The following is a 144,179-nucleotide window of genomic DNA, read 5'->3' as shown; positions in this document are numbered from 1 at the left end:
CACACTAGCTTCCTAAGGAGTCCACATTCTATGATATTTCCTTGGGGACTCAGCCCATGAGGAAATTTATGCTCATTTACTGCAGTTTTGACCAGATATCCAAGACTCTCCTCTCTGTAGAGCTGTTATGTATCTTAGTTTGACCCAATCTAACACCATCCTCCCTGCTACCCCCCACCCCCCATATTTTAAAAAAAATGCCCCTCTAGTTTCTTGGACTTAAGTTCTGTCATAATTAAAATTCTTACAATGCTCTCCATCTTTTTTTTTTTTTATTAATCTCCCTTTAACTTTTGTGTTAGTTGAAACCTAGTTTTTCCCCCTAAGAACAATGGTCCCCTTCTTTGAAGTCTTAGTGTCTGAGTGTATGTGTTTATTCTCCGTGTGCCTGACAATGGTACAAATTCCTAACAATGGATCGCTTCATCTCAAGCATTATTTCTCTTCAGTAATTCCACCCTCTTTAAGACTACTCATGAGCCTATATACGTGCTGTCTCTCATTGCTGCACTGGAATTCTTCTGTTTCATAAAATATTTGCTCTCCTGATTTCTTGTCTTTTCATCATGACTTCAGCACACCTGGAATACAATTGTGCATTTCTACAAAGTAAGTCCAGCTCTCCTGAACCTGATTCTCTCTTCTACATTGTTTCTCTTGATCTTCTCCATCTCAGTTAATGGCCCCATCATTTACTGAGCGAGGTCAAAATCTGGAAGCCTTTTCTGACTCATCTTTTACTGACACTTCAGTACTTACTCACCAGCAAGTCCTACAGCAAGTAGACATGAAGAGGCTTTTAGACTATTTTAAGCAGTCTGCATTTTACTCTGAATATGATTATAATCCACTGGAAGTTTTTAACAAGTGAAAAGGATTTGACTGTACAATACACCTCTGTTGCTAATCCATAGAAAATTGGCTGAAGGGGAACACTAGTGGAAGCTGGAAGTCCTGGGGGAAGCTCTCAGAATCAAAGGGAAATAAAATATCAGTACAGACTTGGTTGATTGCAGTAGAGTGGATGTGGAGTGAATACCCTTCGAGATGTTCATTCCAATCTGGCCACACTGATTTTCTTGCAAATTCTGAAATACAAGGAACTCGCTCTGGCCTTAGGGCTTTCCCCTTTGTTGTTCCTTTGACTCTGACAACATTCCCTAGTTCTTCTGCACAATATCACCTCGTTTCTTAACAGTCTGTTCAAATATCACCTTAGCAAAGCCATCTTCGTACACCTTTAAAAACTCCTCCTCAATCGTAATCTGTTTCCCAACTTGATTTTATTTATCTCACATATATAGGTATATTGTTATAAACAATATCAAACAAATATGCCTGTGTATACACACAAATGTTATAAATATATTATGTAATATATTTATTTTTTCATACCATTTATAATTAAATGACTTATAAATTCTGGGCTTTTGATTATCTTTTCAACCATAAATTTGTAGCACCTATAATGAAAAAGCACGTGATCTTTCAAACAATGATTGACTGAAAGAATGGAAAGTTTATTAAATTTAGAGCTTAGAGAAAAGGGTAGAATATAGTCAAATGAAGGCAATTTATACCAACATCTTTATTTTATAGGTGAGAAATCTTAAGCCTGGAGAAAATACACAAACTATTTAATGTTATAACCAAATTATCTCATAACTAGGCCTAAAAATTTTTTTCAGTTCCAAGTCTATAGTATTTTGCATAATGCTTTAAACAGAAAGGAAAATATATATTTTATATGGAAAGATAATAGGCTATGGAATGAGATATATCTGGCTCCAAACTCCATAACATCCCATTTTTAAACAATGTGATCTAGGGAAGATTATTTGAGCATTTTGAGTCTCAGTTCTTCAATCTGTTAAGTGACAATAACTGCATTTCCCTTGCAAATTTGTGGTGGGATTTATCAACTCTGTGGGAAGTGGATAATAGTGGACACATGTCCTTACAATCTTAAATAAGTGATAGCTTTGTGGTGTTACTTTTGGTTACCATGACTACTTTGGGCCCAAGATTCTATCATTGGAAAAGGTCAAGTTTGTCTTTATATATAATTAGCTCTCTAATAGTGGACCATATCTCTCAACATGACTATCTTGTAAAATTGTGCCAGGAATGAATTACATGTGATTTATAGGAAAAGCCATTTGTGTTTTATTATCAACGAATTGTATGTTACTGTACATCAAAATAAATTATATGGTTGCTTCTAAATCAAATAATCCTTCTGTCAGGAAATTAATGAGATCATATTATTCTCTTTTCATTTCAATTGTATGCTATGGATTTATTCAATTGCATTCATTTCTACTCTGTTGCTGTTATTTAATCCTGACTTGTATTTTTTTTTTCTTTCGCTAACAAATACATCGCTGAAGCCTAGACTATTACTCTTTTTTTTTTCCAAAACAATTTCAGATGTGGAATTTATTTACATTAATCCCATATGATTTGTCCTAACTGAAAATTGTCTCTGTACAGTATATTTAGGGCACTTATTTTAGCCTGTGCAGTGCAGAGATCTTCCCACACGACTCCAAACGTCAAAAAGCAAGCATTTCATTGTGTGTGGGAGTGTTGTCTGACAGCCTAATGGATAAATGACATATTTAAACAATTTTACTATATTAAAGATTTTTGTCTAAAGCGTTTTGGGGTTACACTATTCCCTATAGTAAATGACATATTTTAGAAACATGACTCTGAGGTTCCTTGTTTAACGTGTCAGTTTTAGTTTCAGAAGCTACGGTGTTCAGAAATCAGTGCTGTAAGCATAGCTTTTAACATATTTTGTGAGTTGGTTCTGTTCTCTTGCATTAATAATTTCTTGGATTCTATCACATCCTTGTGTCTAACTTAAAAAAATGGATTATTGATATTGGATTTATCATTAAAGAGATTATTAAGAATAAGTCAAGTTAAATATAGCCTACGACTGACATTCTCCATTAGAAGCTCCTGCTTCTGTTGGTTTCTCTGATGTTACACAGCTTTCTTCTCCTTTAAATACTATAACTAGTTATTCTCCTGATTGACTTTCTCTTCCTTCTCTTTAAAAATTTAATTCTTTGTTATGTTTTTTATTATCTGCCTCCCCCCTCCACCACCACATCTAGAATTTATGTTTGGGCTCAAATGTTTAGCCATCATCTCTCTGTGGATGAAATATTTTATAGTAATAGGAAGAAAGCTAGGTTTTCCTTCCATCTCAGAATATTGTCCAGTGCTCCATGTATGAGCAACCCTTGTTCAGAAAGGAAGATGTGCAATGGTAGCTAGAGAGAATGTTTCTTGGAGCAAAACAAAAACTATGACCGCAACACCAAAACCCTGGCCCTGATCATTCTAGTCCATTTGTAACGTAGTACTGGCGGTAAAGTCAAAAGCGTGTGCTTCTGTTATGTATCGATGTGTGTAAATCTCCTCAGTAAAAGTTCTCTCACAAGGACACACATGTTTGTACCTGTTTATGCATACATATTTTCATGCATGGATTCACCATCTATTAAAAGATACGTTCATGCATAGACTGCATGGCATCAAATCTAGGATGACATTGATGTTCAGCTGTGCCATTGTTTTATTTATTATTAAGAAAGAAGCTATAGTAAGTCTATGAATTAAACCATGGCAAATAATCAATTCTAAGACAGATTTCAATTTTAAAGATATAAAATATGAAAAATCATGACATGGGGTCAGTTCATTCTATATATTCTATTTCCACAGACAGCTGGGGATTCTATAATGATTGACCAATTTTCTGTGTGATTTTTTTCAACAGAAGCATGGGAAGATGGGAAGGTGGAGTTAAATGATAAATCAGAGCTATGTCTCAAGTCAAACCAAACTATGTACTACGTTGCAGAAAGATGAGTTTCTATGCAGTGCATAGGGGGAGATGGAAAGAGAAGATGATGTCTTTCCACAAGATACTGGAAAAACTCAGAGGGTCATATAAAGTGTCCTGTTGGGTCCCCAAAGGCTATCGAATGTGCTTCACAATAAGGACAGTAGCTGGGTATCGCCATCACTAGAGCCTGACCTTGGTGATATAGTTTAAGACGGCAGAGAAATAAGCCAAAAAACCACCCAGTATAACTTTCCATTTCTACTCATATGCTTTGCCTGGTAAATAGATCCCTTTCTCCACAGGATGCCTTGAAACTGTAGAAATTAGAGAGCACAATACATTCGTGGATTTCATGACCAGAGGAACTACAGAGGAGTGAAATATTAAAGTCAGAGAGAGAGAGAAATATGTAGAAACAGAGACATCCTGGACCTTAAAACAATTACTTGCTTGACTTTGGATGGATATTGTATTCATTTTCTATTGCTGACATAATCAATTTTCACCAATTATGTGGCTTAAAACCACACAAATGAATTACTTCACAGTTTTGAAATTGGGCTCAACTGGTTTCTCTGCTCAGGGTCTCTTAAGATTGAAATCCAGAATTTCTGGCTTAACTTTTATCCAGTAGCTCTAAAGAGAAAGCTGCTTCCACAAAAATTCAGGGAGTTGGCTGAATTCAGTTCCAAGTGGTTGTAGGACTGAGGTCCCAGTTTCTTGGCTGGCCATCCCCTGGGAGTCATTTTCTGCTTTTAGAGGCGATCTCTATTTCCTGGCTCATGGTCTCCTTTATCTTCTAAGTCAGCAACAGCAAGCCACACCCTTGCTGCCTCATCACTCTTGCCTCCAGTGGGAGAAAGTTCTCTGCTTTAAAGGAATCATGTAATTAGACGGGGTCCAACTGGATAATGCAGAGAAAGGTCACTATCTTTTAAGGTCCATTCAAAGTAACTTTTGCCACATGAGGTCATCTATTCACAGGTTCCAGAGATTAAGCTGTGGATATATTGGGGAGGACTGTTCTATCTGCCATGTATTCCATGTCTGTATACATTATGTAAAACTTTCAGAGCCAGAATGTACTGCGAAATACTGGCCTAGTCTAAGGTTAGCACAATGAATTGAATACTTCATTTCTTCTCCATAACTCTGTAATTCTGGTTCCCTCCTTGTTTCCTAACTGCTGATATAATTAAAATTATAATTTTATATCTTCTACATTTCATTATGCACTCTAGGAAGACTGGAGTTAACATCCTGAAGAGTATGAATCATGTTTGCATATGCCTCAAGGGAAATCACTCACTCAGTCTACACTCTACATTACATAACTATAAGAGTTATGTGCTTTGGGAATGCTTGTCATTAAATAGCAGTAGTGCATACATAAAATAAATCAGCATCTTTGCATTTTCATTTGGTAAGTTCTTATATGCTTAAAAAAGTTAAGTAAAAATATATTTTTAAAAATTTGGTATATGTGTATTCATTTTTGGAACAAATATTTCTAGCACCTGCTATGTTTTTACTTGAACAGTAGGAGATACAGCAGTGGAACAGACAATGTATCTACTCTTATATAATTTACATTTTGAATATCCAATTCTGGTAGGTTAAAGTGGTGGGGAAGAACAAAATTAAAATTTTCTGTTCACTTTTCAGAAATTAAGTTTCTGATGTATCAGATGATAAAAATCAACTTTAGTAACACGGCTTTTTAAAAGTACAATTAAAGAGAAAAAAGTGCCTGTTTTCTCCCTCAGCTCATGCATCAGAGGTTATAAACTTACTGCTGGAGACTGCAGGTAGGAATTTAATGATGCTAAATGTCTTTGGTTCTGGTAATTAAATTACCTCAGTATAATCAGTATCTATTTAATATTTTCACCCAGGGTTTCATATGCCAGTAGAAGAGGCTTGGTCATGAACCATAGGATAATCATATAGGTAAGTCTTTATAGAAGAGCAATGATGGATAATATACACTACCATATATCAAGACATATAAATCAGCAGTAATTAAGAGTATACATTTGCACCAGGATAGCTAAAAAGATTTTAAAAAATCAAAATAACTAGTCCATAAATAGAGCCATACTTATGTAAGTCCTTTATAAAGAAGGCACGGGACAATACTGGGAATGAATTATCTCATCAGTAAGTGTATCTAGATTAATGATAAATCCATATGAAGGGAAAACTGCTTGACCCCACAGCATACCTATAAACAACAAAAAATTAAACCCAGGACACTGTGAGACAAAATATGAAATGTAAAATAATAAATTATAGACATTTCAAGAATATATTTCCTGATGATAGAACTGACAAAAGATTTCTTAAACAGAGCACAAAAAAGAAAAGATTGAAAACAACTGAATATTAAATTTAAGGACTTCTGCTCATGAAATTACACTTGTTAAGGGAATAAAAAAGCAATCCACACAGATTGAAAGAAAATATTTGGAATATATACTGCTGATAAAATACTAATATCCAGATCATATCGAGAACTATGCAGAATGCCTTCAAATAAGTTAGGAAAAAAATGAAAATAGAAAAGTAAATAAACAAGAGTCTGGAAACGGCAGTTCACAAAACAAGGAGAGCTATAATGTCAATGAACTTAAGAGAAGAAAAATAAAACTTAACATAAGGTGTCACTGCACAATCACTGGAACATGAACTTGTGGCGTGTGTGGTGGGGTGGCACTGGGAATGAAAATACCAAATGTTGGTGAGGACATGGAGAAACTGGAACTTAGACTCGTTCTTCATGGAGAAAGTCAAGTCAGACCGCTCCACCATACTAAACACGTGCACATTCTACGACTCAGAATTCCATTCCAGATGTAACAGCCATGCATATAAACTCAGACCAAAAGATGTGGTCAGGGCTACTCATAAAAGCACTATTTGTAGGATCCCCAAGATGGAGACATACTTACCACAAATAGAATGAAAAATGCATTTTGGAATATTCACACAACACAATACCGAATAACACTTTAAATGAGCAAAACTAATCCTACTTACAACTTGGACAAATGTAAAGTCAAAATTTTGAGCAAAATTCAGCCATGGTGGTTACACCCCCAAGAGCGGATTTATGCCAGGGTACATGGCTACGTTTGGAGATCTACTTCTTTGTGTAAACAACTGCACAGATGGTTTGTTACTTTATATACATTTACATTTGTGTGTCTACATTCACACTTCAGTTCAAATTATAAAAAAAAAAATACAGACTTTGGACTTGTACTAGCTAAGTAAATTTTTTAATTCCTAACCACTTATACATTATTATAACATTGGACAAGTTACTTTAACCTCTCTGAACTTGTCTTCTCATGTGTGAAATCAGGACTATATTACTGAACTAAAAGATCTGTGAATAATAACATTATTAACCTTTTTACATCTTTTAACATGCCAGTCCTTGTGCATTACGTGCAGAATTCGATCTAACTCTCACAATAATACCATGGGAAAAGTGCTGATATAGCCCCTTTTTCAGACACGAAGTCATACAGGCTTAGAAGTAATTAAATCTTGCTTGTCATACAGGCTTAGAAGTAATCAAATCTTGCTTAAAAGGCTTACAGCTGGTACATGATAAAGCCACGATCCTTTTCGTTATACCCTCTAGTATTAAATGGTGCCACACGTTTTTTAGTACAACAATGATCAGGAATCTTTGGGTTGCATGTAATAGAATCATAGCTCAGATTGGTATAGGTAAATGGTGGCAATAGATAATTGGCATTGGTCAATCGGTAAATTTGATTTTATATCTAATAAAGAAACTTGCAAAATAGGCAAGCGTGTACCTTTGGGATTAGCAATGCCTGGAATAAAGTAGTAGGCTGCCTACCTGTGCCTGTTTGCTGTTAATCCACAGAGACTTCTAAGCACATCGGTTTGGGTCCCAGACCCTCCCCTGTGGCTAGAGTACCTTAGTGGTATGACTGACAGTCCCTGATGAAACAACGTGGCTGGAGAGACAGGAGAAACAGCTCCTTAAATGTATATTTGTGTGTTCTCTACACTGTATTTGTATATTCAAGATGGGTTCCCAGGAAAAAAAACTGTACGTGTCTGCTGTGACATGAGAATGGAAATAGTCAAGGAATGCCCTCCTTTATCATCATTTGCATCATGTTTAGAGGAAGATAATCTCATCTTTGTTCTCTAAGCCTTTCTTGTATTTTAAAAGTGAAAGATATGTCTTCTTTTTCGTAGTATTCTTTTGGTCATTTCTCAGCAAATGCTGGAGATACTACTTCCTCTTCTAGGATTCCCAGAATTTGAGGTTCTTTTAAACACTTTCTTTGTAGCCAGAGGACTTTGACTGAAGAATACAGAGAAGACAGGGGGGAAGTTGCACTTCTGCACAGGGAATAAACAGAATGGTGATTCTCCTCCCACAGGCTCCATTTTTCCCAGAATGAGAAGGAAAGTGGGACTCGTCAGGTAGTAAGTACGCTCTATGGGGCTCGTCCCTGATAACATTAATATCGGATGATCTATGGCTTTCTCTCTCTCTCCTCATCAAAATGTGTTTCAGACTGCTGACAGTAAGGCTAAATCAGGACTGGAAGTTAGATCGATCATATAATTGCTTTTATACAAAGGCTCCTTAGCATGTCTCTGTTTGAATATGAATCTCAACTTTTAAATCCAATGACAAATAATCTTTTACTTATTCATTATCAGAGATTAGGCATGTGGGTTTAGATAATCTACAGCTGAGTCTAATGCCCTAGTGGCCTATGGAAATTAATGACTTCCAAAATTAAGTCAGAGCAGTGAGGGAATATGTTAAAATAGTGGTTCTCATCATTGGCAGCTCTTAGAAGTACAGCCCCAGTCTCCATAACAGACCAATTAAAACATAATCTCTGAGGGCATGTTTTAGGAATAGTATTTCCTAAAAGGCTCTCTAGGTGAATCAAAATGTCCCAAAATGTTACTAGATCTTAAGAGAAATAGAATACCATGTTCTAAACCACTGCATTAATTTCAGAAAGAATTTGGCCTAATAAAAACAATTTTTTTTCTGATGTACTTTAACATACTTTCGAAATATTTCTATTTTCTGTCACTTGAATTTTTAAGCAGAGAGTAGAGTAAAAAAGGTTTGGTTCTTCCCCCTTGCCAGTTCATAACACTAATGAATCTGAGCACAAATGCTGAGTCAAATCTCTGCCTTTTTTCCATTTGTCTCAGCTGAATGGAGATAAAATGTGTATCAGTTAGGGAAAGGAAAAAAAACAAACCCTCAAAATGCTGACTTGCTTTTGCTATAAGTAGAATCAATTACTTCCCTGGCTGTTGTACACACATAAAAGGTATCTGATGCTCAAGCAGGTTTCAAATTATAGGCACGAGCTGGTCTTACTTGCACATCTTAATTACCTGTGGCAATGTCATTTCTGGGTCATAAACATGCTTTATCAGCTCTTACTTACTTTTCCAAAGAACTTTGAGATTATCATTCACAATACACCTATATATTTGTTCATCAAACTCATGGCTATTTTAATAATGCAAAAATAACTAATTACAGGCCTATGCATTACCAGATGCATTTCACTTTTTTTTTCCTTTAAGTAATGTTCTCCCAAATAGCTACCGCCTCACTTTCCCACCCTTAGCTGGCAATGGGCTTTCATTTTCTTAATACATTTTCCTTAAGAACTTTGCTCCTCATTATTTTCATATATATATATATATATATATATATACACATATATATATATTCGTATCTCTAAATGTATACACACATACATAATGTTCTTCATGAAATAGAGATGACAAATATTTTACCAGTAAACTTTACTTTTACACATTTAAATGGGCTTACACCCAGTTACTTCTTTTTGAATTAAAAGATGGTTATAATAAGATATACTTTAAGAGCAAGAAATTTAAAATCCAGATTATAGTATGTAGGTTTTATTGTTCTTATTTATTACACCTATATTTATGATGATGTTAAATATATAGGACTTATTCAGTAAGTTAATATTTAATAAGTGAATGATAAAATAAATGTAAAGACAATTCAATAAGTTAATAAATCAATATATTTGGATTTTCTGTACATAAAACTAGGTGGAAGAGAAAATTGATAATTCTCTTTATGCCAATACTTTTTAAAAATTTACTGGTGAAAGTAAAATATGAATTTAAGTTGCCTAATTATGACTACCCATCTGCCACATAAACATTAAAAGATTTCTACACATTCAGTATAACAAATATGTAAATAAAATATAATAAAATCACTGCTTCAGAGCTATATGTTTCTTGTTATTTCATTTTACTTGTTAAACTGTAAGGCAGATTGTAAGAATTCTATCAGATAATGATAAAACTTTATTAAAAGAATTATAATAGACATAACTTAAGGGAGACATACACCATGTTATATGTGAAAAGAATAAATAATTTGAAGCTGAGGATTTTCTCCCAATATAAATATAGTCAATACCGTGTGTAGGTTCCACAACAGAATAATTCACGGAGCTTAATAAGCCAATTCTCAAATATGTAAAATATTGATATAGTAAGACCATTTCTGAAAAAGGACCAAGGAGGACAACTGGTCATTCATGATACCGGGACGTATGAAACAATGTTAATGTTGATATTGTGGCATGAACTCAGGATTAATCAACGGAGTAGGATAGAGATCCCAGAAACCGGCAACTCTAATAGATGACAGAGGTTGCTTGCTAGGTCACTGAGGAAAGAAGGGGCAGTTGGGAAAAATGAAGCAGAAAACTAATGACATTAAAAAGATGGACTTAATTAAACTATGTACTGTATATTCAACGACTGACTTCAGATGGGGCAAATTCTTAAAGGCAAAAATTATAATCAATAACAAAAGAAGAAACAAACACCAAAACCTTGGGGACACTGATTGGTAAATATAACTGAATTGTTTGTACTTTGACATCCTGAAAGATTTCTTTAACAAGACATAAAATCAGTCATAAGGAAACAATAGATACACATGCCTATACTTAACTGAAAAACCAACAGAGGAAACCAGAAAAGGGACATTTATGGTTTATTCTTGTATTATAAATTTTCATATTTTAAAAATGTTGATTTTCTGTACTTAACCTTAAAAGCATCTATTGGTTTCTTGAATTTCCCCTTTAGAATGTAGGCAGCTCCCCGAGAACACGAACCTCATCGCTAGTTCACTCCTGCATCCCTGATGTCCAGGGCTGCGTCCAGTGTGGACGTGGTGATGAATACCTGCTGAAGTTGAATGATGCCTTCAGAGGGAGTGATTTGTTGTCAGAAAATCTAAGATTCACCTAGGAACAAGCAACAACTGTGAAATAATTCATGAAGCTTATTTGTTAGACTAATTTACCCTCAAATGAACATTAAATATTCTTATTAAACATCCATAAATAATTGGGCTAAATAATGGAAGAAAAGTGATTTTTGCAGGAGATAAAGTTATAAATGCTGGGAATCAATTTAGGAAATGTGCATAAATGTATTTTTTTAATTAAACAATTAAAGGATATAATAATAGAGATGTACAAATAGAAAAATGGACTTTATTTTTGACTAAAAAACTCAAAAGTTTTCAAAATGTCTCAGAATCATGTATTATTTTAAATCCAGTCATTCACAATACCAGCCACACACACACACACACACACACACACACACACACACACACATGCACATTTATAAATTTTCTTTGGAGTTTTAACAGTTACTTTGTCTGGAAGATTGTACTGGGAGAGATTGAATACGAGGATTCTTTATTTTTTTTAGGGTTTTTTTTTAAATTTCACTAGCAGACTAACTCAATTTTCCCTTTAAATGCTTTTTGAAATATCTTAATATATTTTAATAATGAAATTAAAATATGGTACTACATATAAGTAAAATACATACTTTTGAACACATCCAATTTAATCAAAGATATCAGACAGTGTAGCACTGTTTTCAGTCATAATGAATGTGCAGATTAATATGACTTTTTCACCTAACTTTAATGCCTCTTCATAAGAATTTAATTAAAAGAAACTAGGTACTCTTTCTAATTAACAAGGCAAATTTAAATTGATTTAAAAAAATGAATGATCATAGTGCTCACACTGTCTATGTCTTATACCTTGAGTTCAGGTGTAGACTAACTTATTAGGCATCTTTCTGGGTAGAATTTAGGGCCTTCAGAGCTTTTAACTGGCCTTGAAATATTTTTCACAGATGGTCAGATTGTTAAGCAGATGGCTGTTTCCTTGACCTTTCAAATTTTTGCTTTTCTTTTCATAATTACCTGTGCCTCATAATGGGTCAAATTCTTTATTTTATATAATTAGCTTTTATATTTCTATTATGTGTCTGCTCTAAAGTATTACTTAAAGTAGAAAGAGTGCATATATTCATAAGTAGAAGATTTTTAATAAAATAACATTTTCTACTGGGTGAGAAATTTTGGAGTGGAATCATTTCCTGAATTCAAAGCCATATGCACCCATTAGCATGATGTGTGGATGGAATGGACATCTCTCCTTTCACCATTTCCTTAAACTAAAAGCTTTATCTCACATGAGTGTGGTATGGAAGGGAGAACGAGAGAGGCTACAGTGGGAGTAAATATCCCGTTCCCCATAATGAAGACAGAGAGGTCATTTTAGAGAGGATCTATTATGCTTTGATCTGGTCATAAAGGATGGTTCTGAACATTTATGCAGTGATGGCATTGGCTGACGAAAGATTTGAATTATTGTTAATTTTCTGTTTTACCTCCTTTTTTAAATCTCATGTATTTTTCGTGTTTAACAGGTTCATTGGATATTTTTCCTGCTTTGGCTGCCCTTTTGAATTGGGGGAAATCTCAAGTTAGAAGGAAGCCAACCAAGCCATCTGCCATGGAAGCTGAAGACGGGTAGATAATAGATAATCCCTTCCTTTCACTTCGGCAGCGTAGCATCTAAGCTCCCTGGTCACATCTCTCCTCCCTCCCACCATGGAAGGCTTTGAGTCTTGAGTAAATGAATCGAAAACATGATGACATTTATACAGTTTTGATAGCAGAATCAACAGAGTGCAGAGTCTAATCGCTTAGGACAAACTGTCCAAGGGAAGTGGAACCCAGCAGGAGAGTGGCTCCTGTCCAGACACGGTTGTCCCCGTGGAAGAGGTCGTGAGGAACAACAGCAGTTTTCTGAGATGGCTAATCTTAGCAGTTTTTGTCTTTTTATTTAATGTTTATTGAGCATGATTATCAGCAACCTTTTCCATATTAGGGGCAATCAAATCCTCTGCCATTAAATTTCATTTATGATTAACTAAGTGAAGTTATAGTCACATGGAAGCAAGAATTGCAACCAGTTTAGAATTTATTCTGAAAGAACTGGGATTAGTGCCAAGGGGAGACTACTGAAAATCTAGCTGATTTGGAATGGTAAAAAATCTGGCAGCCAGTTTTCAAGCATTTAATCAATGTCACCTGAAATAAATTTCCATTAAAGACAAATCTTATGGAACCAATGGATCTTATCACTACACAAAACATATGGCACATGGATGTGAAGAAGCTAAGGAAGTGTGATAGCAGTCAATGAACAGCTAAAGAAACAAGATGACAGTCTAAAGTCCTTCAATTCTCAACAGAAGTCAGGATCAGAAACCTTCCAATAAGCTTGCTTTAGAGAATTTCTGGATGTTATCTCTTAACTGAAGCAAATCAATCCAGTTTCTGGCCCTGGGTGTGCAACTTGATTTGGCAAATGTGTTTTCTGTATACCAGTAAGCAGAGAACACTGGAAACAATTAAACACAAGTCACAGTACGCCTTTGCTCTGTGACTTAATTTTATATCACTCTCCATGTCTTAGTAAAGGAGAACTATTCATTGACCTACCAGGACATCACAGGATCCACTTAATCAATAACATCTCGCTTATGGGACCTGAGAGACAAAATATATGAGGTTCTCCAGCTGCTTTGGTTGGAAAAATGCATGACAGATAGTGGAGAAACACCCCATCAGAATGAATGGGCCCACTACCAAGTCGGAGACTGCATTGTCAAGTTGAAGTTAAAAGCACGGTGCTACGCTTCGCACTCTGACTCTCCTACTGCTAAGAGGGAGGAGTAATTCTTTGAGGATCTCACTGATTTTAAAGGGAATGTTTGTGATGTTTGTTCGTGCAACTCTAACCAATTTAAGGGTTTGAATGGTTCCCAGAGTATGAAGAATGTATTTAAATGGCCCAGGGTTTGATTAAAAAAACTTTGTCACCAAGTGGCCTTTATGACCGATGGGATCCCATTCTACTCAAATCATAGGTGGCAAAATGCTATGTCATCTGAAGTGCGGAGTCTGGGAAAACCTGCATGGAGTTGTCACAGCTCACAGGCCTGCGTATTTGGAGAAAAGCTATACATACCCTCTCTGGTATGAAAACAACAACATTCTGTTCTTCTGACAAACTGCTTTTGGCTAGCTCTTGGGCTCAAAGGGAAATGGAACTGACCATCAGAAAACAAAAATTCATGCAAACTTAGCTTCCCATCTAGAACGGGGTTTTAGCTAATAGACCAAACTGTGTATTAAAGTTTTTCTCACACAACCCCATTACTTTTTTGTTATCAGTCATCCAATGTCTCCAACCATCTCAGTGCTTGCTCAGGGGACTGCAGACAAAGGGGCCATGGTGTCAGGGATAGAGGCATCAGAGATGCCCCTTGTCTAATCTAGGCTTCTCTGGACACTTTCTGAGGTACTGATCTGTCTACAGTATACCAGGCAGGGTCCAGTAAGGAAAAACAAACTACTCCAGGTGTTGTAAGCAGACATGGATCAAATGCAGGTGTCGTGAGCCAAAATACATAGTTGACATCTATAGTTTGCAAACAAGACTTGAGTGGTAAAAATATATATTAGGTATATTAAATGCATATTAGGGACCAATATTATTGGCATATATTCTGTTTCTTTCATCTTTTAGACATTCTTTTATTTTTAATTCAGTATTCTTTTAATATATATAGAATATATTTCAAGATCTATGTTGAATTGTATAAATCCATAGATGGGCATGATAGACACAGATCCTGATCAGTTGTTTGTGGTGCTGTTGTGAATTAGGAGGAGGCTGGAAGAAGTAGCTGGCATTTCAGTCCCAGACAGGTTGAAAGTGTAGAACTCTTGAGATATCAAAATGTGGAGTCCTGAGCCTTTTAACATGGAGCTTAGGAGTTAAGTCTGGGCTGAAAACCCAGATTTGAGGATATTGATTTCTGCTTCATTGTCGATGACCTAATTTGGGATCATAGCAACCAGGGAAAGTATGGAATGAACTCCTCTCACCAAATAAAAGCAGTGGGAGAACTGAGTCTTACAGAATACTGCCATAATAAGGGAAGGAATTATAGAAGAATCAAGATGAAACCAAGCAGTGTCTAACTCATATTTCAAAAAATCATACTCGAATCCTAATCTCATGGACAGCATTTTTTTTTACCAAAAATCTGATTCAACTGAATCCGTTTTAGCATATAAATAGCTCTGATGGGGAGACAGTATTACATAATGGTTAGAACATGGGTTCTGGAACTAGAGCATGGGTTCTGGTTTTACCGTAAGGTACCATCTATGATCTTGAGCAAGGTGCTTTAACTCTGGGCCCGACTCCTTTTCTGTGACATGGGGATGTTAGAATAGCTACTTACTAGGTTAATTATAACAGTTATGTAACATGAACAATGTGCTAAAGAGAGTTCTGATTCACAGTAGATTCTCAGCATACGTTAGTCATTAATTTTGCACATTTACCTGCAGATATTGGTTATAAATATCTACCATTACATTCATTTTCTCTAGTACAGTGACTTACTTATGGCACTTGTTCAATAAATCTTTGTGGAATCAGGTGATTTACAATTTTAAAGTTTATTTCACATGTCTTTTCAGACTCACAGAATTAACATTTGGAAGTAGTCATCCTGTACAGCTGCTAATAACTAAATTACTTGGACAGGGGATGTGCTGTATATTACTGTGAATCCGAAATAAAGAGGAGCATTATGTCCCGAGGCACTGCCTCTAACTCTGGATGTGATTTCCATATCAAACAGCCACAGACTTCTGTTGATTCCCCAGGTGCTCACTGACCACAGGCAAAACCCCCTGAGGATGTCTTACCTTTATTTCTGTTAAGTGCCATACTGTGCTTTGAACTTGTTGATTTTTCAACGTAGCCAACGGAATTTACATTTGTAACATTTCACCCTGTCAAATTCAGCCTGTTCATTAAGGCTGTGGAGATCGTGGGGTATCTTGATTTTGTCAAAATATCACTGATATAAAATGATCTTATAAGAATTAACTCTACTTTTTTGATTGACTTGTTAAGAGGCATTTATGAAATTGTTCATTTTCAGTCTCCCATTTACAGTAATACGACTGCTATTGATAGGATTTCTGACGTCATTTAAAAGAGAAGCCAGTCTTCTCCATGCCAGTTTTTAAATCAGTACTGTGTTAAATAATCTCTATTTACTCTTCCAGATCCTCTCTCTACCCTTCATTCTGATCAATGCCCAGTAACCTGTAGACTGACTTCTATAGAATGTCTCACCTGTCTGTAGCTTTCAGTTGGATTGGACCAATGGAAGGCACTAGCAGTAGACTGGAAGATGAGAGAGAGAGAGAGAGAACAGGGTATCTGTTTTCCATGCGTCCTCCTATCAGGCCATTAGTATCAAAGTGACTGTGTTTCTTCATCTGTGGCTAGAGGTTTCAGAGCTGCAGTTCCTTCCAGATTTTGGTAACCTCTTGAAGCCCTTGCTCCTTCAGACCTGGTTGTACTAATGATTTCACAGGATGTAACACCTTTGTTACCCTTGTTGGTCCATAATTCTATAAACAGTCCTTTTAAAAACTGTCTTAAATCAGGTGTCCTGTCTTTTTTTCTGCCAGGAATCAGACTGCTATGTACTATGTATGTATGCATGTATATATTAAGATTTTTACTGAAATTTTTTTCCTTTGGTGTCTTGAATTTAAGCAATGTTATCCCATGAAACATGGATTTTAGCAATTTATTCCATGGAAATGTTTTTATACAGCATTATGTTGGTGGTAAGAAGAAAGACCTATTACTATCAAGTAAATTATATTTTACATAATATCACATTTTTGACAGTTTAATAGAAACAAGTTTGTTATTTGCATTATACATATGGTCTCATATGGTATTATTACATATTTTGATTATCAGGTTATTTTTTAGAATCTCTAATCTGTAGATGTTGGGCTCTATGCTAGAGAAATTTTCTACAAAAAAGATAGCCTACATAGATGCAGCAAGTTAGGAAAAGAGAATTATTTTTCACAAGCTTCAAAGGAAGATGGAAAAAAATGGAAATGGATAAAGGTAATAAAAGAAAAAAAATTAACATACACCAAAAAAAAAATAAATAAAAGTCAGTTGAATTGATTTAGAATCACACACATTTCACAGCTGCAACGCTAACAAGGGAACATGTATCAGTCAGTAACTACCCCTCGTTACTCACTCAAATTCATGTGACTTAAAACTAGACTCATGCTCCTAATTGGTGTGGGATCAACTTCTCTGCAACAATTGCTGATTTATTTCTATTCTGCAATTCACTCTTGGGTTTTTAAATTTGCAAATTTAATAGAAATAGAGAAAATGAAATTCATAGAACTTGTTTTATTAACCAAAGCTGGCATATTCCATTTGTTGGGAACTGGACTAATTTTCTTTAAATTTCCATACAAATTTTTTTTCTTATCAATTCTATCATTGATTAATTGTATACTTTTCAAGAATATTAGGTAATGGTTAGACATAACAGATTGTAAAAATATACATTTATTAATATAAACCTATTAATCTTTCTTTCAAACTTTCTTTTTTTTAAATATGAGAGATTTGGGAAGGGAAGTGGGAAAGGAGAGAGAAAGAAGAGAGAGAGAGGAAGAATGAACTAGAGGAATATCTTACCTTTAGTCTCTAAAAGGGACTTCAGCTGATTAAATCTTTATTAAAATCAGTAACATGACGTTGTATTACATGTGAACTGTGAGTCCATTCAAGCATCCCTGTGACTACCTTTCAAATGGGATTTTCTCAAAAATTTGAAAAATTAGATGATTTCCAATTAATCTTCCATTCATTTTCTTGAAATTATAGGCATAGACACATCATTTTCTAGTCGATATCTTTGAAATAGATGGTAGTAACCATATTAGCACAACATGGAGTGAGGGAGCTCATTGGAAAAACAGCACAACATATCTGAAAACATTTACCTTGTGATTAGAATTTGAGACAACTCCACAGGAAACAAAAATGCTTAATTTTCCTTTGTCTAGTATATACTGGTGACTCTCCAGCAAAAGTATGCAAAACTTTAAATTAAGTTTAAATACACATAGAATGGTTGTGGAAGAGCATATTTTACTTTGTAATATTTGAGTTTAAAAAAAATTGAAGGAACTCATATACATATATATACGAGTTATGTATGTGATACACATATATCATGTAAAGATTGAGTGTTTTTGACAATTATTATCAAAATCATTCTTATATTACAATTTTTTATTATAAGGGTAAAATTAATCTAAATCTTACAGGATGACTAATATAATGCAAGAAAATTATTATTTTCTACTGGATGTGCCTAATGAAATATTTATTACAATTATTTAATTTTAGATGATATAACAAAACAAAAAGTCCTGCAAAAAAAAATAGACCAAGAAAAGTTCCTACAATAACAACAACAAAATTGATACATTTATTTATATCAGAATTGATTTCGCTTATTATGGAAATCAGATTATTACATTAAAAATAGATTAAGAAAGGATATGTTTCAATGTTTCTAAGCCTCATGACATGTAATTATATTTATTGAAGTTGCTATATATTCTACATTTTTATAAGTATGCAAGATTTTGGCACAAGAAAGCTTAATTCCTGGAAAATTACCTTGGTGTTTAAAAGAACCATCAATTGTATTCTTTTTGAGTTTTTCAAAGTTTGCAAAATGGGTTTAAAATAGAAAGATTCCTAGCAATTAACTTTCTTGCAATCCAGAAACAAGTAATCCAGGAGTTAATTTACTTAAAAGGCATGCTGAGCTTGTTCAGTGGAAACTACCACTGCTACAATTTGCCATGAGTGATTATATCATTAACATGGAATAGTGGGGAAAGGCAGTGGTAAGAATTTAAAAAAAAAAAAAAAACCCGACAAGTAAACAATACAGACTTCTGCATTTCTTCTTGGTTTTGAAAGAGCAAACCTTTTTAAACAGTCCACCAGTTGAGAGAGAAGAGAGAGAGAGAGAATGAGAGAGAGAGATTACCACAAAGAGGATTTCCAATTCTGACCGATGGCAGACAGGCTCAGAACAAGCCTCCAGGCCAAGAAGAACATGCTATCAGCAAAAGTATTGTGAAAATATATGTTGGTTCTTTTAAATATTTAGTGATCATAGCAGATCTTCAACTTCAACATCCCTTTTACCTGTTGAATTTCAAGCCTTTCCAGAGTTCTGGCGAATTGTGCTTTCTTCCAGTACAATTGTTCTCTATACATATTTTATGCTGTGACTTCCTTTTTCTTGTTAATTAATTCTTCCATCACCCTTCATTCTGATAAATATTTGTATTAATATTTAAATCTCATCTACTGCATCATCTCATTCCATTTGTTTTTTTTTTTTTTTTTGTCCTTCTAAGTACATAATTCTCTTCATTTACTATTATTTCAGTTGGTTATCAGGGACTTGGAATGAATAAGCATTTGTATTCAGTTTTCCTATTTTAACTCAAAGGCAGATAGATAAAGAAAATTTGTAAATTAGAGTTCATGTTTTTTGAGCATGAGTCACCCATTCTCCTTGCTTGGCCCTGCAATAAACCTTTCTCTGCACCAAACAAAAAGCTATAAATTAAATTCTAGCTAAATAAAACAATTAATTCAAATAATTGAAAGATATTTTAATGATAATTTATTATTTGTTATTTGCTACTCAAAACATTGTTTCTTCAATTTTCCCCAAGATTTCAACCTGAGTACAAATGTGTTTTGTGAACTAGAAATAACATAATCATAAAATTTTTCTTCTTTACACTCCCTCCCAATTGCTACACCTAACTTAATCACACAGTTTAGATACTGGTCAATAAGCAGAACTTAAACAAACATTTTTATTATTTTTAAATGTCAGTTCATATTTTACTTTACCAAAGGAGCCCAACAAAAAACAGGAATCCCGATGTTCAGCATTTGCCACCTGAATAGCACTAAAGTTAAACATTTCAGAAGTCTTTCACTTCAGACTTAAATCTAATAAAAGAAAGTGACCCCTTAAAAAAGATTATGATCTGCATATTTTTCAAAAGACTTAATACAAAACCCTGAAATATCTCATATGATTTCAAACAGAATGAATACAAGAAAAAACTTAATATTTTTCCAACACTTCTTTTCTATAAGTTGATTTATACTCCTATGACATGAAAAAAATAGTTCAAAGTGAATATTTCTTATGTTTTAGATATTGCTTTTAAGCTACAATAAGAATAATGAATAAGCCATGTATTTGCTACAATTTTTATATCTGTTAGGCAAGGGTAACTATATGAATAATAGTTATTACTGTTTGTTATTATTGTTTTAAAAAAAATATTTTTTAGATTCCACATATCAGTGAAATTCTACAGTATTGCATCTTTCATCATCTGACATATCACTTAGCAAGGTTCATTCATGTTGTCTTAAATATAGGATTTCATTATTTTTATGAATGAGTAATATTTATAGATAGCAGATAGACAGAGAGACAGATAGATAGACATCATTATCTTCTTTATCTATTCATTCATTAATGGACACTTAGGTAGTTTCCATATCTTGACTATTATAGATAATACTGCATATATCTTTTTGAATTAGTTTTTTTTTTGTTTTCTTCAGATAATTAGCCAGAAGTGGAATTGCTGGATCATACAGTAGTTATATTTTTAATTTTTAAGGAATTTTCATACTGTTTTCCATAGTGTATGCACCAATTTACATTCCCACAGACAGTGCATAATGGTTTATTTCTCTCCACATCCTCAGCAACACTTACTGTTATTCAACACAATATTGGAAGTCCTTGCCACAGAAATCATGCAAGAAAAAGAAAGAAAAGTAGTCTAAGTTGGAAAGGAAAAATTAAAACTGTCACCGTTTTTAGATGACATAATAATATATGTAGAAAACCCTGTAGACTCCACAAGAAAAGTATTAGAACTGATAAATAAATTCAAGAAGGATGCAGACTACAAAATTAATATGCAGAGATCTGTAGCATTTCTATATACTAACAAAGAACTAGGAGAAAGAGAAATTATGAAAACACCATTTACTATTGCATAAAAAATACCTAGGATTAAATTTAACCAAAGGGCTGAAAGACCTGTTAGTCTGCAAACTAGAAGACATTGATGAAAGAAACTGAAGATGACACAAATAAATGGAAAGAAAAACCATGCTCATGGATTGGAAGAAGAATATTGTTAAAATGTCCATACTACTCAAAGCAATCTACAGATTCAATGCAATCCCTACCAAAATACTCACAGCATTTTTCACAGAACTAAAACAAATAATCATAAAATTTGTATGGAACTACAAAAAACACTGAATAGCCAAAACAATGCTGAGAAATAAAGACAAAGCTAGAAGTATCACACTTTCTGGTTTCAAACTATACTACAAAGCTAGAGTAATCAAAGCATGTTACTGTCACAAAAATAGATACATAGACCAATAGAACAGAATAGAAAGCCCAGAAATAAATCCACAATTATATGATCAACTAATCTTTGACAAAGCAGGCAAGAACGTAAAATGGAGAAAAGACAGTCTCTTTAATATATGGTGTTGAGAAAACTGGACAGCTACATGTATAAGAATGAAATGGATCACCTTTTTAATACCACACACAAAAGTAAACTCAAAATAAGTCAAAGACTTAAATGTAGAACCTGAAGCCAAAAAACTCCTAGGAGGTGGGGGGAACATAGGAAATGTGTTCTTTCTTTGACATAAATCTTAGCAATTTTTTTTTTGGATCTCTCAACCCAGACAAGGACAATAAAAGCAAAAATAAACAAACAGTATTACATAAAACTAAAATAGCTTTTGCACAGTGAAGGAAATTATTACCAAAATGAAAAGGCAACCTACTAAATGGGAGAAATATTTGCAAATGATATTTCCAATAAGGGTTACTATCCAAATTATACAAAGAAATCACACAACTCAGTATCAAAATAAACACAAAGAATTTGATTTAAAAAATGACCAGATGGCCAACAGATGCATAAAGAGGTGCTCAGTATCACTAATTATCGGGGAAATGAAATGAAAATCAAAACCACAATGAGGTATCACCTCACACCTGTTAGAATGGCTCTTATCAATAAACGTTTACTATAAGCATGAGGGAGATGTTTAAATTGAGAGTTCTAGCACCTTTCTCTACTGTGGATAGAAATACTAGGTTTCTGCCTCTCACCCATATTTAGTAAAGGGCCATCTCATTTTAGACTGAGTTGGGAAATGGTAGCCTCTCGAAGAATAGTTAGTGGCATGGATTCTCTTTTCAAAGGCTAGCCTTCTTATTACTCTACATGACCACATGGATTAGAGAGAAAATGGAAAAGAACAAAAAACTGTTTGGGTTAGCAGTATTCAAGTGAAAGTAGGAAAATCCTTCAAAGTAAATCTAAGTATAAATGTTCTGTCTATGATCACTTATTTGCAAGAAGTAATATATCTCTGTTCAAATTATGCTAAATGTTGGAAAGAGTAGAAGTGTACAGCAGAGAGGTAGTAATGATAGCTTCCATTTTGAACTTCTTTATATTCCATTTAATAAATATTGATTGAGTTATACATGAATACACATATACAAATGAGCTTTATATAGGTCAAAAGATAAGATATTTAAGTGTTCTAAATTAATTAAGGTGTGCAAGAGGTGTGCAAGATGTGCAAGATAAAAACTAAATTATCTGTAACAAAGTAATCACTGATGTCAGTATATTTTATGCCTTAAAAGAGTTTGTGTATATAATGAAAGTGGCCTGAAACACAATTTTTCCCTTTCTCCCCTAAGACATTACACAAATACAACAAAGAAAATAAAAAGGAAAGAAGAAAGAAGAAAGGAGGAGAAGGAGAAGGAGAAAAGAAGAAGAAGAAGAAGAAGAAGAAGAAGAAGAAGAAGAAGAAGAAGAAGAAGAAGAAGAAGAAGAAGAAGAAGAAGAAGAAGAAGAAGAAGAAGAAGAGGAAGAAGAAGAGGAAGAAGAAGAGGAAGAAGAAGAGGAAGAAGAAGAGGAAGAAGAAGGAGGAGGAGAAGAAGAAGAAGAAGAAGAAGAAGAAGAAGAAGAAGAAGAAAGAAGAGGAAGGAGGAGGAGAAGGAGGAGAAGGAGGAGAAGGAGGAGAAGAAGGAGAAGAAGGAGAAGAAGGAGAAGAAGAAGAAGAATATACAGATCTATATAGATGGCTGACACTGGTCTCTAAGCTTTTCATATACTAGGGTATTTAATCACTATATCCTGCCTGTGAGATAGGTGGTATCTTGCAGGTGAGGAAATTAAGGGGTGGAGACATTAAGGAACTGGATAAAAACCCATAGTTCAAGGTAAATGGGAAAAAGCAGGATTCAAAGCCAAGCAGCTTCAGCTCTGGAGGCTATATTTGTAACCACTGAACAGGTGTCTTTTCTAAGGCTAATGCTGAAAATAACCCAAACACTAAAGCTTACAATTTTAGTAGCAAAAGTGGAACTAGCATATATATTGTTCCTAGGTAAATGGCTCGCTAAATCGTGCCACCCCTCTTTAACCAAAAGCTATTACAGCTGTTGAATAGAATGAGTTAGCACTACATATATGGATGAGAACTATCTTCCAAGTTGAAAAGCAAGGCTCACAAGGTGGACAGCATTTTGTGGGAAAAATATGCATCTTTTTTACATGCAGAGATCTCCAAAATTGTTTAAAAGGGACTCATATATTCATGATTGCCTCTAAAGAGGGGAGCTAAGTGTCCAGTTGTAGGAGATCAAGAATATAATTTTCATTGTAAACTTTTTTTTTTAATTTTTGAGGTTTGTACATGTTCAAGTATTATATTTTAAAAATTAAAGACTTTATTTCTAGAACAGGTTTAGATACTGGTAAATGAGGTTTCACACTAGAGCAAACAGGCTTCATTCTCACACACACAAAAAAAAGCCCAAGTGTGATACATTCTACCAAACATTTTAATAAAAATTAATACCAACTCTACATAAAAGCTTTAAAAAATGAGGAGGGAACACTCTCCAAGTCATTCTGTGAGGCCAGTACTACCAAGATATCAAAAAAAATGCACAACCTTATAAATATACTAAAATAGCTGAATTTTACACTTTAAAAGAGTGAACTTTATGGTATGAAAATTATATATCCATTAAAATAAGGTTTATTAAAGGCAGTCATAATATGGAAGTGAAGAACAAAAAATCTTCGTGCTTAAATACAATTTTTAAATGACATTTACATTTAACAAATACATAAAAAAGAAGAAATTAAAGTAATTGGTAAATAGTCCAAATAGTGAAAAGTATTTTAGATAAGAAGAGAAGTATTAAGATATGTTGATAAGGATTTTAATATTTATAGAGAGATTCATAAAGAAATCATCAAAAAATATATTCATAAAATTTAATGGTTGTTGAAGTAATAACATTAGATGATTAAGAACCAATAATTACTAGAGATGGAAACAAACAATCTAAAAACTTCCCATAGAGGAAAATTCAGCCGCAGATGGCTTTACTGATGAAATCTGCATATATTTAAAGAAGACTTAATATAAATTCTTTACAAACCCTTCCAAAATAAAAAAGGAAGGAACATTTCCCAATTATTTCCATGTGGCCAGGTTTACCCAGATACCAAAACCAGACAAAGGCATTTTAAGAAAAGAAAACTAGAGCTTAAGATCCTTGTAAATACAGATGTAAAATCCTCAACAAACTAGGTATCTAAATTCAGCCATATGTAAAAAGTTTGGTAGACCATTACAGGAAAGGATTTATCCCTTGGATGCAATGCTGGCTCAACATTTGAAAAAAATCAATGGAAACCACCATTTCAATAAGCTAAAGGGAAAAAAAAATCATATAATTGTATCAACTGTCTCAAAAAAATCATATGGCAAAATGCAATACCTATTGATCATAAAAAATTTTGGCAAGTTAAGAACAGAGGGGAATTAGATCAGATTAATCAAAAGCATCTATTTAAAAAATGGTACTAACATCACACTTAATATTGACAGACTGAATACTTTCCTCCCTAAGACTGGGAGCAGGTCAAGTACATCCACTCTCACCATTCTTATTCAACATAGTACTAGAAGTTTCTAGCTGCAGCAATAAGGCCAAAAAATGAAATGAAGACATCTGTTTTGGAAAGGAATTAAACTGCTCTCATTTGCAGATGACATGATTGTCTATGCCTAAAAATGAGGTCTTCAAACGATAAGTGAGTTCAGAAAGAGAATTTTTTCAAGCTGCCACCATAAGTCGACCAAACTATAAGCATCTATATCCAAATATTTGCTTTATCTTCTGTTAGGATGATAAAGGTGTGTCCCCCTATCCAAGGCCACTCTATTCCCTGTACGCTAGGTCGTACGCCTTCCAGACTGATGAAGAGTATTACCTAGGAATTCAGTGTTTACAGATATTTTCCTTTCTTCTGATTCCAACTATTCAAATTATTGCCTTAATTCCAATGCTATTTTTCTCTATATACAATCAAGTAAAGCCATATCATAATGATGTCATAATAATACAATGTTTATAAAGCATAATTCTCTCTGCTCTTATTCTAAATAGGGTACCAAATTGAATAAAAGTCACAATAGTCTCTAATTTTGTATAATAATATTGAATAAAAACATTCAACAATGAATACATTTTAATAACTAATATTGAATTTATTTTTTAAAAAACTTGCTACCTTTAACATTGACTCCTCAAAAAATTATGTATATTTACTGTCTCCAACTCCTCTCCTATTTTCTCCAGAATTCTCCCAATTACTCTATTTTGCCTCTAACATGCTACTAAATTGAATGGTCACCAACACCTATGACTATAAAATAACTAACAGGCCTCAGCTTATTCAACAAGCCAGAAGCATTTCTCAACATTGATTGTTCCATTTATCTTGAAGAATTTTCTTTATTTGCCTTCCTGGATGTTACAGTTCCCTGGTGTTATTTATCACCAGCTACTGTTGTTCTCTCTCCTTTCCTGGTTCTTCCTCACTCTTCCAGTCATTTAAGTCTAGAGTCCTTAATTTTCAGACATCATTTGTTTTCTTTTTCTGTCTACATTTATTGCTAGTGATTGTGTTTAATCTCTTAGCATTAAAATGCCATCTGTACAGTGGACACTCTTTCTTAGTACATATTGGTTCCCCCTGAAAGAGACCCTGATACTAGGAGTCAAGTAGGTTATTTCAGAAAAGATCCTAGGAAGTACAATTAGACAAATAAGGTGGTTGGTCTGGAAACTAATGGAAGCAAATAAATATATTATTAAACAAGTCATCAGTAGAAAGCAGAGCATAAAATCTCACTGGAGAATCATAAGAATCAGGGAAGAACATATGCCTTGGTTGTCCTACCAGTGGGTGAGAAACAGGAAGATTTGCCCATTCTTTTCTGTCGGTCATTGATGGAAGGTGCCTCCAAGAGGATGTTAATTTCCCAGTGATACTGACCAGCCGGGTCTTCTCACTCCAGCCACTAGACAAAGATCCTAGGGCAGAAAATCATAACTGCCTGCATCTGAAATTGGGTGAGTTGCAGGCATACGGTAAATGTAAGGCCATATGGCTGGGTCATTGATAGCATTTGCTGACCTCTCAATATTTTCACCCATCTAATCACTTCCTTTAACACTTGGTCTATATATGGTTATTTCAAACTTGCAATTGCTCCCGACAAAAAGATTGGAGTCACTCCTGAGTCTTTTCATTCTCTCAAAATTACTCCCTCCCATGCCATCCAATCTGTCACCACATCCTGGGGGCTTTTCTATATACTCGTCACTACTCAGTGCTTACTGTTCCCTTTGCTACCACTCTCTTTGAACTAGACAACAACCTTCTGACTTGGTTGTCTCATTCTGCTTTGGCTCCTTTTATAGCATCCAGAATAACACAGATTAAAAACTAAAACCCATGTCATTTTTCTGTTCAAACCTTCTACTAGCAGTCTCTATCACTCAGAATAAAAACCAATGTCTTCAAAAAGCCTACAAGAACCTTAAATGGAGCGACCACAGGATTACCTCTCTAAATTCATCTATTACTTTCCTACTGGCTTGCTCCCATCCAGCCGGCCTGATCTCTGTGCTGCTGTGCCTTGGGCATGAAAGCACGATCTCTTTTTGGTGCCTTTGTTCTTGTTGATCTCTGGCCTCTCTTCATAGAATATTCTCACCCCCAAGCCACTGGGTGGCTCCCTCACCTCCTACTTTACTTATAATACTTTCCCTGAATATTCTTTTGAAAAATTGCATCCCATCTCCTTTTCTTGTATTTTGTTCCCATAGCAACTGCCACTCAATGGAATAATATATAATATTTAAATTAAATATTTTATATCCTCCTTCCATCCTAAAAATAAATGTTGCAGGTAAGCAGGGTTTTCTTTCCTGTTTTTTTTTTTTTCATATATTTATTACCCCAAACTTAGAACAGTTTTTAGTGCTGCTGGGTGTGGAAATAAATATTAATTGTAGAAATGAATTTATTGAATTGTGTTTACTTAAGGATTAACTGGAAGACTCCTGAAAAACAAATAGTTTCATTTCACCCACTGAAAGAAAATGCTTTATATTAAAAGGTGTTTGTAGAACACACAATAATCAGAAAAACAAAAAAGCCCAAGAAAGCAAAAACACCCCTGCAACTTCATATTTCAAATTCACGGTATTTTTTGCACCTTATTAAAACTTTTTTATATTAGTGTGTCTGATTTCATTACACTTTCAATTACTATCATTTTTATGGTCTTATAAGACAAGAGTATACCTAGAGCACATCCAAAAGCAAATAAAATATACTATGTGATAAAGGAAACCAATTGAGGGAAATTTCATTGAATGTCATCATTGTCTGATCTTAACTAGAAAACAATTGTAAGTTATACTTAAGTTATAGTGGACAAGATATTTAACATATTTACTTAATAGAAATATGAATCATTAATATTAGCATTTAAAAATTCTCTCAAAAGTGAATGTGCTTTTTTTTTTGTCCAAATTGTTTTGGAAAGGTGTAGTGGAAGAAAAAAAAAGATTTCGGGAATTCTAATAACCAAACTGCATATATAAAGAGATCATCTCTTAGTATGAAAACATTTTTAAAGTAATATGAACATAGAAGAAGAGCACCATTAACATTTTTATTCTACGACAAAAATCAGTTTATTTCCTAGGAAGTGTTGGTAACCAAGGACTATGGAGCCTGACCCATGGTAAACTTGATAAATATATAAATGGATAACTGAACAAAAATTGTTAGATGTTAAAGATGCTGGCTAGGAGGGGAAACAGTGACACTACCTATTCCATTAGACAATAACCTAATTCTTTTATTCTTGTTTCTGGAACTCTAATTTCCCTATTATAAACTTCTCCAAATATCAAATAAACAAGAACATTTGTTCAGTGATTTGGTAAAGAAAATTTCTTAGCCCCTAGACTATGTGGTTTGTTTGTTTGTTTTTAGCTTGGCACCAAGCAGAATATTTCACACATGGTTGTAGATACCCAATACAGCTTTGTACAATTACAATATTAACAGGACATGCAAATTTGTAGAAGTGTGTTTTGATAGAAGGAGGGATGGTATGAAAAGAAAGAAATTCAATATGATACTAGCTTGAAATTTTTAGTTCACGCAGAGTAAGCTGCAGGAAAAAAACACTGGGAATGAGGAAAGGAGAAATTGGGGGCAAAAAAAGGAATCTCAAGTCAGGAGTAAAGGACAAAAAAGTAGAAGAAAAAAGTAACTAGCAAGAACTTTGCCAGTTTGCCCATGACTCTGTGGTCACCAGTCATTAGGAACATCCCTGACAGCTGTTGACAATGCTGCTCAGAGAATCTTTGAGTGTGGTCCTGTGTCTACTTCATCTTTCACAGGGCGGTCTGGAAGCTCCATGTGATGATGGTTGCTGTAGGTCCTCAGAAATTATAAGGGGGAAGGGTATAGCTCAGGGGTAGTGTTTGTGCTTAGCATGCATGAGGTCCTGGGTTCAATTCCCAGCACCTCCATTAAAAATGAATAAATAAGCCTCATTACTCCCCCCACAATAATGATGACACTCTTGTGTTACTATGTTTTTAATTATTTCTAGAAGTACATAAAGCCATTGAATTATTGGTGGGAATGACTACTTATCCCCAAATCAATTATATCACAGTTATTGAACTAACTGGAGACATTAATATAAACAAAATGCATTGTGTATTTACTAGCCTCAGTAATAAGAAGTTAAAAAAATTTTACTTCCAGTTAACTCCATAAAACTGAAAATTCCTTGAAACAAAAAGCTTTTCATTAACTATTCTCTGGATTAATGCTAGAAGCAGTTCATGAAATCAATCACTAGGCTCTTGAAAAAACAATGAATTCCCTCCCAGAACATATTTGCTTTTTCTTTCATACGGTCTCATTATCTTAAAAAAAAGTGTCAGGGGAGGTGTGATGGTGTTGAGTTTGTACACAAAATCATCCCACAGAGCACCTAGCTGGTTAATGGAAACATTGCTAAAAGTTACAGCAGTGCAGGATTTTCCCTTAGGCTATAAATAATACATTTCTTTGGTGTTTAATTCAACGCTGACAAGAAGAGAAATGAGTTGGCATCCATATTGCGAATATTAACTACATTTCTAGCTACTGTTGCACTTAAATATTTAAGGCTTTATTTATAGATTGCAATAAAAGGAAATAAGGAATTAATATATTGGATATGAAATTGTAAACAAGAGTGTGTGCAGTGAAGGCATTATAAAATATTTCTTCTCTATAAATTCTGCCTTGTCTGATTAATAGAGAACCTCAAAAGCATAGCTTAATTATCAAGAATCTGAATTTATTTCTTCGCGAATAATTGGGGTCCTGATGTAAGCATTGTTGAGACAAGACTGCACGGTATGGTGTCATGACATTAAAACATTGTTTTAGTATTCTCGGCGCTGCCAGTCTCTGTGTAATTGTACGTGGGGCCCATTTTACCAGTCTTAGCTTCGTTGTATGTACACTAGGGAGAATGATAAGTACCTGACATCCACAGGACCCTTATAACAATTAAATGAGACATTGTTTTAAAAGAATGTGTAGCCTGTAAAACATTTCAATGTAAATAATTATTTTTGCTTCCTTTTTTAATACATTGTAGTTCCTTAGAGAGAAAGAGCCCTATTCTCTCCATCTTTATATACCTTCCTAGTGTCTTATATATAAGAAATATTTCAATATTTATTAGATGAATAAAAGCAACACTGAATAAATAAATGCATAATCTTGATCACTGTGTTGTTTTCTAACTTTTGCAGTGGAAAACTTCACGATGCTAGCAAAGCCCATGAAAAAATTTATTCTCCATCGTCTAAATCATAGAATTAATTCTGATCATCAAGAGAAATATAGTTAGTCATTTGAGAGTTTGAGATTTGCAGATGTTAACCACTATATAAAAAAATACACAAAAAACAAATTTCTTCTGTATAGCACAGGGAACTATATTCAATATCTTGTAATAACCTTTAATGAAAAAGAATATGAAGATGAATATATGTATATATGTATGCATGACTGAGACATTATGCTGTACACCAGAAATACTGACACATAATAACTGACTGTACTCAAATTAAAAAAAAAAAAAGAAAGTAAGTTATTCCTGGGCAATTCTAAAGTGCTTTTGAAATGGTTTAATTTCACCCTTCTGTTGTATTTGTACTTCATGCTTTTCGGGGCTTTGTGCTGTTGTAGGGGAGACTGAGAGATTGCTATAGCTTTATACAGATTCTCATAGAGAGAATTTCATCTTAATTCTCTGGAGAAGTAAGTCTATACAGTGTAATCCACAAGAAAGTGGACTTCACTTGGATTCATATGCACTTGTTATTACAGCTGGACTTGCCATATATTAGCTGTGAGGTCCAGGCATTCATTCATTATGTTAGAAAACTAACACCCTCCAACCTTACTTACCTAGAGCATTTTAAGTATCAACTAGGCCAATGTGCAGAATAGGACATGGCAAAATACAAACCCATATAAACGTAAAAGCACTTACTAACATCAGACATCACAGGATCTCTGGTTTTAAATTCTATTTTTTTTAATCACTCTGAATAATTTTTGTTTTTTTTTCTTTTTAAATGGAGGTACTGGGGATTGAACCCAGGACCTATTGAATGCTAAGCATGCACTCTGCTACTGAGCTATTTCCCACCCCCACCTTGAATTCTATTTTTAGCATCATTTTTGTTTTTAGTTTATTTCAAATATTGAATTTTTATCTAATGCCCACTTTGAACCTATTCATGAGGCTGTGGTCAATATTAATTATTAGTTTAATATACCTATAAGTAATGAATGATTCAAAACACATTCCAGACTTTAACAAGGATTAAATGAAAAACTTGTTATGGGAAAAGCAAACCATTTTAAATATGATTTTTCATTGAGGATAAAAATGTCACAAATATGAATTAAACACTAATATAATGTCATGCCACTTAATATTGTCAGAACAGTCACTGCCTTGTTTGTGACCTACAATAAAACTTGTGATAGGTACCTTGAATTTTTTTCATTGAATATGTTCAGACGATGTCCCCAAAAGTCATTTGGGTATTTTCTCAATTAATGTTCTGTTAAAACTGAGCTAATTTTTCATTAAAACCAACAAGTTCAAAGTGACTCTATCATCTTCCAAATAAAAGAGTATCTTGGAAATGTTACAGATTTACATATAATCATCACTATAAACCATGAGATATAAAAATGTCATGGCTACTTAAAATTCTGCTTTTAATTTCTACTACAAATAAAAGTTTTCATTAGTTCCTATCATTTTTGATTTTACTTAGAGTAGGTAATTTCAGATATTAAAAAAACACAATCCAAAATTGTTCCCCATTTTTGATTGTCACTGTAGCACCATATTTGTGAGGGAAGCTGGTTCACTGCTGAACTGGTAACATAAGAAGGGTAGTTCAAAATGAACAGTGTTCAGGCTGCAAGAACCGTCATCATTAAGAAGTACTTCATTCATGATGATACAGACAGCAATGAACATGAGGAATAAGCCATGCGATTACATTGCAATGATTTTAGACATTGTTTCTACTCGAGAAATGATGCTATAGGAACAGATTTCTTTATTATCAATGATATCCTAGGGGAAAAAAAAATTGGGCTTCTATTCCAAATGGGTCAGTTTCTGTGGCCGGCCAATATTTTGTGAGCACACTCCCATGAGATTAGATCCTGCAGCTTTCCTCTTCCTCTGCCAAGCGGTGTAAACGATGTCTCTGCTCACTAAGAAGATTTGTCAGAGCATGATGTCATACAAATGCTCTCATCCTCACATGGTCTGTTTATGGTTAAACGTGGAAACAGAAAGTAGACCGTAATCTTGACGCTTTCCTCCATCTAAGACATTAGCAGACTGCGCTGGTCACCCTGCCTAAGTGGGGAACCCCTCACCACAAAATCTGGTTTAGGTACTGAGACCAGTGATGCCACACATGAATTAAGAGATTATGAAAAGACCCATTACTCACATAATGAGGCTTTCTGGGAAGAGCGGTCTAGGTCCCCAAGCAGTCTAACACAGCTTGAGAGAACGAGCAAGGGTGATAGCTTAGGGTTATATGGTTTGTGGAGGGATGGGGCTAGAGTAAGGCTTTTCTTACACGGATCATGGCTTCTGTGATGTGAGCTTCCCACCAGCACCGAAGAAAGCACCCAGGCCTTCCTATCAACTTGTCCAGATGTGAGGCAGAAGGGGAAGAAGAGTCATGGGACTTGGAAACCTGTAAACACTCAAACATTAATAATGCAATCAGACAACTTATTAAAGTTAACACATGACGTTTGCAAAGACTGAAATGTGCCATGTTTTCATTTAATTGAATTTGAACTTGTCTAATTAAGCCAATATGGTGCTCTATGTAGCCTGTAGCCTGAGGCTGGCATGGGAAGGGAATGTTCCATCAAATGCCTTATTTAAGAGCACAGCATGGTATATTTTGCAAAGTTAAATGAGTGATTCGGTAGCTATCAATAATGCCTAGAACGCCAAAGGAGGTAAGTCACGCCTCAATAAGGACTTGGATAGTTGTGTTGGAACGTATAGGGACTTGTGTGGGCTGGATTTTTATTTTGAGTATTTGTAAGGCAAGAGTTTCCAGAGTTCTCTACCCCAAGGGTAGCAAACTTGGATAAGGAATTAATGTAGACTGACCGCATAGTCAGACCACTGGCAATGGTTTAAGAGTCCATAAAAGTCATCCAGTGCTAAGATGACTGCTACTTGGGGAACTGTGTTGACCACTGGTTCCTATCATTTATCAGGGACACCTCATCTAGGTAAGAGACAAGCTCCATCACATGTGATTATGGCATCGCTGTCCATTCTGTGTACATGTTCCTGTTGCTGATCACTTAGTTGATCTCAAAGGACTCCAGAAGGTCTGGGGGAAGGCTTACCTCCACCTGCACCATGGCAGCCAATGAAGAACCAAGGGTCGGAGAGATCATGCCCTCCTGGAGGTGGGATATGCAGAGGAGCCAGGTTTGACTCTACTTTGTGGTACAATTTACATTTTAGCAAGGAGGACTTGATGGTTGTGTCAGCTTGAAGGGTACCGATTCCACATCCCAAATGAGTTGAATATGGAGGTTCAGAGCCTCAAGGCTTGGAAAATCTCTGTTCCAGCAGAATAGAATGTGGGTCACTCTCACAGCATATGACATAGTGCCCAGGAGGGCACTGCTTTGGGCTAAAAGTTCTAGGGCAACTTAAAGCCGTCATGAATGGTCAAGAAACACCTGAATACATGGGAGGAGACTGCTAATCCTTGTACAATGAAGACGTCTCTGGAAAGACTAGTGGGAATAAATGTATTATGGCAATTTTGGCAGAATTAAGAGCCTTTCACAGTGGGGTGGTTTGCCAGTGAAAGCATACGTGAGCTTAAACAAAATTTGTAAAGAGTGATATGTTACCTCTAAGACTGAAAGGACTAAAAGATGTTGGATTGGTTTTAATGTCATAAATGCTGAATGAGTCAATAGTTGTTTCTTGACCATGTCAGGGATGAGCTACCTAAGGGCTGTCAAAGAGATATATCTTGGATAACAGCTATGTAGTACATAATACTATGCCCTTTCTCCAGTTACAAACTCTGAACGCTTGCATTCCTTTGGTTTTTCAGCTCCAACACTTAATCACTCTGTTGTAGCCGTCTTTGTGAGCCTATGGTTTCAGTCTCTGAATTATGTACCACGTGGAAGATCTTTTGATCGATAGGTAGGATGTGATGAGTTCATAAATAAGAGGAGTACGATGCTGTTTTCATTAACATTAGTGGTCTTGATTAATAAAGACTTGTATTCATTTGTCTGAACTCTACTTGCTTTGATAGAGTTATATCTGATTCTGATTAATATATATTCCCAAACTCTTATGGGTTAGCTGCCCTCTTGAAATAGAAATATTTTAAACAATTGTTACAATATGCTTCTGTTTCAAGCATCTTAGGCTAATCTATCTTATCTCCCTCTGTTCCCCTCACTTCACGTCCAAGTTCATCAGGAAATTCTATTAGCATTACCTTTAAAATGCGTTCACATGGCTATAAATAAATAACCATAAAAGCTAACCATGAATAAATTACTATATAAATTTATGGAAAAATTAAAAGTTAAAACTGACTTTGCTTAATTGCCATGCAAGGAAACACACAAGAATAAAGAGATTCACCGAGTGTATCACTAAGGGAGAAAAGCCAAGGATTTTATGAACAGGAAGATGAAGGTTCATGATCTGTTAATTAGATTAAATTTTGCAGTTTGGATAGAGTGGAAAATGCATCAGAATCTCTATATGCTTAGTTCAAATAAGTCCCATCGTGCTTTGGTCAGGGAAGACTGTTTCTAGGGTCCATTGAGGATTTGTTCAAAGTGCCTGGTCACTGCTCAGGCTCATCTGGAAGGTTTGTCAAAGTTCATCCCTATTGAACAGCCTGAGCAAATTAGAACAATATTCAGTTTTGATCTCCTAGAAATGTGCCTCTGTCCATGGACATTATTCTTATTATGAAATCTGACTTTTTCTCGTTAACCACAGCACTATGAGATCACCTTAATGTAAGACATCTTCAATTCTCACCTAGATAATTACAATAGATTCCTAACTGGTCTCCTATCTTTCCTCCTTGTCCCCTTATAAAGTGGTCATTTGGAAATCTAAGTCATATCATGTCACTTATCTATTCAAAAATCCAGCTCTGACTACTCATTTTAATCAGAGTAAAAACTAAATTTCTTACAATGGCTTTTAATGCTCCAAATTTTCTATACTACCAACTGCCTTAAATCTGAATTCCACCCTGATGCCCCTGGTCACTCACTTGTTCCCTGTTACCACGGGCATCTAGTTTTTCCCCGTAACGCTGCTCTCTAAGGCCTTCCAACTAGCTGTTCCCACTGCCTCAACTTATCCTCTGACATCTACCTGGCTTTCTTCTTCACCTTGTCCAAGTCCTCTCTCAGGTATCAGCTTCTCTAAGGAGGCTAACTTGACCATCTGACATAAATTTGCAAATAACCCATTGTGTACCCAATTTCCTTCTTAAAAATTTCATAATAGTAATCATCTTCTAGCATACTACATAATTTACATATTCATACATCTACTTATTATGTGTTATACATTTATTATCTCTCCACAAAGGGATTTAAACTAAGCAAAAATTATAGACACATGCTTTCTGTTATGTTCACAAATAAATCTCAAGCATACAATGAGTGGTCAACAGAGGTTTAAACACACACTGATAATTTAACAAAATAACATATATTAAGTCATAACACAAATCATGAACTTTAAATAATTTAAATTTTATTCTTCAACAATAAAGCAATGAAACTGAAAATTAGTAACAAAAAATCAAGAAAAACTTCCCCAGTTGCAAATTTATTAAATAAAACAAATCTTACTTAAAAATTTTTTAAAAATTAACTTAGAATATAAACCTAATATTTATATCAATTTATTTTTCCCTTGGAGATACTTTTGTTTTGTTTTTATATTTAAAATTTGTAATTGAAATTTAAAATATGTGGTTACACTTTTGTGAGTAATTTTAGTTTTATCCAATTTCAGTATTGATATTTTCCAGATCTTCTGCTGTTTTTTATATCCTTTTAACTTAACCCAAGTGATGTTGAACAAAATTTTAAACTGTTTTTTGTCCTAATAAGTATTTTTTAATATTTTGGCTATTAATTTATAGAAGTAGTGCACTATGGTTAAATAATATAATGTTTGCTCTTTCTGCTTTATATGAACACTAAATTTTAGTTGCTTATTAACTATTTTTGAAATAAATAATATTATAATGGCACCTTGACAAGAAATAGTGACTTTTGCATAGTGAATTGGCCAGTAGGTTTGAAAGGGTTATAACTTATGCTTAATTTTATTTAGTAAATTTTATTTTATTTTTTTTTAAGAAAAACATGCTATTTAGGTAATCCAAATGACTAATTTTTATTAATGTTAAATTAAAACCCAAATTAGAGTTTCAAAATTGTCAATATTAATTATAAAAACTGAGTTGTTAATAAGAACAAAAGATCATTTGTTAAGCGCTTTTAAAACCAGTGTCTCTGAATTACAGAAATATGAATAAAATACATTAAGTTTAGCCTTTGAAACCTTGTACTTTTGTGCACCCCAAAGAACAGATATAATAACATCTTCACACTTCATTTTTATTTGTACAAATATATTTAATAAGCTGAAGTTAGGATTTTCATGTTTTAGAGTAATATGAGAACATATTTTCTCTAATTAATTCACATCTCTGCTTTCTTCCCAAGTTATAATAAATTTTAAAAAAGAATAACAGCTTGCAAATAACATATATAGTTCATAAGGGAGACTATGAGTAAGAGTCTCTAGAAATAAAATTCAAAGAATAATTCTTCAGTTCTAATTGATGCTACAAATATGAAATCATGCTTTAAATGGTGTGTACGCCCACGTGGTCTTGTGGTACATTGTATATATTAGCGTAACATGAACAATTAATAAGTTATTTGTTCCATATCTTCTTAAAATTAAATCATCACTATATATTACATAAAGATTTGCAATGGCACCATTAAAAAATGTTGAATTTTCCTCCAAATTGTCCCACGGCTTGAGGAGGTCCACATCACTTGCAACTTACTAGGGCTAGTAATTACTCTCTCTTCTCCTGGAAGGACAATGGAATGAGTTTCTGCTTTGTTACTTCTATTTTCTTGATAGAATAGTCATAGGAAATAATTATCACCCACCCAATAGAGAAACAAAAATTTTGCTTGAAAAACATTATTTTACTTCATTGAGTGAGATATATTACATAAAATCTAGAACTAAGCACTGAAAGGTTGGCATTGGAAAGACGGCTTAAATGATTACATACAAATTAAAAGAGAAAGTACATAATTATTATTTTCGTTGTTTCAAAAGAATTAGCACTTACTGAGCACATACCAAGCATTTGGATAAAGAACGTATCTGCAGTATTTCATAATTGGGGGCTGGATTGGAAATATATTCTGTCTGAAACTTAACCTATGTGATGCTAAACTAAAATATTACCTTCCATTTCTATGGGAGACCAGTCGCTAAGGCATTCACTTTTCAAGAAAAGACTGCCCTGCATTTCAGTTCTCATTTATAATTTGAATGAGCATTAAATGTAACCAGATTAAGTGAATGAGAGAATCAATAAAAAGGGGATTATGTTTACCTGAGCTTTTATTTCAGGATTCAATTCATGAAGCAAAAAATCACCTGTAATAGAAATTGTCACTGAATATGAACATGTTAGATTAAAATAATTTGAAAAGCACAATCCATTCAGCTTTTCTGTAGTGTTCAAATAGCGTGCTATTTGAGTGTGTGTGTGTGTGTGTGTGTGTGTCTGTGTGTGTGTATGCTTGAGAAATAGATAAAAGTTATTGTTTTGTGTTAGGTAACCATACTGAATGAGAGAAAAACTAACTAAAAGCAATAGAATTAACTATCAAATTCAGAATGTATTTTCCAGCTATGAAATATCTCCAGGGCTAAGATCAGCTGAGGAAACTATTGACTCATGAGTCTGATTCCATTTATTCTCATACAACTCATTACAATCTCATATAAACCCTCATTAAAATGTATAGTAAGTGGAATTATTTGCATATCCTTTTATTTCATTGTAGGTCTGGCCACTTTCTCCTCCAGCTTCCTCCATGGTTTCAGGATGGCGTCTTCATCAACTAAACATATGTTGGGAAATACCATCAGGGTTTCCAAAACAATGTAATCTGTTAACTCTTGGCCTTTAAGCATATGTGATACCAATATAACTGTAATACTCAAACTCCTAAGTGTATAGAGGCTTAATTTATTTAGTAGAAATCAATCTGTGATTTGGGAAATCGGGAAAATAAAGGAGAGGATTAGTTCATCACTGGCAGAGTCCGAAGGGAAATCACACCAAGGGACAAGGGAATTAGTGCGATTACTGTGTTAGCGCATCCTCGAACTAGAACTCCACAGATGGGAAAGAATTCTGAATTTAGTGCGTTCTCATGGGAGAACATTTGAAGAGACAGATAGATTAGAATATTTAGTCATTAACAATATTATTAGAAAAGATGGCAAGTGGTGAAAATTAGAATAAAATCCTTGTTTCAAAATTTCTAAAAACTTTCCAGATAATGATCACCTAATTAGTTACAGAAAAATATGCAAACAAATATTCCTTGAGACTCTACACAGGGGTCATGCCATACTCACTCAGGTTACAAGTTCAGCCGAGAGTCAAAAGGATGCAAATTAGTCTCCATCTGTCATTAAGGGTGATTAGTAAAGAGGCCGTGGAGAAGGTCATGCTGCAGAAGTGACCTTAGGTGCTTTAGTGCATGGAGCCAGATGAACTCTGCATTCTACACATTCTAACCAATGGGCCAGACACTGGGGTAAGACCATCTTGGGCTCTAATGAGAGTGGAGACAATGATTAAAATGACATTCTCTTCTTTTTTTCTAGCTGTCTCTGGAAATGTGCTGCATGAATGAGTACTTTGTTCTGGACAGGGTCTACACTCATCTCTCTTCCATAAGAATCAAATGCTTAAAAGAGATACTGTCATCTGATAGGTCATCTTTCCAATATCCCTTTTTTATGTATATCTCTCTATATAATTTTTTAATTGAAGTATAGTCAGTTTACAATGTTATGTCAATTTCTGTTGTACAGCACAATGCTTCAGTCATACAGGAACATATATTTATATTAGTTTTCATATTCTTTTTCACCATAAATTACTACAAGATATTGAATATATTTCCTTGAGCTATACAGTATGAACTTGTTTATTTATTTTATATATATTAGTTAGTATCTGAAAATCTCAAACTCCCAACTTATCCCTTCCCATCCCCTTTCCCCCCTGGTAACCATAAGTTTGTTTTCTGTCTGTGAGTCTGTTTCTGTTTTGTAAATAAGTTCATTTGTCTTTTTTTTTTTTTTTTTTTTTTTAGATTCCACATATAAGTGATATGTGGTATTTCTCTTTCAGGCTTACTTCACTTAGAATGACAATCTCTAGTTCTGACATCCTTTTTTTTAAATGAAAATATGGATCAAAAATGCTAAAAGAAAAGACAGCTACCTTTCCAATGTACTCAGTAAACTGTCACATACTGTTAATAACCACTCTCCCTGACTCATCTCTATGTTTATTAATCTGTCAGGTTACATGTTCATTTGCAGAGAAATAGCTTCCATGCAAAATGTGAATCATATTTCACAAGAAGTTTTATGCATTTTCATACCAAAATGTGATCTCATTATTGATACTGGTTGGCACTTTGCTTTAATTCCCTCCAGATTTATCATAGAACTTTTTTAGGTTAATACATAGGTTAATAGATTAATAGATATAAGCTCTAATTCAAAGAGATATATGCACCTCAATGTTCACAGTGGTACTATTTACAATAGCCAAAACATAAGCTTTTTGCACAGATTGGCTATTGTAGCTGCATTGACTGTATTTATACGTATATTCCATGCTCTATTTTCTATCAAATCAACATTTCTAAAGGAAATTGCTGGTATTAAACATATGCAATTAATATTTATGGGATACAAGTCAACTAGTTTTAAAAATTGGTATTAATTCATATTCTTCTCCACAATGAGGAGTACTTCTGATCCTGCTGCTAATGTCTTCCCAACAGTGCACTCCAGCTGCTTTTTAAAATTTCACTAGTATCTTCACTTTAAATGCTTTCTCTATGTATTAATCTACATTTTTAATGTTAAAGGTGGTTGAGAATAATTTCAAATATTTATTGAGCATAAGTATATCATCTTTGACAAATTATCTCCTCTCTTATTTTCAGGCATTTAATGCAAAGAATTTTCATTAGACATTAGTTTGCTTATGAGTAAATGGCAAGAATTTTAAAAATACATATATTGATTTGGACATTCACTGGAGATAGTGTATGTAACTTCAAGTCAACAATGTACATAATACTTTGGTCTCTCATACTCTTGTGGAACACTCAACCTTCAATCAAATGTTGGGAATTTTTCAAGAGAAACAAAAGTCAGCCTGGAGAATTAAGCAAGGGTCAGTCCAAGTAGTACCTTGTAAGAAACCTTAAGTAATATGAAGGGCTTTGGCTATGTTATGTGGACAATCAAAATATATCTAGAAGAGATGTATCATGAGTAGATGATTAATTTTAAAAGTTCATACATGCCAAACATAGAGAATGGATTGTATATGACTAAGATGGGAAATGCACTGGCCAATGAGAAAGTTTTACCTGAGCAGATAGATTAGGTCAGTGGCTTGGAGTATGCTAGAGATAATGGAGACTGAGAGAACTGGGTGGGGACTGGATACACTTTGATAAAACTTGATCTGCATATTTTGATAGGATGTGAGTTGGGAAGGAGAGAGAGAATAAAAATGGTATCTTGTGAAGTATCATCTGACACCTGTCAGAATGGCCATTATCAAAAAGTCTGTAAATAATAAGTTCTGGAAAGGGTGTGAAGAAAAATGAACCTTACTACACTGTTGGTGGGAATGTAAATTGGTGCAGCCACTATGAAGGACAGTATAACAGTTCCTTAAAAAACTGAAGCTAGAGTTACCATATGATCCAGTAATCCCACTCCTGGGCATATATCCAGAAAAGATAAAAGCTCTAATTTGAAAAGATGCATGCACCCCAATGTTCATAGTGGTAATATTTACAATAGCCAAAACATAGAATCAACCTAAGTGTCCATCAATAGATCAATGGATAAAGAAAATATATTTATATATACACATGCACAGTGGAATATTACTTAGCCATAAAAAAACAATAAAATAATGCCATTTACAGCAACATGAATGGACCTAAAGATTATTATACTAAGTGAAGTAAATCAGAGAAAGACAAATGTTAGGTGAGTCAGTTATATGTGGAATCTAAAAAATAGTACAAATGGACTAATAAAATAGAAACAGACTCACAGACATAAAAAAATAAACTTATGGCTACCAAAGAGGAAAGCAGGGAGGGATAAATTGGAAGTAAGGGATTAACAGATAAACACTACCATATGTAAAATAGGTAAACAACAAGGATTTACTGTATAGTGCAGGGAACTATATTCAATATCCTGTACTAAACCTTAAAGGAAAAATTGAGAAAAAAAATACATGTATATGTATAACTGAATCATTCTGCTGTGTTTACATCTGAAACTAATACAAAATTGTAAATCAACTAAACTTTAGTTAAAAAATGATACCTTACTTTATGGTTAATTAGGGGTATTATTTATTAAACATAGAAAAATTCAGGAGTATGCGGAACAAGTTAAATGGATAGATATTTGGGTATATTGTATGAGATATTTCTGAATCCTGCTTTATTAGCCTGTAGGAAAAAAAATGTTTAAATACATCAATATGGGTTATTTCTTACCTTTACAGAATTATTCATGAGTTCATTTTTAATCATAAGACCTAAGACAATCTCATTCAATGAATTAGGTATATGTATAGAATAAATTATATGGCTGGAACTGAGTTTTAAACTAAGTATGTCCCATGAAACAAACAATTTTATTACCTACATAACAAAGCCACTGTTCAATTTACTTTCTTAGATGTCTGAATATGGAGGACATGAAAATAAAAGCCTACAGAATTCATAGTAAATTATCTTTACAGAGTCAAAATTTTATATGTTTTTTCTTGTCTTTTTTTGCAATTCAAATGACTATACTTACTTGTTAAATCAATTATCTTTCAATTCAACGTTGTTTGAGTATAATCAAAGTGATTGTCTTCTGTAATTTGATTGAATATAAAAAGCTTACATTATCATTTAATCACCAATTAAATGCTGTAATAGAAAAGGGAACACATAACCCACATCTTAATAGCTGGAAAAATAATGGCATGTCTTACTGAAGAATTTCAAAGGTAAAGAAGCAATCATGAGAAGAAAAGAAAGGAAAGGAGGCGGGGAAGGAGAAAAGGAATAGACAGAGAGAGCAAACACCACTGCTCTCTGATACTTCTCTAGCAGAACTGTGCTTCATTCTGACTCCTCTGGAACGGCAGCTTTATATCTCAGGGTGCAGTTAAATATTTCACAAAGAAGAATATAAAAAAGATCAAAAAGGTTCTTTCTGGAATTAAAATGAAAGAGATCAATGAAAAGGATTCCTTCTTGTAAATCCCTTGCTTTATAGTTCATTATTTCCTTTTGCTGTAAAATTACAGTAGCCTTTGAGAATTTGATGCCATTTATGCCCCTTCTCTCGTTTACCCTTGATTTTTAAATACCATTAATCCTGTTTTCCACTGCATTTCCACCCTGCACATTTTAATATTTTTCTTTCCCAGTAAATTTTCTCTGGGTAAAATAATGTATGTATAAACATATTTTTCTTTCCCAATATCATTCAGTTTCCTTTCATGTGTGCTAATAAGCTTTGGTTCATATTTATTTAAATAATGACTACCATTAGTGCTTAAATCACTTGTTGAGGCATTAAAGGATCTGTTTAGTTATAATGATTTATTTGTTGATTTATTTTTGTACAGAATCACCTTTGGAATAATTCTGGGTTGAAGTGATTAAATGAGTTCACAGTATTTTATTCTTAGTGTACCCTACTGACCTTTTAGTTTATGTCGTTTTAATATGTCATGGTCTCACTTCACCCTTTAGTGTGCTGTGACAAGCAGGGCTGCCCAAATATGACCATGGAAATTTATCTGGGTTGCCTGGACAATGAGCTAGTTGGGAGCACTTCAGTTCTCCTTGAAAAGGGGGCTACCGCAAGCTAGTTTCCCACATGACTAGAGACTTCTTCCTCCAACTCTATGCACCTAAATCCAACTCCAGACAGGTGTGTTAAGTCCACAGAAACAGGGCAGCCATCACCTAAGTCAAGATTTATGTTCCCTCATTAGTATATTTGTCCACACTGACAAAGTCACTATTTTTTTGAGCTAAGAGAAGGGAAAGGAAGCAGAGACTGGGTTCCTTTTTCTGGAATGCAAACCCATGCTATTGGTTCGTCAGCACACGCTGGCCCTTGCTTGTGTCTTTCTGATGATAATAAGAGCCTAAGACCTAAGTCTCGCCTTTGTAGTTGACCCTGACTTGTAAATTCCTTCAATAAAAGGCTTTTTTCTTAATGCCTACTATGTAAAATTGTGGAATTAGCCAAGAACTCTCATTGCTTATCAAGTGGCAATTGCTAAGAGATTGGGTCTGGCAGGATTCTCACCTAGCTCACTTTCAGTGTCACTTTTATATTTTAAAAAGGCACAAGGTTCCAACTTATTTGTATCTTGTTCGTTTCATTGTAATCCTATGGCAAAAAAAAAATCAATCCTAGCTAAATCCCTCTCTCAGAATTTTCCTTCAGTACAGTGGGATCTGACTGGTGAAAAGCATGTAACCATATTAGCTGGTGTCATTCAATGATAATTTATCTCAAGTGAGTTGTTAAAACATACTGTTAGTCTATTACCTTCCCTCCAACCCTCCAAACTCCATACTGAGGCCCAGATACTCCCCTTTCTTTTTATTTTATTGAGTAAACTGAAGCATCCGAAAAGAACTTCCATAAGCTCCCATTGTCCCAAATATTCAATGAACTACACCTGTGCCCATAAACTTTGCCATCCTTCCTGTTACCATGGGCACACAGTGTGTGCATCTGTCTAGGGTCAACTTTTCCACATATACTGTACCTACTCTATAGCTGGTTTCATCCATTTTGAGTTTAAATGCCTCCTCTAGGTTGACCACTCTTTTATGTATATTTCCATCTGAGAACTTTCTACTGAATTCCTTCTTAGAGTTCTCATGAGGATATATAGCCATTATTCCAAACATAATGTCCCAAACTAAATTCTTTATCTTTTCAGCCCCAAAACTCTGGTTCTCCCACACTGTTAGAAAAACAGCACACTGATCCTTTCAGTAGTTTAAATCAAATATAGTCAGTTCTAATCTGTTCTTTTTCTTTCATCCTGTATTCAATGTATCAGCAAATGTGTTGATTCTGCATTAAAATAATCAGAATTCAACAGCTTGTAGTACAAATGTCCTGGGTCAAATGCAATCATCTCTTTCTTTCCTGGGTAGTTGCGGTGGCTTTCTAATTGCTCCCTAACTCTTTAGAGTGTATTCCCCACACAGTGGCCACAGTGTTTATTTAAAAAGTTGGTCGTATCAATTCATTTGTGTCCTGAAAACCATTTGATGGCCCCCACTTCTGCAAAGTAAAATACAAAATCCTATGATGTCTGGTTCCTGTTACTTTTGAGATCTCATTCCCCGCAGTCCCCACCTGGCTCTTCAGTCACAGTATGTATACCTACTGTTTTTAATGCCCTTTTCTGTGAAGGATCTTCATCAGATATCCACTTGGTGCAACACCCCCACCTCCCCATCTCTTTGAAGCCTTACTCAGATGTCATCTTAATGAGGTGCCTGGTCGTTCTATCAAAAATTACACCCTCCAGACTTTCGCTCTCTACTTTTCCAAATTTCTTTTTTTCAGTTTCATCATAGAACCTACCACCATTCACATGACCTGCAATTCCTCTTACGTGCTTTCTGTAGTTTTGAAAGGGAACTGTAATTATCTATTTATCCCTGGTCCTTTACATAGAACTCTACCTGGTTAGTTAAATAAAGAAGGTTTCTCCATGAATATTTTTGATTTTAATGTCACTGTTGTTTCAACAGGATAATTCAACATTATGTTTAGTAGATAATACAAAATAACAGCAAGTAATGAGGCTCTAAATTTTATAGTTGATATCATATAAGGTGATAATTTCACATTTTTTTCAAGTTTTTTGAATTAGGGTTAGAACACATGAAAATATATTATTGGAGAATATGTTCTATAAATAAATACAAAGCAAATGTATTTAACACTAATAATTTAATATCTAAACAAAATAAAATGGTCAGACACATATAGAACTTTATGTTTCTTCAGATGCTTAACCTAAAAGGAACCAAGATTCTATCAAAATGTTGTGAAGATATGGCTACTGAGTAAATACATACATACATATATATATATATATATATAAGACATTTTTGGTTAGTGTAAAGTTAAAATCTAATTCTTAAAAAATCGAGTTTTAAACTAATTTATAAGCTCATTCATTAATTCAAAAAGATTTTGTTGACTGAATGAGATATAGATACTTCCTTTGGAAATCTTAGAGTCATCAACTCCTTAAAAGACACATTTTTCAGGAAGGAAGTATTACCTGATATAAGTGGCCAGGAAGAAGCCTTGCAAGAAAGCATTAAATTTGGTCAATTTGACACAGTATGGGATTAAACCTTTTGCCTTGAAAATTGAGTAAATGTTTTGACAGTGCCCCGGATTTGATTAAATATGAGAATCCGAGTCACACTAAACATCTACAGGAGACGGCATGTGTAGTTCAGACCTCACACTTATTACCTGAAGTATGTCAGTCTGAGAGCTGGAAATTCGCGCAGCGTGAACAACATAATGTCTTCCTAAAAGCAAGTTATCCGGTAGAGCAAAAAGTCTTTAACTTGCTGTCTGGATAATCCTGTTAACCAAAAAGAGATGATTGTCCATCTTTCAAATTCACTCTATATTGCAAGGAAATAGGATGGACATGAAAATAAATAATTTTTTACAATTCTCTTCAATGCAAGGAAATGTTTCAAAAAAAACAATGTAAATGTAAAAAAAAAAACAAAGGTTTAACTTTGCCATGAATTCTATAATAATTAGTTAAATTATTTCACTTAAAGTGGTGGAAGAAAATAAATGTGAAAATTTTATGTGTAATGGTTTCTTACTGCTGGACAGCACATTTTCAACAATTTAATGGTTTCAAAAAACACCCGTTTATTATCTCATTTTCTGTAGGTCGGAAGTGTGGACACAGCTGCAGTGGGTTCTCTGCTTAAATCTTATGAAATTGCAATCAAAATAGTGTGGTTGTTCATTCTAATCTGAGGTCTGAGGCTTTCTTCCAAGGTCATTCAGGTCATTGACAGAAGTCACTTTTTGCTTTTGTAGGACTGCAGTCCTTGATTTCTTACCATCTGTAAGGGAGCCAGGGATGCTATCAGCAGCTTTAGGTTCCTCGGAGATTTTTTGTCTTCCATAGATTATAATGTGGAAGTTAGTTACCTTCTTCAGGGCCAGCCAGAGAGAATCTATTTGATTTCTTCTTGCCATAGTCTTATTTAACGGCCTTGAATAAAGTCTTCCTTACCATTTTAACAAATGCAAATAATGATTTCTTTGCAAGTTGAAGTGTCTCTTAACCAAATAAAATGGCCATTCATTGCAATGTTTGTAAAAGGAAACAAACATTAAATGCAACATGGAGGAACAGGGCGGGGGCAACGTTTGGATACAGGAGTGAAGGAGGGACTCTCTGTATAGGTCTGCATCTCCAGGGAGACCTGACAGATGAAAAGGGTTCATATATTTGAAGACCCTCAGAGAAAATATTCTAGGGAGGAGAAGAGTAAATTCAAAATACCAGGTACAGAGACACGTTTGAGGTCTTAGAAAGAGAAAGAGAGTGGGAGAGAGAGAAAAGAGGAAGAGAGAGAGACTTATGGAGAGAGAGACTCGTGTAGCTGGAGTCAAATTAGTGAGAAGTATGGCAGACAAAAGAAGAAATGAGACTGACATGAGAAAACTAAGACAAACCCAGATTGAAGGCTGTTCTCAAAGTAACTCATCAGTACTCTTCAAAGTGTCAATGCCACAAAAGTCAAGGGGAGAGTAAGGAGACTAAAGTCATAGGATATCGAAATGCAGTGTGGGATCCCAGATTAGATCTTTGGACAGAAAAAAAAATGACATTGGGGGAAAAGTAGTGACATTTGAATAATTTCTGTGGTCCAGTTACCAGAATTGCACCAATTTTAATTTCCTGATTTTCGACACTTTAACATGGCTATGTAAGATGTTACCACCAGGGGAAGTTGGGTAAAGGATAGAGCCGCTTTTCATACTATTTTTGCAACTGTTTTGTATGTCTACAATTATCTGTAAATGAAAAGTAAAACACACACACACAAAGAGAAATAAAATTGATGCTGTCATTTCAATGAGAGAAGTAGGTTTTTCCCTTTGATGTTAGGAAGCAACTTGCTGGGAGGAGGGTATAGCTCCAGTGGTAGAGCGTGTACTTAGCCTGGCTCACTCCCCAGTACCTCCACTAAAAAAATAATAATAATAATTAAAGTAAATAAACCTAATTACCTCTCCCCAAGGTGGGGAAAAGTAGTTGAAAATAAACAAACAAACAAACAAACAAATAAATAAGTAAGTAAGTAAATAAATAAATAAATAAATAAATAAATAAATAAATAAATAAATAAATAAATAAAATTTTTATAAAAGTAACTTGCAGGGATATTTGGGCATCATGTATGTATCAGGATCCAATCAGGGAAACAGATTTAAGGAATAAGCAATTTATTGTAGGAATCATACACTGCATATTTTGAGAAGGAACCAGAGAAATAAGAGTCCAGAAAAGGAAGTTGGAGGTTCAGAATAAAATCTCGTGCCAGCTCACCAGAACTCCTAGCATATGTAGGGTGTATCTAAGTTAGGTTAGATCTTCCATTACCAATGTTTAAAAAAGCACAATTGGCATTTGCTTCAAAGGACTATGAGTCACTTTAAATTTATTCATATGATTTTAAAAACAGTGCCTTCTTCTTTATTTGACTGTGGGATTCATGTGCAGAGAACATCATTTTCCCAAATACCTCCCTTGGTCTTAGCACAATATCTAGAACTTAAATTGTTTATTAAGTAAATTAAAACATTTGAAATTCCCAGACTTCCTTTCATGTAAATGTAAAATGAGAAATAAAGCCTAACCTTCAAGTATTGATGAAAGAATTAAATATAATAAGGATTAAACAGCAACAATATTTGACTCATGAATTCTGAATATCATTACATCACTTAAGAACTCCTAATGATGGTTTTTTAAGACAGACATTCAGTCAGTGTGCATTTAATGAAACTGTGTCAGAGCATTGTACTAAGCATTGAAAAATGAAATCTTTTGAGACATTCAAAGCACATATTGTTATTATCACGTAAAGCTGAGAAAGCAGTATGGGGTTGGATTTAGAGAGATGGTGTTTTAAATTTTCCCTCCCTGGCTTACCTGGTATTTGAATTTGATAAATTACTTTTGTCTGAATGTCAGTGTTCTTATTTTTTTTAATGCTGGCAATAAAATGTATTGACAAGGGTAGTAGTGTGGATTAAATGACAGTATTTATAAAGCCTTTGTTTAAGGAAGACACTCAGAAGTATTATTTTGTATCCTATTGAGAGAAAGATGAATCTTTAATGAAAACAGACTTAATGGGATCCAATACATTTCTTTTCATAATTTCTAAGAAATAAATCGGTTACCAGAGAATTCAAAATTAATGTCTGTTCTACCAATGCATTATTTTCTAATCTGTCAAGAAAAAGCCCACTTCTCAAATGCTATTCCTGTAGACTGAAACTGACTTCATAGTTTGAAACTGAAATAAAAATCAAAGAACTGTTTTTATCTGGAAAAATTGAGTGAAAAAAGTACAACACATCAAATATTGCCACACCAGGAAGTGGAGTCTGGATATTCCAATTAACTTTAATGGAAAAGTTGAATATTTGAAAGATTGCACCGAACTTTGTGTGCAAGTGATGACATTTCACAACTCATTCATAAATATCTCTTGAAGAAGAGTCTATGTATCATGTGAAAGTATATGTCAGTGCAATTTCATCTAAATCAAATGGCATTTTCAAAAACTTTTATATCTTTATTTAATGGTTTCTTCCAGCACTGTAAGTATGAATAGATTATCAAATTGAAAGATGTTTGTTCTGACCTTCACATAGCTCCATTTCTCTGGTGGCTTAATGTCTCTTATAAAGTACCAGCAGTGCATCAAGTAATTTCTCATTTCTCTATGATTCCATGATGCCCTTGTCACAAGACAAATGATGAAACAATCAATGGGTAAAAATCCAAATAAAAACACACAATAAAATATTCTCTATTTTCTTCTGACACCGTAATTCATAATCCCTCAACAGAAAAACATCTAGATGTTTCAAATCTAAATGCTGTTTTCCTGGGCAATTTAGTTGCATTAATTATTAGTTATTTGGTGGAGCATGATAAGCTATATATATATATATGCTTCATGTTTATTTTTTAGAAACTAAAATGATATTTACAAGTGATCAGGGAGCAGAAGTTTGGCCCAGAGAAAAGTTACATAAGGGATCTTTGAAATATATTCTACAAAGTCATATTTATTAAGCTAAAGTCTCACAATCTTGAATATCATTTTTAATGAAGGAGAGCACAGAGGATGTGCTCCCACTAAATGATGAAACTGCAAAAGAAGAGGTGGACATATGAAGATGATAAAGAAGTTTAGCCCAGCAGAGTAGTCATGGAAAGTACTACGAGGTTAAATCTCCACCCAACCAAGGAGTCAGGAGTTCAGATAAAATCAGAAAGTGGTAGGGCTGTGAAAAGGACGTCTACAAGAAAAATAATATTACATTAAGTAGATATTGCGTCAAGAATCTATTAAGAGCGTAATATGAAATTAACACAGGAATAAGTATACAGAAATCTAACAAAATGGAAAATACAAGGGAAGTATTAGCTCCAGCAAAATAAAGTCTAAGAGGAAGAAAGATCAGGAACAGAGTAATGACTGGCTTAGCTGTGAACAATGGTTTGGAGGCAGCATATCACAGCATACTTGCACAGGTAATGGTACTAGAGGATGTGGATGGCGTCTACTCTGCAATTTATAAACTGGGCCTTGGTTTCCTTATATGTATATTAATAGTACCTTTATCATGAAGTGCATTCATAGAAATAGCACAGTGCTCTGCATTGTTGTTTTCTGTTTTTTGGTAATGATACCTATCGTATTAACTAAATTTATGAAAATAACTCACACGGAGAAGATGAGATCAAAAGCATATACTTACTGGAGAAGCTTAAGAGCTAAATATTTAATCATACAACTAGTCAATAGATTATTCTTTTCAATCTTGAAGTATTAATTAAAATAAGTTATGAATATTAAAGAAATTTTGAAAATTAAGGAATATATTGATAGAGAAGTCTTGGCAAGAGGAATTTTTTTTTCTAATTGATGTTTTTATAAATAGCAGGCCTAGAAGATTTAGAAGATTGCTTTTTTTCTGAAACACATAATTTATTGATTTTTCACCTGTATTCATGAGTTATAAACAACTAAGATAGACTTTTGCAAATGTATTTTCAAATTATTATTTGTAAATAATTTTTATGTCAGATTAATTCCTAAAGGCACAATGAGACTAAAGAGAAAAAAAAACAGATGAGGAAGAATACCGTGTATTTATTATTGGAGCATAATTCTCCATGGGATTTCTACACCTCTTGTAAGAGCTTTTGTTCCAGACTACCTTCCAAGGATATTTGGATGGCAAACTAGAGGTAAGTTCTCATTCCAGGGCAGAAGGCAACAGATTCATTTTCTGGCTATAATAACAAAGATAACATTTTCTTGCATTTGTATCTTATTTATTATCATTTTTTTTAGGTTCCACCTGTGAGTGATATCATACAGTATTTTTCTTTTTCTTTCTGGCTTACTTCACTTAGAATGATGATCTCCAGGTCCATCCACGTTGCTGCAAATGGCATTATTTTATTCTTTTTTATGGCTGAGTAGCATTCCATTGTGTATATACATATATGCCACAACTTCTTTATCCAGTCATCTGTTGATGGACATTTAGTGCTGCTGTGAACATTGGGGTGCATGTCATCTTTCTGAATTAGAGTTCCCTCCAGACACATCCCTTCAAAGACTGTTTTTCCTGAACTTGCAATTCCTCAGATGTGATTCAAACCCATTGTTTGTGCAAAGTCAACCTTGGAAGCTCTGTGGGAAACATTCCTATGGGAACTGGGAATAAGGCAAAGGGATGCAAACATGATGGCATGCTGCTAGCTGCACTGTGAATGAAAAATCTATTGTTTCTGAACCAGATGTCTTATGTCTTCTGCCAGTATCTGTGAAAGTGTGACAAGCTAGCCTGTTAGCTCATTAGCAGGGTAAAATCACATTCTCTTCAAAGTGCTTGACTTCTTTTTTTTTGTATTTGTAGAAGGGGAAAGGCTGATGGAGGATTATTGATATAGAGCTCAAGCAATGAGTCCAGTGACTTTGCTTAAGTGACAACATATTTATATCATTGAACTTAATTGTTTAAATGATTCAAAGCCTCCTGAGTTAAACAGAAACTCATATTTTAATTTGTATATAGTCCATCCTGTTTGCGGTAGGGTTTATGAGATTTAGAGGAGTTTCCAGAGAGCACAGGGAAATGAGGATGGTGCTATTAAAAGAAAGAGGGAAATAGAATTTATAAAGACCAGTTTTCTTAAATTTTGCAACTGAATCATCACGTATATGGGAATAGCATGCTAAATAAAGACATATAGAAAGAATTAACAAAAAATTACACAATGACCACACAGACCATTTCTAACATTCCAGAAGCCCTTCATGTCTCTGCTATTTTCTCCCTCCATTGTCTACGTGAACAATGGACCCTATCATGACTTCACACAGCAGAAAAGTTTAAATACACAAAAAGACTTTTGATCATTCTGGATATTTTCATCTGAACTAAATTCCAGTTCATGAAATCACTTTTCAATAAAACTTGGTCAATCATTAAATCTATCTATTAAGTTTTTAATTAGATCATTGGGTTTTTAAATTCTAGACTATTATTTTGGCTATTTTATCTGTAGATATTTTTAATCATTTTTTTTTTCAGATTGCATAAGATAATTTTTAAAAAGTAAGATAACTTCACTATCAGAATTCATTTTAAGATCAACTTTGGTCTTTATTCTTTTTTGTTTATTTGTTTTCCTCTTCTATTCTCGTATATTTTCATAATCCTGATATTTTGACTAATCACTGATTTTATATATATAAAAAGGAAGAAACACTTAGCTCAGGATTATGCTATTTTTCTCTAGATAGCATTTATGACTGTTTCTGGCAGGAAATAAAAGATTTTAGCAATCCCTGATCACTTCAATCTAATTGTAGCAATTGAGATATTTTGAGTCTTGGCTTTTGTTTCTATGAAGGCTTTATTATTTCAAATTATCTTTAGCTTAGAAGGTATCATTTGGGGGTCCCAATTTAAAAATATGTGTTTACTAAAAATTCACTTATTTGGCAATATCTGAACTCCAGTTTTTGTGTCCCTACGTGGCACACATTCAACAGCTCTACCCACTGATGTAGTCTGTCAGGTACTTCTTTCTCCAATCCACCCACGTTCCCTGGGATAAACACGCCAAAATGTTAGGCTAACTTCTTTGTAATTCCATCTCTTAAGAGACCTTGGTCCCATAATTTATCCTCACTTTTCAAATTGACCTCAGGAGTTTTGTACTTCTGAATTCCCTAATCCAACACTACTAGAAGTAAAAATTTGAGGTAATTTTCATTCAAGGAGAAGGTATGAAAGACAAACAGAATGAAAACTTTCATTTTTTCAATATTGGGTTGGTTTCCTAGGGTGGTTGTTAACAATTTGCAATGAACTGTGACTTAAAATCATATAAATGCTGCCTTCATAGCTCCAGAGGTCTATAGTTTGAAGTCAGGACCATGTCAGCAGGACCAGGTCTCTTCTGAAAGCTCAAAGGGAGGATACTTTTTCACCTTTCCCAGCCTCCAATGGTTCCAAATGTCCTTAGCTTATGGCTAAGAATTCTAATTTCTATCTCTGTCTTCACATGGCCTCCTCCTTTGTGGTCTGTGTTTTTTCCTCTTCTGTCTGTTTTGAGGACAGTTGTCATTGGATGTAGAACCCACTCAGATAATGTGGGGTGAACTCATCTCAAGGTCCTGAATTTAATTATATCTCCAAAAGGTCTTTATCCAAACAAGGTCACATTCACAGCTCCCAGGGACTAGGATGCAGATATGTCTTCTGGGGAGCCATCATTCAGCCCCACCACAAATATGTGAAAACTTATTCTGAAACCTTCTCAGGGCACAAAGATGTTTTAAGGAATCTGGAGTTTTAGGATTTAGTCAAAACATGAGACTTAACCATTGTGTTAAACAGAAGATTTTCATTACGTTAAATATAAAGAGGGTTTTTTTTTTTTAAATACATATATGGAAATGCACAAAGAATAAATGTAGTTAGTTTTCTTCCCTCACTTGGATATCAATCAATATTTAGATTTTTTCATACATAAAAATTGTTATAATCATAGCATATAGTAAATCATATGTGTGGCAAGAAGTTATAAAATGCATGACCCGGTACCTGGGTCTGTGGGAGCTGATCTGGTACTGAGGCAGTCTGGGACCTGGCTTCCCTGAGTTGGCCTTGAGGCTGGGGCCATGTGGGTGGCCTGGCACTGGGGCTATAGGAGTCATCCTGCAAATGAGGACCTCAGAGGCCACCTGAAGGCTGGATCTGGCAGTGGGGTGGACCAAGAGCCATGGGATCCAGGCACGATGTTGGGGCTGCAGGGGCTGCCCTGGTGTTGGAATGTGCCAAGGTCCTGGTTCCAGAGTAATTAACCTTGTGCTGAGACTGATAGGACCCTGGGGCCACAAGAGTCACCTGGAGCGGTGAGAGCTGGTCAGCACTGGGGTGACCCAAGAGTCTGGTGCCACTGGAGCTGGGTTTGGTAGAGGCACAACGTAGCTGCCTGGGGTTACAGAAGCTAGCAGGCACCTGAGTGTGCTGGGAGCCAGGATTCACGGGAGCCCTCCAGGAAGCACCTAGGGCTGAGGAGTAAGCCTAGTGTTGGGGGCTTTGGTGAAATCAGGTGCTCAGTTCACTCTCCTTCTCCCACCGAACAGGTGTCAGCGGGGTGGGCTGCTTGGGCTTGGGCAAGAGATGACGGGGTGATGTGAATCTGCCTTTCCTATCCTCCTCAGTGCATCCCTTCTTATCTCTTTGTTTCACTTAGGTACTACAATTCTTCACCTGGAACTTTGAACCTTTAGATCTTGTGGGGATACCTACATGAGCAGATAATTATTCAAGTTGATGTTTCTGGGAGGGGATGTGTGCTAGAAATTCATCTACCACCATTTTGCTCTATTCGTTTATCTTAAAATTAAAAAGTAAATTAGCATTGCCTCAAAATGGGCAGACATTGTCCTAAAAAAAAAAATCTCATATATTTAGCTTCTGAAGGTGAGTCTCTTGTGAGAAGTCAGCATCCCCCTGGTTCACTTCAGGCTCGCTGTTTACCAGTGTTGGACACATGTTAAAAATGAGAACTTAATCGGTTGTGATGATGTGCTGGCTGTGTCTATGAGTAGGAGAGTGGCTTAGACAAAGTCATACAACTGGCACCTCTCATGTACATGCAAAAATAATTTTGTAAAGTGAAATTTAACGCAAGACCTAGTAAGGGAAATGCACTATAAAGTACATCAAAGAGAAATACTGAATGGCCTGTTTAATACAGGGAAATTTATCATGAGTTTACATTACTCAGTTTATAGATTTATTTAAGATGAATATATATATATATTGCTTTGAAGAAAAACTTCGTTTAAGAAAACTGTGTCTTTTTTTCCCTCTTCTTAAGAAAGTGGTATTCTACAAATCAAGAAGAAATGTTTAAAACATTTCAAAGCTGGTGTTTGCTTTATAGATGTAATCAGAGTGTCCTATTCATGGCCATGTTTGTTGCCTTGTTTCTTTCTTCTCACTCTAATTTGATGCCCCTTGAAGTCCTTATCCACTTCCGAAGAGTCATGATCATGTTTTCTAAGTCAGATCTCTTTCCTGGTTTCTATACTCTCTTTAACCTACATGTTCTATACAATTTTCAGATACTTTGGTGGTGTAGCCATGGCTTAACTCATCCTCCTCTCTTGGAATCCCTCTCCTTCCATTATTGATTTATTATTCTGATTAATGGTATCCTCTTGCACTGTGTAACTAGGAAGAAAGTATTATCTAACTTAGGCTCCTTCCTTTCTTCTGCCACTGACCTTGAGTCCATTGCTAAAGACACAAGGGACTCTCTCTGCAGATTTCTTGCTCTCTTGTTTCTCAGTCTCTCTGTCTCTCTGTTTCTCTCTCTCTCTCTCTGATTTCCACTTCTTCAGTAATCTGTCCCACATATTCTAATTGCTTTGACCTCTCTGATCTCCAAACTCTATCTCCTGAACTCATCAATAGTGTCTGGTCTTACTGAGAATATTTCTCTGCATCTGCTGCATCCTGGAAAGTTTTCAGGCAGTGAACTAGGCACAGCTAGAGTCCATCCCATGTTTTTTTCTCCCCCGAGGAATTGTTATCTTTGCTACTTGTTATTTCAAGTCTGAAAGCACCTGATGTGTGTGTGTGTGCGCGTGCGTGTGGTTTTTCTAGGTGTTTAATGTCGGTTGGCAAATCTAGTCCTTGTTATTCCTTTACAGCAAGAAATGTTTGCTAGTGAGAATTTCTACTTAGATTTGGACATATATAGACTTCATTTCCTTTTAGAAAAGTGATGAACGTTTTAAAACAAAAGCTTTGTTCCATATGACAACAGCTTTCAGGTTAAGTGGCAACTGTGAGGAAATGGGGGGAAAACTGTCAAATGTACATGGTATATGTTGAGGGATCCTCACAAGGAATTTGAGTCTTACTCCCACCAGCACACGTAACGATCTCTGCTTTCAGATGTCTTTGCTCTGATCTTCAGCAAGGTTGGAATCATCCTCTGGTCGGTATGCTGTGTTTTTCAACAAGCTTGGTGTGCTTTGGAGAGATGGTGGGAGTCAGTACTCATTGTGATCTGGTTAGCCAGATCCGTGTACTGACTGATGGGCCTGGGTGCTCCTGGCACGCCTGGCTCTCCATTGGCTTGTAGACCTTTCAGATTTATTTTGAGTGTTTAGACCCAACTTTACATACATCATTATATCATTGGTTATATAAATTATGCAACATTCTATCAATATATTCTAGAACTTATTAAAACTTTCCAAAATTTGATAACAAAGTTGGGGTATTTTAATAGTTTATTTCCTTTAAGGGGGTAGCCATATGCTTAACTGTAGTAGAGTAAATATAATTACAATATTAACCAATATTAATATATTTACCTAACAGTAATTGTATTTTGGGGAAAAGTGTTTATAAGAAAAGAAAGTGGGAAAGCATGTTGAATGTCCCTTTATCACAAGACAGCTGTACAGTCACTTAGAGGCAAATGTGAGTCAGGCATCCTTAACAAAATCGCATTTCACACATCACAGTATGAAGCAAAGTGCTAAAACTTAAAAAGGAAAGAGATGCATAATTATAGTTGGAAATTTCAATATCTCATTCTGAGTAGCTGATATTACGAAGTGACAGATAAGGAGCAAGAGTATAGAGAACTTGAACCCTATCAGCTTGGATACCACAATGGACTTCCTCTTAACATTTTGCCTGAGAAGAGCAGAATACAAATTTTGCTATAAATATTCACAAAACATTTAACAGGGTGCACCATATTATGGGCCATAAAACAATTCTCAGTAATTTTTTTTAAAACTGAAATTATTAAAAGGTATATTCTTAGAAGATGGATTATAAATTAGAGATTATTAACAGAAAAGTATCTGGGGAATCAACAAATATGCATTTAAACAAAGCACTTCTAAATACACAGATTTCAAAGAGTGAATTACAAGGGAAATTAAATATGTTTTGAACTAATATAAAAATAAAAAATAAAATGTCTACAATTTTCTGAAACACAGCTAAAACAGTGCTTGGGGGAAATTATAGCTTAAATGCTTGATTAGAAAAGAAGACATGTATCAAAGTTTCTACCTTAAGAAACTGGAAAAAGGAAGAATATTTTAAAACAACGCAGATGGAAAGAAATAGTAGCAGACATCAATAACTTTTAAACAAAAAACAAAATAGAGAAAAATCAAAGAAACCAACAGCTGTTCTTTGTAAAGAACAATAAAAATTAATAGATCACTAGCCATACTGCTGAGTATAAAAATAAAGAAGAGAAAAAAGTTATCAATATCTAGAATGAGATAACAATATAACTTCATGTCCTACATACTGTAAAAAGACAATACATATATTATGAACAATCTTAGGCCAATATTTTTTTTAAACAGATACAATGAAAAAAAGTCTTGAAAGACACAAACTACCACATTTCATTTGAGAATAAATAGATAATACGAGTTACCCTATAGCAATGCATTGAACTCATAATTTAAAATTTTGAGTAACAACAACTATAACAATAAAAACTTCAGTTGCAGATGGATTCACGGGTGAATTCTACAAAATCCTTAAGGAAGAAAAAGAACAGCTTTATACAAATTGGTCAGAAAATGAAGAAAAGCTTTACAAGTCATTCTGATATCAAGTTTGCACCGACCCTAAAACCAGACTTCATGAAGAAAAGAAACTGACCAATATTCCTAATCGATATAGACATAAAATTCCTTAAGAAAATTTTAGGAACTAAAATGCAGCACTACACAAAAAGGATGATGCTTTGTGACCATATGAAGTTTCAAATAGTGAATGCAAAGCTGATTTGTCAATTGAAAATCAAGCACTGTAGTTAATCATTTTAGCATAATCTATATAACATTATCCATATTATAAAAAAGCAGATGGTCATCTTAGCACATGAAGAACGGTAACTCTTAGGGAAAACATTTTGCCCAATAAATGGAATCAACAAAATGCAGCACCTAAGACCCTACTCAACAGTAATTCTTGAATGCTGGCAGAAAAACTAAGGTCATCAATCCTTCCACTTCAGCCTTGGACAGAAATCCCATCCTGTGAAATAAGGCAATCAATAGAAAGAAAACCCACCCAGATTGCAGGGGCGAAGTAAAACTCTCATTTTTTCACAGAGGACATGATATGAGCTGGACATCTATGAGCAACTATATCAAAAATTCTAAGGAAAATACAAAACTTATAAATTTTACATGATCAAGAGATAAAAGCTTAATACACACACAAAAAAATCCCCCAGTTTAATGTCTACATACTAGCTTTAAACAATCTAAAAATGTAATTAAGAAAAATTACATTCACAATGGCATCAAAAAGAATAAAATATGAATAAATTTACCAAAGCACAAGCATTGTACAATGAAAACTATAAAAACTGGTGAGTCATTAAAAGCTTAAATAAATGGAGAGACCCATGTGAATGACTTAGAAGAGAATATTAATTCTCCCTAGATTAATCTATAGAATCAATATAATCCTGTTAAAAATCCCAACACCCTGTGTGTATATATAGAAATTGAAAGAGGATTATAAAATTCATGCATAATTCAAAAGCCTAGAGTAGTCAGAACAGTTTTTAAAAAGAACAAATTTGTTCTTCTACCTAGGGCTCAGAATTTCTTCCCAAGGTTTAACCCATTCTTGATGGATTTGTGACCTTCTCCACTTGTAAGGGTTTTACACTTCAAACTCTTTTTAATCCTGATCCTTAGTTAATTGAAATAACAGGAGAAATTAGAAGAAAATGGTAGCACTCCAACCGTTGAGGCCGCTAGCCCACTTGTGTCTTGACCTTCGTGCTGTCTTTTCTCCCGTCACTGCGCGTGGACTATCCATACCCTACGTAAAGACACCCCCACTTGTCCACTGGGTTGGATCCTATCTCCTCTTCTATCTTTCTGAGGACCTTAAATAAGTTAGGAACCTTATATCATTTTAAAGTACTTCCTCTGCATTTTATAGCACTTTAAACCAATATAATATAATTTATATTTATAAAGTTGAGTAGTTTATTTTTATTGAACTTTATCTCCACCTTATCATCCCATGAAAATGTGAGCTATAGGGAACTGGGGATGTTGTCTTTTCACTGCTATGGTTTCCCTACCCAGAATGGTTCCCAGCATCTGGTAGGCTCTTCATTTTCTTCCCGTGGTCATCACTCCAGAAATTGCTCTGCTTCTTTTTTACAGCATTACTAGCCTTCTCTACTGATCATCATCATCTATGTACATCCACGTTACACAAATAACTCATTTTAACCAAAAAGTCCCGAACGAACACCATATTAATTCTGTATTATATTTACTACCCCATTTCTCAGATTCTTTTTTTTAAACTCCTTTAAAAAGTTTTTTATGCTTTATGAATTTTGTCATCTCAAACGTTAAAAGCTATCAAGTGTTTATTTTCTCCACTGCTTTCACCCTCGTTCAAGAGACAGAATTCTGTCATCTGGATCATTGTAATCATGTTTAATTGGTCTCTGGCTTCCACTCTGGACATGCTTAATTGCCAAATTGAGTTTTTAAAATCATGTGTCATTCATTTGCTTGAAATTCTTTGATGACTTCCCATTTTACTCTAGTAGAGGCCAAAATATTTTTTGTTTCCAACACCACAAATTTATTGATTTATAAATCAGTTGCTCTATGCATACTTTCTATAATCTCTCTTTTTTTTATTGGAGTATAGTCAGTTACAATACATCAATTTCTGGGGCACAGCACAATGTCCTAGTCATGCATGTACATATGCATATTTGTATTCATATTCTTTCTCTATAAATGTTACTACAAGATATTGAATATAGTTGAGACCAAAATCTTAATCAAGGCATCATAGGTCATACACAGTACAGCTCCCTGCTAGGTTTCTCACCTCTTCTCCAGTCTTACCTTTTCATGACACATAAAACACAAACATCAATGTCGTTCCTCAAGCATTAGTAGCTGGAGGTTCAGTGCCATTTACCAGGACTTTAACCAGTCAAATCAGTGATTAGCAACACTGTTTTCACGAGATCTTATATTGAAGCAGGTACCAGAAATTATTTTTTTTTAATTAACAAAAATGGGGGCTGCTGTTGAAATTTTTAAACATTTTTTAAATTCCCCATGCCCATTAATGCCAATATTTATTTTAAAAGTCAGGGAAGAAAAGCTTAAAAAATTCGAAAGGTAATTAGTTTCTGCAAGCTTTTGAGGGAGATGAGAAATAATATGTGTTCCTTTGGCTCTATTGAAAATATTGTGCTCAATTGGCCAGAGGTCACTTATTTTGAAAGGTTAATTAAAAACAAACTGTAGTGTTTCTAAGGGAAATATACTTGGCATGTCAGGGACAGCTAAAGAGCCCCCAAATTAATGACAAGAAACCACAATTTAGGGGCTCATTAAAGTAATATCTGAAAATATAAAGAGTAAATATTTCATGTGAGCCAATCCAATAGACATGGCAACAAGTTAAAAACATTTTAGAAGACAAATACAGCTCAAAATAAGGACCGTTACCTAATGATGAGAGTTTTCTGAAGGTGACATGACATCGTAAGGAAATGGTTTTATTGTACTAGTTGTATGCTAGGGTAGCCTGAATGTTCGTTAGGCAAACTATTTTGAAAGTACCCAATCATCAGTGGAGTCATTAGAATAGAAAATCTTTAAGAACTACTTCAAACATGAAGTTATTTTATTTTCAGCATCACAAGTATTTTCTGGCCTAAATCAGAGATTTGCCCTCATCCTTTTACTCCTTGCAAATCATATTATGCTGATTTCCCTTTGAGATAATAAAACTACTGACTTCTTGAACTCCTACTTAATTAAGTTATATATAGCACAATTTTAAAACACAAACGCTAATTGAGCATCATCAAACGGTATTTAATACATAAATTGTAAGTGAAAATAGAATGTAGGCATTAATTATGCCAGCCTAAAGAAAGGTGAGCAATAATAGTTAATATTGTTAAAGTTTATAAATATTTAATAACATATTAGAGCTGTAAGGGAAGTTGTACTCAGGAACAATCAACCTTGTTCCATGTGCAGAGACTAAAATTGCATTATGGGGCAAATAAAGAGAATATTTATCTTTTTTTTCATTGAAAATTGCTTCTTCCTTTTTCAATAATCATTAGTAAATTCAATTATTTCATACACATTCATGAATATATTTCTTGAGAGAGAAAAGCTGTGCAAACTCCAAATTATGTCAATGGCAGGCTCCTAATATTTGATCTTTCCTAAGTCCTAAAATCCTAAAGGAGTTTATCAAACATGAAAAGATCATCTTTTTTTTTTTTCTAACATCTAACTATTCATTGGGAAAATGAACTTCCTCTTAAATATTTTTATCAAGTCACTATTTTAGCATGAATAATTTTGTTTTAATAAAAATTTGCACTTAAATGATGATATATATTTTGAAGTGAAATTCAGTGTCACCTTTTCACTTCTGAAACTGTCCTGCATAGATTAATTAGGATTGTACCCAATGGTTTTAATTATTTAACACTGTTTACCTGCTAAGTGGTGTCAAATCATCTGATTTCAAATATAAATCAATCATTTACAGCCCTGTGACCTTGAGAAAATTGCTATATCCCGTAAGAATCTTTATTTGTAAAATGAAAATAAAAATAGAATGGCATGTTCTCCATCTTGTAATATACATTTTGAAATGTTATTGAGAATTAAAGTACAGGTAAAGAAACCAACAATGTCATTGAAAAAATTTTAGCCAATTTTATAAGTTTTATGAATTCTCGTTCTTTTTTTTTTTAATCAAACTTTTTTCTTCCTACAAGCTTGTATAGATGATTTAGACTGGAGTTCAGGAACCTGTAGATAGGAGCCTTATCCAACTCACTGCTTCTGTAAATAAAGTTTATGGAAACACAGCCATGCTCGCTTGTTTGTTTGTTGTTAATTTTATATGGCTGCTCTCATGCAAAATCAAGTAGCTGCAACAGACCATATGGCACACAAAATGGAAACTATTTACTGTTTTGTTCCTTAAAGCAAACAGTTTCTGATCTCTGATCTGGAGAACTAGAGAAATCTATGAATATACATTAATTTACCCAAATTTCTGACAAATTTATACACAGCTACTTTTATAACTTTATTTATTTGCTTAGTAATGATTCTGAACGTTATTGTGTTTACAATTTTCGATTGATATTATCATTTCTATTATTAAAGCTAAGACGTCAAAAAGACAGCAATCCAAAATGGATTATGAACGTATAGTACAGATTACTTTCTACAGTTTAAACTGTACAGATATTGTGACATTTTTCACAGGTTTCTAAGTTTTAAAATCTCTTTGAATTTTGGCTGTTACGCAGCTGCCAGCTGTTACTCTACCCACTCTGCTTTCAATTTTCAAGTTATTTTATACTTATTCTATGGTAAGTGATTTGTTTCAACTTTAGACCTCCTCCAGAGTTAAAAACGGTGAAGCTAGATCATGCTCTACTCTTGCAAATACAGACAATACCCTTCCTTCCTGGGAGGTGTGGGAACTCTCCATCACAGACTTGAAGGGACTCAGGCTGCTGCTTTTGTGTGAGATTCAATGTGCCTGTATCCAGGCAGTATTCCTAAGTAACAGTTACTATTATGAGTTTATTATTTTCAACCTCTTTAAAAAATTTTAACCAACCTGTGCTGGTGACCAAAATTATTTGCATGTGATTGAGAAAGTTATTACCATATAATTACTTTAATTTCTTTTGGATCTATTATTGTCGTTTCATTCACATTATTATTTTGAATAATTTAAAATGCATACTATTATGCTTTTTAATTTTGCTGATTTATTTTGTGGGCTTTTTCTAAAAATCAAGAATCTGTTTTTGGTTAGTTCTATACTTTAGTGTATTTTCTAATCAACTTAGAGGTTTTATTTTTAATCCCTTTTGCATTTAGTTTTGTTTTGTGGTTCTAATATTTTATTTTAATACTTAGTTTCATTTTTTAAAGTTGTTGTTCTTTGTTTTCTTAATAATATTAGAAGTTATGCTGTAAATTTTATCCTGAGTATTGTTTAAACTAAATCCCGTTGGCTTTAATGAATAATATTCACACCTGTGTTATATTTGTAAAAGTATTTGTTTTGATTATTGATTTATTCTAGCATTAGTTATAAGAGAATTTTATTCATGTTTTATTGATTTACAAGTGAGATGATTTGTTTTTTGTTATTAATTTCAAGTTAATTTATTTGGGATCAGAGTGTAATCATATATAAACATGTACATAAATACATTTAATTTTATACATTTTTGCTGAGATTTACTTGCAGTATATTTACAGTTAAATTTTTGTCAGTATCCACAGGGACACAAAAATGAAGTATTTTGAGATTTTGAAATGTATGTGTGGATATTTATTCATCAAATTTTATGGAGATATCACATATATCTGTGGGATAAAGTTATGTAATACGACTCATCAATTAAGTTATTTAGGTCATTGATAGACTTGTCCCTTGGTCTATATGATTATCATATCGTGAGAAAAAAATGCACGAAAGTAATCTACCGTTGTTCTTTTTGAAATTCTCTTTTATGAATCCAGGGTTTGATTTATTATTTTAGAAGCTGTTTTTTTTTTTTAGTTATGTAGACTATTTAGCAATATATATGAATTATGAATTTTAATCCTTGTAATTTCTCTTCTGCAGGATTTGTCACTATTATTCTTTAATAGTCACTTAGATTTAGTTATGACTTTGCCTATTAAGTAGCAAAAGTTTCCGGGTTGTATGTTGTAATTTTGTTGATTTATGTCTTCTTGATTTTAGCAAATTCTCATCTATTTTATCTTGGGTTATGCTTTTGTTTCATTTCTTCCATTCCGTCTCTCAGAAATACAAAATATGTTTACAATTAATATGTTTTGCCTACCATTTGTATTTTTCAATTTTCTTTTTTGCTTGTAGTTCTTTGCTCCCGTTTGCATCTTGTTTTTCCTGATTTTATTTTCCTTAGATATGCCCTTAAATGTGTCTGAATGTTTTCATCTCTCCTTTTTTTTTCATTTCTTCTAACATAATAGAATTTGTTTATTTTTCTCTACTTATCATCTATTTTCTGCTTTTCTAATGTCTTATTAACTAATCTCTTACATGTTTTGTATCTGTTTTATCTCTCGCTGTAGATACTTTATATGTTGTTGATTTTATTTTGCTTCCTTCTTTTTTGTATGTCTGCACTGTTTATCTTTTATGTAGGTTTTCTTTCTTTTGTCTGTGATTTTGTTTTTCTTTCTTTTTTTCTTTTTCTTTCTTTCTTTCTTTCATCTTTCCTTCCAGTAGTTCCTAATACATAATGAACAAATTTTTTAAAATGTTAACACAAGCAACCGGTGATCATTTTTAATGAATTAACATTCTTAAAAATGTATAAAATAACAAATCTTATTTTACAACAGAACATACTTTTTGGATTGTAACAATGGATTTTAAAAACTAATCTTTCTTTTCATGTACATATTATGTATGTATGTATGTATGTATGTATGTATGTATGTATCTATCTGAGATCTACCTGTTTATTCGATTTTAACCAGCATGAGCATTTTTTGTATTGTGTTAGGTCAAATGGAAAAGTTTATTAAAAGAAAAAAAAAGATATATCTGAATTATTTAAAACTAACCCCATGAGCCAAATATTTAAATGCAAAGATTTCTCACAGAAATTCTAAAAGAGAAATAATTGAATATATTCAGAACATTGAAGAAGATGTGGAATTTCTAAGCATGAATTCTAAAGACATACCCAAAGACTAAATACATACATACATACATATACAATTCAACTAAATTATAGTATTAACAGAAGAAACTTTTGATATGGAAAGAATATATAAACAAACCCATAAAAGATAAATTATAAAATAATTAATCCAAAGATACGTGATAAGTACTTTTTTATAAATGAAGAGCTATTTAAAACCTATATGAGAAAAAGTAAACATTTGAATTAGGTGTTAAAGGTCATGCCCTATGAGTTTTAGCTCAGCACACGGACACAGCTGGAGTCTAAATTATTTGCACCCCTTACTTCTGGGTGTGACAATGGACAATTAAAAGTAAGCAAAAGTGATGTTTCTGGATCATGATTTCACAGGTTTATATTTTTCCTGCTCACTTCCTCTTTCTTTCTTCTTGATGTATGGGAAATGGGAGGAAATGAAACAGTGCCTTAAACTTCAAGGGGGGGGGGCATAATTTTGGAAAAAAAGCATCACCCATCAGTCCTGGACTGTCTGCTCACCTTTCATATGAGACAAAAATAAACTCAACCTCATTTAATCTGTGGTGGTTTGAAACCCTTTTATTATATCATCTTACACTGAATCCTAATAAATAATAATAATAAAACCTATGGGAACACACTTTCAAAATGATGAGAAAATGTTTCATCTTTTGTGAAAAGAAATTTGATAATATACATAAAAACCTTTAAAAATGTTAATTCTCATTGATGTAGCAATTTCGCTTTTGGAAATAATGCAAGAAAAACAAAACACAAACAAACAAAAACCCACAAGTACCCAAAGATGATTGTGTATAATAGAAAAAATAAGAAAATAAACATTTTAATCAGCAGAGAATTGAGTAAACATTATGAGGTATTTGCTAAGGTCTAGGTTCTGCCTTAATAGCCCCATTCCTTCTTGGGGTAGGAAATCCTCTGGGGATCCATTCTTCTCCCCTTGTGCCCTAAACCTCCTGTTTCTCGAGTATTTTGGGAAATGCAAATAGCTTACAAATTCCAAAGGAATAAAGGTTGAGAATTGCTGCTTAGTTAGATTATAGAACACGCATACTCTATTTTAAAGTTGAAAATGTACTTATTTTCTTGTTAGGCTTTTAAAAAGATAACTGTAAAAGCTAACACTTGCTGCATTTAAGAATTACTGGTTCAGACTTTCCTATTTTAAGTAATTAAATAATCAGTACAAACTATAGCAACTGAAGTTGCTTTTCACATGCAATCTTTTGAAAGTTATCGGAATGACTAGTGGGATCATTTCTGCCTTTTTTTGCAATTGTTTTTTTCCCAAGGTCCTATTTCAAAATGTGTTACTGTCAAAGGATAATAGGTATGTACTAAAAACAGATATACCATTTTCCCTTTTGGGTACTTTTGTTTCAACTTAGTATCTAACTGAGGAACCATTAAAAGTGATAATAACCCTAGATCTCAGTTTGTCACAGTCCCAGAAGGATATTTTGTTTCTCTTTTAAACATAGGCTCTCAGATTCTTTGGGAACCTTGACTTTTCAAGGAACTTGAATTCTGAATAAATATGGGTCATATAATTTATAAATAATGGAGAAAAATTAAATTATGGATCTAGACAGAATTATTTGCTAAAGTAGTTGGAACATTTTCAAGAGACATACAGGGAAAAAAATCCTTGTAATCATTCTGTTTTATCAACACACCACATTTGATCAGTGCATAAATATTTTTTCCCTTTTGAACATTTTTGAAATGGGGAAGTGTCTTAGAATCTTATTTCCTTGCAAAGTATGAATTGAGTGTTTTGTGGAACCTAAGAATGGAAAATACAAACATTTGAATGAAGCTGGGTTACAAAAGGATTGCTCGGCATATGATGTGAAATGCCACTGAGGATATAAAAGTTGCAAGATCTTTTATATCAATGTAGTTGACACTAATGATGGGCTGGGAAGATAACTGAAGGAATAACATGTCATAATTTAATTGTTAATATGTTTTCTTCATTAGAGGTATAAGAAAAATTGGCGCAAGTTATAATGATGCTTTCATATTTGGTAAAATATGACATTCAACGTATAAAACAGAAAAAATTTAGACCAGATCCAACATTCTCACTAATGATCCTCCAGCTTCAACTCTCTTTCTAAGAGCTCAGTTACCACTTAAAATTAGTTTTATTTTTGATCTAATACATAGATACACATATACACACACCATATATATTTAATATATAATATATAAATGTTACATTATGGATATATAGTCATACATAGGTACTACATATATGTGTGTATTCACACATACACATATATATACATATATGCATATATGTACATATATAGAAATATTTAGTTTGTAGAAGTAGACATATATACAACATATATTCAATTTTATTTTCCCAGATGACCATTTGCTTGGTGTACTTAAGAATAACTCTACTATCACTCTCGCTCTTTAGAGATTTTTGAAATATAAAATGAAAAAAATAATGTTTCAAGGTAGAAGACTGATAAACCATTTTAAGAAAGTTCATCAAAGAACGGTACATGTCATTGTATATTAAATCTAAGTTTTGTATTTCCAGATGTATGTGAAGAAAAAAATGAATGAGATTTTAATAGTTTGCTGAGTACATATAGTGCAAGAGACTAATTACGAATTTATTTCCTGCACAGCACATACCAGGACACGCATGTGAACCTGAATGCCCCCAATACAGACTCAGGTCAGTATTCTTAATATATCAGAAGGGATAGGTCCATGGCAGAGCCAGCGCTTTCATGAGCTCATGAATAATACGCTGCTATGAAAAAGATAAGACCTTGACACTGAATCTGGTTCAGGAACATATGCCCCCTTTATAAAATTGATGTTATGTATGTTCCTGATTTTCTTTTTGAATTTTTTTTAGATTTTAAATATTAAATCTGTTTCATCATCTTGATTCAGAGATGTTTCAGAAGTTCCAAAGAAATTATTTTAAATAATTTTTAGATAGTTTGCTTTTATGCCTTTCAACATTATTTTAAAAATGGTTTTATATGATGGAATTTTTCTATTTTATGTACAATTATAAAGAAAAATAAATCACAACCAGTCTTTTTGGATTCTTAGTCTAAGAAGAATCTCAAAGGTACAATTATAACCTCTACATTATGTTTTCCGTGATAGTGTAATTTCCATTGTTTCAGGAGTTCTTCATTTGTAAGCCACAGACCAGATTGAGTTTTACAGATAAAACTCAAAATTCCTTCAAACTTGGGTGAGAAAAGAGCTTTTAATTGGTTTTATTGACTAACTGAGAAGTAGCAGTTTCTTTTAAATAAAATACTTAGTAATATTCTGTATGGAATAATAAGATTTGATGGTCAGTCTAATAACTACTATAATTTTCATGTAATGATATCTGCAAGTGATTGGAGAGAAATATTTATTATCTTGGTTGGTGACAAAGTCACACCAAAGACCTATGCGTGTAGATAATACACACCAGATTATGTGAAGAATATTTGATCTCCTGGAGAACACACAAAATGTACAAAAAATAATTTTAGACATGAATTGCTTTTCAAATATTAACCATGTCTAGCTAACCCTTTAAAGTCTGTGTCTTCATAGGACAGAAGAGGTTGTTCAGTGTACTCTGCATTCTGAAGTTTAATTCTTCTAATCAGTTCTCCAGATTGGGAAGCCCATACAGAAACACTTGCATAGAATAATAATAATAATAATAATAATAATAATAATAATAATAATAATAATAATAATAAGGATAATAATAATAAGGATAATAATAATAAGGATAATAATAATAAAATGTGGCTTTGAGGCAGGCAGGCCTGGGTACCTGGGTACCAATTTCACTTTCACACTTTACCAGCTATGGGGTGTAAGGAGAGTTACATTTAGGTTATTCTCATATTCCGTGTAGGGCAGATATGAGAATTGACTAAGAGGCAAGGAACTTCATCCATGCTTAATAAATAATAGATTCCATGACAAAAAGTATGTTGAGCTTCTCTTTGGATGTACTCGCAAAATAATAACACAATTTCTTTTAAACATGTTTGTAAAATAGAACAATGATTGTTCTCTTTGGAATTTAAATTGTACTGTTTTTGGTCTAGTCAAAACTTTAATGCATTTACAACATTTCTGTGCAATGGTGCATACGGTGACAGTTTACAAATCATTAACATTATCATGCATATTATTATTCCATTCTACAGGATAGAGCGGCAAAAAACACTTGTGTTTTCTTGTTTGTTTGTTGCCATCTAACAGAACTACGTGCATTTTCTTAGGTAAAAAATATATAGTTCCATCATAGGCTGTGGAGAGAATCGGGAAAAAGCCTAAGGTAGCAGCATTAGGATCTGGTATAAGCATCACCATGGGTGTGTGGTCTTGAGCAAATCCATCACGTCCTCTCTCTGCATCTTGGTTTTTTCTTTTTCCTGTAAAATAGGAAGGTCTTGGAAAGCTTTCTAATTACAATATTTTGAGGAGTACTGTGTTGATTTTCACAGTTGAATAGCTCCAGGACCACCATGCGTATAGTCTGATAGAAAGGTTGGCATGAAATCCATTAGGAAATAGAATATTCATATTGTGTATAACAGGGCAAGAAAACTAAACTAAATAATGTACTCATAGATGTTTGGCTTATAAAATGTTCATGAGAATAAAGGCTATGTTTTTGTCTTTAAGAACAAATTGAGGTGTGTAAGAAACAGGCAATAGCTTCTCAAGCTCATGTAAAATACATGACTAACTTTTCATTAAGAACATGTAGCTACGTAGTCCCAAGGTGAGAGAAACAGCCTCATTTAGCTAATGATAGCTGTATCTGCATGTTTCATGTAAAATAATGTAAATGCACTTTCAAAGAGGTTATTTTAAAAGCAGATACACAAAAATGTATTATAACACAAATTATCTTAAGTGACCCAGAAATTATTTAAATATCAAGAAAATGACCCCACATCAGATACACGACTTACTTAGTTTAGGGCTTGATTGTATTTAAAAACCTAATTTATTTAACATAACTTAGTCTTACATTATAAAAATCAGCATTAGTTTGCCCTCTGAAAATAACATGATTTCACTTTTGTCAGCATTTACCTGATTGTGAGTTTGAAATAATTAGTGGGCTTTTGAGCTAAAAAAAATTAAAATAGTACATACATATAAAATCAAGATACTTCTATGTCAAATCACATCACAAAAACAATTATTATCAAATAATTTAAAAACCCTCTTTACTATCTTATAATAAGGTGGGTAAATTCAAGTAATTAATATCTATTCAAAATACCTGTTTTTTTACCTTCCCTTGGGTGAACAGGTCACCTGTCTAAGTGTTAATCTTTCAACTATTGCCCCAGCATAGAATAGGAACATAATACCAATTTTTCATTGAACTAATCTTCCTGAAAAGGAGTAAAAATGGTAAAGTTTCAATTACAGAAGAAAAGTAAGCCCTAGGAGACCTACTGTGCAGCATAGTGTCTATATTTTAAATGTTACTATATTGTATAATTAAACTTTTCCTGTGAGAGTAGATGTTATATTAAGAGTAATAATAATAAAATAATAATGGGAGGAGAAGGGAAGAGAAGAGGAAGAAAGCAGAAGAAATAACGAGAGTGAGAAGAAACTTTGGAGGTGATGGATATTTATGGTATGGATTGTGGTAATGGTTTCACAGGTGCATACGTCTCTTCACATTCATCACGATGTGTACATTAAATACGTACCGTCTTTTGTGTGTCAGCCATACCCCCAATAAAATGGTTCAGGAACATAAACGGAAAAGAGAAAATTCGAATAGTCCTATAGTTTAGTTCAACATTCCTCTGGAGCAAAATCTAAATGAGGGCAGTGGTTCTGAGTGTGTTCCCTGCAATATCAGTGTCACCATCACCTGGGAACTGACTATAGACGTCAGTTCTTAGGTTCAACCCTAGAAATACCAAACGAAAAGGTCTTGGGTACCCTCCAGCTGATTTGGATGCAGGCTAATGTCTGAGAACAACCATTGCAGAGAAGGAGAGAGAGACCAGTGTCTCTCTCTGGATGTGAAGGGTGTCTCTATCATTCAGATAATGAATGACTAAGGCGTCAAGGAATTTCAATCCATTAAAATCTAGAGTAATAGATAGATTCACTTTTCCTCACTGCATCTTTCAGAAGAAGTCCACGGTTGGCCTCCTATACATTAAGGGAGTTAGGCTCTCTCTGATATAACTTGAGTTTCTCAAATTTGTTACCCCAGAAAACTTACAGCTGGATAGTTAGAAGAATGCTGTCCTGGGAAACGTGACAAAAGAGGACTTATTAACACGTGTGGAAGTCAATCATTCAAGCGTTCATTAAAAATATTACAGCATGAGGAGAGCGCCAAATGATAGTTCAGAAAGCCCAAAGCAGTTATATGTTAGATGGGGGAAGCTCAGTTAAAGCTCAGTTTTAACTGTTCAGATTTCAAAAGGAACAGAGAACGCGGGTATTCCTTGCATGGGTTCTGATGGACCAAGGCTGTGGTTTTAGCATCAGCTAGTTGGTCAAATTGGATTTAGCAAGAGTAGTGAGGAGGAATATTTAAGGGCCAAGAATCCTGCTAAGGTCAGTGGAAACATTTTTATACTTCAGTATCTTTAGCATTTGCATAAAATCTAATGTGAAAGAGATTTAATAAAAATAGCCCAAACTTCAATCCCCTGAGTTAATATTCAGATATTTCATACAATAATTATTCATTTTTTGGAATTTAATATCAGGTGTCACCACCGTATCCTATAAGTAAGTCATCTCATTTAATCTTCAGAGTGTTTATGGTGTGATTTCTCATCTCATATTTTACAAATATGGAATAGTTTGCTAAGAGGACAATGTTTCAAACTGAAGTCTTAGGCCAAAGCATTTCCTCTTAGCTGTGCATCTAAGACAAACTGAAATAAAGCCGATTTTATGCAGGCTTAGAAATACTTTATCTCCAAAGGCAAGGCTTAAATGAAATTTTGTGAATTTAGTTACTTTATATGTTTCCACTTCTACTAATGAGTCATAATACTTTTACATAAAAATAAGTCAGATCAGGCTAATTGACTACAATCCATTAAAAATACCATAAACTATTATGTGAGGGAAAAAGATCCTTTGGTTTTCTAGAAGCAGGTTTTTGAGAAATCACCATGTGTCCAAGCCTTTTTAATCGTACAGAATATGCAATATTGATAATGAGATATTCCTTAGTTTTATCTTTACTAACACACACACGCAATCACACACACATACATACATAGGACTAGTTAAAATATGTTCTCTCAGGAGAATTCTTAAAATGTGATGTTGAAATGAACTACAGATGACTAGGAACTAGAGCACAACACTAGTTGCTTTTTTGGTTTTTTTTTTGTTTGTTTGTTTTTTGTAATTGCTGCACTTGGTCAATCTGGTAAGGACAAGTGATTTGCACACAATTAGTTAACTCAAAGAATGTGATTTAATATGTGCAATGAGCACGTTTTATAGAAATAATAATAATAATACTATTATTTGATATTATTGCTCTATTGCTTCTCTGTCGGGTCAGTATAGATTAATTAATGTAATCTATAGCCTGTTGCTAATTCAAGAAATTCTGGCGCAGTGTAGCTTGGAGTATGACTCTCTTCATCATATTTATTCTGGGCAGCAAAAAAGCAAAACTTATGAAAGGGATTTAGCAGTAAATTTCTCTCTGTTCTACCAGCCCCTCATTAGACTATATACTAAAGTAGCAAAATGCAAACCACTCTTCTTAGAGAGCTGAAGTGAAACTGTTTCTTTTCATCTCTCTTTCAAGCCCACAGGAAAGAGTATGATTCAACCTGGGGTTACATCAGAATATTACTAGATAAACATGAGCCCCCCAAATTCTGTACTTTTAAAAATGCATCACAATGTTCTCACACACATCAGTCTGTGTTAGGGAACATTCTCAGGTCTCTTGACTATTTAAAGTTCTCAGTCCTGCTTACAACCCTTCTGATAATTAATAATATGATAGAGGAAAGAATAAATCTCTTCTTTTTTTCCACTGTGCACTCCTTTATTCATTTATTCCTATATTCATGCATGTGTTAGATGGTTTGATTCTTTCTTTTCCATCCCTCTTTCCACTTTACTAGTCAAGGCACTTCCTTCGTGTCCATTACATCAAATAGTCTTCTCTAGGATGTTACCTCCCTAAATTTATTTTGGAATCATACTTACACTCTTTATTTAAAATACTCCACATTTCGGCTTTAAGAAATACCTATTCCACCAGTTTTCTTTTTACTTATTTAAATGTGTTTTGGTTTTATTAGAAATCTTCTTTCATATACATTTTTGAATCAAGATGTCAAATTTTACAAAATAAAAATGAAGTAATTTTGATTGACATTGAATTGAAACTACAGATCACTGAAGCAGAATTAATATCTTTAAAATACAGTGACTCAACCCATGCACATGGACATATCTATGTTTATTTAATTATGTGTCTTATATAGTTACTATAATTTCTTTTTTCTATTTTTCCTTTTTCAGTTTTATTACTAAAATTATTACAGTTCAACTGCACATATACATTATATTGCATGTAAATACATATATACAGTATACTGCACTTTTTTTTTTAGTTTATGTATATACACTGATTATTGTTTCTAAGGACAGATTAGAGCTTTAGCTATTTAAACTTACATAGTTATCAAAGGAATAAAGCCAACCACAAAATAAGAATTAACAGAATGCAGTTATTCCTCCATTTTTTAATTTCACTGCATGTTCTTTACTCACACATGCCTGAGAATGTCAAGTTCACAGACTAAGACTCTGTTTTCAGAGTTGAAGAGTCTGACATACTTATGCTCCATCAAACCCTTCAGCTGCTCATTCTTCTCTTCTTTCTTCTCTGATTAAGCCTGTAATGAAGAGTAGTGTCTGTTGAGTTACAGGAAATGACCTAACTAACTTATATGTACGATGCAACAAAAGGAAAGATGCATGATTAATTTTTTCTTGTGGGGCTGTAAGAGTTCTTCATCTGGTATCAACAGGAAAAGTGATCATTTCTCTCAGCATTGGAATGAGCCTTTAGTTGGTATCATCCCAACATCTAATTAGAGGAAACGAATACAAAGCCAAAAGAACTACAAAGAAAAGAAATTAAATGCAATTGACATAAAAATATAAATGAATAATTTGAACTTTTCCATAAATTTCCAAGCATATGGTTTGTTTTCATATGCGTAGCCACTTTGTGGTGTTGATAGAGCTTTATCAAATTACAAAGTTTATTTTATTAATGAAAAAGGAGTTAAGAACTGAATGGAAGTGATCTATATTCTAATTCAGGGACCATTATGCTCTGTTCAGCAGCTTCCTGGGAAATGATGTTGTAATATATGTTTTCTAAAGTTCACAGTGAATTTATTACTGAGCACAAACATGAACACACAACACTGCCTAAATAGCTTTTATTCTCAAAGGACTTTATAAAATCTTGAATCCCTTCTATTTTACTGACAACATTAGATTGATAATTAAAGGATGTACATAGTCCTGATCCTTTCTTTAATTCTGAAAATTGATATTCTTTATAACATTGAGGAGGCAACTCAGTTTTCCTAGACCTTAGTTTTCCCAGACCTTAGTTTTCCCATCTGTGTAACAGAATAATCGTTTGTGTTTCTTAAGAAAAGAAATATTTAATACTCTGTTGGGCTGGAGGGATATGGTATCATGGGTTGGCAGATGGCAAAAGAAGGCACAAATCAGAATTCCCTGGTTTACAGGATATGCTTAAGGTCAGAAAGTCACAGAAAAGCTCATGAAACTGAAGTTGCTCTTCTTATGTGTGCAGAATATTAGAGCCATCCAGAGAGAATCATAAGCTTATGTTAGTCCCTTATGAATTTGCTCTTAGTTTTTCCCTGTGGGAGTCAAAAATCACACAGCTGATAATAATACGCAAAATTAGCTTACAATCACACAGCACTTCAAAGTGATGTACAAAACTGAGAAAAAAAGAAATAATCTCAGAATTAATAAGAATCATATTTTCTAATCTTTTCTTTGATGCTTTAAGTCATGGATTTTTCTTTTTGAAAAAGGTAGCATGTTGTTTAAGAATGTAAATCCCTAAGAGACCTGTTAAAAAAAATGGAGAAAACTGCTTTTAAATAGTTTATTTAATTTCTATAATTTTTTAAAAATTTTAACATCGGATGGATGGTAAGGACTCATCCTTCTTTAACAATTTTGAATTTTGAAAGAATTCAGGTATTTTCAACAAGCATAAAAAAGTTACATTTGTTTTCTTTCACTGCTCTTGAAACATTGTAAAGTACTACCTCTGTCATATTTAAATTAATCGTAATAAAATCATAATTTATGTAATAAATTATAGTATAGAAGTATTTAAAAATCTTCCACCTGTAATCTGATTTACGTACTTCTGTAATAAGCAAGCACATTACATAGAGCTCCCTTGATAATGATAATTTCAATGATGCACATCTGGGGAAGAATTTGGCAGTAAAGATTTAATCATTTTCTAAAATAATTTTCAAGCTGAAAGAGGAGATCACATTTCCTGCAATGCCTGTTAGAATTGTTAAATGGATGAGGCATATGAAATACCTGTTTTCTCTGGTTTTAACCTTGTAAGCAAAAGCATAAGAAAAGCAGGTAAACACCAACTAAAAAAATACTGTGATATCCTGTCTGAATATAAATCAATATTAATAAGGATGAAGATGTCATAGTAAAGGATTAGCTTCAAATAGAAGTGTGAAACTACAAATAATACAAGGTGTCAGTAGGCCTTGTAATTAATGATTTTATGTGCAAAATCTTAGCCATAATTTTTGAAATTCAATAATGTAATCAACTCACACATCACACAACATATGTGTGTATATAAATATGAATATATGTAAATATATATATATAAAACCTAAAAATCTTAAGGCCAAGGTTTAGAGGAAAACAATCATGGCAGAACTGAGGAACAATTTAGAATAGAAAGTACAACCAAATAGATGGTAATTTTTTCTAAGATTTGATCTGTGATTAACATAAAATTCCTTCAGACATAAATTGTCCCTTCTGAAAGGGGGGATGGTTAATTACATTCTTACTTTTGTCTGTCACTTAAACCCACTCAGCTATGATTATAACACGAAGGAAAAATGTTGAGAATAAAAACAGTTTAACTACAATAGTAACTTAGGGATATTGCATGGTATGAGTACAGTATAAATTTTATAGATAAGGAAATGTAACCCTAAAGAGATTATACATTTACACAAGATTGCACAGCAAGTGTCAGAGCCAAAGCTATTATCCTGTTCTTGAGAACAGTGTTAGGTTACTTTCTGCATAAGCTGATCAATAGAGGTTTATAGAGATTCTCATTCTAATGAGAACAGGTCTCAGAGCTGTGGCTGTAAATCCTGATGCTGGGTTAACCACGTAAAAGTCATTTGGAGAGGGGAGTGGATCTTATGCATGAGTTTGAGTCCCTCCCATGTGGTTTTAATTCAGGAAATCTAACACAAGAACAGGAATCTTCATCTTTAACAAGTTTCCCAGGTCTTAACTCTTAGGCAAGATGGCAGCCATTATTCTGGAAGATCGCTCAGTAGAGAAATTCAAAACTAACCATATTAAGGATTTTTAAAAATTATTATATATGGTCTGGATTTTCACAGACGAATTCCTGAAATAAAGGTTTGAGAGCAAACCTTTGAATGAGGTTATTTGTTCTTGAAATTTCAGAGAGCATCACTTAAGTAGGGAGTAAGTGAGATCAGTAAAAGAAGATGAGAAAAACACAAGTAGGCACAGAGGCCACAACAGACAACTGGAGCAGGGAGGCTGAGTTATTGGTCTACCAACTCTCTGTCCATCATTGATCAAGGGCTCTCTCCAGAGCCATCACTAACATACACACACTATCACACACTCGAACGCACACATCTCTGGCTTACCCAGCACTAAGAGGGTTACTATGGTCACGTATAAAAGCCCTTTAGTGGACAGAGTTGGTATTTGGAGGCAAAAGCTTTTGTCACACAGAGGGGTATGTTGAAGGAATGTAGGCAGGGTATTGACAGGGTTTGCTACATAGACCCCACAGTGAGTAAACTGATGATTCACATAAAGAACAGTTACAATCCGCACGTGTGTTTATCTACTGAAATCCAATTATAAATAATCTATAGTATAATGAGCATGGCTCTGGTAGAGTGTTCACAAATTTACCAAAATAAAAATACAGGACAGTCAAATTGGCATTTCAGATAAACAGTGCATCATTTTTTTAGCATAAGTATGGTTCAAATACTACATAAGGCATACTTACACAATAAATTTCATTATGTATTTGAAATCCCAATTTAATTGTGGATCCTCTATTTCATCTGGCAAAACTACATTGGTAGCAGCTTTATTGGGAAGTAACTTTGCAAGGTTATTGGAGCCAAGTGTTACCCTCAAGAAAATTCTGGAGGCTATTGGACCCCAAGCCCACTGACACCAAAATAGCTTAAGTGAAGACTAGTTGAAGCTATCTGATACCTTTTAAAGATCAAAGGAAGCTTTCTTTCAGTTGACTACCTTTATAGTGGACGTGAATGATATTTGAATTATAGTCACTTCTTCAAATGCTTCCTGGTCTTGCTCAGATAGATTTTTACCAATGACTAATTTCTTTTTTACATCAAGTTTAAAGACAACTGGTCTGGGAAGTGAATTTCAAGCCTACAAACTTTTAAATTTATATCTATCCACTAAGAATACGCATGCTTATTCAAGAAATAGACATTTTCCTAATCAAGATTCAAAAGTGGGAGAATTCTATAAATAACTTACTTGACTCAATTTCTAAGTATGAAGTTATTTTCCTTCACAGAACAAATTTGATCAGCATCTTATAGGTAAATCAGAAACAGAAACCAGGAACACTAACATGGCACAAAAGAGTCCATCCTTGGAAGTGACAGAAGCATATGTTTGCACCAAAACTGCTAAGAGCAGGAGCCAAAAAATCAAGGGGATGGAATAAGATCTTTATTATTCATGGTGGAAACCTTGCTTGGGCCATCTCTGCTCTCTGGGCTCGCTCTCCTTCTCCAGACAGCTTACTTCTTCGTTATACACAGGAATATTGTAAAATCTACCAGAAGCTCCTCAGAACTCTGCCATGTTGCCGCTTCCCTGCCTCCATAATGAAGTAGATGAATTTAACTCCTTATTCACAGAGAAAAGGGAAGCTCAAATGAAAATTTCTTCAGGTCCCCATCCACCAGATGTGTAAGTCAATCTATATTCACAGTTCCCTCCCAGAACCTCCACCTGCATCCTCAACCTGATCACGCCCTTTGTTACCAAAACATTGTCCAAGAATTGTCCTTTGTTAGGTGTCTTCAACAACTCTCTCTCTGTGTACTGCATCAATTATATGCAGCTTGATAGACAAACTCAAGTTACCCTATTTTCAATATACATGTGTATTTTTACTATTGCATGTTCATCATAGAACATTGTCTTTCATGTGAAAATGAATTACATAAAAACTTTAGCTAAAATAAGGTCTCAATTTATGGATTGATCCATATTTTCAGTCTTCCTTTCTCCTCCTAAGCATACACTTCTCTTTCCTGCTGCCTTAATCCACTGTACATATGCATTAACTCATAACCTATTAATTAAAACAGTTACATTTATATATGTGTGTATGTATATATACACATACATTTGTATACATCATATATAGTAATTTAATGGTTAGTTTCTTTAATTTATACATTTTTATTAGTTACAATGTGTCAACATTTCCCAAGTTTGCTCAAAAAATTGTAGAGGACTAAGCAATCTGCATTTCATTGCAAATAAATTCAGAAAACACTGGATTAAACAAGGTTTTAATGTATATGTATATGAAAGGGCCCTTATTAAAAATGAATTATGAATCTCCAAGGTAGAAATGAAATTTTCCCAAACTTTATGACCATGAAATCTCTACTACTAAGTTCTTGCTTGTTATCAACTTACAAGGAAACAGGCTGGCAATGAACATAGACTATCAAAACAACCTGTAATTTGGTTCAACTGATAAATAAAAATACTAAGTAGATAAATTCAGATACATTATATATAAATCCATGTTGATATAGTCCAGAAGGGAAAAAAACAGAGAATTAGAATAAAGAGATACAGTTGCTAGGAGATAGTCTACAGCAACAATGAAGTCTCATTTACATTATAGTATGAATAGTTCAATATGAAACTGATTTTCAATGTTATATTCCTTTATAGCAATTTAAATAAGAGAAGACTGGAAGATTATTTCAGATCTTGTGGATGTCATTAAAGAGAAGTTTAATTCCAAGGGACATATATTCTCTGATTACAAGCTGAATTAAAAAAAATGCTCTGGGAATAAAGCTGCAGATTAATCCACTAAATTGTTTATGAGTTTATTTTCTCACAATGTGCTTTAAAAAATGTTTGCCATTCTATAGAACAGTTTATATTTGTTATACAGTGTGGGGAGAGGGGGAGGAGAGAAAAATTTAGTATACATCTGGTGCTTGAAGAAAGCATTCTCTATAAATATTTTTGTAAATCAATAGAAATAAGTACTCTGAGATGATAAAAGACAAAAGCATTGTGAATTTACTGTACCATACTCAGCAGCTTATAAGACAACTGAAAAATTTAATTTACATTTTGATAGATGTTTTAAAATACTGTGTGTGAACCATCTTTTAAATTTATTTTGAAGCAAATTGATCCTAGGGAAACGAAGGGCAGGACATTGAAGGACAGCCAACATATACTCCATCAATATCCATTGGCAAGGTTGAGTCTGAATATTATTTCTTTTTAAATCATAGAAATCTTTAGCTTTTAAAATGTGATCCTTGGTTTTTTTTTTTTTTTTTTTTTTTTGGTCATCTGTGCCCCCTTTACACTCAGGATTAATTTTATAATGAATATCTAAATGTATATAACACAAATAGTTTAAATGACATAGCCTTCTTTTATTATTCTCTTCCCTCCAGAGAAACATGCATGCATTATTTTGTGTTTCTATGCCTTTCTTAAGATTATGCTAGAAATCAGCTTTTTCTGGGCTCTGAAATGTCAATTAGGATCAGTCCTGAGTCTCCTACTGACAGTTCTTTATTTTTATCTATAGGATTTTTCCCTGGGGAACATCCATTTTCAAGGAGATCCTCAGTCTCACTGCTCCATCTGAGCCTTGCCTTGCTTATCTTAGCGAAATATATGTCACACGCTCTTTTTAATTGTATTTTTCTTAAATGGCTGTCTTTTGTAAGATCTATTTTAAAGTGCTTTTAAAATGTTTAAAACATGATTCTAGCATGCAGAGTATTGCTTTTTTTCAGTATTTTTCGAGTGAACAATTTTATGATTGTCCCTGGTCCCCAAGAAAAATTTGGTGGTAAGTTCAAAACCGTGCCTCATCATTTTTGTGATTTGTTCTCCTTTCTCTTAGGTGCTCACTATATTGGAAATGTAAGTTTATATGTTTTGCCAGAAGGATTGTGGGCATGAAAGTTGACTTCAGATTTGAAGGAACTTCATATGGACCCAAAAAGACAATAGGAGGTTTAAAGGTACAACTTGATGGGATGAAAATTAAGCCTTAATATATTGAAACATTGAAAGATTTATATCTCACCATGGAATAGGAGGTCTCTCATGGTATCTAAGTGATGACAGATAATTATCTGGCAGAGGCACTATAGGATGAACTCTGGCACTAAACAAAAATTTATTCCAATTGCTTTTGAGGACATTTTGACTCTGATATTTTATAGTTATTTCAATATTCTATGGTAGGAAATTAATAGTGAAAGTTCTGTTTCTGGAACAACAGTATCCTAAAAACCAAACCAAAACAAAATTAAACCTCTCACTACATAAGTAGAAAAGCATGTTAAATACAAAAATATTTAAATTACTTCCTGATATTAAAAATAAAAGCAACAACCAAGACTGAAAAACAAAGAGGGGGATGGAAATCAGACTTACAAGCTAAAATAAAAGTTGAAAGGCTAGAGGTATTTGCTAGTTTCAGTAGATTAAAGGACAGCGTTTTTGAAGGTTAGCCCAGGAGAATGAGGGGAGGCAAGGACTTTAACAAAGTTAGTATTTGGGGGGAAAAATCGACCAGAGGAGCGACAGAGCTAAAAGGACAATCATTAAGCATAGCGTTCAAAGGCAGAGGAAGCTTTCGCTTCCATGTGGAATCTAAAAAACAACACAAATAAACAAAACAAAGCAAAAACCCAGACTCATAGGTACAGAACAGACAGGCAGCTGCGAAGGGAGAAGGGTTGGCAAGGAACAAAATGGGTGAAACGGATTTATAGGTACAAACTTACCAGTTACAAAATATTCAGTCATGGGGATGTGATGCACAGCGTGGGGAATATCGTCAATAATATTGTGTTAACTTTGCATGGTGACAAGGTAAGTAGACTAATTGTGGTGATCACTTTGCAATGGTTACAAATGTCGAATCACTATGTTGTACACATGAAACTAAAATAATATTCTGTCAGTTATACTTTAATTTATAAAAATAGGCTGCAAAAACCAGGGTGACAATAAACAAGTCTTCAAGACCTGAGCAAAACAAAGAGGCACCCTGAGAAATTTTCATCCCAGAATTGCCTTCTAATACATCTGATTTTTGAATTTCTAACAACTGTTATCCTCACACTCAGAAAAGGATAGTTAACTGAAAGTAGTCATGAGTATGTGGCACCCCCAGTATCTGTCATAAAAAAAAAGTGATACTCTCTGAGTAGTCAACTGTCAACTTCAGTTTTACAAGTTCTGCTAAGATCAACTGATTATGAGATCACAATATAAAATTGCAAAAGAAAAAAGAGGAGTCTGCAGAAATACCACCAGTACAGATAAGTGCTAGGGTTCTAGAGAATGAAGTTATAGAAAGTAGAAGAGATAAGATGATGTATGCTTAAAAAGTAAAAGATTTTAAATAGGAATAAGAAACATGATCATCTTAATATAGACAAGAAAATTATCTTTTAAAGGGCCAAATTTTACTTCTACATATAAAAAATACTATCGCTACAAATAGACATTCAATGTATTAAAAAATAAGTTAGCAGGTAGATTAATGTGAAAAGAATGCTGACAGTATGCAATGAATATGAAAAAGATAAAGATCAATATTTAATGTATAATTTAAATCAAAATAAAGTTGAGAGATAAGAATAACCAAGAATATACGTTTTGAGGCAAATTTTATTATCTAGGATGTTAAACATAACTATAATTATAAAAACTACAATTCACCAAGTGGTTTCATTCTAATATTGCATTAAATAAATGTGATAAGAATTTAGAAAGCAAAATTAAAAATGGAGAAATTGACAAATCCATCTCATGACAAAAGAGAAACTTAAAAACCTCTCATAATGGACAGACACAAATTTTGCAATATTTGTAAGATCAGAAAATATTTGAAAAATTATCAGTAGGAAATAGAAAAGCTATGCACTCAAAACTTACAAAACATAGATTCTTCTCAAGTTTACATGAAAAAATTACAAAGATTGGCCATTTCTTAGATGATAAGATGTATTACAACAAAAACTGAATCCCTGGCGTCATACAGTTGACCTCTATTCAATAAGATTAACTTAGGTACCAGTAACACAAAGAGAACTAAAAACTTACAGCCCATGTGAATTAGAAAAAATAATTAAATTAGAAAATGATTGTTGATACTGAAGAAATTAAACAAACAAAATGTATTTTTTTCAAAAAAAGGTCATATAAAGAGCAGAAATTAGAAAAATGGAAAAGAAAAAATATTTTTAAAAATCAACAGTCAAAGCCAAGTTTTTAAAAAAGACTGTTAAACACAAATTTTGTTGTGGTAAGAAAGTGGCATTATTTTTCAAATATTTGTGTTTTTTCTTACTGAGTCCATCTGGTCCCATTAAAAGAAATACTTCTTTTAAATTATTTTAAGGTTTTTGTTATTTTAACTATAGTAAAAGAAATTGGCAATTGGATGTGCAGATTGGCTGCACCAATCCAGCAATGAGCAGTACAAGTTGAAAAGATAATCACTTGTAGAGTAGTGAAACCTTTGGCAAAATATGGCTACCGTAATGTGGAAGACATGTGATACACCACATGAATCCTCCTTTAGGCAACTCATGTAGATACCTGAATATGACTAGTGTGCATTGGTTGTTATTGATTGTCATGGCTCAAAAGATGAGCTCGCAAAAAAATTAATCAAACAAGAATGAAAGAACATCAGGAGACGCCTAAAATGTCTACAGTTATAAACATTTGTCATTTCTAACTGATGAAAGATTAAATTAGACAAGAATTTGTGTGTTTGGAAGGTACAAAAACATATAGTAAAATATTTTCTTAAATACAGAAAAATTAAAAAGCAGTATATTATGATTCTTTGCTACCTGATTGGGAATCTTATGACCTGTAAACCTAATATGGTGTAGATTGGGCTTCGATTGCAATGTAATGTTATTTCTTTAGATTTTGTAAATACTTATTTTCAAAATATTGATTTCAATATTATTATATATTTTTATATACATAAAATATTTTATAATACTTTTCTCATAAATAACAATTTAAAAATTTTTCTAGACCAGAAAATTATAAAAGTGAGTAGAATACTTTACTGTATCAAGATGATAATAAATATCTTCTGCAAGGATCCACAATGTAGTTTCTAAAAATCCCCTAAAACATTCAAGGGGATATTAAACTAACCTCTACATATTTGACTGAAGTAATTTACATGTGAGTATTGGGAAAAAAAAAAAACTAGAGAAATTATGATGAAATGGCTAAAAATATTGTTGATGAATCTTATCAGAAATATCTTTTTTTAAGCAAACCTAAGATGGAAATTGTCATACAAGTAGAATAAATTAATTGTGGTCATTTGGAAAATCAGTGATTTGAAGACAATCGATGTGTTAAAACAAAAACACTATTAGCCATGGATTTGGGAACTTAAGGTAGGATCCTAGTTACATTGTTTATTAGCTTCATAAACTGATACTATGAGTTATAATTGTACTTATAATTATTATTACTAGTATTATTATCTACACAAATAACTTTTATCAAAAAGCTACTTAGCCAGTGGTTAGAGTGAATGCTTAGCATGCAGGAGGTCCTGGGTACAATCCCCATTACTTCCATTAAAACAACTAAATAAACAAATACACTTAATCTCCACCCCCCCAAAAAAAAACAAAACAAACAAACAAAAAAAGCTACTTAGTGGCAAATACTATACCCAGTACTTTATTCACAGTACTTAGTAAAATGGCATGACCCCTGCATTTTTTATGTTATAATTTGGAGAAGACTATAACCTTCTCCTGCCACCCTGCCCCACCTCCACACACAACTACAAGTAATCATGTAAGAACTTACTATTTGAATACATATTCAAAACTTACCAGTAGAACTTGATTCATGAAAAAGTGTTCATGGAAGGTCTTTTTGAGAAAGTTACCTTTAGTTAGGAACCTGGAAAGGCAAAAAGATCAACCATTAGAAAGTTTGTGCAGGTGTCAAAAGAGGGCTCCTAGAGCAAGTCAAGCTGGGGAATGACACAGGAAAATGTAGTCACTATTTAAAAGTTTGGCATTTTCAAATAATTGACAGAAGGCTCATAGGGCAAAAACATAGACGTAAATACGGAGCGTGCCTGAGATGAGATTGCACAGGTGGATGAACTCCAGGTAATCAGAGCCTCCCAGTCTAAAGGAGTGTTGGTTTTGTTTTTAGTAAAATAAAAGCATTGAATAGATGAAGCATGGAAGTGACATGTTTGACTTTCCCTTTTATTTGCCTCTGCTGTGCATGGTGATGAAAAGAGACTAGTGGGAATAGGGCAGAAGCAGGGGCAATTTGAAAGGTGAAAAATTTGAGATAATTTTGGAGTTAGAAAAGATAGATTTGTTAATAAAATGCCCATGAGAATAAATAAGACATAAAAATGCTCGAAAATGTTTCTAATAGTTCAGTGGAGAGTCATGTCGTTTACTGAGAAGGAAAAGAGGAAATTTGTAGAGAATGATTCTATGTTTATTGTTTTAGTTTTATTTTTGAACAGTAAATCTAAATGTGAAATATCTTTGTGGCATGAAATTTAAAGTAATAAACTGAAAATTGGCCCCACTGACAAGTGGGTTATGAGGGGGGAAAACTAAAATCAAAACAGGAATCACAGCTTGAAAAAGATTCCCCAACTCAGAAGAGAGATAAGCTCTTCCAGACTGGCCATGACGCACATCATTAACTATTTAAATTCAAACATTTTAATACTATTTTTTTGTTTGTTTTTTTTACACCCATCCCTTCTAAGATAAGATCTTTGAAAAACTAATTGAAGAGTAGCACTTCATGGACACAAAAGATGAAATTGCTAAATGCAACTCCAGTTTATAGACTTAGAACACTCTCTGCTTAGATCATCCATTGACAAACTCCAGCAATCTCACTCACTCACAAGAATACTTAGTGAGTATTCTTCCCTAACTCTCCCTTTTAGAGAGACTCATGGTTTCCCATGATGTATGCTTTCCCTTGCTGCAGCAAGGTGATAAAGCTAACAGTGTCATTACAGATGTGTTTCTGTAGCTCTTTGGGCAATGGGCTTTATCAGTTATCTGTTTTTTGAATCATCAGTTTAGTTCATAAGCCTGAAGCTTAAGAGGAGGGGTTTAGCCAGGTAATGATATATATTTATACCTCCTTCATACAGACAGTAATTAAGGCCTTGAAGGAGGAAATGGCCATGAAGGGGAAAGCAAAGAGTAAAGAATGTTGAGTCATGAAGATGCAAAGAAGATTATTTCAGGAAAGAGAAAGTAATCAGCAGTGTCACGTATTAATGGAAGGATGACAAATATGAAGGAAGGGAAACACTCAAGAACAGTTTTGATTGAGTGTAAACACAGGAACCAGATTGGAGGGATAGACAGTGAATGGGACTGAGGAGATACAGACAGAATATGTAGACAATATTTCCTAAAATGTTTTGTTGAGAATGGGAGAGTAGCTTTCTAAGAATGAAGAATCAAGATTTGAGTGTATTTTTTTTCTTTTCTTAAAGTTTATTTAAAAGGTAAGAATTGGTACAATCCAGTACGCAAAGCTAGTGGTACTTCTTTGTGAGTGGAAGGACGTTGCTTTAGTTATAAGATGAGTTTAGGGAATAATACAAGTGCAATTGCAGAGGGTTTAGAGGTGGAGAGATGACACGGGTTTAATGGATTCTTACATGTTTCTTTTTTTTTTTTTCCTCCTTTTTTGACCATATTCATTGTGTGTATGAGGGGCAGATGTTAAAAGATAAAGGAAGTTTGAAAAAGAACATGGAGTTTTTGTCTAGAAGAATTTGTTGAGCTTCCTGATGAAAGTCAGTAATATTTCCAGGCAATGTAGAAAGAATATTTGAGATTTGAGATTATGAGATTAAATCAACATATTCAACCTTATTTTTTCATAGGGATCATTCAATGATTTGTATGAATTTACAGATAAAAAGATAGGACATCAATTCTGAGAATATCTCAGAGTCTATTGTAGCAGTCCAAGTGAGGGAGAGTGCACCATAGTTATTTCATTATACATGGGAGAAGTGAAAGATTTGAAAACTTGAGACAGATTTAAAAAGACTTGATTATTGATCTGATGTCTGATGGAGTAAGGCATATGTCACTAGATTTTCAACTGAAACAACTTGCTTGGATGGCTGAGCCATGCACCTTGACTATGGACTGTGAAAATGGAGAACATCATTATTTAGTGAGTTTAGTTTTAGCAATACTGACTTTGAAAGGAATGTGTTTAGTAGACACATATGTTTAACTTGAATATTTACTTATTTAACAAATACTTATTGAATGTGCACTAAGGCTAAGTTGGGTTATTTGCACTGAGGACATAATAGAGAAGAAAACAAGTGAATTCTCTTCACATTGTGTAGCATATATTCTAGTGAGTTGTATTTTAAAAGAGAAATTTGGATTACATATAAAAATGGGAGTAATATGAGAAAAAAAATCATGGAAAATTGCCCTGTGAGAGAATGGGATATCCTGGGAAGAGACTGTAGAAAGTAAAGAGAGGAGGACTTCAAATAGCATCCCAAAGGTCCCCAATACAGAAGAGCAAGGAAGATGAAGAGAAGCATCAAAATAGCTTGGAAGGGATGCCCAGAGGAAGAGAATAAAAACTGAGTGTATATAGTATTTGTAGATGCCATTACAATTAAGAAATTCTGCTTATGGGATGAAGCAATTACAAATCAAATATATGAATTACCATGGTGATTATTAATAATTTTTCTAAGAATTTAAAGTCATAGAAACAGACATTGGATTGGGATAGGTAGTGAAGTAATTTGTCAATAACTAAGGTCAAGCTAGTTGTTTTTAGGGGATAAGCCAAGTAAAAACGAACCAAAAATACACTAGCTCACAAAACGTTAATGACACGAGTGAGAAGGAGTGACATTATGGGGTGACAAGAGACAACAGCCTGTGAAGTGAACAGTCCCCAAATAAATGAAATTCAGAGCAAACAATTACCATGACTGGAAAGAAGTGGAAACGTTCCTTTCATTTTAACAGAGGTCATAAGGAAAATAAAGACTCAGAAGTAGGTAGACGTGCATATCAATTCTGGTGGAAGCAGAATAAGGGAGTTAATATCTAAGGGCTTTGGAAGTTTTAAGACATCATAGGGCAGGTTAATATTCTGAAGGCAAACAAAAAGGGTGATTTGGAAATTTGAGAAAAATGGAGATTTTAAGATTATTCGGAAAGTGACATTTGGCATAGGCTAGAGATACGTGGTAATGTAATAGTATTCAGGCAAAATTAGCCTCTGGCTTGTGGCTTTGAATATCTGGATGTGAGATTTCCTCATTCTAAGAGATCTGAAAGATAATGTTTGAAATGATTGATGAGGGGATCTATGGATATAAAAGTGAACATGTGAAGAAAGGAGAATGGGGCATATCAGGGAGTCAATTAATTCCTCTTTTAAAACCCAAAGATCCTTATTTTAAAAAAGAAGAAGTGAAAGCCCTTTATTATAGGACATATTGCATGTATCTATACTGGTCAGGATAGGATAGGTTCTGCTTCAGTAACAAAAGCAAGCAACCCAAAAAAAAAAAAAAACCAAAAACTTCTAAAAATGTAGCAGCTTAACGAATTAAGGTTGAGTTCTTGCTTTAATCATAGCCTGATGGGTGTTTCATGAGTAGCCATCCATATGGCAATTAAGAAACAGGGGCTGTTCCAACTGGTGGCTCCATCTCCCAGGGTCTACACAGTGTTGTCTAATGGATCCTGCACTCAGCTGACCATTTTAAAAATAAAGAGTGAGTCAAGGATCTTACAAGAGAATCTAACATGGAAAAATAGTGCACATCACTTAGGATCATGATCCATTGGCCAGAACAGGTCCTATAGCCCCAAACCAACCATAGTCCTCCTGGACACCCAGGAAGAGGACATGGAAGATGAGCATCTAGCCAGTCCCCACTACAGTAAATTTAAATTGTATGTGTCTATCTTTACCTTGATATTACAATTCATCAGGTTAGTAAACATATCTATTTATCTGTAAGGTAACAATGGTCACCTTATTGAAGAGAGTAGGGAGAAGTGACTTTTCCGTTATAATAAATAGTGAGGTGTTGTAACAAAGGTACAGATTGCTAAAGTAGCTAAAAGGAAAAATAAAGAAGTAAGCCAACATATCTAATTGCAATACATCTCAAATTAAAGGGGAACTTTGATGGAATTGTGGCCTCAAAGAATAGAGAATCTATTAATGAAAGACAGGTCCCTTAAAAATGAAGACCAATGATTTAAAATTGATTAACTTCAATCATAGTTTATGCATACAAATAAAAATCCCCCAGATATAATTTGACTTAGAGGATACAGGATTAGGTAAAGAAAATTTTGATTTGTGTAGCTTTTTTAAAATCATAATAACTGTCAAATTAACACATTAATTCTTTATACATTTCACACACAAAAAGACTATACATGAAAATATGATTCAATGTGGAAAAAATTATGTTGTAGAAGAAAATAAAAGCTTTCATTAGCCATGTATCCTGTACTAGATGCCTTTGGTATGAAATCTATGTTGTCCTAACTTTGAAGACTTGAACTTAACATTGATACTGAAAATTAACAGAGAATATATGTGCACTAAAGAATAATACAAATTACATATGTGTCCACAGCTCTGTGCTTCTAAAAAGGATAGTATTAATTCTGTTCATTTGCTTTAGGCATGCTGACTTTATGTGCTATGAAAAAAAATGCTAAATAATGTATGGGACAGGGTCAGCATATAGCAATTCATCCTCAGTCATTAAAGCACTGCTCGGACCTTAGCTGTTTATTAGAGTATCAAGGGAGGTCAGTTTTCAAAAGTGGCCATGTGAATGTGTACACAAATCCTAAGTTGGTGTTTGTAATGAGTCCTTAGGAGCATAAAACAGATAATGGCACCGTAGATGCCTATATACGTGTGTGGATGTTTGAGTTAAAAACCACTCTTGGCTACTTTTTCTAAAATCTAATTGTACAGTGTTTTTGGCCAATTGCCCTTAGAACTAATTCAATGTAAAAGTATTTGTACTACATGAATGCCAAAAAATATTCTTCTTTTAATTTATTATTATTATATTAAATCTTCTGTTGATATTTGGTATTAAATGATGTATTGATTATCACTGATTTTCATTTATGCTGCAAACTTGCCTATAAATTCTTTTTTCCTTCGGTTACATTGAGTCAATTTTAATTTGAGATGTTAATTTTGATTAAATAGGCTAAATTAGGTGGTCATTTTGCAGAAAAGAAGGGCAAGAATGTGACAAAATTTTTCTTTGGGAATTTTCATTTATTTTGCTTTGTTTTTAAAGACTTCTATCATAATATAATGTGTTTAAGGACATCAAACAACTTTAACACTGTTATTTCTTGTATCGTAAAATGTTATGATTTTCAGCAAATTTTAAAACATGATGTGTTTTATAATCTATGAATGGGGAAAACTACATCTAAAGTTTCTATAAAATCTATAGAAGCATAGCTACATAATAGTATTTTCAAGACATGCATTTTTTCTTGCATACTCAAAGGATTAGAATTATCTTTGATGAAAGTAAAATACATTTATTTTCATGAAACACTGACCTTACTCTTCATCTCCCATGGTGTTCTCTCGCGTGGAAAACAACAAAAAATATTTCATGAAGAGCAAGAAAAATCAGCTCTGTGATGTTGATCTATTTGTCCACAGTGGTTTTCTCAAAAGTGCAAATTTTGAGTAGAATACATGCCTATATTTCTCACAGCTACAGTTTAATCAAATTTGAAAGTTTATTAATTGACCATAGAACAATAATTTAAATATATTATTGATGTAAACAAATACATGGAGGTTCACATCATGGATCATTAGGAATTGTCTTCATTTAAAAATGGGATTAACTAAGCTCTTTGATATTTGAAAATGTATTTCTGCTCTTACATTATATTGAATTAATAGATGGAAATCATGGAGAGAACTCCAAAGGAAACAAAACCATTTTAACTATTTCAGTTCCACTAGATCTACAATGCCCGAGTCTATCAGCTTAGTAGTTGTCTACGCAGTATCTTATTTAAGTTTTTAAAACTACTGTACATTCTTATCTCAACTTTATAGGTGCAACACTGGGGCTCAAGCCTCAGAAAAGCACATAATCTATTCACCCCTAAAAAGCAAGCAGTGAGGCATGCTGAGGATGTTAGAACAGGTAGATAGCTAGATATGAGCAGAGAAAGAGGGGCACAGGACAAACGGTAGGGACATTCATCTTGCAAACAACGGGGGTCCTTGGGCAGACAGAGAAAAGCAAAAACCTCTGGATGACCGGAGACCACACATTTTGGGGTGACAAGGATCCTTGAGGCAAAGAAAGGTGGGAAAAGGCAGGAATCTCTGGCATCCAAATGTAATCTTTTGCTTATTATGCCCTCAGTACAATATAATTAGCCTTGCAGATTAGAAATATCCATCATGCTCTGATGCCATGACACTTCCCATCCAGACTAAATAAGGACCAAAATCCCTCCTCCCCTCGGAAAGGTGGAGCTGTGGTGAAAATCAAGAAATACAACCCCAAACCCTCCCTCCCCAATGAATATTCACCCATTCATTTTTACACCCCGTATAACCATCTTGCCAAGAAAGTCCGCGGTTACTCCCCTGAGTCTTCTCTCTCTCCCCTTAAGAGCATACTATCGCTTAGTAAATCCTCACTTTGCTTTCTTGACCTCTGGGTCCTGTCTCTGAACTCTTTCTGGAACAAGATGAGAACCAACTCTCTAGCAACAAGCATTTGAATCAAAGCTCAGTATTTCCAAGCCCAGCCCATCTTTCCTTCCACCATACTCCTCTTGGAGTGCTTTCACCTGTTCTGCACCCTCATACCTCAAGGTCTGGGTGCTTTACTTCCAGAAGCTTCATCCCTCGTTTAGTAGCCCCAGGCTACTGGAGCTGCCTCACCAAGAATTCCGGGAGCAGAGAGAGCCTGGGCAGAGGGGAGGGTGGCACCTTGTACGGCAGCCCAGAGGGACTAATGATAAAGTGTAATTCCTACTCGAGGTATTCCCAGGACCATGCTAAGAGACTTCACTGAGCCCGCCTGCCTCGTGTCCTCCTCTCCCCAGTTCTGTCTTCCATGCTCTCGTGTTGTTTTCTCCCGGCAGAACTTCTTTAAAAGAAAATCACTTGCACCCGGACCATTACCCCAGGGTCCACTTTTAGAGAATAATAATCACTTGGAGAGATTGCTAAATACAAGTCCCTGGGCCCTACTGCCCGAGATTCTGGTTCAACAAGTCTGGAAGGAGCCTGAGAACCTCCACTTCTAACAAGCTCTGAGTGATGTTGTTGGAAGTGGTCCATGGTTGTGGTCCATGTTAGTGGTCCACAGCCCGCATTATGATAGCTTTTTTGTAGACAGCCTAACCCAGGAAAGTGGAGAAGTGGTTTTGTTTATTTGTTTGTTTGTTTGTTTTTACCTTTATTGTGAATCATAATCCCCTGGAGGGCCTATTAAAATGTAACATCAGGTCCCTCCTTCACCGTTTATATGTGTCACTACATTGTGTTTTCCAAGAATGTCATGCTTTCAATTTTAAAGAAATTTCAATTTCAGCCTTTGAGATGAAGAGAATACCTTTTTCATCTTGATAGTAGGAAAAGAAAAGGCGGATACCTTACTTTTCATTAGAAGGATTACTCTATCACTGTATTATCATGATGTCGGGCTGACAGTGTGGATTTCATGGAAAGGAGTAGGGGGAGAAGGGAACTTCTGAACTGGAACCATTTATGGCTCAGATGAATGTCACCATTTGATAATAAATGTGCAGCCATCAACAGAAAGATATTCTTGATCACAATATCTTATCTTCATTCATATTTATTGTCAAATGCTGACTGAAAATTAATATTGCATATTTTTCTTGTGTTGCTCATTACATGATATTATTTTTCCTTAGTACTAAAATAATAGTCCTTTAAAAAGGCATAGGGAAAGACTATGCACACACACACACGCAAACACACACAAAAAATAAAAACAAAAATTGATGACTTTACTATAAGGAAACAGACTTCATTTTACACATTCATTGTTATAATGAACAATTGAATTTATTGAAATAAAAAATGTTCACTAAAATGCCTAAGAAAAATAATTATTCATCATTGTAATGGGTTAACATCCTGTAAATGTATATGCATAAAAAGCTGTCAAATTCTCATGGTTATTTCTCCTTAAAGGCATTTTAATACACAAAGGATTTCTTTGTAGTTTACTTTTGATTTCTCTTTATAGAAGCATGAGTATGAAAAAGGTTATGACAGCATAATAGATTTTTTAAAAGAAATAGTGAATATGAAACTTTCATGAAGAAACCTATTAGTTAAGATAGTCTAGTGTTGCCACTAGTGTGAATTTTATTTGAATAACTACAGACATTTATGACCTAAGAATTATAAATTTAACATCAGATATATTAATATACTTAAAACTGTCAGTGTCAAAGATCAGCCAAATGTTGTCATCAGGATAAGTAGAGTCAGTTAATTTATCAGTATTTGTTTAATCCATCTACTATATTACCTCTACTTATGACATATTGGTACAACTCATTGGAAGGTTTCTTATGTACACAAGTAACTTATAAGAAATAAAGCAGATTAAAAAAACAGTAAAAACTTTTACCCTGGAATTTTCATTTTTGTAAAAGTTGTGTCACACGACTCCTTTTCTGCTTCATTTAGACATTCAGATGTGACAGTGACATTTTATATCATATGAAGCAATATTTCATCTTTAGGACAGGTCAAAGGATAGTAATGATAGATTTATGGCTGTGCCAAGATCATTATATGGGATAAAAATACAGCAGAATTTCAAGAAGTCCTTAGTCAGCTCTTTGCATATCCAGAACCTTACATCTTTGGAGGTGACTTTGATCTTAATCCCTGTTCAGAGCATTTCACATCACAGCTACATTTGTCTTATTTCATATAGAGCATTTCAGGATCGAGAAATTTTGCAAAATCTTTTTGGAAAAAAAAAAATTGCCTTGAAGATTACACCAGGGACAGACAAATGAACCATTTGTTTCTTTGTCCCATTTAAGGGTAAAGACCATGCAATGGGCACCAAGGGAGAAATAAGCAGACAGGACAGTCCAAGCTGGGAAGCACTATGGTATGAAGCAGTGGCCGAAACCCATTTTCCCCTGAAACAATTTAGTGTTAATTGTCTTGCAATTATAAACTAGTTTCGATAAGTCTATTTTTATTTTTATGTGTAATTTCTAAATGATTCGTTAATATTATATAACATTCATATTTTCTAATGTGCATTGTATGAGTGGGCATATTTTCTGGAAAATAATACCTAAATATACTGATCTGTGAGCATTAAGTATAATGACCAGTAAATTATATTAGATATTCACACAGATTCACAGAGGAAAGCATTTCTGCTTATTTATGGGCTGCTTGTTAGTTTTCTTGCATCACTGTAAACAATCTAAATTTATGAAACGAGTATTATTTGGGAAATGTTTATTCATTTTATATACATAAATATGTATACGTTTATCCATGCAATGTGATCCTAATAGACATATATGTCACAAAAAAGCAGTGAATATGGATCTTGTACTTGGAATTTAATCAGCAAGCATGATAGGGCATGCCAATAAAAAGACACAATTAAACAGAAGAGCGATACCTGTCCTAAGATTTTCAAAAGTAAATACATGTAAATTTTATTCTGTTATCATCTCATTTTGATTGTCCTTATTTCTCCCCAATATCCTACATAAAATGGACATTTTCTACCAATTAAGTAAAAATATCTGCATAATTAATACATACTAGTTGGGATGCATTCAGTGTTTGCAAGGAATTAAAAAATATGAGGCTAATCTTTTTAAAAGGAGGGGATTATTAGTCATCAGACAAGAAAGGTTCTCAGGACCAAAGACTTAGGGAGGCTCTTGCTCTGTTAAGGAACTGGAGGCTGGGCCGAAACGCTGACAACAATGCCCTGCAGGCTCACTCACTGTTCTGCATTTGATTTTCCTCCTTGAATCTGAGTTGCATCTCTCTTTCTCTTCTCCATTTGCTCCCTCCCTTCTCTGATCATTGTAGCTTTTTTGGAAAGAATACTGGAAAAGGTGCCTATTGAAACATTGGAAGGAATATGATAAGTCTGTGTCGCATGATTTGGCTGGGACCAGGTGCTTGGATCAAGAAGGAACACTTGTACCTGGGATGGCTGGGACATTAGAATGATATTTTATAAAATTACCCTATTTAGGAACTTTTAGAAGCTTGTCTTCTTTTGCTACTGCTTTTAATCAAGGTCATTTTAAAAATCATTTTTTATTATTGCTGTTATTATTTAAGCAGTAATAATAATATTTCATGTAGTAATGGTGTACGCATTATACACAATTCCAATTCTATGGAAGGATATATAATGAGTTACAGTCCTGACGTGGCCACTACCAACCACTAAGTTTCCTTGGCTGGAGCAAAGACGTTTAAGTATTTTGAATGTCTTTCAAGTGTATTATAGGTTATTATGAACTGAATGTGTCCACCCAACATTCCTATGTAGATGCCATTGTACCCACTGTGATGGTGTTTGTAGGTGGGGCCTCTGGGGACTACTTAGGTCTAGATGAAGTGGGAACCCCATGAAGGGATTGGTGTCTATATAAGAAAAGGAAGAGAGACCAGAGCTTTCTCGTTTTGATTTTTGCATAAAGAGCGGAACACGATATTCATTTTCCTTTTCCTTGCTTGTTATCCATTTTCCAGTAAAGGTTGAAAGTATTTCTTATCACTTCATAAGATGTTGCCTTATTCTTTTTTAAAGGCTTTTGTGTTTCATTGCATAGATAAATATGAATTTAGAAAAATCACCTATCAACTTACCTTTCCATTTTAACAAATAATGTTATCACCAACATTAAAATTACTTCTGTGTTCTTATGTATTTTTCACATATCTGAACATATCTCTAGGATAATTCATATCAATTGAAATGTTATGATTAAGGGTAGTCAATTTAAATAGATGCATATTGTCAAATCGCTTTTGATAGAGATTTTACACTCTTATGAGAAAATAATATTTCCCCAAACCTTCACCAGGACAGTGTGCTATCTGTTTTATCTTTACCAATAAGTGAAAAATATTTATTACATTTATTTTATAACAGATTATTGGTGAGTTTTCATATGTTTGAAGAGATATTTCCTTTTTTGATAATTGCTCATATTATCTCTTTTTGCTATCATGTTACATTTTTATAGTTTTGTATTATTTCCACTTTAAAGAAACTAGTTTTTTTTTTTTTCCCTGTGGTATACATATCATGCACATGTATTCCCCCTAATTTGACACTTTTCTTTTGGATTTGTTAGTGATAGTTTGAATTTTGCCATGCAGAATATTTGTATTTATATAGCAGGTGTATCTATTCTAATTTTTAAGATTTTTAGAATTTTTATACACAAATTCTTTCTCAACTCAAAGTATTTTTAAAGACAATCACATGTTTCTTTTATCATTTCTAATTATAATATTCAATAGCTTTCATTTAGATATGGTGTGAGAGATGAGAAAGGGTTCCAGGTTTCACTTTAAAATTTTTTTTGATTACTTAAGTTTGTTACAAAATAATTTAGTATATGAATCATCTATACTGATTTGAAATCATGTATTTCCATCAGAATCTATTTCTATTTTTAGAGTTTTTATGTTCTTTGGGTGATTTTTAAGTCAAGATATTTTTATTGAACATTTAAATATATAATTTATAAAACCGGATCATATCTTTTGGGTTTACTGCCTGTCTGCATCTTCTTCTTATTATTATTATGATTATTACTACTTTTTCTCATTATTCTTAGTTTATTTTTATTTCCACAAGATCTTTAGAGTCAGCTTGTCATTTTCCCCAGCCCCAGGTATGTATTTATCAGGAACAAATTAAATTCATGCATTAATATAGAAGGCTTTTTAAGTATAAAAATTCATTTCTTGCTAACAGCAGTATTTTGTTTTCTCTGTAGTTGTGCTGCAAAATCATTGTTTAGTTTCTCCTGCAACATTTAAAAATTTATCTTCAGTTTGTCAATATATTTTTGTTCATACCTTATATGTTAAACATTTGGTAGTGCATCGTTCTCACTTGAGTTGTAGAAACATTAACAAACATAAAACAAACTATAAGAGTAATATATTTATTATGTCTATACTTTGAGTCAATCAGTTTGTATCTGTCATTTTTTAGCCCCACAATAGTCAGTAATGTATAACTTTACTGGGCTTTGATCTCTATGCATCTTTCTTGGGGAATTAATTGGAGTGACTATTGATAGTGGACCAGTGCTTAGAATAATCTTAGACCTTAGTTCAATATCTTTGCAAAGGATTCTCAGACCCCCATTCCTAGAGTTCTTCATTTTCTGACATTTATGTATCCTTAAAACATATCTACAGAATTCTTTAAAAAATCCATGGACTCTACCTACTTCTGCTCATTAGTAGCCCTTGTTCCATTAGTGTCTTTTACACAAAAAAAACCCAAACACAATAAAGGGCGAAAGAGACTAATAAAATATTACCTTACTTTTCAGAAATGGGAAAAATTTCAAACTTACCATCAATAAGCACATTCAAATAGAAGCATTACACACCAGAAATGTTAGTTTCTGTCAAAATATTCAAGTTCTATGATGATTACCATATATAGGTATTCAGCAAAATCATCTTTCACTATGGACTCATATCTTTAAAATATCCTTTTCTTCATATAATGGTTTGAGTTTTTTTTAACACTTTTTCCTTTTTTATTGAAATATAGTCAGTTTATAATATCAATTTCTGGTGCACAGTATAATGTATAACACAGTATAACAGTCATACATATGTATACATATATTCCTTTTCATATTCTTTTTCATAATAGGTTACTACAAGACATTGAATATAATTCCCTGTGCTATACAGTAGAAACTTGTTGTTTATCTATTTATACTTAGCAGTTAGTATCTGCACATATTGAAATTCCAATTTATCCCTTCCCACTCACTTCCCTCCCTGGTGGTTTGAGATTTTGATTTAATTGTCTATTAAATAAATTATGTTACTATACAGCCAAGCTAGCTTAGGTTTATTTTATTCATGGATTAAATAAGCTAACAAGTAAAACTAAATTTCCAAAAGGACAATAATTGTTCCTCCTTCCCAAGATAACATGCTAAGCGTCTATATATTGGCTGATATGAATGAGATGATTGGAGAAATCTGAGGAAAAGGAATGACACCAAACCTAACTTAACTTGAGATATTTCTGATTTATAATTATTGATGGCATAAAATGTTAATATCTGGAAACAGACAACTGAAAATAATCAAACATAACTGTGGTCTTGTAATTTATTTATACATTGTAATTTATTCAATAATGAAGTCAAATTGTGGTCAAATAATAGCCACTGGTGAATCAAAGCAGAATGTCATGATTACACTTAAAGAATATATTTATACGATTCTCTCTGGTAGATGAGTTTCTGCCATATATGAATAGAAACAAAAGCAATATGCATATATCATTGTGTATGTACTGGAAACATCCTTATTTGATTTCATTTTTTCTTCTAATTATAGACAAAAAGGAAACCTGAAAAATTATATTTAGTAAGAATAACATCAGGAGACATTTTAAAATGGATTTTTAAAGTAAATTCATTTAAATTAAACTTGTAACAATTCTTAACATTAATTTATTTCACAAAATATGGATTGACAAGCTGATGTCTGACAGAATAAGTAACCCGCTGAATTTAACTTGATGGCCAAATATAACAGCAAGTGTAAGCTTGTCAATTGGGGTAGAAGAAACTATATTTCTGACAACCTTTCACAAGGATGAAAACACATGAAACACCTTAAGAAAATAATGCATACCTAGAGTAAATAGCTTCATCTAAAAAACAAATGCAGCTTTTCTATTAGAGTCTAGCATATTTATTTTCTTAAGGTTGGGATTGATTCAAAATTTTAAAATATTTTATTATCCACCAAAAGACTTTTCAGAAACAGTTAAGCTGTATCACTATAAAATTTGCTCTGAAAACTCATTTTGAAACAAGAAAGCATAATTTTGGATAAAGCTGAAAAGAACATACTGCCTCCTATTACTTAATAAAATGAAGGAAAAAAACAAAAAAATATATTAAATTAAAAAAATTTTAAAAAGAAAAAATAGCAGGCTTTTTCATGAAATTTGTGTTTCCAGGGATACAGGAAAAATTTAAGACATATTCAAAGCCAAGTCATATCTCCATAGGAATTTTTCACAAAGTTGGGTAAAAACATACACACAGACATACAAAAAAAAAAAAAAACACAACAAAAAATCCCAAAATAAAACAAAATCGGAAGTGATGTCAGAGTCTTGAGTTTGTAATGAAGATGAGTTACAGCCTCAGTGAAATTCCTCACCTTCCACCACCAAATCACATGAAGCTTAAAAAAAAAAAAAAGTGAATATCAAGTCAGGATGCCAGGGAAATGTATTCTTAAGAAAAAGTGTTAAATGAGACAATAAATGAAAGATAATTAATAGAATGACATAAATCGTAGACAACAAGCCTCAGGAAACAAGTTTAGTGATCAAGAACATTAATTCCAGATATCCTTAAAAATTAAGAACCTTAAAGGTCAGAAGAAATACAATAGAAGAATGAATTTCAGACACAGAGCTAAAGCTTGATATAAATAGAAAAGATTCTGATAAAAAGAAAATATGATCATGTATAAGTATATACATTTATGTACATATGTACAAATATATACATAAAATAATTGTGCAGAAACTATCACAGCATTGTAGATCAACTATACTTTGATAAAACGTTTTTAAAAATGAAAATAAAATTGTGAATAAAAGATTAGGGATAACAACCGTAAGTAATGTCCATTAACAAGAAAAGAAAAACTTTAAATATACTAAAACAAGACTATGCTACTTTCAGGAATGTTTGGCTAGAAACACTCTTCTTCCCTGACATATAATGATAAAATACGGAAATTCAAAGGTAATTTAAAAAATTAGATATCCAGTTAGCCAAAAGGTCTAAAACATATCACATGCAAGTGAGGAAAAAGTAGTCACATATCAGAATTTCCTCTACAACACAAATACAGGAGAAAATAGTACAACAACTAAGAAGTTTAAAGAAAAAAAACATCTATTAAATGCTAAGGTTACATGTATTCAGATGAGAATATATATATTTGAAGCTGGGAGTGGGCTTTGAAGAAACAAGATGCAAAGCCTGAAGTTAAGACAGAATATTCTGCTGATACCCAGAGCTCTTCCTTTTAAGGTCTAGTGGCAGAGTGAAATGCCATGTCCAAAAATAATATATTGAATCAGATCAGTCGTGACAACTATGTGTTATCCTCTATTGAATATACACGTGCATATAAAAATAACAATTCTTAGGACCTTGCTCTACTGCTGGGAAGACTACTGTCAGATTTTCAATTCAGAAAGAGAATTACAACATTTGATGGAAAAAGAACAGAAAGACCACTTTCCTGCAAAGTTTAAGTCAAGAAAAAAAGATGAGTTAAAAAGGGCCACGTCCTCTGACTTGAATTTTTCTTCCCTTGGCTAACACTGTGTTGCAATTTTTTTTTTCACATTTCTGGAAGGTTTTCTTTTTCTTTCTCCTTCTAGCTGCTAAAACCATGGATTCCTGGTAACATTTTGGGTCTATTTTTCTTCTGCTTCAGGAAGAAAACAGATCCTCTTCGGGAAGGAAAAAGATCCTAAGTGTGATTCTCTATAGTTTTAAAATCTTTTACATCTTGGTAGATTATTATATAGATGTTTTTGCATCTGCATGCTATTGATTACAATGAAAAAATTGTTTTCTGGTAAGAGATAGAGTAGGAGAGTGGGCAGATAACATTGAATAAGCAATGCTTCCAAAGCTTGTCACAAGGGTACCATATTGATGATTGGTTCCATACCTATACATGTGAAGTATATTAAATTAATTTGAAATGAAAACATTATTCTAAATCATTGGTAAACCAGTATTAGGTCATAAACAAAAATTATCCTTGTAATTAACCAAAGTTATATTTCATTCCATGTCTATAAACCATCCAAAATAATCTTATAAGCAGTTAATTATCCCATAGTATGGAAAATTCAGCTTAAGTAATTGGGTGGAGTTTAACTGAAGCAACACCTGGCAGATCTCTTCAATGAACTGAAGAGGAATTTATTTGTGTATTTTTCCATTTATAATTCCTTGAAGGAGAAAAATAAAATGAATAATAAAAGCTAATAGGATGAGATTTTTACCATACCATAAAAACCCTAAGAGTAATAAAGAAAGAATTGCCTCTTTTCCCCCCATTTAAGCCCTATACTAACTACAAAGGGTAACTAATGCCCCACTTTACAGGTGAAGGAATTAAAGCTAGAAATTACCATTTGCCTAGTATTCAAAGGCTCAGATTGATAAAGCGCATACACAGAGCCTAGGTTGGACTAATAGAAAACCCAAGCATTTGCTAATGGCTTTGTTTGTTTGTTTGTTTGTTTTTTAACATCCTTCCTTTCCAAGAGCTAATCCATAATGTCTAAACACTTGACAAAGATGGATAGACACCAATATGTAGGAGACTGGATCAAATAACCTTTCCAGATCCCTTCCAAACTGAAGATTCTATAGAAAAGTTACAGATCAGGACCAGCTCTCTATGGAGTTGTCAAAGAGAGCCAAAAGACTGAAAACTAAAAGGAAGAAATAGCCAGAGATGGCAGAAATATTGTCTTGCTTTGTTTTTTTTTTTTTCTTAACAAACATAAGACATGCAAATAAAGCCAAGAATAGATGTACTCTGCTTCACTATCTGTCTGATGGCCAGCTGTGCAAACTCTTCCCATGATGATGTGGTTGTTAGAGGAAATGTAAGCAATGACAATGCATTATTTGCACATGGCCAGTATTTCCATCCCTTTCATGCTGTGTATCGTAAAATTCCAAAAGCCATTGTGCAACGGTTACTTTATTATCTTATTGCTCCCATAATGTTGGTGATCAATATCTAATATCTGCCCCTTGGATTGCCTCTGCATCTATTATCAGCTTTTTGATATATTGGTCTGACTGGTGTTGGATTAATTTACTGGGTCTCCTTTTGACAATCTTCAAATTCCTGAATGATCTGAATGGTCATCATAATTCCACCTCTTTATGCAGCACCACCCAGTATGTGAATATAAAACAGGTTTTTAAGAAGCCTTCTTACATTTCAGGCAATTACTCTAAACCTGAAATTTACAATATATGGTAACTTTGTCACACATTTCTAACTTTTGTCTGTTTTAAATGCCATTTTATAATGAATCTGGGGTAATAATATCAGGAGGGAGAGTAAGCTTGAGGCAGTGTCACAAAACATATTCTTGGATATCAACAAAAATAAGTAAATGTGTTGGCAGACTTGATTTAGAGGTCAACCTGTAAAAGTACAACAACAACAAAAGAACAAAACAGTGTATTTGGTCAGACCAGAAAGTGAAATAAAATAATGAATTTCAACACCACTTTAATGTGCCCAGTGCTCAATCGAACGTCATCCTGTTAGTCAATGAACTAGGATGCATTCATTAATTACTGTGATGTGTGGGATTCACTACTAATCTGATACCAAAAAGTAAAGACTGAGTAAGAACTTGAATAACCTAAAATAACCAAACCAAGGTGACTCAGCCATGTTAAAGTTGTCATGTTTAAGTTGCAATCATAACTTAAAAAAAAAAAATCAGTGTTTAGAAATACGTTATGATGATGGTACAGTTTGGATAAAAGTGAACATAAAGGTAATTGAATTTGTCGTGCACTTTCACATTACGATATCATTACATTAATTTTTAAATATTTGATGGTTTTACAACTAAAAACCTATGAACCTGCTTGCTATAAAATTTTTTCTTACTATAAACTGATGATATTTGTATCTATAATTGTATCTATAATTTTATTAAGTATATGAAAAATGAGATAAAACTAATATTTTTATATTTGATGGACTCTGACTGTGCTCTTAGATGGAAAGTCAGCATACACATCTTTGATCAATGCAGATTCTATCTATTCTTCACTTTTGTTCTTCTGTGACCTCATACACTTTGGAAAACCTTCATCATTTTGCTTTCCTGACTGCTGAGGGTAAGATGTATGACAACAGATTTTGAGCAACGGTAGAATATCTTTTCCTCTATCATTGTCAGATGGAAATTTCATGTCGTTAGCATTAATAAAAATGACTTGAGTTTTTCTACCCAAGAACACAGAATGTCTCTCTAATCTTTTGTCTTCTTTCATGTTGTTTACTAAAGTTTTACAATTTTGTGACAAAAAAGACTGAAAAATTTACTCCTAGGCACTGTGTGTTTTCTATCTGTTGGTGATTTATAAAAATGCAATGGACTCTTGTGTATTTATCTTATCTACCTCTGATGAATATAATTTTTGTTCATCTTTAAATATATATTTGTTAACTTTAAGATCTCCCTCTTACTAGGTTTGCATTTAGACAATCAATCGAATGATTTTCAAATAAAGAAAGTTCAGTTTCTTCCTTTCCAACAGTTATTCTTCTATTTATTTAGGTTCTAATTTTCTCACTGGCATATATTTCCGTTAGATTGCTGTATGGATAATAGCAGACTGCCATGACACATTCCCTGATTTAAAGACTATGCATTTAACGTTCTACCTTTACAATTTATGTTTGACGTAGGTTCTGATGAGTATAATTTATCAAGTTAAAGATTCATTTGATCCTATTCCAAGCTTGTTAAGGATTATTATCATAAAAGACTTTGAATATCATTTATTTTTTGTATTTATGAAAATTATAATATTTTATCTCATATTAAAATTCACTGGAGGATGTCCTACTGGTGAAGAAAGTTGCATTCCTGAAAGATCTAACAGTAGGATTTGTTAACTTCTTTATCTGCTCAGGATTGTGCATCTATGTTTATGAGGTAGGACTTGAATAATTCTGGCTGGGATCAGAAGACCATGTCCTTAATCATTGAATCATGGTGCCTCTCAATGACTCAGGGGATACACTAGTATGTGTGCAGCAGGAGATGCTTGTCTGACATATAAATTATTAAAGTTAATGCAACTATAAATAAAGAGGGTAATGAATATACTGAAATCTTATCATAAATACGTTTTATAATATTGGACCCCAATTAAAGAAAATATTTCTATACATTTACATATATGTCTACCTCTGTATCTTTCCACATATACCTACATCTTTATATATAGATATATATGTATATATGTATCTATTTATATCTATATTAGCAGGGGTATGACTCAAGCATATAAGGAGAAATGCTACAGAAAACATAAATATGTGGATAATAACACTAATGGATATTGAAGCATTCATGTATAATTACTATATGTTTCATAAATATACATATATAAATGCACATTTAAAAACAGAATCCTGATGCTTGTCCCTGGAGAACAAAGTAATGGAGTGCAGCAGGGAAAGCTAACAAAAGGGTTATAATTTTATACGTATTTTTATTATATATGCATGTGTATAAATACATAAAATGAGAAGATGATTTATGTCAACAATGGGTAAATGATAGGTGTACAGATATACCCACTTAAGTAGTAACATTTTGTAATCTAAATAAAGATATAAAATAAGTAGAACATTATGAAACATGAGCTTATGAGACAATTATGATTTCATCTGTCTGCTATCCTTTAATAACCTCTTAATTACGACTTCATCCTCAATGTCAGGAGAGGAAAAGTTAATAATTTAGACATCTTAAAAATTAGTGATGACCATTATTTAATTGTCTCAGGTGGACTGTGTGTAAATTGAAAAAATTGTTCCATATTTCAGTTTACTATCTTTTCTATTTTCTTGCCTCTTATACAACACTTTAAACATTGAAAAAAATGTGTTTTAAATTAATAAAATCATTAGTTCTTCCCTAACTCAAAATAGTCTCCTTATTCATGGATATGATTCAGATTCATTTTACATTTAATTTAGACACTTTAAGGTTCCTGAGTTTGTTTTTAACATGGATAAAAAGAAAAACATAAGTAGAGGTGTTCTCTTACACATACAGCCCTCCTTATTTGGACTTCTGTATCCCACTCCTTTGGCCAAAACTAAAACAGCCTCCTGGAAGCCAGCTGGAGTAGTTCAGTACATTTCTTCCTGTGCAACAGAGGAGAATTGTGAAGAATCTGTAGGAAAAAAGAATAACAAACATTTATCCAATGGAGACATGCAAATGGCCAATAGGCACATGAAAAAATGCTCAATATCACTAATTATCAAAGAAATGCAAATCAAAAGTACAATGAATATATGTATGTTCATGTATAACTGAAAAATTGTGCTCTACACTGGAAATTGACACAACATTGTAAACTGACTATAACTCAATAAAATTAAATTTAAAAAAAGTACAATGAGGTATCACCTTACACCAGTTAGAATGACCATCATTAAAATGTTCACAAACAATAAATGCTAGAGAGGGTGTGGAGAAAGGGACCCCTCCTATACTGTTGGGGGGAATGTGGTCTGGTGCAGCCATTAAGGAAAACAGCATGGAGATTCCTTACAAACCTGAAAATAGCCTTACCCTATAATCCAGCAATCCCACTCCTGGACATATATCCAGAGGAAGCTCTAGTTTGAAAAGATAAGTGCACCCCAATGCCCATAGCAGCATTATATACAATAGCTAAGATATGGAAACAACCTAAATGTCCATGGACAGATGACTGGATAAAGAAGTTGTGGTGGGTGTGTGTATATATATATATATATATATATATATATTCCATTTTATATATACCGGAATGGAATACTACTCAGTTATAAAAATGGGTAAATAATGCCATTTTCAGCAACATGGATGGACCTGGAGATTATCATTCTAACTGAAGTAAGCCAGAAGGAGAAAGAAAAATATCATAAGATATCACTTATATGTGGAATCTAAAAAAATGACACAAATGAACTTATTTACAAAACAGAAACAGATTCACAGACATGGAAAACAAAATGGCTACCAGGGAGGAAAGGGGGTGGGGAGGGATAAATTGGGGTTTGAGGAATTGCAGATACACACTATTATATATAAAATATGCAAACAACAAGGTCCTTCTGCATAGCAGAGGGAAATATATTCAATATCTTGTAATAAACTATAATGAAAAAGAGTATCAGAAAGAATGTATATATATATGTATATATATGCATAGATGAATCACTAGGATGTACATCAGGAATTAACACAACATTGTAAATCAACTATAATTCAATAAAAAGAAAAGGAGGGGCACTGCAGGTGACTTTCAGGATAAATGGCTGAGCCACTGAAACTGAAATAAATGAATTCTTTGCCTCACATTATTTCAATTTCAATCTGCCTGAATACAAATAAAACACTGAAATTGAATATGTTCTTGGAGAATGTACATTTGGATATTTTACTTCTAGTCAGTTGAATTTAATTCTACTTATGGTTTAAAAATTCCAACTGAAATATGAAGCGTGGTGATAATAGCAAAGTGGTCCCTAACTTGCTGATGAGGTACATTCTCACATTCTTCTGCTTCATTTGCAAACTCTGTGCAATGAGTTCAATTCTCCGACAGGTCACTTGTCATTCTTTCCCATTTTATTAAGATGCAGAGCAGTCCAACTTAGCACCAGGAATAATGCAGCTCTCTTATTTTATGTTACTTCTTTGGATTTGGTATTTTATATGACAAGGATCTAATCTACAATCCTTTTTAGCGTGTCACTATTTGAATGATAAAGGGCTACCTCACGAGCATTAATATAGTTGCAGCTGGTAATTGGGAAGCACAGGGCTTAAATGGGGAGCCAAGAGATACGAAATGAAACCGTTATTCACTGCAAGTTGGTAATCATACATGGTGTACACTATTCATTTTCAGATTTAATTTAAATCAGCAACAGTGGAGCTTCATGAAATCACACTTCAGAAACAGGTGAGCTCTTATAATAATATAATTATTTTGTTTTAAAAAATGGGAATATTAAAACTTCTGTAAAAGCTTATTAACCTTCTCAAGGCCATTCACATAGCTACTCATGGTAATATATTATAATGAATAACATGCTTTTTATGTTATAATATCTATATTTATATAGCTATATACTAACAATAAAGTAAAGTAAATTGTGTAAAGTCTCAGTTTGCTTAAGCCTTGAGAGGAGACTCCCCTTTGAGTAGGCTATGTTATTCTCAATACAAATTTGAAAAGTAAAATTTCCAGTTAAAGCATAGGACACCCAGTTAAATTCAAATTTCAGATAATCAATGACTTTTTTATGAGTAAGTATGCCCCATATAATATTTGTGAGATAGTTATGCCAAAAAACATATTAACCATTTATCTGAAGTTCAAATTTAACTGAATATTTTTATTTTCTAAATCTGGCAACCCTACCTCCAAGGTACAGAATGGAATGATCAGAATGGAAAATCTTCTAATTCACAAGACAGTCTGTAGGTTTTATTCATCTGTAGTTCTTTATGTATCATACCTGCTAATTCCTTGTTGGTTTCTGTATCATGAATATATCCTCCCATATTGTAACTTCCCTTCCATTTACTTAAAGTTGTGACTTGATGAACAAAGTTTCAAATTTGAATATAGTTAAATTTAATTAGTCATTTATTTTATACTTAATAATCCTTCTCTTCATCAAAATCTAAAAAATCTGCATTTCTTTTCTACTAAAATTTTGAAAGTTGATTTTTTAAGATTTAAGTCACAATCTAAATGGCACTGATTTCCATATAGAATGTGAAGTAGAAATCTAACTTCTTGTTTTACATAAGATAATCATTTTTCCCAGCTCACCTGTACCCTGGAGTGAGACCCCACATCTCTCACAGGCCAAAGATCCACACATGCACACGTGTGCTTCTAAGCTCTAATTCATGCAAGTTTCATTTTCACTCCCAGATTTATGCAAAAACTGAGATTCAAGCACCGTGGAAATAAATGCTTCCCTCAGAAACCTCCACATAAAGTGAAACATTTATCCAAGATATCTGTTGTAGCAGGAAGTAGGAAATGTTTTATTATAAAAGGTAGTAAATGGAGTTGGGAGCTAGCTGGAGACATAAGAACAGAAAATATACGATACAGAGCTGCTTTGTTAAAATGTAGTTATTTGGTCATGTCATAAATAGCACAGGGCAGGTAAGACCACACCTTCTCTGATAACCCCTACCTGCCATTTATTGTTGTTCTCTGCAGCTTCTGGGATGCCTCTCAGCAGTGCCCATCAGCACTGTCACAATATTTTTTGGGGTGAGGAGACAGCAACTTTGAATTATAAATATAAATATCTTACATGTAAATATATAATATAAAATTTTATAAAACGTGTTATTGCTTCAATTGGCAAAGAATGTGACGGTAGTAGGCCAAAGAATAGTTATTCAACAGGTGCTAGAGTTCAGCATGAGAGCAGGTGTTACCAGGTCATACAACAGAAGGCATACAATGTCTGTGGGAAAAGTAGCCACTAAAAAAAGTGCAGGAAAAGTTCAGCCTCGCACAGTTTGGTGCACATGCCCCCAAATATCTGTTGATGATGGCCGTAGGGTCTGGGGGCAGCGGACTGCTCATTTTTTCACCTTGCAGTAACCCATATTTGATGATGCAGATTGAGCAGTTCATAGCAAAATCAGTCCTACTAGAAAATTGTGGTCATTGTCTTTATCTTTCTTATAAAACAAGGTTAGGAATGCAGTACCTGGGGTGTCCCTTAAAAAAAAATATAAGAAACTTGAATATACTAAAAAGTAAAATCTATAAATGTGGGGAGAAATCAGAGCTATCATCAGATGACCTAGCAGTAGCATGTGAGAGGTGAAGCTGTCATGGTGGGTATGATGCTGGAAGGACAAAATAATCACTTATTTCTGGTATAACAAGCCCAGAAGTTATACACAGATAGCTTGCATCATTCACCTATTTTAAATTTGCATTTAGATTTCAGGTAAAATTTATGCTCCCAAAAAAGTTGTGCATGTTTAGATTCTTAGATGCCCATGATTATACACTTGAAATAAAATGTTTTAAAAATAGATGATGAACAACCACTGGGCACTGAACTTAACCTTTTATTTATTTCAATTGCTTCAGGATTGCTTTTAATTAGAGGTTAACATTGAGACTAAAAGGGGCAGAATGAAACTCATCAGTCTTCATCAAGAGTCACTATGAGCACCAACAGCACACACAACAAACAGAAAAAAATAATCAATTGAATTTAACCAAAATTTGAACTTCTGTGCCTCAAAAAATACCATTAACAAAGTGGAGACAACCTACAGAATATGAAGAAAATTTATGCAAATCACATGGTAACAGCCTTGTATCCAAAATATAAATAAAAAACAATTCAATAATAAATAGTGAATCCTATTTAATAATAGACAATGTATTTGAACAGATATTTTTTCCAAATAGATATAGGTAAGAATATGGAGAAATTGGAACCCTTATAAAGTGCTGATGGAAATATAAAATAATGGAGTCATTTTGACAAATTCCAGCAGTTTCTCAAAGGCTGAACATAGTTACCATATGACCCAAGAGAAATAAAAATATATGTCCAAACAAAAACTTGTATACAAATGTTCAGAGCAGTATTGCTCAAAATAGCTAAAAATTAGAAATAACCCAAATGCCCATCAGCAGATGAATGGATAAAGTGGTGTATATCCATTCAGTGAAATATTATTTGGCAATAAAAAGAAAGAAGGCATAACACGTACTACCATGTGGATGAACCCTGAAAACAGGGTACTAAAGGAACTAGTCACAAAAGACAATGTATGTATAATTTCATTTACCTGGAAGGCTCATATTAGACAAATCTATAGAGACAGAATAGATTAGTGGTTGGCCGGTGGCAGTGAGGTTGGAGGAAACTGAAAAGTGACTAAAAATGGGCAAAGAGTATTTTGAAGAGAAGGTGGTGATGAGTGTTTTGAAATTGATTCTGGTCATGATTACACAATTTTATGAATGTATGAAAAACCACTGAATTTACATCCTCAGTGGGTGAATCCTATGGTACGTGAATTCCATCTAGAGTAATGGGTTACCAAAAAACAAAAAGATCACTATGAGCCTACGGAAGGTACTCAGGGGCTCAGCGGAGCCCCGAGTCAGAGGCTTTGGGCTCACCTCCATCAGCTGGGAGAGAAGCACTCTCAGATACACCCCACTCAGTTGTAGCAAAGTGTGGGCTGGGATGATGGGAACTTGCCCCTTTATTTCAGGCAATGGCTGTGGTGCAGAGAAACCATATTCAAATTCTCTTGAGGGACAAGCTAGAGCATTGGGGGCCTATCTTGACTGGTGTGGGAGATTAGTCAGAACTGGTTTTTGGCTTGTATGGTGAGACAGATGTGAATTGTCATTATGCAACGTTGCAATTGACTGTACTTCAATTAAAAAAAAAAAGCAAAATTTTGCAATTAAAACAGTCCACTGAAAAGTCAAGAGTCCATAAAATGCAACAAAGAATCAAGAAATCCATAGGAAGTGGTGCTTTGGTATGCTAATCTGTCCCAGATTGAGACAAAGAGTTAACAAGATCTGCAGAGAGGGACAAAGAACTGCCACAGCTAGTCTGGAAACCAGTGTATTCTCACAAGTAGCAAGGAAGGGGGCCTGGAATCCTGGCCCTGTGTTCTCCCAGCCACAGCTGCAAACCCCCAGACAGACCTGTCAGAGCAGCCTGACCCCCGTGCCTGCAACCGTTGATAACTGAAAAGAGCAGCCTGGGTTATTAGCCTGGGTGGAGAAACAGCACCCACTCTGTTATCAGGTGGAAGCATTTCCCCAGCCACAGTCAATACAAGTCTCCATAGTTAACTCTGCTTTCAGATGTTTTTCCTCTGTTCGATATTTTGCTTTAACAAAAAAAATTCTTTACTGTAGCAAAACAAACAGGCAGTTAGAATGCTAACTACGCTTCTCAAAGCAAAAATATTTTATTTGCTGAAGGTTTACTACACGAAATGGGTTTCTCCTCCTAGTGGAATAGCCGTTTTCACAAGGTCTGTAGGAACTCAAACTGGTGATGTCTGAGATTATTGATGAATTCATTTCAAACAATAAGATTTGGGGCAAAGTGTTTTATTTCTGATACATTCCACACAGCAACAACAAAAAATACCTTCTTGGTTTAAATGTGTATTGATGGATTCAGTGATTGGTAGGATGGTTGTATAAACTGAAATGTGTTAGTAATTATTTTTTAAATGAATTTATGGACTGAGTGACAAGAATGGAACAAAATAAAATTTTAAATAAATAAAAATGTTATCTTTGCACTTTTGTGATCTCAAAGCTGATGAATATTTGTGAATCAGAACTTGAGTAGCAAAACGTCTGCCTCACTTTCCTTTAATAGTAACAATTTTGTGTTTCCTAAATTCCACTTTAGGAATAAGGGTGATACAAGATGAGGAAGGGAAAGAAAAGAAAAGGAAAAAGGAAACAATAAATAAATAAAAGCCGCCTTTCATGCAGCTTTAAAGACACTCATAAACTCTATGGCACTTTTCTGCATTTATTTTTCTCAGATCCTTGTTTCTAGTTCACCTTAAATATGAGAAACCATTTTGCCGTAAAATTCAACTTGAGTAGAAGTTTTCTCACTTACCGTTACCATTCTATGAGCTTACAAAGTGCAAATGTGAAGAAAAGCTTCTCCATCACTAAAGAAAAACTGCTATTTCCTAAACATAATTACAAGCATTTTAGAGCCTGCCTAATCATGTCACTGATGAACAGCTTGACTATTTCACTTGTACTCGTAGAACAGATAAGCAGCGCGTTCATAAACCTCCGATGAGAGTGATCGTTTAACATTTTAGGGAGTCTACTCAAGCTAAACCACTTCAATAAACAACATTTATTAGCAGTGAATGTGTGATATGTTTGTATTCTTAAAACAGCCTGCCATTTGAAGTCAGAACTTGTGGACAATATCTACAGTACAGTTTTAAAGGAGGGGGTTTCAACTTTCTCTGTGAATCAACAATGTATCATTATGAATCTCCATACCAGGATTGTTCCATTCATATCCAGGGATACAATTTCAAGAGGAAAATATTGTCAAAATTTTAAAGAATTCTCCTGAGGGAAGGAACCGCTTCTTTATTCAGAAAACAAAATAAAACAAAAGAAAGAAACTCCCCACCAAACGTTAGTGAGGCTCCATTGAGCATAGCATAACTGGGAAATGTATAAACCAAGAGAAGTTAAATTTTTGTTTTGTTTTTAAATAAAGTAATAGATAATATGGAGTTGCCTACTGATAACACCTGTAAGGAGGTAGGGAAAAGCATCTAGAGAGAGGATGATCAAGAGAATGATGACCAAAAAATTATAAAGCAGCTTGGGATATTACAACTTCAATGGCCAGGAAGCCATAACTGGTTGGGGAAAACAGCCAATGAATTTCTGAAACAGTATGCAATATGACACTCTGATAATTCTAAATCTTCAGTAAACAAACTTTACATGCATAATCACATGATACAAGAGGGTTGAGGCAAAGCATTTGATGATAGCTCAGTGACCATGGTCCTCGATCTTGGGTAGAAGATCTTTAAAATAAATCCTTGAATTCCATTCCTTCTCGATATCTTCATTTTCAAGGTAAGATCAAGCCTGTATCCAGCAGGGTAGAGAAGAAATGAAGACAAAACATTCTTGATCACATACTTCACTCCAGAAACTTTCTTCCAAGTTTACCTCTTTTTTATTGGGGGTAGATTAGATAGATAGATAGATAGATAGATAGATAGATAGATAGATCGATCGATCGATCATAAAGGTTGAATGTGTGATAGTTATTGTATTTGTTTCATTGTTTCCAGTTGTGTGTGTCATTAATATTCTAGTAATTGGTTGACACAATAAATTTAACAATAAAACTAGGCTCTTAGCAGCACTCCACGAACCTAAGATGAATTTCATTCAATTTAAGACAAATTTGTCTCTCTACAAAAATAATACATAACTTCAACCCATGGCCCTCATTTGCAATAGCACAAGCTGTTGACAATTTACTGTCATTATGGAGGATGGGGGTGCCATGTGTGAACTTTGCTTTATTATCAGATGACAAATCTCCCAAAAGAGAGCTAAAGTGAACCAGTGGTTTAGGTAAACAGCAGATGAGACCAGAGTATGGATTCCCATGGCTTTTTGTCAAGTTAGTTAAGGTCTTAGGGGCATAGCTTTGCATTTGAATAGACAATCTATTTCCATTTCACAAGGGAATTGTCTCGGTCTTCCCACAACTTGGGAAACATTGATTTCATTGCAGGATATACATTTTGGGTTGAATAGCCAAATGTACCCTTTGTTGAGATTGTCTGTCTGTATTAGGGATCAGTAATTTTCTAGAAATGATGGCTAACTCTGTATTTGTGGCATTCAGTACCTGTAGAAAGTCTTTGTCCAACGCCCAGAGACCATAAATTACTAGCAGAATCTTACTGACAAAGGTTTCACATTTGGTATTAAGATACCTGTTATTTATGGCACCTGAGGAGAAAGCAGCCCGAATTTAAGGATTGCTTTCTGGTTGCTTAAACTGTGTTCAAACTTTCTTATTGCAGACAACCTCATTTAAGTTTGACAAATGTTAAATAATTTTGTATAGGCACTTTAATAGTATTCCCAGGGGTAGAATATGCTTCTTCCAATAACCAAAAAGCCCAATTATCTACTGGGTCTCCTTATCTGAAGTCAATGGTGATAAAGCCAGCTCTTTATCCCTTAAAACTGCTGATGATCTTTTGGGGATGCTAACACATAACTTCCAAGAAGTCACTAAAGTAACAGAACACAGAATTTTGCCCTCATTCAATGTGTTTTAACCTTTGATGAGCTAAGTTTGGATAGGAAAAAAAAAATCTAAATGGAAAACTTCTAAAGGCAATAGAAAAGAGATACAATTCGAATGTTTAGTTGCTTACTCTTTATATTTCTTTCCTATGAAATTTATTCAATTAGTGAGAGACTTCTGGATTTTATCACCTCAGAAAATTGAGTGAGTTATTTGATTAGAAAATCATAGAAAAATAAACTGCGTACTCTTGACTCAACAATTTCAACAAATAAGGAGATTATGAAACACTTTAGAGAGATGATTCTTATCATCTTTTTAATAGTTATTTGAATTGAATAATTATAATCATTATAATTATTCTCTTTAACTTAGTTATAATGGCAAAAAAACATTTGAGAGAAATCAGATAGATATAATCAACTTAGAACTCATTCAGAAATAGGAAAAATAGTCAACAATTTAATCATTCCAGAAATATTAATCAATGGTCTATTGTATACTGAGTTTTGTTCACAGGGAATACAGATGTACTACACTAATGGAACTTAATTTCCAGTAGTAGGAGACATTAAAGAAAAGAAACCTAGACAGAAATAAGTATTTTCTGAAAGTATAAAATAGTGATGAGGTAAATTATAGGCTTAAGACATTAAAACAAAGACAAAATATGTGGCGAAGATGGAGCCATATTGTGGGGGTGGAAAGGTAGTAACTTGCAGAAGGAGCTTTAGAGAAAACGTGACTTTCTTGTGTAAAGAATGTCCTAAAAGCCCACGTTGCTACAGCACAGTGAGTAGAAGGAAGAGGGTAGAAACTACCCGTCCACTGAGGAACTACTCAGCCAGCATGGAGGTGGCTGGGACCAAACTGAAATGGATGAGTGGACCCAAGTCGCCATATATTAAATCACTCATTTTTTTTTCATATTTTGTAATGTGTTCTTTGATCATTGATTAAACCAGAATAACTCATTCTAAATCAGAGTGGGGGTTTTTGTTTGTTTATTTTTAACTCTGTATAGTTTCTTCTGCAATCTTCTTCTGGCTACTTAATTTACTTTTAATCTCTGTAATTCACATGTGTGGAAATACAGTGTAACACAGAACCTTTATTAGGGTTATCTGTGAAATGGTCATTTGGCACTAAACAGTGTATTTTAAGGAATCTGGTAAAATCTCTCTTGGGCTGTCTCTTAGCCAACTGGGATAACTAATGTCATCCATCCTTTTTGGAAAACATTCATATAGGAGCATAGATAATCTCTCCAAGGTCTTGGTTCCAACTGCAGAGTTATTTACAATGACAAAGGTATGGAAACAACCTGAGTGTCTGTCAATGGATCAATGGATAAAAAATGTGGAATAGACATGCAATGTAGTATTATTCAGCCTTAAAAAAGAAGGAAATCTTCCCACAGGCAACATATAGATAAACCTGGAAGGCATTATACTAAGTGAAATAAGCCAGTCACAGAAGGACAGATGCTACATGATCCAATTTATATGGAATGTCTAACATAGTCAAATTCCTGGAAGCAGAGAGCAGAATAGTGGTTGTCAGGGGCTGGGGGTGAGTGTTAATGGGGAACTGCTATGCAATGGGTATACAGTTAAAGCTACACAAAATGACTTAAGTTCTAGAGGTACACGGTACAGCATTGTACCAATAGGTGAAATCACTGTATTGCATTTAGATCCCATAATAAGTGTTCTTAATACAGAAGAAAAAAGAAAGAAAGAAAGAAAGAATGGAAAAAGAGAGAGAAAAATGCTCACGAACGCCCACTGCACAATGGACCCTCGTGGCAGGCAGACCACTTCCTACAGCTGGCTGCATACTTTTGCTTTCTCCAATTGAGCTGTTTAATTAACAGCAGTCAGTTGTGCTGCTGTCATACCTGTTTATGTCAGTTGTACTTTTTATCGTAATAATTTTTGTTTAATTTTTTTACATTCTATTCCAGACAAAGTGCTTTGACTACACGTCAGATTGCTACTGAATAGATGTACATTTACAAGTTTAAAACAAATAAATGTTTAAAGTGTTGACCTAAGACAAATAGACTGACAGTTATTTCTTCAGGAAAAAAAAAGGAGGGGGCATTATTTGGAATCAGCAGAGAATTGCAATTCAGGGTTTGCAACTCTGGCAAATGAAGTGCAATTCTTGCATAAATGGAGGGAGAACAATTTATAGAAGTGAAAAGGAATGTGGTAGGACTATAATAACCATGCTTTTTCACTGGCTAAGTAAGTCCTTACCTGGAAAGAAGAGGAGTTTTATTCCTATTGGGTTGTGCTGTTAACTCAGGCCATGAGAGCTCCCTCTTCAGACCTCCCAACTCTATTTAATTGAAGTTTCTATTTATCATTTTTTTTTTTTTGCATTTTTCCCTTTTGATCAAGATATTTCTCTGAAAGCATTGACAAGCAAGAGTCAGGTTTTCCTGTTTCAGGACTTTTTGTCCTTCAATACCAATAAGGACCTTTTCTGGGTGTACTGTCCCACACTGAAGGGAAATTGCACAGACTGGAAAACTATTGAGATCACATTCAAGTAACAAGTTGGGTAAGAGGGAGAGCTCTCAGGCCTCTTTTATCTAACGCCTATATTTTATCAAGATTGTAGACATTGGAGATCATCTGAAGTATATGTCATCATCAAAGGTTTGGCAACAAACTGCCAATGGGCCTGGTTCTAATACCTTGGGAAAGTTGTCCCATACGATGTCATCTGCTTCAATTCCAGGAAATGCTGACTTTCAAGTCACCAGATAATGTGCAAGTCTGATTGTAGTTTGATGCATTTTTCAGACGTGTCACATGTAAGACCATATAATTCAGCTTGTTGGTCTGAAGTAGCCAGAGGTAACAATGTTGCCTCAGTGACACCAAAAGGAGTGGCAACAGTATACCCAGCACAATATTTGCTGTTGCCACCTTTTAAATAAAGTCATCAGTAAACCCTGAGAAGTTAACATTCAATGTCCAGAAGATCATCACCAGGATTCAGGAGATGTTCCATCAGCATCATTTGTGGGGGACTTCATAGGTGACAGAGTGGAGAAGACTAGCAGAGCTAAGTTTATTATTACAGAAGAGTTACGTGAGGAGCAGTTAACAAAAGGACTTCACAGACTGTGAGGCAGCTGTCTGAGAAATGTGAAATGAGAGACATGTGATGAGACTCCAGGAGGGTTTCTACTGCATAAGGTACAAAAATGGTTAAAAGTGATCCCACACTGATTCCCACTGTACTTAATTGAAAGAATAGTGGCAGTAATGGCTCTAAGATGGTGGGGTGTCCCCACATCACAGGGTCCAGTTGCTGATTATAATATCCTATGGGTCAGTGGTTGTCTTTGCGTGATACCCTAAAGGCACTCCCTTCATTTTTATATACAAAAAAGGAAAACAAAGGAAGCTGATAATTGGGATGCCCAAGGCCAGATGGGTTCATCAAACACTCCTTTAAGGCCTTAAAAGTCATGTTGTCTGGTTTTTCCCATAAAAACAGGTTGGGTTATCATTTGATATAGCATGCAGAGATTTGGCCATAAGACAGAAATTTGGAATCTAATTTTGGCAATGACCAACCAGCCCCAGGAGACCTTGCAATTGGTGCTTAGTTTGGGGTATGGGAAAACTTATGACACCATAAAACCTACCTGGATTTATGTGTAGCCCTTGTTCTGATATCAGATTTCCCAAATATTAAAACTGGATTTGGGCAAACTATAAGTTTTCTTTGGCAAACCTCTGTCCCTTTAACGATAAAACCTCTAAGGAGTGAATGTGTCTTCCTGTGAGGGGGCTTAGGAAGGAGAGGACAGAATCATATCATCCACATATTGTGACAAAATGAACCCCTAGGGGATGCTATATTATCCAGATCAGCCTTTAGGATATGAGAAGCAAGGATTCTCAGTAAAACCCAAGGATTCTCAGCAAAAACTGAACAGGTGAATTGTTTTTCTTCCCAAGTGAAGGCAAAAAGTTATTGTCTAGCTTCATCAGCTGGAATGCTACAGAATGCCTGCATCCATCTATTACAGTAAAGAATTTACTCCTGGTGGGGATGGATGTTAGTAATGAGTGAGAGTCAGGAAGAACAGGGTGTTGAGGAATAGCAATGCTGTTTACTGCTCTGAGGTCCTGGATATTCCTCCACCCTCAGCCCTTAGGTTTTTGCAATGGAAAAATTGAAGCATTATAGGGACGAGTACAAGGGATAATGAAGACTTGAGCCTTGTAATCTCCTTTTACGGGTTTTGTACCTTGAAGGGCTTCTTTGCTTATAGGATATTGATTAACTCTGGAAACAAGTTTTAAGAAATACTTGAATTTTGATGAGTGGTGTGTTGTGTATTTTGTCAACATCAGTTAAAAATTTTGCCCATAAGGAGGGTAGTGGCTGATTCAACAGGGACAATTGATCAGTGTTTCTAGAACCCGCTCTAGGTAGCAGCAGAGATGGAACAGATAAAAGATGCCAAGGGTCATTTAATTCACCTGGTTGGCTGTTTTGATAACTACTGTCAAACTTTAGAATTATTTTTCCCTTTAGAAAGAAAGAAATTCCAGTATACCCTTTTCCAAGAAAACTTGGCCTAATAAATAGATAGGCGCAGAGGAACTAAGTAGAAAGCATATGTATTTCTCAAAGGGCCCAAACACAAGGAATCAGGTTCAGAGACAAGAATCTCTTTGGATTCATACTGATGCCCAGTATCTGAACCTGTTTGAATGGTTTTAGTACTCTGAGGCAGGGGCTATCTTACAGCAATGGGTCAAACACTGAGAGTGTGGCTCTAATGTCAGTTGGGCAGGAAGAGATTCACCCTCAATCTGATGAAATGTTTTCTCAACTCAGTTGAGAGGCAGGATTGGGAAAATCCCCTGTAGTTACTGGGAGCCCTGCCATAGTGAATTGCTGAGACTTTGGAAAGGTTTCTAAAGTTACCTGAAGCACTTAATTTCTAACAATCTATTTTCTGATGTCCTGGATCTTTGCATTAATAGCAGAAACTAGGATACTTTTGCTTTTGTTTAGGGGCCTTTGGTTGCTGAAGTTAAAGATTATGGATTTTTGTGGTCTTCCTTTTAGGCGACTCATCTAGAGTGAGAGAAAGCTGGTTTGCCAGATTTACTACATTTGAAGTGGACCTTTTTTCTCATTCCATCCTGGTGCTTTTTCCTAGAAGGGAAAGATCCTGGCTCAGCCCATTAATAAACATAGAGTTAAAGCTAGATGGCTGGAATCAACATCCGAAGAAAGACTAGAATGTTCTTTAAAAACAATCTGAAGTCAACTGTAATTATTATGAACAGGTTCACCCAATTTTTAAATGCAACCTTGGTTTTTGCTCCAGTCAACATGCTTTGGAAAATCCCTAAGAATTGCTCAATGAAGTTACCTAGCAATGGGCCCAGCCTGATTAGATAATAAGTTAGTTCTAATTCTAGAGACTTTTTCTAGAGAACTTTTTCTATTAGTGATTTTCATCCAGTGCTGGGCCTGATCTTCACCAACAAGCATATGAAACAGCTCATATAAGTCAGAAATCAACGTGATAAGTTTGAGTAACTATATTAAATTCCTCGACAAATCTGTGAGGATTATTAGTTACTTTAGAAAAATCTTTGACAATGATTCACAATTCAGCTTCATTTTTAAGCTTTGGGTAACATTTGGAAGCCTCTAAATCATAATTACAATAGGCATTCCATTCATTTCTGAAAATTTTAGGGCTATTGTAGTCCAATTCGGTTTAAAAAAATCAGTTGAGCATATCAAAAGTAACCTATAAAGGTCACTTATATATCAGTTAGGTTCATATAGTTATAAGGCAGAACCCAGTTTTTAAAGATAAAATTGACCAGAGCCCTTGTCTATGGGGGTTGCCTTCAAAATATTTTGATAACAAGGATCCCATTTCCTAGAGGTTTGTTCTTTAGAGTAAAAGAAGACTTTTCAAACTATTTACAGCTCAAAGAGCTTAAACAGTTCAAACATCTCAAACAGCCTACAGGTCTAATACCAGCCAGTTCAAAGGCAACACTTAGGTCTGAGAAGACGTAGGCTGAAAGTTTCTTAGCCAGTTCCAGAGCACAGTCCCTATTCCAAAGGGACGGACTAAAGTCTAAACAATAGCACAATTTCAGTGAAACAATCCTTGTCCCCAAAGAAATGAGCTCAAAGCTTCTCAGTCAGATTCAGTGGAAACAGTCTGATCTCAAAATGGGACCAGTGTGCTGAATGAGTACTTGGAACAAGGTCAGAAAAACAAAAGCTTTAAGCAGATCCTCAATAAAGCCTGGAGAGATTCAAACGCAAAGAGGGTGTATGCTGGTTTTTCATTGGCCTAGTCATTGCCTGGAAAGAAAGGTCTTTCTACTTCCTGCTTTGCTAGCATTGCAGAGAGTGAGGGGTCCCCCTGCTGGTCTCCCAGCTCTCTTTCATTGAAGTCTCTTTATTAATTTTCACAAAAGTGTCTATATGTTATTTTAATTTTTCACTTTATTTAACTTTTTTAATTAAATTGCTGTTTACTGATCCTAAGTAAGAGAGATTTTACTGTGTAGGATCACAGTTCATCATTTTCCCTGATTATTTACCATTAATAATTCTTTCTTTTGGGTCTTAAGACTCTGTTTATTTCTAGTGTCCCATTTAATTTGTGAAATTTCTGTGGGTATGAGGATCTGAAGTAGTACCAACTAACATCTTAAGCCTGCCAAAACTGACATCCAGCTAGATAGCTAGACCCCAGTAAGATGGGCCACGCTGCAGATGCCTGGAATGAGGTAGGAAAACAAATATGTATAATATCACAGTTTTGCCCAAAGCCTAGGGTTTAAAAAGCAAAACACTTGTGTTTAAGAAAAATATGTTAAGACATTATTGGAATTAGAGGGATGTTTTATTTCTGATGTTAGTTAAGTATATGTCAGGTTTAAAAAAAAAAAATGAGGAGGAGAAAAAAAAAAAAGCTGGAGGACAAAACAGCAATTGAGCCAGGGAGAATCAGGTCCAATTACATTATGTAACCTAACATCTAACTTTGTATGTCAGCTCAGTGCTTGAGGGGACCAAGTTCACTAAGATGTTCCCTCCTGCTCAGGCAAAAGGCATTGGCAAAAAGCAATTCCAGGGAAGTTGTAAAATATTTGAATAGCTGAAAATCATTTGTTGGCCAGAAAAATTATTTCCTATTGATTTCCAAAAAAACAGAATTTCTAAATTAAACTAGGCACCTCAGGCTTATTCATTATAGTTTTCTATAGTCTTCAAAGTTAAAAAATAAAGCTTCTCTGAAGGTTAATTAACATGTACAACTGTGTCATATCTCCTGCCTCAAGAACCTAATTGTTGGAACCTTTACATGCCATCTTATTTAAGGTTTATCATTTAGGATATTAATTTTTCAAGGTCTTATTCTTGGTGACAAGCCAAGCATGTAAAATAAACAAGCTTTTATGGAAATACAACACTTGAAAAATATCACATTATATCTAGAAGTAAACCAAATTATGCAAACAGTAACATGTCATCAAGAAAATAGAAGGAAGATTCAAATAAATTTATAAATGGAATGAATTTACATTGTTAAAATAAATATTAAGGACAATTGCACTTTTCCATAAAAACAAGATTTTCATTTAGAAACATTATAAATTTATTAAAGATAAAATTCTAATACTATTGGTGAATAATCAGGAAGTGAATCTGAGGGAAGAAACAGGTTTTAAATATCTGCATGAATTCTGATGCACTATTAGGAAAACAGAAACCAAGTAGAATTCTATGACTCTGGGTTTACAGGAGACTGAGTATTTTGAAGCATTCATAACTCTAGCGTGATGTATCCTTTGTTAGCAAATGGAACAGTGAGGAAAGAGCAGCAGTAACAATAGCAACAATAAAATCTCTCATTAAAATGTGCACTCGTTGAGCCCCCAAACTTTGGGATGGATAAAATATTTAAGATGTATACTTATATATATATGTGACTATTACATTTTCAGCTTGCCTGTGGAGCCTCTAAAAGACCTATATTTTTTAACATGGAAGATAAACACCTTTAGAGAACTCATAGAGAAGGAGGAGAGTATGAATAATATAAACAGTAAAGACAGTGGAGAGTAGCAGTGATCAGCTTCAGAGAAACAATGATAGCCAGAGCTTCAGGCTGTGATTGTGGGAATGACTAGAAAATAAAGCTTAGACTTTCTGAAAGCAGCTTTAGCTGAAAATAAAACCATAACTCAATTCAAAAATCTAGATAACACACATGTCCCTTATCTGTCGTTCTCCACCCTTAAAGTAAATAGTCTTAGGTGCAATTTACAATTGCAATTCTCTCACCAAAATAGTAACATACTTTAAAAAGTTTCCTGAATATCTCCAGTCTGGGTTTCTTGATTTTCTCCTAGAAATATCTGATGTGCAGGGTAGATATGGATAAAGGTAGAATATTCATGGTTCACTTAAAACTTTTATTCACAATGAAATAAAGTCTTTTGTACAGTAAGTAACCCAATAATAGCTAAATTAAATTAAATTAAATCAATTTTCACCTATGGAAGATGGATATATACACACATAGAGGCTGACATATTTACATATGTGTATAAAGAGATAGATAAATATAGATTTATAGATATATTCGTATTGTTTGTTACTGAGTCCAAGCTCACACTGCTCACTGAACAATAGGTCAATAAATCAAAAGACAATTTGCTGGGCAAAGAATAGTGACTTTATTCAGAAAGCCAGAAGACTGAGAAGATGGTCAATGAGTGTCCCAAAGAACCGACTTCCCTAAGTTAAAATACAGGCTTCTTTTATACTAAAAGGGGAGGGAGTGTGGTTGGTTGGTGGCAAACTTCTTGGTGTCAGAATTCTTTGTTCTTGCAGTTGTCCACATAGGTCAGTTCATGATGTTTCTGTAAACCTCCAACAAAACAAATGTTATTCCCTGTTCTGCAAATTTGTATCTCTATATGAATGAAAAAGTGTTATACTGTTAAAGGTCAGAGTCCTGAGAATGGGCTATCCTGTATATTTCAAGCTATAGGCAACATTCCTAACTTGTAGCAAAAGCAATAGGATGCAAAGGTTAAAGTAAAAGAAACAGATCCAATGTGGAGTGAGATTTGTTCCTTCCCATTACGTTTACAAATCTGCAGGGTCTGTGCTATGTATTTGCCAGTGTGTGTGTGTTACTTTTTAACCTAATATGAATAGGTCTTTACATTTTTAATATTAGTACTTATCAGTACTTGTACGTGAAGAGTATATGTAAAGATCTTATTTCTGTAATTATTACACACACAATCATATGTTGAGATAAAATATTAAGTTGTAATTTTCTTTATACTTTCATTTCTATGTAGCTCTGCACTTCCTTTTTCTTAACCAACGTATAACTTCCCCTTCTTTTTAAAATTGTTCTCCAGTACTCTCATTTACTTTATTCAAGAAAGGTGTCCTTAAGTCATTCTTCACAGGAAATTTAGGGGGGAAAAGATGAAGAAAAAGGAGATTTATCGATCCAATATTTTCATGTGGAAATACTTAGAAATTCTCCCTGGCCCTTCCACATTTCCCCATGCCTTCCCGCTAGATGTATGGGCTGCCTTTTGTCTTGTGCTCTTTTCAGATATATCTGAGTGGTGAATAAACTTTGCAGGTAAAGATAACGTCCTCTTCTGGAGCAAAAAACAGGCATACTACTAAAATAAAGACAATACCTTCCTCTGGAGTAAAAGCAAGCAAGCTTACTCCCAAAATAAAACATTTTGGCACCCTAAACTCAGCATTTCCCTCCTGTAATTCATGACACTGCATGGATAGGTGCCATCTGGACTTCTTTACATAGTCCTATGGGAATTCACACTTAGGGAACTGGCACGGAAATGGTGGTAACTCTGACTACTGTCACTGCTGTGAATGGTAAATAGTCCCTCATGTCTCTTTCAGAAATTCTGTGTTTTATATAAGCATCCGTGAAATTGGCACCCCTGAAGCTTGACAGATTCCAAGTGGGGTACAATTTCAGGCATCTCATAGTTCCTGGCATTTCCCAGCCCGTGGAGTCCGTTGCCTTAACGAGGCTCGTAAAGTCTTGTGCGATGTAGTTCCTGGTTGCTTCTTGTCTGGTCTGACCCTTTGTTCTGGGTGCCCTCCCCGAACTGGCCCCACTATAGTTATTCCTTGTACGTCTATATTCCTGCTACTCCGTCCTACTTTCATTTTGTCTCTTCTTATATACTATTTCCTTTTTCTTATAAGCTCTGCCTTGTATTGTACTTAAATACAAATGAGAATTTCCTTTGATAGATTCATCTTTTAGATTTTTTAACGTATTGGCCATTTGACACGCTCTTTGGTCAATAAGCATTTTTGAGCACCTTCCTTATATTTTGGAAAATTTCATCTTATGAGTGTATAATTTTGCGTGACCAGGGCCTGTAATTCATTTTTTCCCCAGCCTCTTGTGTAACTATGCCAGTCAGATATACCTAAGTTAGCAAACCTGTAAAATAGGCCGTATAGAGATTTTATCCTGATGGGGTAGCAGGAGGGTTATTCAGCTTTCAGAGTCAGCAGTGGCAGCAATATTAGTGGCAGGATCCAGAGTCCAGTATGAGTAATGGTGTTTTAACATCCATGTTCCCTGACAACAGAAATGTGTCACCAGCAGAACAGCCCATGGTGTAATTTGGGATATGTAATTTTTTTTTAAACTCTCTAGCATTCAATTTTTATTTTCAAGACAATGTAGAAATTCACTAAATACGGACATTTAAAAATAATTTTTTGTTTAATTTGTATGGGATAATTTATATTGCTTTCAGTAAAGAACGGTGACTGATAAGTAAACTAGTACCAAGAATGCTGCAGGTAAAAGACCACCCCCCCAAAAAAAGCAAATGGAGAATTTTTGGACCTGCTTGGTTGTGATGCAAAGAAAATCATGCTTTCATTACAGAAGAGCACATTATGGACCCATCTCATACAGAATTAAGCAGTTACATTATCACATACAGCATTTAGAAAGATGAGCAAAATGAAGGCAAGATTTTGGGAACATAATATCAATTGATAAGGAATAGTATCAAGGATATAAAGTATTAAAAACTACAGAGTTGATTTCATCCTTTCTAAGTATACAGATAAGTTAAATAATGAGAAAGAAAAGTCCTGAATTCTCATATGAAAATAAAGTCAAAGGCAAAGAGCCTATCTCTCTCCTGAAAGAATCTTCTCTCTCCCAGATACAGTGTTCAAAAGCCAAAATTCACGTTGTGGACTTGCTTTTTTGGGCTGCCAAATTAAATCAGTTTCTTTCCCAGTCTCACTGGAGTTACTCCATGAAAGGTAAGTTATGGGTTCGTCACCAGTTGTGGGTTCTGGCCAGCAGAATTCCCACCGAGATGGAATGAATTGCTCAAGACTCTGGGGAAAAGTCAAGAGAGGGAGAGGGAGTCGGGAGCCAACTCAACGAACCTCTCAAATGCTCCCATATTTATTGTGTACAGTTGATGCAGGAACTTAGGGAAGGACAGGGTGGGATCACAATGAGTACAAGGGCTTTGTTTATTGTTGGTGTTTGGCTCAAGGTCAGAAGACCCTTTTTGGTGAATCACAATCGTGTTGAGCCTTTCAGCTTATCAGGGAGGAAGTACGAAAATCAGCTGCTTAGCAACTTGGACTCAGGCGGCTGTGCCTGTCTCAGGTTGCCCCCTCAGGGGATCTTACCCGTCTTTGGCTAACCAGCCTTCTCACCTCTGAGTCTGCAGCTTTTTATAAGTTGTTTACCATTCCAGCCCAAGGCTGTTTTGGGGATAGACGACTGTCTAACAGCAGTCTTTTATAGCCGAGGGCCTGGGTCGTTGCTAAAACCTCAACTATGCAAGCAAGGCAGTTACTAAGCACATCTTCTTTAAGGAGATAAGCGGCTAGGGTCTGTTACAATGTGTTAACCCAATCATGGGCTCCCATAGTAAGTCATATCAGTCATATCATAAGACTTGAACAGTGAACAGGGGTCATAGGCAAAAGATTTATGAGAATCAAGTCCAGGAACCCAGCCGATCATATTTTGTCAGCCAAAGTAGTCCTGTGTGATCATCCTTTTAGCCGTTTGATAAAGCCATGTCTGCGTTGTTTTAGAATGCTGACCTCACCACACCCGAGGCGGCTGACTCGCAAGGAGAATCCAAATATCTTAATTTCACCTCCCCTTAGTGTCTCATTTTCTCTAAACCTATAATAAGAGCAAGACCAGAACTTACCCGTGGGGACTAATTGTAATTGCAAAGTCAAACTCAGGAAAAGACTGCTTATTCACAAAAAGAATAATTGAGAGATTTCCTTATCTATATTTATATGTATGTGTGTGTGTGTGTTTGCTAAAAACATACCATGAACTGTATGTGTGAAATGTATTAATTTCCAGTAAACATAATCAGAAAGAAAACCTTAATTTTAGATTATTTAGACTAAATATTGATTTTAATGCTGCAGCAGACACCCTATGTTGATGAATAAAATCTGCACACGTCTCAGAAATGTTGCCCTTGGGCAATTCAAACCATGCTGTCTAGAGTCCTTTGGGAGTTAGAATCCTTCATCTCTCAGGCCTTAGCCAATGACATACTGTGAGCTGGATAGAAAGTTCTGGCCCCCTGATGGAGTAGGGAGCATTTTAGCATTACAGTATTCTTGAGGGCACTCGGATAGCTCCTCCAAGATAAAGTAACTGTTATTAAATGTCTTACCACTAAAAAGTAAGGACACATATCTCAACTTCTGCAGTTTGGAGATAGTATAATTCTGCATTTGGAAATACTCTCGTATTCTTTTAATAAGTGATGTGAATGTCTCTAGATTTGCAGTGGAATCCAATCAAGTGCAAGCAAAATGTCACTTTAGCCATAAGATTTATCAGATACTATAGTAATGGAAGTATCCATGGTAGATAAACTTTTTGTGTAGTGTCTCTGGCAAGCCAAAAAAAAAAAAAAAAGAATTTTATTGCTAAGCTATAGGATTCTGTAACCATTTGCAACAGATAATGATACAATATTCAAAAGCAGCTCCTGTCATGCTAGTAAGGCTTGGTAGAGACTGAGCTCCTGGCCATGGTTTGCAAATGACCTTGCAAGTCAAGCTTCCCCTCATTTGCTACATCTTTTCAGATTCACTACAACACTGAGCTGTTGAGTTGGCGTGGCAGTATCCATCATAAGATGAAAGTCACACATTTGGTACCCGGCATGTGTAAGCTGTATAAACAGGTAGTTCAAATACTCACTCGTCACTGTTGTATCAACACTGTTTTCATACCTATAGCCTCATGAAATATTTCTTACATAAGCTGAGTGTAGAACGAACATTTTAGACTTGGTCTGTAAATGCATTAACTTGGCAGGTTGTTGTGGGCTGAAAAGGATCCGCTGCTGTGCTACTGATAGACATGGATGTGGTCTTAAGAGCCACTGGAGGCAGGTTGTTCTCTAGTGCTTGGCGCTTTTGGCACTACACCTGGTCGCTTACTTGCTGTGGAGAGAAAGTGTCCTGAGTTTAGGATGCACAGTGGATTCACATGAATTTACAAATGGCTTCACTGGTTAAGAACGTGGGAGAAGTCAGACTTACAATTGTAGACCAGATGTTCGGGAAACAATTATATAGACAGACTAATGAAATTGTATATGTTTTTGTGTTGCACATTAATACATGCCAGAAAGCATTGACTATAGAAAAAGCACAAAAACAAAGCAAAACAAACACACAAAAAAACCCCAGAAAAACAAATGGACAGAGTGTTTTGGCCAAGGCTTATAGTTCTCTTCCCTTGGTCACCTTACAGACTGTGCAATAAAGTACACAGGTGGCCAAGGTCAAGTGAATGCCAACGCCCATCAGTGTGCTGATCAATAAGGCTGATCCAGCTACTAGTGCTCTTGAATGTCTGAACTGCCAGTAACCGTGAAACTGAGCCCCATAATCTCTACATTTGCACAGATGTACAAGACGCTCGTCAGTAAGTTACGTATATAACTGTTCTAAATTTTATTTGAGACTACATTTTTATAGCTTCTTCGCCTTTCTTATCCTGCTTCCTTCACTTCATTATCAATTTTTGCTGTAACATTCCATTAATAAATCAAATATTTATAAGTTCCCATCTCAGAATCTGCTTCTAGAGAATTTGGCTAACACAAGCACACTTACCAAAGATTGTGATTGCAATCCGCTAGTTCAATACACAGACAGATGTTCTACTTGTTTGCTTGGTTGATTAACTGAAATCTCTACGCAACTGTGGTCTCCTATAAATGAAGCTGAAAGACAGAAATTACTTGCTGAGAGGAGAATGAAGCATCTAAAGACTTAGGGAAATAGTAATATTACCTAACCCCTTAATGTATCTCTTAAACAGGTCCAGAAGGTACCATTTTAACCTTATAGTTGATAAATTTGTTGGCCAGAGGAGTGACAGCATCTTTGTAATGTGCCACCATGGTTGTTCTCTGTAGGTAAAATATATTGCAGTTGAAACAAGATTTCTTATTTCTGTAAAGATAAGGGATTTGGGGGCTGCTGAGGCCAGGTGACAGCTGTTAGCCTTCAGAGACAAGGTGAATATGGTGTCTGTATTCAGGTTGACCACTGCTGAGCTCTTTGGTGGTGGATAATCCATTGTTAGGTCCCTAGTTTATAAATGAAGCAACCTGCAAGATATTACTTGATCTGTTTAATAAGGAAACAACACTGGCATAGATTTAATTTGCCTTGAAAAAGACAATGACCTTTCACTTTCCAGACCCAGCTCAATTCTCAGACTCTGAGTCATTGGAAGAAAGGGAGAACTGGGAATCTTTGAGAAAATATCTTCCAACAACATTAAAACTATGCACTGAATATCTTATTAATAGATAATATGCATTCAGAATATTCCTGAGGGAAACAATTCACTGGAGAAAGAAGATATCCAGATCCTATGGAGATTACTGTGTAAAAACCATGAGATACTCTCATCCCTTACACAATACCATAGTAGTTGAAAAGGAAGGAACAGCGTGTCAGGGTAAGAACATCCCCCTTATCAAGGATATGTTGAGAATACTCTCCATTAACCCACCTCTGCAGTGGCTCAAACTCCCACCTTGAATAAGTGACCTGCCTAGTTAACAGCAGGAGAGCACCCTGTCCACCAGCCCACTGTCTCTAGAAATATGGCTGTAACCAGGCCTCTTAGAATGTGTAGACCCTCCCAGTTCCCCCATCTCCACTCCTTTGGCAGTCCCTGTGGCCTGGAGGGAATGGGAGAAAATTTTCATGGATGCATGATGTGCAGATGCGTCTGGCCCATCCACATGAACTGCAATCATTATTCAGTCCAACACTGCTGCCATCTGGATGGAAACAGGAAGAAACCACAGCAGCCAGTGGGCTAAAGGCCAGAAAGTTTGGTCGGTGAAAAATCATGAGCCCTGACCATTAACCCTTTGCACTGACAGTTGGGCTGCTCTAATGTGATTAACCCCATGGCTTGGAAAATGGGAAGCCGAGGAGTGGGTGATTACGAAGAAGCCCTCATGAGGTTGGGCTATGTGGAAAGACCCTATATTTGGGTTTTCCTGTAAGAGAGTCCTCACTGCCTTCCACTTCCTGGCTCATAAGGCACTGACACCTCCAAATAAATAGGAAGCTGAAGCCATATAACATTGCTTGGGGATGAGCCCTGGCAACTGATCCTTCAGTGGATACAGCAGACTAGGTGCGCAGGAAGAGCAGTCTTCATAGTCCCTCAGTGGGATGATGTATTGCTAAGGATGTAGGATCGCTCTTTAAATAGAGTGATTCTGTTAATGCAGCTACATCATGTCCTGTGTGTTCTGAACAATGTCCAAGGTGAACACCAATGAGGCCATCCACTGAAGTTCTCAATCAGGGAGGGACTGGCAAATGGGTTACACTGGCCCTCTCCCTCCAAATGAGGGTTGTAAATATGCCTAAATATGCCTTGGTTTGTGTGGACATCATGTCTGGTTTAACCCAAGTTTTCCCCTGTCACTAAGCAAACCAGGCTGTTGCCATTATGGGATTACAGAAACTGAGTACCATGTATGAATACACTCATCAAATAGCAGTAATTGGAGGGTGGTCATATTTCAAAGGTCATGATGTACCGGACTAGGCAAAAGATCATGACGTTGATAGAAAGGAAAAATGGAATATTAAAGCAGCAGATTAAATTACAAACAGATAAAATCTCCTTGGCCAGGTAAATTAATGTACTTCTCCCAGACTTTAATACATTTGAACAATCAGTAGGGCCTCTGGCCCCATATGCCAGACTAGGGATCCCTGATAAAACACCTAACACTGTAAAGGAATGGAAGTCATGGGAGACGGCCATTGCCTCAACTGTCACCATGGACCTTGGTGTTGTGCTTCCTGCTGAGAACACCACGCCCCAACATGCCTGGGAAAGGTGCTATCTACTGAATTTGCAATGAGACGCCCCACTGGGACAGGTGAACCACTTTCCTCCGCTGTGTGAGGGAGAGCTACTCAGTCTCCATCGGGATCCTGTTGTCCTGAAGCAATCAGAACCTGCTGAAACTTGCTATACCTTGAATGAGACATGTGCCACTGAGAGAGGGGCAAGGGAGAGGTCCTGGTCTGACATCACCACCTGGATGCTGAGGTGCTTATTAAAGGCGTTATTTTCTTGCCTGTGTAATGTACATATTTATGTATTCTCTTGATTTCTCTTTTTTGGGGGGGCACAATATAAGCATGCCATCATATTCTCAGGAATGGTTAACTCTTCGTTCACTAAGAACACTCTCTCTGTTGTTCTCATGGCTTTGTTGCCATTGCTGCAGTCTTGTGTCTGTTTAGGTGAGATGTTATGCAAGCTGAGGGGTGGAGAGGGTTGGATAATTGTCAGTATAATTGATAGACCATCAATTATATATACTTGTCCTCTGTTTTGGCAAAGCTTAGCTTCTGAGACCCCATTAACTCTCAAAAATAGAAACCAGGATGTCACTTCTCTAATATTTAGCTACGGCTCTGGCACATAATGTCAAATACCTCCCTTAGTACTTCTTTCTAGAACTTCTATTCAGAAACTAGTGTCTTATAGGACCAAGTCTCCCACTAATTTTATTCTGAAGAATAGAGCAGCAGTGTTACCATTTTCAGTCCCCACACTGAACGATGTCAGTGCTCAGAAGAAACAATGAAGAGTCTTCACTGTGACAGTAGTTGTGATGCAATTTAAGCAACACTCCTTGTTGTGTAGCCGCCAAACTTGATTCTTTGGGATTTCCTTGAAAATTTGCAAGGGACCTAATGCCATTTAATAAATGTCCTTTCTAATAAAACTAGCTACTGTGAGTTTATTATTTTTAGTTCAGTAATCATAATAGCATCATTCTCTTAAGCCTCATTAAACACATTGCACAACTCCTAACATCACCTTGCTGTATTGTCATTTCCTATCTCTGTCTCTTCAGCTAGAAGATAGACTTCACAAGGGCAGGGTTAAATCTAATCTCTTTTTGCAAAATTTTAATCTTGCCACGTAATACAGAGACTGGCACAAATTAAACTCTGACAAATATTTATTAGGTGAATTAGATGAACTGTAAAGTTGCAAACACATGTAAATTATAAACGCTCACACATTTTGATGTGTATTTGCTTCATCATAATGTGACAATGTGTTTTCTAATGGATAATTATCCAATATTTAATAGGAAATTGAATAGAAACATTTCCAGTAGAATGCAAGGTAAATGTTTCTATAAACGTTGCATTCAGCACAATTTGCTCTAGAAACAGCAGGGTTTATGGGGGAAATTTGGTTTAGGGAAAGATCACTAAAGAATAAATGCAAATTTGTAAACAGAATAGTAAGAAAAACAAAAGCCCTAATAAAATTCATAGCAAAAACCTTCTAACATGTTAATTTCCTAATAAATAAATAAGCACCATGATACATAAAGGACATTACACTTAAAGAACAGGTAAAACCACTTGAGATTTCTCAATTCTGAGACACAAAAGCACAAAATGCACAAAGATTGGGTCAATGCATGCCATAAGCATTTCTAAAGCAAAGCTCAAGGTTATTGTGGGCTCCATATAAGAAATTCAAGGTGAATGGATATACAAATGACTGTATTCTGCTGTTTCTTGTTTAATTCAGTTGTTGTACTCCACATCCACCTGATGTTACTTAATGTTGCAAAACATTAGTGAATTGGGAAAAATAACCTATTAATCAGTGCAATTTTTGCATTGTACTGATGTCTTCTTTATATTTGCCAGTCACATTCAAGTCTCTTGAGACAATTTCCAACTAGCCCTAAACACGATAAAATTATGTGTAAATTATATGACCTATGAAATGAATATCTTGAACGTCTTAAAACAGTTTAGGATGGATAGTTTTAAATTATAAAGATGGCTTTCACTTATGGCGTGCCTACTGTGTTTCAGATATTTTGCTAGAAACATTTTCTAGTTGGTAATCCCCAAAACAAGCATGTATGTTTACTATTATGAACAGAAGCCATTCTCAGACTTGAGGCTCCCCCTCATTCTCCAAATTACTCAGCATCCTATTTTCACGCATCCGAAACTAAAAGGCAGGACATTCTGGGACAGTCACTTCAGAATTTTATTTCAGACTTGGAGCTACAATTTTCTTATATACCTTTTATTATGAGGCAGCTCGATTTAAGGAACTGATTATAGGGAGGCAATAAAAAGATATACCCCAATCCGAGTATCAATCAGCTAACAGAAAGGCAGAACAGCATATCTATATGTGAAAAATAATTACCACCCACCACACCCACACCTATTGTGATACCAGTTTGTTCAGTTTGTGTAGAATTTGAATTGATAAATTCTGCAGTAAAATCTCCTGGAACTTATATATCAACCTGTGGATGCTTTTTATAGCTACTTTCATTTCCCTGTTATATGTCCTGAAATATAAAATGCTGTATTTCCTAAAACATAAAATGTAATATTTTCTGAAAATAAAAAATATTATATTTTCTGAAATATTAAAAATTTATGTCTTCTGCTTTCCATTCATGGACTCAGACTATTTAAAATCCACACTCCAAATACATCATTTCATTAATACTACCAAGTCTTCAGCAGAAGAGTAAAATTAGTTGTTTTTCTTTTCTCCATAAAATTGTACCTAGTAATAGAAACAGGGCAGTAAAGAACAAACCATACCTAAGGGTTGTGGAAAACCAGAAAATAATTTCCCAGATAACGTAAGATTGGTGAAGGGCTCGGGTAAGCATCACGACCCCCAGGCTTTACAATAGAAAAGACTTTAAGTTTCACTACCCTTCTACACTTCATTTGTTGCAAGATCAGAGCATGTGTTTACCTTCTCAAAATGTCATTGTCCACATCTATTAAAGCTGGTCATTAGTCATTTCATTCTTTCGATTTTCTTATTCTTTTTCTTTTACCTTATGTTGGATGTGCCTAATATTACAACACACATATGCACACACATTTAAATAATTTTCTCCTCCTCTCTCTCTTATTCATCCTCTTCTTATATATTCCATTGGCTTGTACTACATGCCAATACCTTCCTGTAAGTTAAATAGTACCCCTTTGCTATTTATCCAACAAACATATAATTTATTCTTGAAAAATATTAGGCTTTGTGCTAATTTTCGATCAAAATGGATAATTGGCCTCAGATAAAGCACTTTTAAATTCCAGATAGGCAGAAACTCAATACAGGCAGACCCTGTTTGATTAAGCTTTACTTTATTGCATTTAACAAATACTATGTGTTTTACAAATTGAAGATTTGTGGAACTCTATGTTTTAGATGGCAGTTGGCATTTTGTAAAAATAAAGTGTTTTTTAATTAATGTGTGCACAATTTTTTAGACATAATGTTATTGCACACTTACTAGACTGCAATTTGGTGTACCCATAACCTTTATATGCACTGGGAAACCAACAAATTTGTGTGACTTGCCTTATTGAAATATTCACTTTCTCACGGTGGTCTGGAACTGAACCTGCAACTTATCAAGGTCTGCCTGTAAAAGAAAATTTAAGATTCATGGGGATAACATAAGCTATATTAACACAAATTTTCATGTGCTGTTTCTATTAAAGGAAGTGGCTTTTGACACTGAATGAATATTAGAATCTCTGGATAAATGTTAAAAATATTGTAGCCTGGCTACATTATCAGAAATTTTAACTTAATTGGCTGGAATGGAGCCTAGTAATTCTTATATTTTAAAGATTAATATTTAATTCAAATAGACACCAGATTTGAGAATTACTAAGGCCATTAATGAGGGTTCAACACAGTTTTTAATTACTCAAATCTTATTGACATTCGGACTGGTTTGTTGAATTCTATTAGGCAACTTTCTAAGGTTCCTGTGCTCTGGTGTACATCCTGTTGATCTCGTCCCCTGGACTGATGACAGAACTTGTATTATGGGATTTCACTCTTCTGAACAGCTTACGTCATCTGAGACTCCAATTTAGGAGACTAGATGGAGAGATTTGAAGCAAATGAGATCCTCCTTCTAGCTTTGAGAGGGGCTTGTTTTGAAAGGGGCTTGTGAAACTAGGACCTGAGGGTAACTTATAGTTGCTGAGAGCAAACCAAGCAAACCCTGGCCAACAGCCTACAACACGACAACAACAGCACTTCTGTCTAATAGCTTCAAGGAACTGGATTCAGCCAACAATTGAATGAGCTTGGAAGAGAAGTCTGAGGTTCAAACCAGACCACAGGCCTGAGCAACAAATTGACTTCTGCCTGGTCAGATCCTGAGCAGAAGACCCAGTTAATCTCTGCCTGGACTCCTAACAATTCTCATAATAAATGTGTGCTGATTAGCTGCTAAGTATGTAATGATTTGTTAAAAGCAGTGATATAAAATGCATGAGTCAAAAAATACCTATTTTTGTATTGTACTGGTATCTGAGTGATTTCCTTGTCATCATTTTTATTCAGCCTGAGACCATTATCCTATCATCTTTTCTTTTAGTTTTTGTTCAACTCCTAATCTTTCAGTAGTTATTAGCCAAGAAATGGTGATGAAAGAAAATCTGATGACAGAAGATTTTATGAATACAATTAGCGGGTAATTTTCAATTCAGTTATAATCAAGATATCCAAAAAATGCAGATATTTTCTAACCTGGTGTAGGTACAAAAGTCTTTAAATTTTAAAACAAGGTGGAGGGAGAAAAGTGCTTATTAAGAACTTCAGTCACACAAGTACAATTTTCTTCCAAGAAAATGCTACTTACGCTATAATATTGTAATGAAATAAGATGGTTTATGTGGAAACAAACCCCAGCAAGTACTGCTTAGCAACAGTCATCACAGTGGGTTTGACATATACTCAACATGTTGTATTGAAACAACCAGAAACGTTTGAGGACAGAGCTTTGGTTTCCTTTCTCTTTTTCATAGACTTTGTGAATCTGAATATTCCATTAAATGTCAAATGGCTATATTTCATTATGAATATGCTATTGACCTCTCACTGTTATGGATTAATGTTTGTAAGGACTGGGATGGTCCACTTCAGGGCTCTTCTCTAAATAATGCACTTCAGAAGCATTTACAGTTTGCCTGATTTTTCTCATGACGTTGATGCCAGAAATGTTTTTTATTGTTTTTGTTGTTATTTCTCTCCTAAGAACTAAAAATTAATATCCCTTGATGTTGTAAAGGTCAGAATTATAACTTAACATTTAAGCCCTTTTACTCATCACCCGTTTCCTGTTTCTCACCTCCCGTAATTTACTCATATTACTCCAATATCTCAAAACAGTGTGAACTAAGGCATTTTTAAAGCCCAAGATGAGTTAAAGAAATGCCTAGTTCTAACTAAATATTCTAATTACTGTGTATATCACTTGCATTTCCTTCCCCTCATTTTGTGAAACTAAAATAAATAGTATTACAGTAAAGTAGTTTTACTAAGGTGCACATATTAGAAATATCTTCTGCTTATTAATGAGAGTGTATTCAATACACGATAAATTTAAGCACAACCTTTTTTTCTCTAAACATATTTCCACTTGAAATATTTAATTATTTGTAAACTAAAATGCTAAGTATATCATCTTTTTCTTCAGTAGTGTCCTTAATATAATCTACATTATTTAAAGCTACATGGCAAGTTACTCTCTACGATGCCTTTTATTTTTGCCAAGCACTGGATGCCTGTATCCTCCTCTAATCTGAGCTGGCTACTGTATGTATTAAGACCAAGGTCTTGGATGGCTAGGTTTGGCTCCCATCATTGGTTCTCTCAGTCTGATGCCATTGTTTCCAAATATTTCTCTTTCTTAAATTACATTGTTTGAGGTCCTTCACGGAAGTGAATATTTTATTATGCGCTTATGTTCAATGAACATTCCAGGATATCTATTCTACATTTTAAAAGTGTTATTCTTCAAAATTGAAGGCAATGCCCCACTGTTTTCCAATATCCAGTGGTCCTATAGAAAAAAATCTGCTGTCGTTTTGATTCTTATTCCTTTGTTAAATCTACTCTTTGCTGGTGGTGGTGGTGGTGGTCTTAACACTCTTGACAGTAATCTTAATGTTGTATTAGAATGATCTTAATGAATTTTTAATATTTCAACATGTAAATTCTCAATTTCCAAGATTTCCTAATTATCCTCAGATTATTTTGTTATCAAAACATCCAATTCTAATTTATGTGTGAATATTTTCATGTATATGAAATATAATAAAGTTTCATTTATTTTAGTTCTCCAAAGTCTTGATTATTTTTATCTAAATCACTCAACTTGAAGTTAACTCATCTTGTTTATTCACTCAGCAAGTGGCACTAAAACAGAAATGTGCTGGCTGTGAGTGCAGGTTTGAAGCTTCTTGACCAGGTTTGTTTTCTTTAGGTTGACGTGAGAATAGGCAAGAAGAAAATTCTATACTTGAAGCAAATGAAAAATGGACTATTGTTTTTCCTTCTTTGCCTTGTCTGTATTTCAATGGTACTATGTTAGATTTGTTTTTAATTATTCCATGAGCACATAAACCTGCTCCTTCATCATCTCTGCAGTTGCAAGTACCAACTCTTTCTCTGCTTTCTGTCTTCTGTAATTTTGGAATTTTTTTTAAGTCTTTCATCTGTTTATTGGCAAATCCATTCTTTGTAATTGTGGAGTTCCAGTGTGATGTCCTTGACTAAGAGTGTAAAAAAAGGACATTTTTTTAGAGGAGACAACACATTTCAGAGTAGCCATAATTAGCACTGTAACTATTTTTCTATCTTTTCAATTTAAAATGCCATATTTATTTCAAAATTAGCTTTTAAATAAATTGATGTCTTTTTTTGTGAAATATTACCATTTATTCTTAGTGCATGTCATTCATTGTCTCATTAAGCTATAGTTCCTTTCTGTGAAGTTATATTGATGGTACATTGATTTTTATATGATTCAATTTGGAAAAAAAATGTGGCAGTGCTACATTTTTGCTTCTTGTGTTAAGAAAAATGAAGTCCATTAAATGATGCATTAAATAGTAATGAAGAGAAGATCAACTTGATATAATAATTACTGGAATGTTATTTCTCATTATGCCTTCATATTGAGTAGATTATATAAAATTTCTAGAATATAAACTCTTTAAAAGCATGGGCCATGTCTTCACTCATCATTTTTCTATTTGTGGTGAAAACACTGAATAGTGATCAATGACTATCTACCAAATGAAGAACATTATAGATGCTTTAGATTTAAAAGTCCTCTCTCTCTCTCTCTCTCTCATTCTCTTAGTCACAGGCACAGAGAGAAATTAAACATTACAACAAACACAGTCAGGCCTTTCATCTCTAAATGTATGAACGATTCTACTTGTAAATGGTACAATTAGAGACGAAATTCTAGTTAAATAAAAGGGAAAAGCAGAGAATTTAGAAGAAAAAATTAATCATGTAAATTATATGGCTGGCACAACAGGAAAACTTCAACCTCTTTCTTAAGCATCTGACCCACAAGAAATAAAATGGATCATTTTATTTTATTAAACAAATATTTATGTAATAATGCCTACTATGAGTCAGTCACTGATCTAAGCATGTTACAAATATTAATCCATTTAGACTTCACAATGCACTATAAGATTGTTAACTTCATGTTATGTATGAAAAAACTAAGGTACAGACGGTTTAAGTGTCTTGTTACTGGTCATACAGCTAGAAAGTATTGGAGCCAGTACTGAGCTTAGGTAATTAGAATTTAGCTTTCACGGGTTTACCCATTGGTCTGCCCTGCCCCATATGAGAATCTAAACCCAGATTATTAAAGTAAAAATACCCAATAGTGTAAACACATTGACTGCTTATGTGATATACCAAGGACATCAGTATACTTTAATAAAATAAGCATTTGATTTGTCAGCTGGTGACCTGGCATGCTGTCTCCGAGTCAACCCTCTAGAAGAAAGTTAGTGAAGTCAAATGTGGATATACTTTTTTTGTGCTTTGTTTTCAACTGATGTCCCCTTGGTTTTTAGCAGACTAATCAAATCAAAGACACTAAAGCAGCACTAGCAACTGCTGTGAAATTATGTGTGTATATGCACACACATCTGTGTATACATAGATACAAACATAGTTACATACTGCTATATAGAAAAAGTTATATAAAAATCAAACCGTTAATAAGCAAATTAGAGGAAAACTCAAATAATGAATGGACTGATATTTAGCATATATCTTTAATCAAAAAGTCTTAACCTATATACACACCTGTCCCTTTTTATATTGAATTTATGTTCATACCAATTGGTAAACTTATTCAGAGAAAGAACCTTTAATTGTGCCACACAGACACACTTGTGTAGGAGTATTTCTAATTCAGCCTAAAGATATGGGAATGATTAGAGAAGACATAATGCTTCCTAAATTATGTTATCTTCATTCACTTGAAATATGTCTGCTTTCATTCTCTCAAATTATGGAAAATTAGTTCATCATCTATATGTTGTTTAGTGTCAGAACAATATCTAGACTTGTTTCAATTTAACAGCTACGAAATTAGATCTATGATATATGTTAATAGTTAAGGACTTCTTGATTTAAGGAGTTGTAGTTTGAGGCCTTAGCACAATCTGATACGTTCCAGAGTTCATGAGCCCACAGTGCACAAATGGTTGCCTTAAACTTCTTCACACACCCTCTGACACCATCTGCAAGTTGTTGATGTAACTGTGTTTTGTGTATATCGTAGTGTGTATGAGAGAGAAAAAAGAGGTTCATTAGGTTTCATCTTTTTGAAGTTCTCATGGTAGAGGAATTTTCAGTAACAAATTCTGTGGCAATACAGCTTTACGGAGATTTTAAGATTTAAATTTTATTAACTGTCACAAAAGGTCTTTGCCTGACTTGCCTAATATCTAGTCTTTTAATTTTCAATGAATTTTAAAGCATTCATGGTTATAGAGAATTCTTTTATAATTTATCATGAAGATAATTGCTATTTACATTCAACCCATTAAATAATGGCATTTACAATGCTGTAATTATTGTTTGAAAGTAATAACAATAATACTTTACCGAATGTAATTACTGGTGTACAAGAAATGCATAATAAAATTAACTATAATCTGATCATATAATTTATAATAGCTAAACAAAGATGATATTAATCAACTTTATTTATTTATTAACTCTAAAATATCTTAAAACTATAGATTTGATATTGCCTACTTCCTTCCCGGTTTACTGGAGAGAACTGATATTTACTTTGCACCACAAATGTGCCAGGACCTTCCAAGTGAGAGAAAAGTTAGTTTGGGCTCATTCCAAAAATAGCCCAAAATGCAAAAGAAGGAGAGTATAAGAATATGTCGGGATGAAGCAAAAAGATAAAGCAAAGAACGTTTCTTACAACAGTCTTGCAGAAGGTTGTAAGCGGCAGAATAGGAAGTCTGGGCTTACTTAGTTCCGTGGTGAAGGACCATCAAGAACAATTTAGCTGGGCAATAATAATAGGGTTAGAACTCTGTGTTATGCAGATAAAACTAAGAGCCGGAAAAAGGATGAATCTGGAGCAGGGGAAGATGAGAAGAATTATCCAGTCAGGAAAGTTGCAGTAGAAGAAGAAAAATTAGAAAGGTGACAGCGAAAATGATGTTCAGTGACTTCACAACGATGGTCATTTGACTTCTTCCTCATTGTGTCATTTGACTTGCTAAGCAATCTCATTAAGCAGGAAAGGGCAGAGTACAAAAAACAAAAACAAAAACTTTTTTTATTGTATTTCCTTAGTCTGTGAGAATAAGTGAAGTACTTGTCTTCGATGAATTGCTGAGTAGAAGCTTTTCTTTTGAAACCTAGATATATTTTTCTCAATAGGAATGGTGTTTAAGTAAATGTTTAATAAGTGGCAAATGATTGGTCATGAGAGAGAAAAATGTCAATGTTGACTAAAAGGAGAAAAAAACTAGCTTTATAAACTGGGAGAATGCTTGTCACAGTGAGGAGTTTATTATTGGAGGAGGAGGGGTTTGGAAAAATTTTGTTTATTTTTTATGTATTGAGAAAAAACATATAAATATATTATATTTTTCACACTCAGCTCTCTTGCCTCAAATATTTTAGTTATGGATTTCTAAGCTGCATAATACAGGGCTATGTACGCGGGAGTCATGTGCAAAGTGATCAACTACTCATGGAATAAACAAATGTCAACACAACAGTATAAAAACACATCTGTAAGATGCCAGTATTTTCATTACCTTCCATGCATTCTCTTCATGTATTTTCTATCTGTATCTATGTCTACAGCTATCTATCTATACACACACCATATTTTCCAATAAAATTACATCAGATGATTAATTCTGAATCCAATTCTACATCCACTAGAACACAGAGGTCCAAAAAATAGTTGAAACACAAATATAATTTACATACTGTCTGATTCCATTATATGACATACTGAAAGGCAAACTTCGAGAACAGTTATCAGATTAGTGGTTACAAGGTTGGTGTGGGAGGAGGAAATTGAACAAAAAGGGACACAAGAAACTTGGAGAGATGGAAGTATTCTATATTAGGATCATGGTGGTGGTTACCCAGCTTTATGCATTTGACCAACTGTACATCTAAAAGAGAATTTAATTTTTGTATGTGAATGATACCCTTTATGAACCTAATTTTGAGAAAAGCATGTCATTTGTTATCTATCACCCCTTGGTGGAAAACCAAAATAAACCAGGTGAAAACATGTATTTTTTAATTTACCCAAAGTAAATTACTGTGTACCCAGCTTCCTCTCTTCATGAAAATGTAACTGGCATTGGTGGCCGTTCATCTTAAAAAGAAAGAAAAATCATAACCACTAGGATTATGATCCAATAGTCTGACAAACTGTCAGATCAAGCAATTCTCAAGCCAAGCAAATTCTTCCAGGCAGAATCTTTACTGGGCGGCTGTCTCGGTAAGAGGCTGATACGTGGAAAGATGAGTTTCACTCCTTTTAAATTTGTACTCATTACTACAAAAATGTTGATTAACATGTAAGTGTCAGACTTTATTCTAGATGCTTGGTACAGAGAAGAAAACAAGACAAAATCCCTGCCTTCATGGGGCTCATATTCTAGAGGAGGAGACATACGATAAACTAATAAAGTGAAACATGACACAAAATCAGCTAGTGAAAAAATTAAATCAGAGCTTCAATTCAACTACTCCTGTTGGACTAGAAACTGGCTTTCATTCTCAAAATACATTTTCAGCAAAGCAACAGAATCTCTGCGAAGTTTTTAAGTTTTACCGGTGAACAGACGATCATCCATACATGACCCTAAAGTGCAAAGGGAAAACTTATTTATGGGGATGTTGAAGACAGCGTGTCAGAAGCCTTCTGTTGGCCTTTGATTTGGAAAAGGAACATCGTGTTTTACATATTTGTTGCCATTCCCATATCTACCCAAGAGGTAGATGTAATATGATACGCCAGGCACTGTTCTCAGTGCTTTCACACGTATTAGACAATTATATTCCTAACAGTAAGCTGTGAGGGAGAGGTCCCTCTCAGCATCAGATGCAGGGCCAGTTGAGGAAACCAAAGCGGAAATTAGTAAAGTGACTCACCAAAGGTCTCTTAACTTGTAGTAGCTGTGTCAGCACCTGGTCCCTGGTAGCCTGGTCCCAGAGTCCACATATGCCTCTTCTACGTCTTGTCTTTATATACGTCAGCAGTTAAGGCTGTAACCTGTTAGGGTACCTCTCACAGTGAGCCCCTGTGGGAGACCATTGCAGAAAAAGGAGAACACACTCGAGTTTCGGACAAATTCTTCATAAGCACAAGAAAACTCCCATGGAGTTGGTGAGGGATGCCTCTTCCATACCACACAAAGGAAGACTTTTTTTTTTCCTTTATATTAAATAACCAACATTAACAAATATATCTAGAATGTGAGAAGTAGGGCTTGGTGTCTCTTTTATTCACTACTGTCTTCACACCACCCGAGGACAATGTCTGGAACATATAATCGTTCCATAAATATGGGTCTTTGAGTTTCACTGCCAGGTATTAATTTCTCGGATTGTTGTTTGTGGATTTCATGTTAAAGGAACCAGATTAGGCTCAAGATGGAGTCTCTCATGCTAAACCCCACGTTAACAACCCCAAATTTAACTAAATCTCTATCCTTGACTGTCCCAGAAAAGGGAGCCTCAGGTAAAACAGTTGGCACTTAGCTGCTCAGCACAAGTTACCTGACCTGGTTCCAAGACTTCCTTTTGCTCCATATAAGGAAAGTAACCTCGTTTTAACCAATCATCAAATACCCGGTAGAGTGTCCTTGCTCCTGCTCTCTTTGGTCTATAAAAATCTTCCGCCTTGTGCAGTTTATAGGAGCTCTTTTCTGTCTGCTAGATTGGATGCTGCCCAGTTCATGAATCATCTGCCTGATCAGTAAATTGTCTGTGGAAAATTTTATTTTAACACTTGTAATTTTGTATCTTGTCATCATACGGCCATACTTATTCCTGGTCAGATCTCCGCTGATTAAAATGGGGTTGGAAAAAATATCAGTGCATTTCACAAATTTCGTAAGGTTGCTATTATGAGAGTCTAGTAAACAGCACTGTGTTATTTCCACTTCAACATTTTTCTATTTTACACACATTTGGGATTTGATTAAAGAGAAATCATAGTCTAATTGCTGGGTCCTTTACTTGTATGCTTGGGATTAATCATAAGAGCAGAATACAAACACTCTTGTTCTCTCCCTGCCGTGTGACAAGACTGTCCTTTTTGATCCTCCTGAAAGTTAGGCATTCTCCTGATGACTTGTGCAGGCAATAAAAAAGATTGGAAGCAATGTGAGTATTAAAGTGGAGACTGTAAAGCCAAAGAATAAGTCACCAAATTCTCATCATCCTGCTTTAAAAGTCCTGTGCATGGCGTTGAGTTTGAAACTCCAACTAGCTGGGTCCCTGAAATCTCAGCGTGACCTCGGTGAGCAGAGGCCACCTTGATTCTCTTCAAGGGGCTTGTAACATGAAAATGAGATTATCTTTACTTGTCTACATCCCTGAGATTTGGGAGTTGTTACTGTAGCCTGTCATGGCATAAGGAAGAATATCCTATCCCATAGTTAATAAGATAATAGACACTTCTTAAAATTTAAAAATCTCCCTCATCCAAGTCCCCCACCTGCCACCCCTGGAGGAAGGTGGTCAAAAGGCACAAACTTCCAGTTATAAGATACATAAGGACTGAGAATGTCATGTACAACACGATGCCATGGTTAACACTGCTGTGTGGCATGTTTGAAA

The sequence above is a fragment of the Camelus bactrianus genome, chromosome 3 (assembly GCF_048773025.1).
Source record: "Camelus bactrianus isolate YW-2024 breed Bactrian camel chromosome 3, ASM4877302v1, whole genome shotgun sequence".
NCBI classification, from domain to species: domain Eukaryota; kingdom Metazoa; phylum Chordata; class Mammalia; order Artiodactyla; family Camelidae; genus Camelus; species Camelus bactrianus.
Note: the sequence above shows the minus strand (reverse complement) of the source record.